This window comes from Myiozetetes cayanensis, unplaced genomic scaffold (genome assembly GCF_022539395.1).
Source record: "Myiozetetes cayanensis isolate MyiCay16 unplaced genomic scaffold, myiCay2020 scf21, whole genome shotgun sequence".
Taxonomy (NCBI): domain Eukaryota; kingdom Metazoa; phylum Chordata; class Aves; order Passeriformes; family Tyrannidae; genus Myiozetetes; species Myiozetetes cayanensis.
Window position 1 is genome coordinate 589,437 of NW_026087423.1, and position 141,515 is coordinate 730,951.

The 141,515-nt window shown below is 52.6% G+C and overlaps 1 protein-coding gene across 1 annotated transcript; it reads left to right on the top strand.

Annotated features, from left to right (window-relative positions):
- Positions 1-21,381: 21,381 nt before the first annotated feature.
- Positions 21,382-105,864, top strand: RTN4R (reticulon 4 receptor). Its single transcript, XM_050318286.1, has 2 exons — positions 21,382-21,577; positions 103,817-105,864. Exons 1-2 carry the CDS (start codon positions 21,556-21,558, stop codon positions 105,241-105,243), a joined length of 1,449 nt encoding a protein of 482 aa, XP_050174243.1. The 5' UTR covers positions 21,382-21,555; the 3' UTR covers positions 105,244-105,864.
- The last annotated feature ends 35,651 nt before the right edge of the window (positions 105,865-141,515 follow it).

Consider the following 141,515-nt stretch of genomic DNA (forward strand, 5'->3'; position numbering starts at 1 on the left):
ATTGACATGAGATCTTAACTAAGAAGGCTGGGGGGCTGCACCTCCAGTACTGTCCAGCTGGGGTTTCCTGAGTCCAAAATTAACTTGGGGAAAACAGAAAGTTCCAATGGAGGATGAGCTCAGTCAGAGAATCACAGAATCATTTAGGTAGGAAAAGACCTCTGGGATCATCCAGTCCAACCTTTCCCTGAGCAGCACCACCATGTTCACACCAAACTGTGTCAGGTGCCACATCCACACACTTTCTGAACACTTCCAGGGATGGGGACTCCAGCCCTGCCCTGGGCAGCTGTGCCAGTGCCTGAGCACCATTTCAGTGAAGACATTTCTCCCAATATCCAACCTGACCCTCCCCTGTGCAACTTGAGGCCGTTCCCTCTTCTCCTGTCCCTTGTTCCCTGAGAGGACAGACTGACACTCAGCTCACTACACCCTCCTGTCAGGGAGTTGCAGAGCCAGAAGGTCCCCCCTGAGCCTCCTTTTCTCCAGGCTGAGCCTCCCCAGCTCCCTCAGCCGCTCCTGCTGCTCCAGCCCCTTCCCAGCTCCGTTCCCTTCCCTGCACACGCTCCAGCCCCTCAGTGTCTCTCCTGTCTGAGGGGCCCAGAAGTGCCCCCAGGGCTGGAGGTGCCCCAGCAGTGGCAGCACAGGGAGGGCACTGCCCTGGGGCTGGGACACACCAGGGCTGGCCCAGCCCAGGATGACCATGGATGGTCAGAAGCCTCCAGTGTGTCACAGAACCGTGGAATCACTACAGCACAGAATGCTTTGGGTTGGAAGGGACCTCAAATCTCCTCCAGTCCCACCCCCTGCCATGGGCAGGGACACCTTCCACTACCCCTGGTTGGTCCAAGCCCTGTCCAGCCTGGCCTTGACGTTGGGTTTGTGGTGCCCAGTTCATTTTAAGAAGATTTTTCTTGGTGGTGGAATCTCTTCAGATCCCCGTGGAGGTCAATGAAACCCTATTGCTGTTACACATAGATGAGCCCTAAAATGCACCCACATGGCCACCCCAACCCCAGAAGATCAAACTCTAAAATACTTCCCGGCCTGCAGGACTGCTGAGGCTCTTTGCCAGGTGGGTTCATTAAACCTTCCAACCCAAGAACTCATCCTAAGTCATTGTCCAGCAAGGGCTGACTCCCCATCCATAATCCCACCCTCCACCACCTTCCTGCAACAGCCGGGCCACTCTCACCCCTTCTTCAAGTTCACTGAAACCCACCCCACTGTGACAGCTCACCCCAAACCTTAGTGCCCCCAGAGCTTCCCATCCTGCTCCCCCAGAGAGCTCAGATCCAATGTCTGTGATCAGTGCACTGCTGCCCTCCATCTGCTGACACCACACTCGTGTCCCCCATGGCTGTCCCTGAGTGCCCATGCTCAGTGATGTCCCAAACCACATCTGCTACATAATCTAACCTGTTCCTTCCTGAATTCCCTTCAAACTGCAGCCTGCTGAGCTGCCCTGGAGGGCACCTTCTCCCCACAGGCTGCTTTTTCATTTCTGAAAGAAGAAGCCCTCCCCACCCCACCAAGTTCCTTTTGGTCCCTCTGAGTAAGAGGAGCAGCCTCAGCTCACACCTGGCCCAAGGGGAAAGAAAGCTGGGAGGAGGAAATGAAATGTGATAAGAAACAGAAAGAAAAGGAGGAAATGAGGAAATAGAATTGTCAGCCCCAAAGCTGAAGTGGTGACAGCATGGAGGAGGAATAGGAAATAGGTGTTAAAAGGCGACAAAATCAAGAAGAAAGGTGAAAAGGGAACAAATCGATCTGTGAAATATTTACAAAAAGGATCAATTGACAATGATGAAAATTTAGAAAATAATACAAGAAAATAAGAAATGAAAATAATAAAACAGGAAGCAGTTCTTTGCAGTTGGCAGTACACTTTTTCTTCTCTGAAAATTGTTTTCTGCAGGCCAGGGTTTATCATTTCAAGCATGTTTATTCCTGCTTCTTGAATGGCTTCAGTGCTCAAAACTCGTATTTCCACAGCAAATAATGACAGCATCACAGGGATGGGATCCCCATCATCCTCCTTCTTCCCTTCCTGTGCTGGGGGAGGATAAGAGAGTAAAGTGGTGCATTAGGAGATATTTTTCTCTAATATATTTGGTGATGAGAACAACAGCAGGCTGGGGGGACCAGGGACAGCCCCCAGGGAATGGCTGGAGCTGTGTCAGGGCAGGCTCAGGTTGGATCTCAGCAAGGTTCTTCCCCCAGAGGGTGGTTGGCACTGAACAGGCTCCCCAGGGCAGTGGGCACAGCCCCAAGGCTGCCAGAGCTGCAGGAGGATTTGGATGATGCTCTGGGGCACAGGATGGGACTCTTGGGGCTGGGGCTGTGCAGGGCCAGGAGCTGGACTTTGATGATCCTTGTGGGTCCCTCCCAACTCAGCATATCCTGGGATTCTGGAATTCTGTGATATTCTGCAGAACACAGCACAGGCTGGTCCATCCTACCCGCTTCAAGGCTCTGATGGTAAACCCAGGGAGACTGGATCATCCTGCACAGCTACAGCTTGGGAGGAGACTGCAGTGGGAGCACAGCAAGGGACTGACAGCTGGAGAAAGGCCTGGATTTGCTGGATCTTGTGTGAGGGCCACAAAAACGGTGTGCCCTGTTGCCAGAGAATCCCCCTGTTCCCCCACCCCAGACCTGACCTGTCATTTGTTTCACTTTCAGAGAATCGTAGGATGTGCTGAGTTGGAAGGACCCAAAGATCTTGGTGTTTTTTTTCTGTCCTCTTTCCCTCCTCCTTCTCCTGCAACTGAGCCCTGCTGCCTTTATCAAGGCTAAAGCCACTTCCCAGTAGCCACAAATATTGGTGAATTTAACTCCAAGCTGTTTGAACTATTTGTAGGACTCATGTTGACTCTCCTGATGGCTGCAAGCAGGGCCCCTGTAACAGAAAAGGAGCACTGTCTGTACCACTCACCAGCTGGGGAACAGCTCCTGTGGGAGCCTGGGGAGGTCCTGAGTCCATCTGGGATGATTAGCCCAGACCATAAAAGCTTCCCATTTGAAGCCTGTCCTGGAAGCTGCTCAGCTTCCCCCTTGCCAGACAAGTGGTTGCTCCTTCTTACACCTCAGAAGTGCCCCAAGTGCAGGAGTTGGGAACTGGGCCTGTGTTTGTAAATTTGTTTCCATTAGTATTGGTTTAATTAGCTTGAAACACTAAGATTTGGGGGTTTTTTTCTGTCATTTTATGAATTTTCAAGGAACTTCCTAGTGGCATAGTCTGCTAACGCTCTCTCAGCTCCTGGGGTGATGGAATTGATGCCTCTCCCTGCACTGCACAGTGACTGCCCATTGCAGTCCCAGCTCCAACCGGTGCAAGGGAAAACCCTCCCAGTGCTTGCTGTCCCAGGCCTGGGCAGCTGGCAGAGGACTCAGTGCTGAGCAGGGCTATTCCAGAGGAGTCTGAGGGTCACCCAGGACAGCCCAGCAGAGCAGACCTCTCCCACAGCTCCTCATGCTGTGCCCCCATACCGGTGCCTCTGCTCCCAGCTGCTGCTGGACAGGCCCGTGCTGTCCACAAACAACCCTGGGGTAGCTCCAGCTCCCTGCAGCTCCCTGCTCCCAGCACCCAGCCAGTTGCCCAAAGGGGCTCAGGTGGAGGCAGCTCTTGCTCTCACTCGTTTGGGGCTCTGGCTTTGCCTCCTGCCAGCAGGACATTTGATGGTCAGGCCTTCAGGGGTTTAATCCTTGCTCTACAGACAAACCAAGAAGTCTGAGGAGAGAGGTGAGATGCAGGTGACATCCCTTGGCTCTGGAACTGCCCCAAACTGTTCCTGCTGTGTGCTCTGGGGGCTGCTGGGGGCTCTGAGTCACCTCACTTGGGTTGTTTATTCCCAGAGCCATCCTGATCCTGCCTTTTCTCCTGCTCAGGATGTCACAGCTGGTCAGACTGGTGGTACACAATGGATTGACAGAGCAGGGCTGGTGCCTGGCAAAGTGGGGAAGCTGAGCAGAGAAAAGCAGGATGCTTTCCCAGCTGGGAATCCGATCTCACAAGTTATCCCTGAGATACAGAATGGAACATCCAGACATCTGATCCACTGCTGGTGGAAAGAATAGCAGCAGCTCTTACTAGAATTGTAAGCAGCTCTTACTGCATCTATAGATGCAGATATAACAGAAGCCTTTGGTCAGTGGGGTGTGCAGTGACCCTTCCATGGCTGGGAACCGTGGGAATGGACAAACCTCTGGTGGGAGAAGGTTTGTGAGGCCCTGGCACAGAGAAGCTGTGGCTGCCCCACCCCCAAAAGTGTCCAAGGCCAGGTTGGACCAAGCTTGGAGCAAGCTGGGCTAGTGGAAGGTGTCCCTGTCCATGGCAGGGGATGGAACAAGATGAGCTTTAAGGGCTTTTCCAACCCAAACCATTCTGGGATTCTGTGATCCTATAAAGTTAAAAACCCTACACACCTGGAGAGCCCAGAGCAGTTTCTACCCTCCCTCCACTCCACTGGAGGGACCATGGGAACTGGTCTTCCATGGAAAGATGATCAGCTGTGGCAGATAAATTAATCCCTTAATCCCTTAAATGTCTCCAGGCTTTATCCCAAGATGGCATGTTGTAAATATGTGCCCTTTGGATCCTCACTGAGCTGCTCTTTGGCAGTGCCAGGGCTGATGCTGCAGTTGAGAAGCAGATGCCCAGTGTGACAATGGCCAGTTCCAGTGCCCCAAAGAGGGGGTGGCTGTGGCACCAAAATCTCTGAGCAGCCTGGGGCTGCACAGAGCCCTGTAACACACTTTGCTTCACTGCCTATGACATGTCACTGTGGTTGAGTGTAGAGAGTCACAGCTACAGATTAGATTAGGATTATTTGTAAAGGCTTTTTTTTTACATATGTTTTCCCTTGTGCTGGACAGCTGTGGGCAAAAGCCTCCCTAAATCTGCTAATCCTCTGCCCAGCTGTCTGTGCCCATGTCCTGCTCCTGGTAGGCAGTGGAGCCATGGCAGCCCTTCTTGCTGCTCAGAGCATCCTCTTCCTTCATTTCAGCTCCAAATGACACCAGCAGAGCCTCCTGCTGAGCCCTGCCATGCCCTCAGTGCACTCCCATGGGCTTGCACTCCACGTGTACCCCAGGTGTGTTGGGTCCTGGGGGAGTTGTGCAACCTGACTGAAAGCAATTCATAGAATCACAGAATGTTCCAAGGGACCCACCAGGATCATCCAGTCCAACCCCTGGCCCTGCACAGACACCCCAACAATCCCACTCTGTCCCTGAGAGCGTTGTCCAAACACTCCTGGAGCTCTGGCAGCCCTGGGGCTGTGCCCACTGCCCTCATCACCTTGACAGGAGTTATCCTGTGCTGGATTGCAGATGCTCACATTGAGTTGGATAAACTGTTGCCTCTTGCTTTGGTGACTGGCAGTCTCTTCATTTACGTTTGCCGTGATTTCCTAGCGATGCTTTATTAGTTCATAAACAGCTGTTTCAAATAAAAGATTTGCTGAATGCCTTGATTTGGACCAGAGAGCTGTTGGGTGGTGAGGGTGACTTATGTTCTGGTTTAAAATTCAGGTGAAAGAAGAGTGAATATGACACATGAGATGTCACTAAGACTGCTTTCCTAGAACCATAGAATAATTAAGGTTGGAAAAGGCCTCCAAGGTCATCAAGTCCAACCTTGGACTGAATCCCATCATGCCCAATAAACCACCTCCCCAAGTGCCACTTCTGCTCATTCTTTGAGCATTTCCAGGGGTGGTGACTCCACCACTGCCCCAGGTTTCCTTAGCCAAGTTCCCATACTCATTCCTCTCTCCAGAAGCAGCTGAGGACTCTCCAGGGGATCACAAGCTCTTGTTCAAACCAGCAGGTGACTTGGGTGATTCCTTGGCCAGCCGTGGTGATTCCTGAGCCTGGAGTCTCCCTTAGGAAGCACAGCCTTGCAGGAAAGGGGTTCTTTTGTCTCCAGGATTCTGAGAATGATCTGTCTGTGGGGATTGGAAGAGTAGTAAAGACATGGGGGACTGTGCCATGCCGGGAATGGGATGTGAGCCTTGGGGTGCCACCAGCTCCTGTGTCCTGCCCAGAGCCAGTTTTCCAGGTGGGATTTGGGCAGGCCAGTGCAGGGATGAGAAACTTGCAGCAATACACTCTCCCTGGCTCCCTTCTCCCAGCCTGCTTGTCCTCTGCGTGGGAAATGTCCATTAAATAGCTAAGAAGCCCTGTTGACTCTCTGCCCAAAACTTCAGTGAAAGAGGCTCCATCTTTCCACTGCACCATCTCTGATCCATCAATACAGTCTGGGCACTGGAGATCCCAGGTAAATGAAGCACTAATTATTAATTTAATAGTCAGAATAAAAGTCTTCCAGGTTGTAAAGAGAAAGGCCACTCCCCCTCAAAGGTGAATACAGCAGTAAGTGGAAAGATGGTTTGATAGAACTAATATATAATCAAAGAGTTGGCTGAAAAGACAAAAGGCACCTCTCAGTCTTTTCTGTGCTTTGGGTCCTCTCTGTGATTTCTTAGATCCAGCAGCTTCCTGTGGAAACAGAAATTTATTGCAAGGAGAACGTTGATATCAAAAGTTCAAGTGCTGTAGTCAAAATCTCTTCTTGGAAAGCCCATGCAAAAAAACCCCAACAAAAACAAACACATACACATGTAGAAATAAAGCTCAGAAATGCATCACTTGGAACCACAAAATTAAAGCTAAAAGCTGTGGTTGCTCTGCATCTTGATCAGGATGCCCTGGCTAAGATTTCCTTTTCCATTAGTGCATTATTTAGCAGCTAAAACGTAAACAGCTCACAGAGCCCAGAGGTGGTTACAGAGCTGTGCCTGCACCTGTAGAGCTCACTCCAGGCTAAATAGATCACCAAGAAATAGGGGCAGGACGTGGGCAGTGGGTAGAGAGGTTGAACATGTAAATGGGGTGAGAAGGGAGAGCCCAGACCCTCAAGGGTACTTTGGCTGTGGATCATCAATAGCGTGTCTGTCTGTCTGTCCTTCCTGAATCTGAAACTCCTCCCACAGAAGAATCAGAATCACAGAATCATGGAATATCCCGAGCTAGAAGGGACCCACAAGGATCATCCAGTCCAGATCCTGACCCTGCACAGACGCCCCAACAATCCCATCCTGTCCCTCAGAGCGTTGTCCAAACCCTCCTGCAGCTCTTGGGGCTGTGCCCACTGCCCTGGGGAGCCTGTTCAGTGCCAACCACCCTCTGGGGGAAGAACCTTTCCCTGAGATCCAACCTGAGCCTGCCCTGACACAGCTCCAGCCATTCCCTGGGTCCTGTCACTGGTCCCCACAGAACAGAGCTCAGTCCTGCCCCTCCTTCTCCCCAAGAAATTCCTCCTGCAGACACCTGAGCTCCTTCTCTCCAGGCTGCCCTTCCCCTGTGAGCTGAGATCTTCTGGAGAATGACCCCAGGACAAAGTGCCACCTGCCAAACAGGAACACAAACAACATGTCCTATCCACGCTCCCCTGGCAGCACCACAAACAGCCTCCAGCTCTCTCCATGACCCTGGAGGGGCTGTGCAGGAGCACTCGAGTCCCTGCACCTATTTTTGGGTGCCTTGCACCTTCCCAGCCAATCCCAGAATTTTGGTGCCACTGCAGTGTCTCAGTGTGCTGGTAAACTGAGTCACCAGTGACAAAACAAGTCTGCACACCAACTCTCCATGGAAGAGGTATCACTGGGCTCTGCACCCAGGCAGGTGAAAGGCTCCAGGAGTTCTTCCTGTGCCTATTTAACAGAGGCCCTGAAGCCCCTGTTCCCTGTGCTTTGGGCTCCAGGGCTACCTGGGCTCTCTCAGCACTGTCAGGCAACTGGAGCAGCCACGGCTGCATTGTGGGTATTGACATGCACCTGTATTCATAGCTCCATAAAGCTATTTTATGGTGATATAATGATCTTAAATATGGGATGTATTGGCAACAGAGAGTTAGCAATTCTAAGTGGTCTATCCTTAGTGAAATAAATGCCTTCCAGTCATCAATAGAGGAGCTCGATGGAGTCAAGTAAACAGCCTCTTTTCAATATTTCTCCCTGCTGCAGCTTCACAAGGTATCAATATATCTATTGGAGTCCTTTGTGAGTAAGACATAAATCTGGGCGTTTGTTTCCTGGGAACAAATACTTTATTATTAGCAAATTGTAAAGCAGGGTCTAAGCACTTTGCTAACAAGTGCATGATCTGCAATTCTAATGGCAGTTCATCTCCCATCTCACACAACACACACACACACACACACACACACACACGCCCCTCCAGTAAACACCTCCGTGGGAGTGATTAGCATCTCCTGATGACTGATAGCCAAGCTTTCTCCTCCCGCTCCTGCTGCCAGTTCAGCTGCTGAAAATAAGATCTGCAATTGCTCCAGGCCTGGCAGATGAGCAGGGAGAGCTGGGCAACGCTCTCCACACGGAATGGCAGCGGAGCATTTTGACATCTTGCCAGAATTCCTGAAAAAGGAAGGGGGAAAATCCATTTTCAGTGTTGTTTTTTTTTCAGCTTGTTGTTGTTGTCGTCAAAAGTGAATGGGGAGCTGTGTTTGTCAGGAGCCATGAGCCAGGTAGGTGGCTCCTCACCCACCTGGTGCAGAGAACGGGCTGGAGATGTTCTGGAGGTGCCTGCAGGGCTCCCCAAGTGCCTGGGTTATGAGAACCCACCTGCATTACCTGTAGTCTGGACATCCAGCACTGGGTGAGGCACTCAGGGCCATGGTCTAGTTCACAAGGTGGTGTTGGGTCAAAGGTTGGACCTGATGACCTCAGAGGTCTTTTCCAACGTAGCTGATTCTGTGACTGCCTGGGAACCCCCACTGGGTGACACTGGGGGGTACATGGGGGCCACCATGGGTTGCCAGCAGTTTTAGGAACTTCCCCCAGCCCCACTCCCTCTTCACTGGTGCTCTCAGCAATAAGCTCTGTCTCAATAGGGACCAACTGCAGGAGCAGGAAAACCTACCTGTTTCCTACCTCCCTGGAAAGTGGAAAAGGCCCAGGAGGCTGTCACAGGATCCTGACAGTGGATGTTGAGGGAAGTTCCCTCCCCATTTTCTATTTTCTAAGGCATCACCATCCTGTCTGGGGTCCAACCCAGCCGTGAGCTGGGCAGTGGCACATCAGATAATCCAAGGAATTTAAAGGGCTAAAAATGCTCTTGTGACCAGGAGTTGAAGGGCTGGTGGGACAATATTCAGCCTGACTCAAAAAGTCTTTCCTGTCCTCCTGGAGCTCATGTCCCCTCTCCAGTGACGTACAGGCTGCAGGGCTGTCATTCCAGGGATACTTCAGAAGTGTGGTTTGCAGAGCTCTGATATTCCCAGCAGCTCCCTGGGAGCACTGCAGAAAGGCACCAACCACCCACTCCCCCCAGAGAACTGCAAACACGGCCAGATATTTGCAAGCTACAGTCATAATGCTCTGAAACAGCTTTTCAAGTCAATTTTGGGAAACGCTATGAGTGAACTTCCTCAGTCTGAAAGTATTTTATGTATTTCAGAGCACTTTATCACACATACACAGGAAGGTGTCTTTCAGAGATGGCTTCAATGTTGCTTTAGTATGACACCAAATAGTCTGTGGGATTCACAGACCCTCTGGAGCCTGAAGATGACAGAAGTCCTGAGGTCTGTCTGTTGAGTGTCCTTCCACACTCAGCAGTGGTGCAAGAACTTCCCAGCCTGCAGTTTTCCAGGGCACACAACTGACAGCCCTTCTTCACAAGGCACCTCTTGGAGCAGATCAGAGATGTTTGCCGTGCAAATAGATGAGGAAGATGGAGGAGAGCTCACACGAAACCTTTTCCTGCTTCTTTGGGGGGAACTGAGATAGGGTGAGACAGGTGAGACAACCAACAGGACACACAGACCTGAGGGACCTGCTTATTGCACAGACCTGCCCTCCTCCAGTTTTAATGTGATTTATTGCACATGAGGAGCTGAAGCTGCATTGGATCCACCCTCATCCTGGCTCCTTCATGGGAGTAACTGCTGTCCCAGACTGCTTGTCCTTGGGGCTGCACTGGGGGGGAAAAATGGAAGTGCCAGATCAGGAAGAGGCAGAACGGGGAAAGGTGGGAGAGGCACTAAGGTGGGCACATAACCCAAAGGGGCCAGCTGGGCTCTGGCCTTTGGGAAATCCTGAGGAGGAGGAATCAGCAGTGAATGCTGCCCTGCTCCCAGGGCAGCAGCAGAGCTGCACCGCTGTCGTTCCCCATGTAGCCAGGCCAAGGGCTCATACAAGGTGCAGGGGTGGAGGTTGTCTCCCCACCACTCAGGGGAAGAGTTCCCTACTGTGCTGAAATGCTGAGGCTCTCCCAGAGCCCTCCCATCCCTCACTGCTCTCCTTGCCGTGCCAGTATCCATCTCCAGGGGTGGCCAGGGGCTGCCAGGGGCTCATCTCCACATTGCCCCTGTTCCTACACTGTTCCTGAGTGTCCTGCTCACCATCAGAGATGCAGCTCAGACAGGGACAGTCCCAGCACACCATGGAACGGGGAAGGTCCCTCCAGCCCTGCCCACCATCCCCCAGATGCCCAGGACAGCAGCACATTTTTAACACTGCAGCCCATCTGCTAGCAAGCCCAAAGCTGCAGTGGCTGGTTGGACATCTGGAGGAATTTCTTCATGCAAAGGGTGGTCAGGCATCAGAAGGGGCTGCCCAGGGAGGTTTGGAGTCCCCACCCCTGGAGGTGTCCAAGAAAGGCCTGGCTGTGGCACTCAGTGCTCTAGGCTGGGGCACAAGGTGGGGATGGGGCACAGGGAGGGCTTTTCCAACCTCAATGATCCTGTGATTCTGTCAATACAGCCGAGGTGGTAATTTCCAGCAGACTCTTGGCAAAGGCCCCAGCCCTCCAGGTATCTCTCATGGAGAAAAGAACCAAAATAGCAGTTCCTGCAGCATGGGAATGCTCAGGGCTGCCCTGCCCGGCACCTGCAGCCGTGTCAGCCTTGCGCTGGCTTTGCCTGATGTCCCCATCATCTCATGGCTCAACACGCACACACAGTCCATGCCAGCAGCCGGCAGCGCTGCCCTCGGAGGAGCAGAGGCGACCGGCGGAGCAGAGCGCGATGTGTCCCCGTCCCTGCCGCGCTCGGGCAGCTCCGATGCAGTTCCTGCCGTGGGCGCGCAGAGGGCGTTCGGCTCTGCCACCCGGCGAGCCCGCCCCGCTCGGAGCGGCTCTGCGGGGCCAGCGCTGGTGCATATTTGAAAATGTCAGGTTTTGATAGTGATCAGCCAGCGCTGGCTTGAGTGATTTCCCCCTGTTTCGTGCTCAGCTCTGCTTCACTTAGAACCCACTTCACCGCTGTCACCCAGCATCATCTTCTCCTGCTCTAAAATCCCCGTCTCTCTTAAAATCCCTAATAAGGGGACTGTGTTTTGTGCCTCTGTACCCTGCTTGGGGCAAGGGCAGTGATGCATCTCTCCTTTGTGCTGCTCACACCCGGTGCCTGCACTGCTGCTCCCCCTGGGGCAGCACGGTCGGCTCCCCCACACCCCGCCAGGCTCGGCTTTCCCTGCCAGCTCCCCCGAGGTCTGGCCTGCTGTTTCCTTGAAACTTGTCCTGTACTTTACTTTGAATGCAGCAGGGAGTCAGAATTACGCCCACTGTTCCCTTCTATTCTTGGCCCTCCGCTTCCCTCACCTCCCAACCAAAATCTGTTCGCCTTCTGAAAATGGCTTTTATTTTCTGACGGCGAGAAAGCCTCTCTCCCACGGGGGTTGTGGTGCTGTTGCTGTCACACCCCAGCACTGCACAGCCCGGGGCAGGGGCTGCCCCTTCCCCTCCCCAACCCCTCTCTCAAGCCACACTCAGGTGGCAAGTGGCTGTTCTGCCTGGTGGCAGCAGGTTCTGTGGCTCCTCCAAGCCCTGTTTGTTGCATTTGCCACTTGTTTTGTGCCAGCACTGCTAAATTTACTGGATTGTTGCTGGGAATTATTGGTGTGTCCGTATTTTTCTCTGTTAATTCCTGTGATTGCTGGGTGAGACAGAACACACTGTTTGTCCCCCTTCCAAACGTCTCTGTCGAATCAACACGAACAGATTATTCATCTGCTGCAGGAGGCTAATTGCAAACAGTCGTAAACCAGAGTATTATTTAGTTGCAAAGGCATGGACAGCACTGGCTCTGCGCCATATGGCACCGTGGCCCCAACACGGCCTGGCCTGGCCACCTGGGCACAGCCCTCGTGCCAGCACCCTCTGCTTGTTGAAGGGGTGCCATCTAATAGCACAGATTCCTCAGCGAGGCAGCAGCAGAACCCCATAATTCCCAGCCCAAGGAGCACGTGCAGTGCCAGAAAACCCTCAAACTCACACTAAGGCACATCTGTTACACCTGCACAGGATCCATAGAGCTTCTGAGCCTGCATCACGGGGTATGGTGAGGTGCTCTCCAGTGCTTTGAGGTCTGTGGAACAAAAATAAACCCAAACCAGCATCCTTGGGTTACCCATTTTACAATCCTTAGCCAAGGGGTGGCACAGACATCAGCACCCAGGAGTCAGGGCATGCAGGAACATTGTGAAGGCAACTGTGGAGACCCTCCAGCTGAGAAACATAGCAGGGTTTTGCTGGAGGTGAGGTTTGTGTGTCTCATTCTCCCAGAATCCTCCAGCATTCAGGGCTGGACCTCAGCTCTTGGGATGCACAGAGACATTAACCCTTGAGGAGCAGCCTGAGTGTCCCTGAGTGCCTTCAACTTAACCAGGACCTGGTCAGCACAGCCTCGAGGAGCCCTGATTCTGTAGGAGATGGGAACAAGGGCATTGGATTCACAATTCCCACTGCTGCTGCCAGGGCTCCAAATCATGCAGCTGTTTTTCAGAGAGCCAAATTTTCAATGGAAAGAGCTGATTTCCATGGGCCGCTGAGCCTTCCCACAGAGCTGCATTATGTTTTCCTCCAGCCTTCTGTCTTTTCCTGAAAACCACTTTCTTTAGGAAACTACGTGGGCACTGCATTTTTCCTGGGGACACACTATGCAAGAACAGGCTCTTAGTCATCACTTCAGCCTCTTCACTGAGCTGGGGAAGGAGGGATGAGCGAGTGGCCACCACATCAGTGGGGTTCAGGACGTGGCTATAACAGGAGGTTTTCCAGGCTCATACCACTGCCAAGGCCCCCAACTCCCTCCCACTGTACATGGCACTGTTTTTTGCCCACTCACTGCCATGACTTTGCCACTTCCCACTTCAGGAAAGTGAATCAGGTGCCCAAACATTCACCTGCCTTTTGTCAGCAGAGCAAAGCCATTCCCCTGACAGTAATATTTGTAAGGCCTTCGTTAAGAGCTGGTTGAACAGCCTTGCCAGCATTTTCTTTGGGTTATTTCTTAAAGCTGAAATACTTCTTGTAAAGCCTTGATAGTTCCAGCACACATCCCCCTGCAAATCCATTGTGGTCCAGAGCAGCAGTAATGCCACAGTAATTCTGTGCTTTGTGATTAGTGTCAGCTGGGCTGTAAGACCAGCAGCTCCAAAAGGCCAAACACTGGCATTTGTTGAGATCATGGTAGTTTGGGACAATAATTGCCAAACTGGATCAAAGACAAATCCACCAGATTTGAGCTCAGTGTTCGAGTATTACTGTACTCCCCTGAATACAGAGCAAGTTTCAGGACAGAAAAAAAAAGGTTTGAAAAAGGCCAGCTCACCACAGTTTCTCTCCAGGTGATGTCTGGGGTCACATTTAACCTCCTTGGAGTACGAGCAATACTTTGTTTCTCAAATCTTCTGCCCAGTTTGGCATGATCAGAGATGGAAAATTCTGCTCTAAACTTTGCACTTCCACATATTTACTCAGTGTCCTCCCCCGTTATGTTTTCAGGAAAACATGCACTGGAATTTCGTTTCCTTTTTTAACTCTAATAAAAGAAGACAATATTGCCTCACACCTCTCTGTGAGACACCTTAATGTGCTCCAGCCCATTCTGCTGCTTACCACGGTGAGGTGTGAAGACTTAAAAGTAAAGAGCCAGAGTGAGGCCTCTGGAGATCCAAGGGGCACCTACAGTCAAAGTGACAAAGCTGTTTAAACCTGCACTGTTCCAGTTGAAGATCCTGCCTGGAAGGAACCATGAGCAGCTCAAGCCACTTCAGAGGGAGCAATCCTCGCAGATAACTGAACAAATAATCACTGCCATAGCCCACCTCCAGCTCCATATGTTTCTCTTTTCCATGTACAGTTTTTCTGTTCTTTAGCCAGTTTCTCAAGCATCAAGGCCTGCCAAGTCCCAAGCTCATCCCAAAGTGTGCACAGGCATGGGACACCGAGTCTCTCCCAGCACTCAGACACAGCCTGCTCGTGGTCCCCATGCCAGGACAGTCTGCTGGGGGCACTGCTGTTTGTCAGGGCAGAGGTACCCCCAAGAAACCTCAGGCTACTCTGAGAGAACTCGTTCTTCTTAAGGGCCGATTCCTGGGCACAGTTCCTGGTGCATCAGCAGGTGGGCTCCAGCACCCAGCACATGTGCCCTTATTCAGGAATGCCAGACCATGGTGGGACCCACCTGTATGTCCCAGTGGTTTGATGCAGCTTGAAGTTATTATTTGCCTCCAGCCTGCCCTGCTCCCCTGTCCCTTAACTGTGTGCTCTCCTTCTCTCCCGTTCCCCATCCCATCTCTGTTTTGGTTCCTGCTCCAGGGTGGTTCCCTTTCCTGTATCTCTCTGATGATGGCAAAAGGACAGGGAACAGTCCAATTTTTGGCCTGGAACAGTCTTATCTTCCCTGTCTTTGGAGAACCCATGGAGCTGGTTCATGTTTGGTAGCAAATCCACATCATCTGGGAGGGATAAGCGCTGGCCAAGCATTGACAGGACACCCTTATCTGCCTCACCATCACTGTGCCTGTCCCAGCACAGCACTGGGAACAGTGCAGGAGCATCCCTGGAAATCTCTGCAGGCCCTGGAGGTTTTCAAGTTAAGACATGAGCTAGAAGAGTAATCTGAAATGAATAATTTATTTTGGTGAATTTTCCTTCCCTCTGTTTACAGATTGTCTGGGAGCAGATTGCAGCTTTCGCACCTCAATTCATTATTGGAAACTATTTGCAGATAGTTCCCGGTCTGCAACTCATTTGCTAACTCTGTTGGGAGCACTGCAGATCTGAAATCAGGGCTGTGTTCACTGGTCATGTGGTACTGCCACGCTCTCCTTCCTCCATGAAACGCCTGTGACATTCAGAACGGGGCTGTAAGGGCAGATGCTCCCAGTCACAAATCAGATGTTCCTTTCCTGCCAGTGCTCCCCAGTGGCCTTTCTATCCCTACATCTGCCCCTGCCAGGACATTCACCAGCATTAGGAAAGTGGGAGTCAACCCTAAAAACAAATGAGGAACTGGGCAAAGCAAACAAACACCAAAGCAAGTAGCAGAGGCCACGTCTCAGGAACTCAAGACCCGAGAACACTGTGCCTTTCTCCCCAAGGGCACAGAGTTGGGATGCAAAGCCTTTCTCAGCAGAGCCTAGAAGTACCCAGATCCACCATGGAGGAACCTCCTTGGAATCAAGAATCTGGACAAAAAATTGCTAAAGAAACCAGTTAAGGCTTTGTGTTTCTGCTTCTTCAAAGCCCGTTTATCATCTTTGGGCACTGCATCCAGCTTGGAGGTCTCCAGCACAGGGAGGACGTGGACCTGTTGGAGTGAGTCCAGAGGAGGCCACGGAGATGCTGCCAGGGCTGGAGCCCCTCTGCTCTGGAGCCAGGCTGGGACAGCTGGGGGGGTTCACCTGGAGAAGAGAAGGCTCCAGGGAGACCTGAGAGCCCCTTGCAGGGCCTAAAGGGGCTCCAGGAGAGCTGGAGAGGGACTGGGGACAAGGCATGGAGGGACAGGACACAGGGAATGGCTTCCCACTGCCAGAGGGCAGGGATAGATGAAATTCTGGGAAGGAATTCCTGGTTGTGAGGGTTGTGAGACCCTGGCCCAGGTTGCCCAGAGAAGCTGTGGCTGCCCCTGGATCCCTGGAAGTGTCCAAGGTAAGGTTGGAGGGGGCTTGGAGCAACCTGGACTAGTGGAAGGTGTCCCTGCCCATGGCAGGGGTGGAACTGGATGAACTTTAAGGCCCCTTCCAACCTAAACCAGCCTGTGATTCTGTGATCGTTCCCAGTTGTTCCCACTCAGGGCAGCTCCAAGCCATGTGCTTATCCAGGTAAGTCTCCCTAAGGCTTGAACCGAGCAGCCTCCTGCAAGTGGCTCCTGAATAAATCTGTGGCCCTTCCTGCACAGCCCTAGGATTCTCTAAAGGATTCTTGGTGCATCCCAATCTCAGCAGCACAGCCAGGACCAGGTGGGAACCTTTTACAGAGGGAATTGATGTGTCAGGCTGCAGCGAGGGCTGCGGTGATTTACAGGAACAGCTCGTCCAAGCTGCCTCTATCGCTCAGGCAAAGAGTCCTGAAATCCAAGTGAAATCACGAAGCAGGAGCCCTGAGCTCATAATTCACCTTCCCAGGAGAGAGAACATCCGTGGGGAATTGCTGGCTGAGCAGGGGGTGGCTGCACTGACAGAAGGGAAGCTTTTCTCCCCCTGCCTTGCCCCTCCAGGCTCTGCAAGGCTCTGGTGCAGTTTTTCACGGCACTAGGAGCCAAGCAACCCATGGACCAACACAGACATTCAGTGCCTCCTCCTGAACTAAGGAGATGTGGTAATGAACTGAGACAGCTGACGATGGAGCACAGGGCCTGCCATGGGGGGTGGGTGCTTCCAGCCAGGCAAAGCTCCCACCAGGGCCCAGGACTCAATCACATCTCTCTGTCATGCCATGTCTCACTGCAAAGGAGCCTAGGAGTGCCCAGCCATGCTGAAGTCTTCTGGTTCCTGGACTCTCCCTGTAGCCATCTGAGGTGTTCTGGTACCCAGGGCACATCCCACTGCAGGGAAGAAATCAGACCTGACACATAACCTGGGACTTACAATGTCCTGAGATGGAAGGGACCCGCAAGGATCATCCAGTCCAAGCCCTGGCCCTGCAAAGACACCCCAACAATCCCACCCTGTGCCTCAGAGGATCATCCAAACCCTCCTGCAGCTCTGGCAACCTTGGGGCTGTGCCCACTGCCCTGGGGAGCCTGTTCAGTGCCAACCACCCTCTGGGGGAAGAACCTTGCCCTGAGATCCAACCTGAGCCTGCCCTGACACAGCTTAATGTTGACTGCTAATATATATATATATATATACACATATAAAATATACATTCTATCTGTATATATTTGGTGTGCAGGAAGGATGATCCAATCTTGCATTCATGGGACTCAGGTCTCCTGGAGTTGTCACTCTGCCAGCACACAACTTCTCTGCCCACTGGTGTGCATCAGTTCCTGGAAATGGAGCAGTAACTATGCTGGGTGTCTGGATAAATCATGTCAGCACAGATCTCACTCCTGTGTCCAGACCTGGCCAAGAAGCTTTGCTGACGTAGATCCTCCTTGTGCCTCCCTGTCTGCCCAATCCGCAGGGTCTGGGCTTCAGCTGCTGGAAGTGTCCAGGGGAGAGCCAGGATCTCTGTGCCCTTCATACAGCCCAGTAGGTGGAAGGTATAACACATAAAGTGTGTCAGCAGTCCCCGTGCTGCTGGTGAGTCTGGGGAGCCCTTTCAGTTTCCTATTTGAGAGTGTGCCCCATGGTCTGCCCATGCCTGTCCTCAGGGCAGGCGAGCACTACCCTAAGACAAGATCCTCCTGGATCTCCTGAAGGATGACTGGTCCAGGGGTCCAGAGGGACCACTGTCTCATGGATAAGGCTATAGCCCCCCCACCCCGCTGACTGTCCCTGCTGCACTGTGCACCCTGTGCTCGTGTCTGCTCCTGTCTCCTGCAAGCACAGCCAGTTCCAGGCCTTCGGCAGAGGCACAACAGAGTCCCAGAAGGGTCTGGGTTGGATGGGACCTTAAAGATCATCTTGTTCCAGCCCCTCTTCCACTAGAGAGAACAAGTAAATGGGTCTCTTTATTTTTCTCTTTTGCTCCTCTAAGAGATGTTTTCAGATGCTCACAGCCACATCAGACACAGGACAGATGCTGCCATGAGGCTGTGGAGAAGAAAAGTAAAAACTCTTTGCCAGATCAGCACAAGCTACACTTATTTAATATTGGGATTCAACTCTATTACATTCTATTAAAAAAAAAAGGGGTGGGTGTGACCACAGCAAAGGGCAATGACGTCTCATTTTATGTGCCCTCTCTATTTCCCCACACCCTTCTCTTTTCCAGGTTCTCCTCAGTGTCCATAACCCAGGAATGTGCCCCAAACACGTCGGGGCCCCTCTTCTCACAAACCTGGGTTAAAGAGAGCAGGTGAAGGGCTGACACTCTGCAAACAACACTCACAACCCAGAGGAAGAGAATTGATCTAAGTGTGATTAAGCATTAGATAGAGATGAACATATAATTATCCAGTCAAAGCAAGGTGTCTCTTCATCTCAGGGAATGTTGGCTCCTTTCCAAGTGCAAAGGAGCTGCACAGAATTACTCACATTGTGACTGTGGGCACCCCAGCTCCCGCAGGACATCTCCTGCTTGGGAGACTCCTCCTTCACCCAGTTCTGGCTGGACAACACCTTGACACGTTGAGAAATGGGAAGCACAAGCGTTCAACATGAGGCACAGAGGGAGATCCAGTCTCCTGTACCTTGGGACATGAGCTTGGGAAGGGAGCTGGCCCGGGGACACCTGTCACACTGTGGAGCCCTGCTGAGCATGCCAAGGTCACAGCCACCACGTTCTCTCATGGTGACCTCTATGTAACAACTGTTGGGTCTCAAACCAGCCCAAAATGGTGCAGGAATCCGCAAGAAAAGTCAGTCCCAGCCCTTTACAGATGTGCTCTCTCCATTTCAAGATTAACCTTTCAGAAATGTCAGCCAAACAGCCACATGCAGCCTCCGCCTTCCTGGTAGAACCTGTAATTTTTGGCCTTGTGACTAGAGCTTCAGTTAACTCCTTCAGTGCTCCTGTTCACCTTCTTGCCCTCTCCCAGGAAATTCCAGCTCCAGGGTCCTTTTATCTGAAGTGATTTTGATGCTCTGCACGTAGGTGACTTCTCTCTCCTGATGCACCAGCTGGGATGGCGAAGTCAGAGGGCACTGCTGAAACAAGAGTGCTTGAAGGTGTGTTTAAAAGTAAGGAACAGCATATTCCTAACCTGTGGTAGCTGGACTGTCATGCTGAAATAGCAGGGTGGGTACGATCATCCGCCCTCCCAGAAGATGCCCATAACTCCACAACAAAGTGTGCTGCCAGCAGATTGCATTGGGAGCGTTCCTTGTCTCTTCCCAGACTGTGAAGGTGACCCTGCCCATGGCAGATGATCTTTAAGGTCCCTTCTAACCCAAAAGGACCAATCCTGTGATTCTGTGATTCTAAGCTTGGTACCTTTGGCCAGCTGAGACTGTTTCATAAACAAAGCCCACACTTGGTAAATCACCTCCTCAGATGCCCACTGACGTCTTTTTTTGGTTGCATTTCTTTTTTCCACAGATGCCTGTGAAGCACCCCACAGACCTCTGGGTGAGGTAAGACTGATTATTGTACTGGGACAAAATTTTCCTGGCTCACCTTGGAACGATGCCTACACAGAAAGTTATAAACTGAGTAGGCTTTGGAGAGATGTGGTTATGACACCAACCCTGAGTGCAAAGCTGCAGGAGATGGCCAATATTAGGGTGACATAAGTGAGGAGTGAATGTTCAATAACATTATATACCTGGGTGTACATAGGTAAGGATATATAGACAGTCTGTACACGGAATCATAGAATGATTCGGGTTTGGAAGGACCTCAGAGCTCATCTCATTCCATCCCCTGCCATGGCCAGGGACACCTTCCACTAGCCCAGGTTGCTCCAAGCCCTGTCCAACCTGGCCTCGCACACTTCCAGGGATGGGGCAGCCACAGCTTCTCTGGGCAACCTGTGCCAGGGCCTCACCACCCTCACAGGGAAGAATTTCTTCCCAGTATCCCATCTCTCCCTGCCCTTTGGCAGTGGGAAGCCATTCCCCCTTGTTGTGTCACTGTAGCTCCTGATGAAATTCCCTCCCTGACTTCCTTGTGGGCCCCTCTCTTACTCCAAGGTTGGTGTGAGGTCCCCACACAACCTTCTCATCTCCAGGCTGGAGCCCCAGCTCTCCCAGCCTGTCTCCATAGGGGAGGTGCTCCAGTCCTCTCATCAGCTGCATGGCCTCCTCCAGACTTGCTCCACCAGTTCCATGTCCTTCTTACCTTGGGGGCACCAGGACTGTTCCAAGTGGGGTTTCACATAATACAGATATATACACATACTATACACACGTCTGGTGGCAATTGAAGCCTCTGACTAGCAGGGATGGAGCCACCACCTCTCCATTGAAGATGTTCGGCTTTCTCTGCCACCATCCTTCCCCTCCTCCTTTCCCCACTGAGCAAATGAGTTCATTTAATAAAAATCCACGTTTCTGCTTCCCAGGACATCTGTCGATGGGAGCTGCCTGTGCAGTGAGCACTCAGGGAAGGCAACCGGGGCAGGTTGGGAGCTGGCTTCACCCTGCTCACCTATAGTGTGAGCCTCGTGCTCCTCGGGTAAACTGAGGTAAGCTCTGCCCTTCCTGCACATAGGAGAATGATCCCACGGGGACAGGGATGAGATGTGGCCAGAGGGCTCGGACAGAGGGCAGAGCTCTCTTTCGAACTGTACCCAAGGGCCTCTCTGCCATCCCTCCCCCGGGGCGGCAGCAGCTCCGCATCGGCAGCAGCAGAATGTGGTGAGGAAGAGGCAGCATCGCGGGTTCGGGTGTCTTTCGCCGCCTCCCCGGTGCGCAGATTCAGAGCAGGGGACAAACACCCGCCGAGGTCTCCGGTGCCTCCGGGAGGGGCTCCGAGCCGCGGACCCCGAGCCCAGGCGGTGCGGGCGCGGCTGCGGCGGGAGATGGGGACGGGGGAGTGGGCCCGGTGCCCGCCGCCGCCCGGGCGTCCCTCTCCGCCGCTTCCTTTAGGTGGCACCTCTCCTCCAGGAATGAGCCTCCCGGCCCCGCACAGCCCTGCCCGGGCCGCGGCCGCACCGCGGGGGCTCCGCCGCGGAGCCACCGCCGTCGGAGCGGCCCCTCCTCCCCCCCGCCAGCCCGTGCCCGGCTCCCCCGTCCTCCCGCTCACTCCTCCAGCCAGTAAATCCGATCTAGGCTGATTCCTCTCACGTCAAACCACATGATCCCATAAAACATTCATCGCCGCTCCATCCCCGCTCGCTCGCCGCTCGCTCCTGGGATACAGCGCAGCCGGCTCCGCTCCCCGCCGCGGGATCCGCCGCATCCCCGGCCCCGCGCGTGCGGCGGGCGGAGGGAGGAAGGACGGGCGGAGGGAGGAGGAGGCAGGCGGGCAGGCAGGGAGGGGGAGCCTCGCCTGGATGCTGACTCCAGCTCGGGGGCTGCTCATTCCCCCGATGAACGAGGGCGCCGGCACCGGGAGCGCCCCCCCCTCCCCGTGCGCCGCCGCTCCGCGCTCGGGCTGAAGTTTGGCACCGGGATCTGCCCCGCTTTCCCAAGGATTGTACCGCTACCGCTCCACTTTGCGCCTCCAGACGTGCCTTCCCCGACCCCTAAGATGAAGAGGGCGATAGCTGAAGGTAGGTGCGCCCCGTCCCCCCCCCCACCGCCGGCGCTCCCCGGGGCAGGGCGCGGCGGCCGCGGCCCCAACTTCGCCCCGCGCCGGGAACTTCCCTCGCTGCAACTTTTTGTTCTGTGGAGTCTCCGGGAGCGGCTGGTTCCACGCGGGGGAAGAGGGGCCGGGCCGGGCCGGGCGAGGCGGCGGGGAGGGCGCGGGGAGAGCGGGAGCACCTCGGCGGCGGGAGCGGAGGGAAGGGAGGCCGGGAGGCAGCGAGCACCGGACTGAGCCCCGGCACGGCTCGGCAGCGGGATGGAGCCAGAGCAGCGGGCTGAGCCCCCTCCGGCCCCCGCCCAGCCTCGGCTCGGCTCGGCTCCACTCGGCTTGGCCTTGGGATGACCGGGCGAAGTTGATGCCGCCGCGGGAAAAGCATCCCTCGCTCCCCAACCCGCATCCCGAGATCCCCAGCCCGCATCCCGCGGCCGAGGGGACAGGAACGGGCGGGAGCGGGGCTGGGGCAGCCCGGCTTTCCCCCGCTTCCAGCCTGGCCGCCGGGGAAGCACCGGCCCCGCTCCCCGAGCCCGTCCCGGGCCCGACCAGCCCCGGGTACCTCCGGCCGGGGAAGTTCGCGGAGGGTCCGGGCTGCCCGAGGACACAGCGGGTCCCGGGGTGCGGTGCGGGCTCCCCGCAGAGCCCTTTCCGCAGGGTGTCCCCGCTTCGGCTCAGCCCGGTGCCCATTAGCCAGGGGCTGGGAAGAGCTGGGGGTGCAGGGGTGTGACCCCTCTTTCTGCTCGCTCCTCCGGGGGAGAGGCACAGAGGATGCAGCTGGCACAGCTCGATCCTCTGACTGAAAAGAGTCCTTTTTCATCTGCTTTGACGATAATCTTTGCTTCCCGGTCCCGGTGTGCGGGCTGGGGCTGGGCTGGGGCTGGGGCTGGGCCTGAGCTGGGCTGGGGCTGGGGCTGGGCTGGGCTGGGCTGGGACCCTCGGAGCCCCCGGTACCGCCGTGCCTTGGCCATTTGCGGTGGCTCTGGGTGAGCCCCGAAATGCAGCCCCACATCGGAACACACGCTCTCCCGCTGCAGTTCGGAGCGCCTGGAGAAGCATGTGCCACCCAGGTGTGTTTGCTGGGAACACAGCCCACGGATTGCAGTTTTTAACTGGAGGGATCAGCCCATCGTGGGAGCGCCAGTGCTGCCCAGACTGCTGGGCAAGGGAGATTTGGGCATCCAGAGCCTCTTGCTGCACGGAGTGTCTTCCCGAGTGTGCTGTCTCCAGCTTGCTTCCCGTTCCCATCAGTGACACAAATATAACTCTTTTTTCTTTTCTATTTTGGAGGGCACTCTGGCTTGATTTATTGTGGTGATCAAAGGACACATCCAAGCTCTGATCCAAACAGCACACCACCTCCTTTAGAGATTTTGTGTCGGTTTTAAATCTGAAATGGCCATTTTATTCCTGTTTGGGGAACACCTTGGGAGCAGGTTCCGCTGCCAGCTTCTCCCAGGGGCCCTCAGGGGATCCCGGTGTTTCAGCCTCCATTTGCTGTGAGCCGGAGCCTGGGCAGGAGTCACCCATTGATTTGAAGCCGGCGGCTCTGGGCTGTGCTCAGACTGCTGGTGCCAGGCTGTGCTGGGGCTCTTTGTGTCCCGTGGTGCTCGTGGGGGGCTGTGGCCGTGCAGAGCAGCATCCAGGTGCTGGGTGTGGTACAGACACCCGGATCTCCCCTCCTCACCATCCCAGATCCTGGTGCAGCACAGCACTTCTCCACACAGTGACAATTCCCGGCTGCTACCAGCATAATGTGGAACAACACAGAGGATAATGAAATATAAAAACTGTGTTACAACAGCTTTATTTATAGAACAAGGCTTTGAGGGGTTTGAATTATTCCTTTTTTTTTTCCTGCGGTTTATGAATTGCTCCTGTGAGAGGCCGGGTAGCCTGGATTGCTGGCAGGTCTGACGGGAAAGTCCTTATGAACCTTGGGAGATTATGTTTAACTGAGTGACCATCCTACTGTATCTGGACTACATTTCCCACTGTGGGCTGCCAGGATGCTTCAAGTGCCTTGTAAGCCAGAAATAGCCACCAGGGGCAGTTGGACAGGCAGAGCTTTCCCTGTTCTCAGCACTTGCTGCCTTATTAACACAATTCATTTATACTGAAAAAAGGCTTTCCATGCTTATTCTTTTTTTTTTTTTTTTAACAAATGCAAAACCCTGTAATATGAGAACCTACATCAACGTAAGAGCCTACTTATCTACCCATGTGAGAGCACCTCGGTTTTTTTTTTCTTGACAGAAAACACCATTCATCGTATAATTTTATATTTCCTGTCTTTATAATCATCATTTTTTTATCAAAATGCATTTTCTGGGCTTGATTTACCCTTCCCCACCAGGTAGCACAGACCACAGACCTGTATTCTGTGGCACTATCAGAGACCATCGAAGGGTGTGTTTGGATCGGTTTTCTGAACAGGAATATCCTGAAAGAGAAATTTTAGGGAAAAGGGTGGAGGTGCCTGGGTGTTGTGTCGGTGCAGGTGTCGTTGTGTTCCTGTGGGTTGTGTGATGTTCTTCCCAGACAAAGCTGGTCCAGGGAGCAGTGAGAAAGCCCCAGGGTCTCTCCGTGCTGGGGGCTGTGGGCAGCACGTGCTGGTGCTGCTCCACCAGCACAGGGACCGTGTTCCACCCTGGCCTAACATGTCAGGGCCCTCATTAATTACCCTCATCCCATGCTCAGCTGCTCTGGGATTTGCTTGGGGAAAACCTCCTGGGAGCCTGCACTGTCCACAGGAGTGGTGGGAAGGAGCAGGAGGAGGAAGGGGACAGTTTGCTACACAACGAGTGTCCCTCTGCTTTCACATGCTTGGCTTGGAAAGAGCAGGCAGGGGAGCTGCTCCCTACACTCATCCTGGTGGCTCCCTGTGGAGCTGGAAGCTGGCAAGGGACATTAGTCCACAACTAATATCCCCACTGATTTCTTGATAACCCTGTGCCAGTCAGGGGCTACTGACACAGGCCCTGTGCTGTGTGATCTTCTGACACCCGTGATGACTTTGGCCATTAAACTTCCAAAGGAATAAGCAAAATCTGCAAAATCCAGCAGTACATATGGGAATTTTCCACCTTTTTCAGCTTAGAAGCAGCAAGGAGTGTGTGAGCTGGGGGCAGGGATGGGGGGGGATGCTCTGGAGGGTAGCTCTAAGGCACAGTAATGCTGCTGTGGGGAGTGGTACCTGCCCTGGAAAGGGCTCTGTCTTCCTTCCCTTCCCATCCTCCTGAACCTTGTGGGAGAGGGGGAAGGAGAGGGAAAATCAGTTGAGCCAGAGCCTCGACACAAAGCAGGACAAGGAAGATTGCAAAGAGCTGAGCTCTAATCTCTGCTCTGAGCCTGCACATGGCTGCTCTGCCTGTGGCTCAGGCAGCTCAGCCCTGCTGTGCTGCCGACTCCATCCCTGTGGAAAGGCTGGAGCTGCAGCCCCAGGATTCAGCCTGTGGAACAGGGGGGAGAAGAAAGGAGTCGGTCTAATTAGGTGTGTGTCCTCTTCCCCTTGGATTTGCAATGCTTTCTGCTGCTGTCACCTTCATTAAGACAAATCTCTGAGTGCCAAGCTCCTCTTTTGATGTTCCTGAAGAGGTTTTCTCTTTCTGCAGGAGGCATGGACACAGTGGAATAGGAGTATCCTGCACCACTGCACAGAGGTGTTGTAAAAGGGAACATCTCAGCACGGTGCCTGCAAGGTCTGGGGTTTGCACTGAAGCTTCTCCTGTCCATGTGGAAAGCTCTGTGCTGTGTCCTAGAGCCAGGAGGGGCTGTCTGGGATTTGTGAGTAACAGGGTTTCAGGGCTTCTCCATCACAGACACACAGAGGTGTGGGAGGGAGGAGTGAGGCTTATGATCTACAAAGCCCAGCCTCTCCTCCCCTTTCCTGCTGTGGTTGCAACTCCTGGAGGTTTCCAGATACTGAGGGAAAAGGGGACAATTGTACTGAAAAGTCTTAATCAGCTAAAAGAAGCAGAGGGTGGATCCTCCTGTGTTTGCGCAGAGATGCCGAAGCAATTCGTGCAGAGTTGGCTAAAATGTGCAAACTCACCTCAGCCTGCACGGGGCTCTCACTGGGGCTGTGGGGACACTCAGAAATGGCAGGTTTGGGTGGCTGATTACCCGTGGTGGTGGTGGTGCTGTTCAGCTGGGATGTGTAGTCTCAGAGCAGAGTGTCCAGGTGACACAGACACTGCCTGTGGTGTGTGCATGGCCAGGCCCTGCCTGGGAAAGGCAGGAACCTCTGCATGTGGTGTGGCATGGACTGTTCTAGGTTTACTTGGCTTTTGGAAAGCTCCCAGAAGTCAGGGCCTCTGGAGTCTGGTCTTGGCCCTGTTTCTGACCTCTCTGTATCCTTGACCAGGTCAATGAGCCTTTCTGTGATGCGGTTTCAGCTTTTCCAGCTCAAGCCCTCAGAGGCTGATGCTGAGTTATCTCCCCAGGGACCCAGAACATGCTTAAATTCAGCCCAGAGCTGAAACGTGGAGGTCTGTGCAATCTCTGATCACTTCTTCAGCAGTGACACAGTGTCAGGTGACAAGACTGACGATGTTCTCCTTTGGGCTGTTGCTGCACCAACAGCAGGTTTGTCTCTGTGGGCTGGCCTGCCTCCTTCCCAGCACTCACACTGGAGCTGATCAATAGCACCAACATATTTTACAGTATTTATTGCCCCTCTCAAGTCTCTGCTTCTGGAATCAGGGGATTAGACAAGTGCTTGAAGTTTTTTTGTATCTTTCCTGATTGCCAAGAAAAGCAGAAGCACTACAATAAGCACGTGCAGGACATCGAGGAAGTTGGAAGTAAGAAAACACTCCAGTGCTGTGATTTTTAGTTCAGTTTCTTGAGAACTCAGTAGTTTGAGGCATCACCCTCATCAGAATTTCAAGTAACTGATAGTCAGCAGTGTTGGGTCCTCTCTGCGTGGGTCAGGCAAGGCAGGGTTACAGAACATTTGCTTTCATAGAATGGTTTGGAGGTATCATCTGGATACACCTGAAGTGCCTCTGGAGAGTACATCTGCAGGGATCTAAGGGACCTCTTGCTCAAAGCAAAGCTAATTGCAGAACCAGTTCTGGTTGCTCATGGGCTTGTCCTGCCAAGGATGGAGACATCCCGTCCTCCTCCATCGCTCAGACTTCTTGGCCTGTCTGAATGGGTGCTCCAGCCCTGGGTCACCTGGCCTGGGTCAGCACCAGGAGAGCCCACGTCCCTTTGGGATGGTCAGGGCACCCCTGGTCTCTCACTGGCCATGGCAGTGGTGGGGCAACAGTGCTGGGTCCACCTTCGATGGGGGTAAATGAGAGCTCAGGAGCTGGTGTTGGGGGAGGTATCCAGGAGGACCTGAGGGTGGGGGTCACAGTCAGGGACCTTGGCAGGGACACTCAGGAAGGCAGCAGACACTTCCAGACATTTGTTTTGTGTTGGCTTTGCTGACTGCACTGGGGGATGAAGCCCCTGGACATATTTTCTCTGTACTGTTACACTTTCCCCAGCACAGTGTCCCACATCAATGGTAATTACAAGCAGAGTTTCCCTGGAGCTCTTTAGTCCTCAAATGCACCCTGTTCTGGCAGCCTGTCCTGACACTGTGCAGTGGCAGAGACCTCTCAGGACACACTTTAGCATGGCCAAATCCCACAGTCCTGGAGGTGCTGGTGGGAGGGGTCCAGAGCAGGGTTGTTGCACATCAGATCAGGTCTGCTGTGATTTTTCTATCCAAGCTTTGGAAACCTCCAATGATGGAGCCTCACTGGCCCTTCCCACTATTGCAGCTGATTAAAAAGCCTTTCATAATGTCTGAAAGGAACCTCCCAAGCTGCAGCTCTTGGCTGTGTCCCTTTGCTGTGTCTTGTGGAGGTGTGTTGGGCTCTGTCATCCTTACAACTGCCTTTGAGTAGCTGTAGGCAGTGATTAGATCACCCTCCACCTCCTCTTTGCCACACCTAACCATCCTAACTCCCTCTACCTTACCTTGGAGGACATATCAGGACACACATTGGGAAGGAATTGTTGGTTTTGAGGGTGGTGAGGCCCTGGCCCAGGTTGGCCAGAGAAGCTGTGGCTGCCCCTGGATCCCTGGAAGTGTCCAAGGACAGGTTAAATGGGGCTTGGACCAACCAGGGCTAGTGGAAGGTGTCCCTGCCCATGGCAGGGGGTGGGACTGGAGGAGGTTTGAGGTCCCTTCCAACCCAAAGCATTCTGTGCTGTAGTGATTCCACGGTTCTGTGACACACTGGAGGCTTCTGACCATCCATGGTCATCCTGGGCTGGGCCAGCCCTGGTGTGTCCCAGCCCCAGGGCAGTGCCCTCCCTGTGCTGCCACTGCTGGGGCACCTCCAGCCCTGGGGGCACTTCTGGGCCCCTCAGACAGGAGAGACACTGAGGGGCTGGAGCGTGTGCAGGGAAGGGAACGGAGCTGGGAAGGGGCTGGAGCAGCAGGAGCGGCTGAGGGAGCTTGGGGGGGCTCAGCCTGGAGAAAAGGAGGCTCAGGGGGGACCTTCTGGCTCTGCAACTCCCTGACAGGAGGGTGTAGTGAGCTGAGTGTCAGTCTGTCCTCTCAGGGAACAAGGGACAGGAGAAGAGGGAACGGCCTCAAGTTGCACAGGGGAGGGTCAGGTTGGATATTGGGAGAAATGTCTTCACTGAAATGGTGCTCAGGCACTGGCACAGCTGCCCAGGGCAGGGCTGGAGTCCCCATCCCTGGAAGTGTTCAGAAAGTGTGTGGATGTGGCACCTGACACAGTTTGGTGTGAACATGGTGGTGCTGCTCAGGGAAAGGTTGGACTGGATGATCCCAGAGGTCTTTTCCTACCTAAATGATTCTGTGATTCTCTGACTGAGCTCATCCTCCATTGGAACTTTCTGTTTTCCCCAAGTTAATTTTGGACTCAGGAAATCCCAGCTGGACAGTACTGGAGGTGCAGCCCCCCAGCCCTGAATGGAGATGGGCAGTGACTGTCCCACTCCACTGTCCACGCTCTCCTTGCACAGCCCGGGTTGGAGCTGCCACATTTAAGGGCAGCCCTTTGCTCAAGTTCACCTTGGTCCCACCACAGCTCCAAGGCCTTTCACACCAAACTGCTCACCCTTTGCAGGCTGGTTTGGATGCATGGGACTATTCTGCCCCAGGTGCAGAAGTTCCTGCACTTCTTGTACCATTAATAATAATATTACTTCTTCATACTGTTCCCCTTTCACTCCTTAAGAAAGCTCAGACATTTAGGTAAATGATACCAACCTGCACATGATTATTTTCCTTGTGGTACCCAAGTGTTGTTTAGCAGTGGGTCAGAAACCTTTGGAGAAGTCCAGGGTTCCACCCTGCACTTCTCTTCTCCAGATCACCTGCTGAATGGTTGCTCCCTGTGCTGCTGCCCAAGTTCCATCCAGACAGCCAAGGACAAGGTAGTGCTTGACATGAGCTCCCTTCTTCCTTCCCCCATCAGCATCCAGAGGGGATCAAAATCCTTTTGCCCAGTGATGCTTGTTTTGCTGTTCAGTTCTGGAGCTGACTCAGAAACACTTTTTTGTCCAGCATTTCTGTCCTTAATCCATGAGGGTCTGGAGAGTCTTTATTGTCAGTTGTGCTTTGATCCCCATCCACAGCCACAATTCCACATGGAGATGAAAACAGTCCAGAGAAAGCAAATGGAAATATAGCAGCAGACTGAGGTTCCTTGCCTGGATGGGAGTTTCCAGCCTGTCACAGCTTTGCTCCATCCTGTGGGAGCTGGACACATTCCCTCAGATGGCTTTGAGCCCTGGTGCCTTTTCAGCAGTTGTGCTTTCTTTCATCTCTCTGTGCTGCACCTTCCCTGGAAACAAAGGACTGTTTGCATTCAAATGTGATGCTTTCTCTTCTTCCCTGAGTGCACAGGATAATTACAGTGCCTTGCATGGACTTGTGCTAATTGATCAGTTATTAGTGATAATTATAATTTACATGATGATTTTGGAAGGGGCATTTCCACGGCAGAAATGATGTTCTGAGACAACAGTTTGGAATTGCTTGTGATGTGTCAGATCATCTCCTGTGAGCTGCTCACTGGGGAGATGGGTTAAATTTTATTTTTTTGTTAAAAACCAATCTTTTGCAAGAACCATCTGGTTGCTAAATTCTTCTCCTGAAGCTGTGCAGTTTGCTGGGAGTTCATTTGCGTCTTTAGCTACTAAAGAGGAAGTAAAAGTGACTGATTAGTCTAAGACTGGGACCATTCACATCAAAGTGACAGATTTTGTGAGCTGGATTTGGGAAAGTGTTTAAAACTGGTGCGTTTTCATTAAATTTTGAACACTGTGGGCAGAACTCTGCTCTGGGCACTCCAGCACAGCTCTGGGCTCTGCACCCTGTGTTGTTCTGTCAAAGTGAATTGTGTGCCTGGTAAAATTTGCATGTGCTTGTTTGATGACTTTAAATATTGATTTTAATTTTGCGTCTTTCTTAAGGCTGTGAGCGATGATGGAGCCATGGACAATAACCATGTGCATAACACAGCCACGTGCAGGGAGATGGGAACTCAGCCTGACTCTTAAGCAGAAGGGAGGAGGGAAAAGAAAGGAAAATACCTTTGGCAGCCCCAAATTCAGCTTTCCCTGCTTCCAGGCACCACGGGGGGCTTTGTCAGGGATGTGCCATCAGCTGCCGGGAAAATTGGGGTTTCAGAAGCCTTTTGTGAGTGCTGAGGTCAGGCTGTGAAGGCCCCACACCTTCCCCTGACCAGAAATTGGAAATTTGGAAATCCTAAGAGCAAATACTGAGTTTGTGAACACGGGGTTTGTCTCTGCAGAGAAAAATAGTCACCTGAAAGCCACTGGAACCCTTTGGACTCACACATGGACTTGCACTACAAGGGCCTGGAATGCCAGGACAAGGGGAATGGCTTTCGACTACCAGAGGGCAGGGATAGATGGGAGATTGGGAAGGAATTGTTGGTTTTGAGGGTGATGAGGCCCTGGCACAGGTTGGCCAGAGAAGCTGTGGCTGCCCCTGGATCCCTGGAAGTGTCCAAGGCCAGGTTGGACGGGGCTTGGAGCAAGCTGGGCTGGTGGAAGGTGTCCCTGCCCATGGCAAGGGGTAGGACTGGATGGGCTTTAAGGTTCATTCCAACCCAAACCATTGCATGATTCTGTGATTGCACATCCCTGTGGCATTGGCGTGTTTCAAGGGGCAGTGGGAGGTATGCTGGGAGCAAATCCCTGTCCCTGGGCACAGATTCCTTCCCAGGCACCCACCCCCAGCACAGACCTGGCCGTGATTAATGCTTTCCATACCTGTGCAAATATGGTTAGCATTGGCTTTACACTAGAGGGCTGTCTGTCCCTTTCCCTTCGGAGAACAGGCTGGAGTCCGTGTGCCAGGAATGTTCTTACTCACGGTATCCACAGGACTCGACAGCAGCCTGTCTGTGGGGTGGGTGATGCGATGCAGGCTGGGATTCACTGCTCAGCTCTCTGTGCTGCACAGGAACACCCTGGCCTGGGCTGAAGGGCCCTTTGGTGTGGTTTGTCTCAGGTGAAGTGGGGCCCCAGTGGTTATGTCACCAGGGACTGTCCCCTGCAAGGTCAGCAGCCATTCTGCAACAGGCAGCAGGTTTCCAACCAGCCGTGTCTTCCCTCCTCTTATTCCAGGTCACTTTTGCTGTCAGAGTTGGCGCTGCTCTGGCTGTCCAGGACTGTGGCATTTCCTGCACTTGAGAGAACCTGCAGCCCTGAACATCTGCACTTCCAGCTGTGGAGTGCACTTGGGCAGGAATTGCTTTGGAAGTGGCTCCTGGGGGTTGGAGGAGGGTCTTCAGCATCCCAGGGCTGAAAGAGATTATGTCAGCTTATGTCTGATGGGACGACTCCTCTGGCTCTCCTGCAACAACAGGGCTGGGACCTCCATGGGGACATTGGCCACCATGAAGGACAGTTGCTTTGGGTCCACTGGTATCACAGATTTCAGAGAATCAGAGAATATCCTGAGTGGTAAAGGACCCACAAGGATTATCCAGTCCAACTCCTGGTCCTGCACAGACACCCCAACAATCCCACCCTGTCCCTGAGAGTGTTGTCCAAACATTCCTGGAGCTCTGGCAGACTTAGGGCTGTGCCCACTGCCCTGGGGAGCCTGTTCAGTGCCAACCACCCTCTGGGGGAAGGACCTTATCCTTATATACAACCTAACCCTGCCCTGACACAACTTCATGCTGGTTTGGTTAATTGATTTGTTTAATTCTGTCCCCACTCATGTTCATCTAGACTGACTTTAACTGAGGTAAAGATGGAACTAGCTGAGGTCTACCTTTGCCTAAGAGACCTGGTTTGAATTCAGACAGTCCTTAAACCAGTGTGCCTGCCTGGAGAGATCCCACCCCAAACACAAGCCCCTCAATGAATTCCATAAGCATCGTGCCAGCTGCATTTGGGGCACTTTGTTTTCCACTCCCGGTGCCTGAGCAGCCAACCTTTGGCTCACTTTGGGCAAAAGTGGTGGTCATTGTGAGCAGCCAAGTCCCTTGAGTCTGGCTAACAAGGATCTGCTTCAGTGAGCAGGACTGTGGGAGGGGGGGATGCTGTGGGATGGCCAGCACGGAGTGGAGGGAGGCACTGGGAGGCACTGGGAGGCACTGGGCACACTCTGGGGCTGAGTTCAGCACACACTGAAGTGCAGATATTGCTTCTTTGTCACAAGTTGATTTATGAAGTCCAGGGACTTCTCTCCATCCCTCAGTTTGCAGCTAATGTGTCCTGAGGGAGGGGGGATTAATAATGATAATTACAGCAGCTCTTGGTGGCATTATCCATGTGCATAGGGATGGGTGGTGGGAGCTGCTCTTGCTCTCCATCCACCTCCAGCCATGGGCTGGGCCAGCAGCTGCTCCAGATGTGTGGCAGGACAGGGAGCAGCAGTGGGAGCAGGCTGAGATGTGCTGTCCCCTGAGCCGAGGGCAGTGATGTCCCCAGGCTGAGGGTGGAGAGGAGCCCATTTGCTGCAGCATTGCCTGGCTGTCCCTGGTCACCTCAGCAGAGCTGGGAGCTGCAGGCAGGAGGGCATGGCCTGACCCCTGATGACCCACAGCAGCCTTGACTTTTCCCTTTGGGACTGCTGCCCTGACTGAGAGCCCCTGCAGAATGTGCCCTGGGGTCTCTGTGGAGCACGTTAAGGTTGGCAGAGACCAGCAGCACAACCAGACTGGGATTCAGGTTGAGAGGGGAGCGTGCTGGTACTGCCATTCCCTGTGGAGTGGGGTGTTCCCTGCCCTTGTGCCAGCCAGGTTGAAGTGCAGGGCAGTTCAGGGGTCACAGAATCACAGAATGGTTTGGGTTGGAAGGGAGCTTTAAGCTCATCTCATTCCGTCCCCCCGCCATGGGCAGGGACACCTTCCACCAGCCCAGCTTGCTCCAAGCCCCGTCCAACCTGGCCTTGGACACTTGCAGGGATCCAGGGGCAGCCACAGCATCAGGAAGCCCTGGGAAGCTGCCTGGGCTGGGCTGTGTTGCTCCCCCCAGCTCTGCTCCTCTGTCCAGAACAGCAGCTGCTGAGTCCCTCACTTGGCTGCTTCCATTTCAACCCACAAAATGGATTTTAGGCCTTCTGGGCGAGACAGCAAAGGGATTCTGCCATCCCAGCCTGCCTGGGCATTCTGGTGTGGGGGGGTATCAGCTCTTGCAGGCCTTGATTTCTGACAGCATGTGGTGAAGTGAGATGAGACCTCAGCTAGGCTTGGAGCCAGAGCCTGGCTGAGGGGCTGTGCCTCAATCTTAAGCCTGGGAAAGGTGACATCTCTGGGTTTGATGTCACCCACAGCACTGATGGGTCATTTTTCCCAGTCATTTCAGCTGTTCTACCATGACACAGTTTTTTCTGCTGAGGCACTGGCCTTGCTCTGGGGGTCAGACAGTGTCTAGAGACGAGATAGTGGTTGTTTAAATATTTTCCCTAAGTCAGCCAGCGCTACTCCCGTGTTCCTGAGGCTGCAGCTCCGCTGTGTGCAGGCAGTGTGGTCCTGAGCCCTGGGGGAGGCTCTGTGTGGGGCTGGGGGTGCTGCTGCTGCCCCAGCGAAGTGCTGGCCCAGTGCTGTGTCCCCATGATGGTCCCATTCTCTCCCAGGCTGGAAGGAGCTCCCAGGGAGCAGCACAGCCAAAGAGAGACATTTATACGAGTGGCACGATAAATGAATTGGAGCTGCCTCCTGGGAGCCAGCCCAGAAGAGCCTTTACTTGGCCATGGCTTTTCAGTGGGAAATGCTTTTCTTTTGCTGTGTTTATTTTTGGCTTTCCTAGTATTTTGCTGGGCTTACAATTAATCCTGAGCTCCTGGGTGGCCAGCTGGGCTGTGGGGACAGTCTACCTCAAAGCAGTTTATTTGGTCATTTCCTGAGGACCTTGGATTTACTAGGAGCTTGGAAGAACTTAACCTGGGTACCCCTGAGCCATGCACACACACTGCTCTGGGTGCAGAGCCACCCGAGCTAGTGGAAGGTGTCCCTGCCCATGGCACAGGGTGGAACTGGATGATCATTAAGGTCCCTTCCAACCCAAACCGTTCTATGATTCTGAGATTCTAAGGGAAGAGGTACCTGTGGCTGCAGTGCACAGGGAAAGGGATTGGAGAAGCCACTTGGGCACTGTCTCATCAGACATCTGGGAATTTGCTCTCCCCTGGGAGAGGTGGCAGCTGGTCTGTTGCTGCTGGGAGATGGCGAGTGGGGAAGGGAACCAAATGTGTGTCACTGGTGCATGAGCTGGTGGCAGGTTTGCACAGTGTGTGTTGTGTGGGTGTCAGAGCTGGGCCTGCCTCTCACCCTGGGGCACCTGTCATGCTTTTACACAGGGAAATAGCCAGAGGACAAGGGGAATGGTTTTAAACTGAGAGAGGTCTAGATTAGATGCTCTAAAGAAGTTCCTTACTCAGCAGGTGGGGAGGCCCTGACAGGTTGGCCAGAGAAGCTGTGGCTGCCCCTGGATCCCTGGAAGTGTCCAAGGCTAGGTTGGACGGGGCTTGGAGCAACCTGGGCTGGTGGAAGGTGTCCCTGCCCATGGTAGGGAGTGGATGATATGAGTTTTTAGGTCCTTTCCAACCCAAACCAATGACTCTATGATTCCAATTTTATTGTCGTGAGAACCCTCCAGTGCAACCTGTGCCTGCTCCAGCCCTGCTCCCTGCATAGCTTTATGGGAAATGTCTTGGGGCTGAGCCCAAATGGATGGGCTGCAGGACTGGCAGGGCCCCAGAGGAGCTGTGCTGGGATCCCTGGGATCTGTGCCTTGGGTGTGGAGGGGGATCCTCTGACGAATTCCCTGCCTGCCTTTTGAGCTTGTTCTCTTGGGAAACACCCCATGGGCGCCAGCCAAGGCAGCTCTGTGTGCTGTGCACCCTCCTCATGCTGCAGTTGGGATGGGCCCCCTGGAAGTGTTCGAGCTCTGTTGGTTTTAGCTGGGTTTCTGAGGCTTTCTAACTTGCTTCTTCCTTCCTAAAATTGAGGCTTCACTGTGGCCCTTCACTGAGCACGACTCCCTGGCCATGCACGTTTGCTTCCTGCTCATAAAACCACCCCATAAAGGCCCAGTGGGGAAAAAATGATGCCAGGGCTCCCAAAGTGCTCCGTGTGATGGGTTTGTTCCACCCACCCAGTGCTGGTGGGAGGTGAGTGTGCAGGAGCTGAGGGATAGGCTGTGATGGCAGAGACTGGCTGTGAGCAGAGCAGGGGATCACCCAGAGAGGGGGTTAGGGTCAGCTCTGCTGGCATTTCAGGAGTGACACAGAGAGGCCACGGGCCAGCAGCTCCCACCCACGGCCCCTGTGTGTGACCATGCAAGGAGCCCCTCCTGAGAACCCCCACAGCACATTCTGTCCTCCTGCCTGCAGGGGAGGGTGACAGTCGGTGTGTCTGAGTCCCCCTGCCTGTCCCCACCCCCCCAGTGCAGACTGAATGTCCCTGAGGAGGAGATGAGGTGACCTGATGCCCTGTGGCACTGCAGGGAACACTCCAGTTGCTCTAGACCAGAGGGATGCAGCTGCTAAAAAACACTTGGGAGCCCTCCCTGCTGGCAGGGCTGGGGCAGAGCAGGCATTTACAGTGTTCTCTAAAACACAGAGACCCTGTGAAGTGAAGGAATGAGCCCGGCACTTGTCACTGGGAGAGATGGGAAGTGATAATGGGAGGCAGGGCTTTAATGGCACAGGAATCTCTCACTGTGATGGGAGCCAAAAGAACCCCACCGTGAGTGTCAGAATGGGCAGAGAGGGAAAGGAGATGAACAGGGTTTGCAAGTACATCCCAACAGGTCCTGTAAAAGAGCCTGGGCCCACCTTTGGCTCAGGCTGGTGTCAGGCTGCCAGAGCAGCTCTGTTACCCCCAGCTCCCCCTCTTCCTTCCCCAAACCCCTCCTGCTTGGGAAGGATGAGGTGAGGGGGACAATCAGCCATTCAGGCCAAGCACACACCCAAGTGCAGCCTCATGGGGCCCCTCCAGGCATTGCTGGACCATAAGCATGGCAGTGCCTGGGTGTGACACCAAGTGTGGGGCTGTGTGAGCAGAGGCCACATCCGTGCTTGGGCAAGCAGGACACGGTGGGAGCTGCACGAGAGGCTGCCCTGGCTTCTGTCATGGGACAGGGTGAAAATCACCGTGGGCTGAGTACACAGGTTGTGAAGAGGAGTGGGCTGCAGCTTGCTTGTCACCTAAGAGGGACAGGAAAATCAGAGACACACACCAAAAATAATGAAACAAGTGGCTGTGCTGAACACAGACTTAGGACAAGCTCTGCCAGGCATCTGGGCTGGCTTCCTCCTCCATGCAGGGCCAAAACTCAATACCCTCCACTGCTTGTGGTTTTCTCCCTCTCAGAACTGAAGGCTACTCTGGAGAATCACAGAATCATGGAAATATTAAGGCTGGAAAAGTTCTCCAAGACCATCAAGTCCAACCTTTGACCAATACCTCCATATCCACTAACCCATACTGGGAAGTGTCATGTGTACTCATATTTTAAACACTTCCAGGGATGGTGATTCCACCACTGCCCTGGGCAGCCTGTGCCAAGGCCTGACGACTCTTTCAGTGAATAAATTTTTCCTAATATCCAACCTGAACCTTCCTTGGTGCGACTTGAGGCCATTTCCCCTTCCCCAAGAAGGTTCACAGAGCCACCTGAAGAGGTTCCTCAGTGCAGGGTGTTGGTGCTCCCCGTGCAGCAGGTTGGCAGTAGTTCATCCTCAGTGCCTGCCTGGCCCTTTGGAGCAGCACCAGGGAATGTGCAAATTCAACCTTTGAATTTACTGTGCTGTTCTTTTCCTGGGAAACATCACTCGGGGCACCGAGCTGGGATGAGCTACCCTGGGAGCGGGGTGGGGGGTGAGCAGCAGGGGCATGGGCCCTGTTTCTGAGGGGCATCCAGCCAACCCCAGCATGGGGCTGGGGCCTCCAGGGAGCCTTTAGTGCTCTGGGAGTGCCAGGAGCCCACGTGCTCTGCCTGGGCTGTCAGCAGGAGCCACCTGAACCGAAGGGATGCGATGAGATGTGATGGGTGGAACGTGTTTGGGTGACTTGGGCTGGCTCCTGAGTGGAGGGGGAGGGTCATGTCCCCATGGCCGGTGCTGGGCAGGGCCTGTCAGCAGTGACACATGAGAGAGGCTTGTGGGAGCCAGTGCCCTGCCAAGAGGGCTCCTGTGCCTCCAGGGATGGGATTACTGGCAGGGCTGGATCCAGAGGAGGCTTCTGTGGCAGGAGGGAGCTCCCTGTTTGCTTGAACGTGGGGCAGGTGGAAAGCTGAGGGGAATCCCAGCTGTCAAAGCTGGCAGTGACTGATAGGACAGTCCTAGCTCAGACTAGAGACTAAGATGAAGGATTGTTTCCAGGCTGCCCCTGGGAGGTACCAATGGAACAAAAGAAAGATGTGATTACAGTGGGGCAGGAGTGAAAGTGCAAAGGAGATGAATTTCAGCTCAGGTGAATAACCAGGGACTGTATCAATGTCCCTGGAGGGCTTTGCCCTGGTTGCTGGACCATCCATAGCAAAGCCTTTCCTGCCATATCAGCTCTGTGGGTTTTATCAGCTCCTGCCGGGGTGGATTTGTCAATCTCTGCAGCATTTCCACCATGCTCAGAGAATAATTCTGGGATTCCATTAATGAGCACAAGAGCTGGGGGGGCTCAGCCTGGAGAAAAGGAGCCTCAGAGGGGACCTTCTCTCCCTGACAGGAGGGGGAAGCCGGGGGTGTTCAGGCTCTTCTCCCAGGGAACAAGGGACAAAGAAGGAGAGGGAACGGCCTCAAGTTGTATCAGGGGAGGTTCAGGTTGGATACTGGGGAAATTTTCCGCATAGAAAGGGTGGTCAGGCACTGGCACAGCTGCCCAAAGTGGTGGTGGAGTCCCCATCCCTGGAAGTGTTCAGAAAGTGTGTGGATGTGGCACCTGGGGACACGGGTTGGTGGTGAACATGGTGGTGCTGGGTTAAGGGTTAGACTCAATGATCTCCGAGGTTTTTTCCAACCTAAATAATTCTGTGATTCCCTGTGGGCTGTGCCAGATTCAGCTGTGGCTTTGGGGAGGCAGAACACACCTGGAGAGCCCTGAGAACAGTTCTGGTTGTGTGGCCCTGGAGCAGAGTGTTCCCTGCAGGTTTCTGCACAGTTATTACAGCTGCCAGTTCAGATCTGGCTTTGTGGGGGACAAAATGCTTCAGGGTCAGCAGGGCAGGAACTCTCACTGAACAAGCCGAGGTGTGCACTGGGCTCTCCTCCAGGCCCTCTGGGAGCAGCCAGCATGGGCAGCTCCAGGCTGTTAGACCCTGAAATACTGGAGCAAAGTGCAGCTGCCTCCACCAGCATCCCTAAAAATAGCAGGGCAGGATTTCCATGTGATGGGTTTCAATAGGAAAATGATTCCTTTCCCAGCTCCCAGAGGGGCTTTTTGGAAACAGTAGAGAGTAAATAAGGCTTTTGAAAGTGATGGCAAATACCTTGGAGGTGCCCTTCCAAGCAGCCTCCACTGTTGGAAATTACACTGCCATCTCCAGTGGCTCTGAGAAGAGGAGGATGGGGCCCTGGGGGTCTCTGGAACCTGTGTGTGCTCCTGTTTGCTTGGGTGCAAATTAGGGGAGTGTGAGAGCTCTGCTGTGTATTCTGCAAGTCTCTAAATTCAGATAAGAGCCATTACAAATCCATCACAAGGTATGCAAAACCCCCTTAATTAATAACCAGCACACCCAGTGGTCCCTGGCTGTGAGCACTGCAGAGGAGTGCAGGGCAGGGAGGGAAACCAAGCCATGGAGCAAAGAGAGGAGGTGGGGAGGGTGGCATCTCCAGTTCCAGTGAGCCAGGACTGTGCTGTGGCCTTGATGCCCTCGCAGCATCATCAAAGGGCTGGGGGGTCCAAGGGCCTTTGCTGACGAGACTTTCCCAGGTTACTGACCCGGTTAAAGCCCCAGCACAGAAGGTGGGTGATCCACACACACCCTCAGAGGTTGGCCCTGCCACCAGGGCCTCCTGCACAAGCTGGCATGGCTTCCTGGACATGCATCCATCCCTGCCCATGGCAGACAGGTTGGAATTAGAGGATGCTTAAGGTCCATTCTGGGATTCTCTGATCCAGCACCAGGAGCTGTGGGCTGCAGGGATGAAGGGGTGTCTGTGCCTGTTCCCGTGTTCCTTGTGCTGTATTGCTTGGCTCTGTGTGATATGTGATCTGTGGTCTGTGATATGTGTGTGAGGGCTGCAGGTCCCCTGCTGTCTGAGCAGAGAGGGGGCTGCTGAGATAAAGCCACAAACACTGGTTACTTACCCCTCTGGCCCTGCTGAGATCGTGTTCCTCGGCATTGCCGCAGGTCTCTCCTGCATCTCCAGGGACAGGGGACATCTGTGGTGGCAAAGCTACACATAAGACAGCCTCGAGTCCTGGGGGAGAGTGGGTGTGCAGCTGAGCAGATGGTGGCTGGAGCTGGGTTTGGACTGTGAGCCTGGGGGGTCCATGCCAGCACCCTGTCCCTGGGAGGGGAGCGGTGCTGTGCCCGCACTGCTGCTCATGGGCTGCTGGGGCCTGGCCAGCAGTGACTCATGGAATGGTTTGGGTGGGAAGGGACCTCAAAGCTCATCTCATCCCACCCCCTGCCATGGACAGGGACACTTTCCACTAGCCCAGGGTGCTCCAAGCCCTGCCCCACCAGGCCTTGGACACTGCCATGGATGGGGCAGCCACAGCTTCTCTGGGCAATCTGAGAGTCCATCATGGATGGATTAATTCTTCTGGCATTCACCTGAGGAAGAAGAAATGATGGGGGAGGAAACTCCTGGTTCAACCATGCAGAGGCAGTTTTGCAGGGAGCAGAGCATCCTACATGGCATCTTGTGGTGCAGGTATGGGCACATCTGTGATTGCCCTGCCACAGCCCCCTTGCCACAGCAGGACTGATGGGGCTCCTTTATCTGGTGACCTGCTGTGGTTGCACAAATCAAGAGCTGGAAGACACAGGAGGGAGACTTGGGAGAAGGGAATGTAGAGATAGGACAAGGGGCAATGGCTTCCCACTGCCAGAGGGCAGGGTTAGATGGGATATTGGGAAGAAATTCCTGGCTGTGAGGGTGGGCAGGCCCTGGCACAGGTTGCCCAGAGAAGCTGGGGCTGCCCCATCCCTGAAGTGTCCAGGGCCAGGTTGGACGGGGCTTGGAGCAACCTGGGCTAGTGGAAGGTGTCCCTGCCCATGGCAGGAGGGTGGAACTGGATGATCTTTAGGTTCCCTTCCCACCCAAACATTTCCATGGTTCCATGATTCTGGGGAGAGCTGCAATGACAGCAGAGCTGCCTCTGCTCTGGGGTGCAGGCATTTCTTCCCAAATTCCCTCAGGAGCAAATGGGAGCTGCTTGTGCTCATGTGGAACTGCATTTGTAAAGGGAAACAGCAGAGATTTCAAGTGGCACTGCCTGTTTCACCATTTCAAGAAGAAGTGTCTTATTGTAATTGCCTTGCTTATTTGGAAAAAATCCCCACTGTAGTTACTAGAAATTCAATATAGAAATTACTAGTTACTACCCTCTGTAGACTAATTTTGAGGGTAGAAGAAGAATGAGGAATTTAATGCACACTATAATGAATGTCAATCTTCTCTCTTAATGAATAGGAATCACAGTTTGCTGCACATTGTTGGGAAATGAAAAGCATCCAAAGTTCCATTCACTTTCTTCCTTTTTTCCTTTTTCTTTCTTTTTTTTTTTTTTTTTCCCCTCTTTGAGAGAGATAATACTGTGCACAGCAGATGGGTACATTCATTTGAGAACACTGAGGATTTTTATCTCTCACTGTACAAGTCAAGGTTTTCCTTCAGCTGAGCTTTGTAAAATTTCCTATACAAGCCAAACATAATGTTGCTACAGAGCTGGATCCTTCAGAGCAAAGTGGGTTGGGGTTTTTCCCTCCCTCCTGTAGCAAACCATCCCAAGAATTCAAAGCAGAGATGACCCAGCTTGTGCATGATAAATGTTTGCTATTCTCAGCCCTGGCTTTGCTCGCTGGATTGGCAGAGGAGTGTGTGTGTGAGGCTCTCGTACAATTAGGTCCCTTGAAGGGACACAAAGCCTCATCCTATTGCTGCACATGAAAGAGGTACCTCCACCAGCTTCCTGAGCTGCTTCTCCACAGCAGGGACCCCCCAGTGCGAGCCCAAGGGTGAGCTGGCAGCACGAGCTCTGAGTTTGAACAGGCTGATGTGGTTACCGTGGGGCAGCCTCACCCTGGCTGAGGGGTGTGCAGGAATTCCTGGTTTATAGCAGGGAGAGGGTGAACTCAGCACCACCCCGCTCCAGGGGCCTCAGGACCCGGATCTGAGAGAGGTTGTGTGATGCAGGATCTCTGGAGGAGCAGAGCATCTCGATTGCTCAAGGGGGAGGATGTCTGTGGAGCAGCAGAGCCTGTGCCAGGAGCCCTTCCCAGTCCTTGTCCCACTCGTGCTGCTCCGTGGCAGCTCCCTGTGGGAGAACCACCCTTGGTGTGCTTCCAGGACTGAGCTCCTGGCTGTGGTCTCAGTTCAGCCAGGCTGCACATCCTGCCCTTCTCTGTGTTCCTATCTGGGCTGGCTTGGAGACAGTTTTAGGGCACCTCACACAGCCCCTGTGACTGGAGGCAGCAGTGGGGTGCTGTGGCTGGTGGTAGAAGGCTTGGGGGTCCCTGCTCTGGGGTCCCCGCTCTGGGGTCCCCATCTGCTGGACTCAGGAGTGGGTGAAGGAGCCTTTGGATGTGGGGGCTGGGGGTACTGCTCAGGTACCAGCACCCAAAGCTCAGGGTTGAAGGGGGTGAGTGGGTGCAACAGGGGAAAGGGGAATTTTGAGGAGCAACGGGGGGACAGAGCTGAGAGTTTGGCCACTTCAACCTGGGAGAGAGTCCCAGGAAATATCCCTGGGAAGGGATGTGTCAGCAGAGCTTGGTTTGCCTCTCTGTGAGTCTGGGATCTGGATACAGAGCTCAGAGGAGGAGCAGGATGGCAGGAGCCCTGTGAGCCCTGTGGCCACTCTCTGGGAGGTGAGGAGGGAGGGCAGCTCTCCCCAGGCTGAGGAACTCTTTGATCCTGGGGACCTGGAGGGATGTTTCCATGTGCTCCCTCTCAGGTACTGATGGAGGCTCCAGCTGAGTGGGTGCCGGCCCTGTGCCAGAGGAGTTTAGAGTTCCATGGGTTTAAAATATTTATTAATGTGAAGATGTCATTAGCACTTAAGCTGAGGCAATACAGTCGAAGTCTTTTTGTTGGAATGGAAGTTAGTGATGCTGAAAAGCCATTAAGCTGTAAATATAAACTATATTAAGTGCACAGTAGCAACCTTAAATATCCCTTTGTTGGTTGCTCTGCCTTTGCCAGGCTGAGTGTCTGCTGAGGGGATTATTCACGGTGGGGGCTCCAAGGGCCAGCTCTGCCCAGGAGCTCTGACAGGGGCAGGAGTGGATTCACAGCTCAGGGCTGGCTGTGCAGGGCCTGATGATTCCACAGCCCATGGGATGCTGAGACTGAGAGCAGGGCACGAAGGCTGAGTGTTCAACCCCTGTCCAGCCCCAACAGGGACTGTGTCTGTAGGAGCACTGGACATGGTGGGACCTGACTGTCGTCTGGGATTCCATCTGCTTGTAAAATAACAGAATCCCAGAGTGGATTGGGTTGAGAGAGACACTAAAAATCATCTTGATCCACCTCCTGCCATGGGCAGGGACACCTTCCACTTGCCCAGGTTGCTCCAAACTCTGTCCATCCTGGTCCTGGACTGGGCCAGGGACCTGGACCTGGACCCCCCAGGGCTGGGGCAGCCACAGCTTCTCTGGGCAACCTGTGCCAGGGCCTCCCCACCCTCACAGGGAAGAGTTTCTTCCCAACCTCCCATCTATCCCTGCCCTCTGGCAGTGGGAAGCCATTCCCTGTGTCCTGTCCCTCCAGCCTGTGCCCAAAATCCAGCTGCTGGACAAGGTGTGTCTGGGCAGAAGGAAGGCTGTGGGGGAGATTCCTGGATGATTGTTATCCATGGACATGGCTCCCATCCTGATACCTTCAGCCCCTGCTGAGGAGCTCCTTCCCACCCAAATGGGCTCCTTGCCTAGTCCGGGATCAGCCCTGATCCTCCCGTGCTCATGGATCAGGCAGGAGAGGTGGGATTTTCTCAGAAAGGGCTGTCAGAGCTCAAAGTGATGTCACAACTGACACTGAGCCTGAGCCCTCTCCATCCTTCCCTGGAGCTGCTCATGGGGACAGGATGGGATGGTGCTGTCCCTGCTCTGAGCTCTGCTGGGCACGGCTGTGCCCCCTCAGGGGCTGCTCAGCCCTGGGCAACTTGAACCCTCCTGTCTGTGTCCTGCTCTGTGCCAGTCCAGCTCTGCTGCCCAGAATGCACCAAACCTTGGCATTTTGGGTCCAGGGGAGGCCATGGAGATGCTCCCAGGGCTGGAGCCTCTCTGCTCTGGAGCCAGGCTGGGACAGCTGGGGGGGTTCACCTGGAGAAGAGAAGGCTCCAGGGAGATCTGAGAGCCCCTTGCAGGGCCTAAAGGGGCTCCAGGAGAGCTGGAGAGGGACTGGGGACAAGGCATGGAGGGACAGGACACAGGGAATGGCTTCCCACTGCCAGAGGGCAGGGATAGATGGGATATGTGGGAAGGATTTGTTGACTGTGAAAGTGGGCAGGCCCTGGCCCAGGTTGCCCAGAGAAGCTGTGTCTGCCCCTGGATCCCTGGAAGTGTCCAAGGCCAGGTTGGAGGGGGCTTGGAGCAACCTGGGCTGGTGGAAGGTGTCCCTGCCCATGGCAGGGGGTGGGATGGGATGAACTTTAAGGTCCCTTCCCACCCAAAGCATTGTAAGGTTTTTTGATTCCATGATTTCTACCTGAGCAAGACTTCAGTGTTTCCTTGGGCCTGTGTGTCCCAATGTGCTGAATCCCAGTAGCTCATTTTGGATGGATTATCAGAACCAGAAGTGCTGCCTGGGCAGCCTGGCCATGCAGAACCTGCATCTGCTCTTTCGACATGTCCTTTTGTGCTCCAGCCTAACACTGGCATTAGATTTAGAAAACTCCCTGTGCCCAGGAGAGCTCATATTTCAATCTTTAAAACCAACCTGAATAAAGATTGAAAAAATAAGAAGACCCTGCTCTGGCTGCTGAGAGCATGAAGTGATATGGATTTTTTAGGCAAGTAAATTGCACATAATTGAGTAACTAGATTGTACAAATTTAAAGAGCACCTGGAATATGCAGGCATATTCTGAAATTTCTAATCTCATATTTCAGCTCTAGACCATTAATCTGTTTTATTTGAGGCCTTTATTTCTTTTCTATCCACACTTCTTGGAGCTGGGATATTGCTGGTAAATACAGCTCTTCCATGTTCAACTCAGTCTCCTGTTCTGTGCACCCTGAGCACCTTTTCCTCTGCACATCCTGTGCTCAGCATCACTTTTTTTCTGAGGAGAATGGAGCAGAGCTTGTCAGAACTGGGACAGCTGCTTGGGAATGGGAGCACCATCAGCAGAGGGAGCCCAGACCTCTGGCAGAGGGGGGGCAGCCTCATGATACCATCACCCCTGCAGGGGCTGTGCTGGGGGACATGGGCTGGGTGGGTCACTGTGGGCACGGCCCCAAGGCTGCCAGAGCTCGAGGAGTGTTTGGGCAATGCTCTCAGGGACAGGGTGGGATTGCTGGGATGTCTGTGCAGGGCCAGGAGTTGGACTTGGATGGTCCTTGTGGGTCCCTTCCAGCTCAGGATGTTCTGTGACTCTGACTGTAGAACCCACCTCACAGAAACCTCTGACAAAGCCCATTTGCTCAGTCCTGCCGTCTCCCTGCCCTGTGGCTGTGTCACTGCTGTCACCCTCCCACACCCTCTGAGCCCTCTGCATACCCTACTTCAGGATGCCAGAAGGAAGGTGATCCCTTCCCCTGGCTGGCCTGTGCTCCTGCCTGGCCCACATCCTACCCTTGGCACTGGCCCGGGGTGGCAGCTGCCCCCTGCCAGCAGCATCTGAGCTGGGATGGTGCTGGGGAGCCCCATCATCCCCAGCTCCTGCCTGGCCAGCCCAACCCTGACTTCTTTACTCTCCCCATTCCCAGCTGGCCCTTCCCTGCCAGCCCTGGCTGCTGGCTTGCTCCCAGGACAAGCTGGAGCATGTAATCCCCTTTCCTCTGGGCAGCTAATCCTGGTGTACTGGCCCCTTCCCTGCCACTCATCTCTGTGCTCACCCCTAAGCTGCTTTCCCAGGTCAGGTGGACAGCAGTGGGATCCCAGTGAGAGGGAGGATGTGCCCTGTGCCTGTGCTGACACCAGGAACCAGAACTGCTGCTTATTCTTGATGATTTAAAGTCTGAGATGCACCAGTGGGATCTGGGCCCTGAGCCTGGGGAGAACCACGGGGAACATCCTAGGTGCTCATAAGAGGAGATCAAGCCCTGGCACAGCTGCCCAGGGCAGGGGTGGAGTCCCCATCCTGGGGGGATTTAATAGCCCTGTGAATGTGGCACTTGGGGACATGGTCAGTGGTGGCCTCGGCAGTGCAGGGGGATGGTTGGATTCAGTGATCTCAGAGGGCTTTTCCAACCTCAGTGATTCTGTGATTCCATGTTTTCTGCCCTGCCCTGTGTGGCTGCAGTACCTGTGCCTGTCCCACCTTCATGGGGGCCCTTTCCTGCCCTGAGGTCCAAATTCCTTCCAGGGAGGTATAGTGAGCGTCCCAGCTGCGGGAGCCCCACTGGAGGCTCAGCAGGCTCCATGCCAGTGAGGAGGTGGCTCTGAGAGGCTGATGCCCCGTGCAGTTGTGCTTTTGTAGGTTTACCTTTTGGGCCTTGGACCTAACGGGAGGTTTTTCCCTTCACCCATCACAAGACCTTAGCTCTCCACATGGACCCTTCTGATCTCTCCTGGGGTTGCAGGTGCCCAGGCCTGTTGAAAGCAGCCGCTGGTGTTTTGTACACACTTGCACAAAATCCTGGACTCTCTGTCCAGCTTGTAGACTTTGTTCTAGCAAAGTGAAGGGCTGAAGTCATGGCTGTAACATTGAAGACTGTTCAGCAGTAAAACAAACATGAATTACAGCTCCTGTTTTTTCCTAAACCACATGCCTTGTTCCTCCTCTGCCTTTGAGAGCTGGATCAGTTGGCAATCCTACCCCTTTGCCACTGAGCTCCAGCAGCTGCCCTGGGAGGTGTTGCATCACAGAGACAGCTCCTGCCAACCATGGGGGCTGGCCCTGTACCCCTTTCCCTGCATTAATCCAGCTCTTTTCAATAGGGATTGTGTCTGTAGGAGCACGGGACATGATGGGACCTGACTGTGGTCTGAGATTCCATCTGCTTGTTAAATCATGGAATCACAGTCTGGTTTGAGTTGGGAGGGACCTCCAAGCTCATCCAGTGCCACCCCTGCCATGGGCAGGGACACCTTCCACAAGCCCCGTTCAGCCTGGCCTTGGACACTTCCAGGGATCCAGGGGCAGCCACAGCTTCTCTGGGCAACCTGGGCCAGGGCCGCACCACCCTCACAGGGAAGAGTTTCTTCCCAATCTCCCATCTCTCCCTGCCCTCTGGCAGTGGGAAGCCATTCCCTGTGTCCTGTCCCTCCATGCCTTGTCCCCAGTCCCTCTCCAGCTCTCCTGGAGCCCCTTTAGGCCCTGCAAGGGGCTCTCAGGTCTCCCTGGAGCCTTCTCTTCTCCAGGTGAACCCCCCCCAGCTGTCCCAGCCTGGCTCCAGAGCAGAGGGGCTCCAGCCCTGGCAGCATCTCCGTGGCCTCCTCTGGCCTCTCTCCAGCAGCTCCACGTGCTCCCTGTGCTGTTCCCCAGGGCTGGGGCAGCTCTGCAGGGGGGTCTCACCTGAGGGGGCAGAGGGGCAGAACCACCACCACCACCCCACACCCTGGGGATGTTGAAACCCTGCTCAGCTGCATCTAAACCAGGTTGCACTGATCCCATGATGTCCCTGCCAGGCACTCCTGGGAAAAGCCTTTTTGGGTATCTCTGAATTTAGGCATCTTCAAATTGCTTTGTCTCCTTTTTGCCTCCAAGCTGGGGAAGGAGGAAGGTGGCAGCTTGGAGTTTTGGTTGCATCCCTGTCCCCAAGGTGCTTCTGGTGGCTCTGGGGAAACAAGGACGGGGCAGATCCAGGGAGCCATGTCCCACACCCCACCCTCCACGGTGCACCCCTGTGAACTCAGGGGCTTTCAAACCCTCTCTGATGCAGCATCATTCACCTGCAACTGCATCAGCCCCTGGGAGCTCATCTGAAATGCAGCCAGAGGGAAAAAGGAGGAAAAAACTGCCCTGTTTTCATTTGCCTGTGTGCACAATCCAGGCTCCTTGGCTGTTTTAAGCTCCTGCCCTCGATTAGGAAAAGATAAATTATTTTCACATGGAATTGTTTGGGAATAAGTAGAGGTCTGGGGTGTTAATTTGCTCTTTGTTCTTGCTAAAGGAACTGAGGGGGGTTGGAGCCTGGTTGCACAGGTTTGTGTTGGCTTGTTTGCAAAACAAAGTTGGAGGGATAGACTTTGCAGAGCAAAATGAGCCAGAATGGAAGAAAAGATGTGAGTGCTCTCTCTGGAGAGCTTTAAAAGTCTGCACACCTCTGAGATGCTTTGGAAATTCAGAGCTGACCCAGCTCACTTTGTTAAAAAAAAATAAAATATAAATAAAATACTGCTGCACATACCCCCCCCCTCCCATCGTGGCTTTCTTTGTGAGGAACTTCTGACAGACTCTGAAATGCACTGGCTTCTGAATAAATTATAAACCCCGTCCTCGGGTACAGCACATGGTTCAGGCTGCACATCCAAGAGCAAATTAAATACTCTTCAGTGTAATGTCAAATGGAGCCGTTTGCTTCATTTTAAAGATTGTGTATTCCAAGTATTTATCTTTTCCTCAGGCTCCTCAGGAGGGGGAATCTCTGCCTGAGAGCCTGGCTGGGGAGAGGCCTGGGGGGAGATGTGGGTGATGCTCCAAGTGCTCCTGCCACGGGCTGCCCATGTCTGGGGAGGGCTCAGGAGCCTTTTCAAAGCAAGCAGAGCCCCGTGCTTGGGCCGTGGGAGGGCTCCCTTGTGCTCCCCTTGCACAGCAGGGGTGGGGTGCAGGGGTGCTGTTGGATCTCCCCAGAGCAGGGATTGGCTGTAGGGACCCAGCCCTGTCAAACAAACTCTGTGGCTGCTCTGCTTTGAGGGCAATGCATCAGCAAAGAACTGGGAAGGTCTTGCCAGAGTGCTCCTCAGGGAACCTCACTGGAGAGCATTTTGCTGCCCAGCCCTGTCTCGGTGACGGGAAGTCCTTGGGATGCAGCACTGAGAGATCCCTGTCCCTGTCCCTCTCCCTGCTCAGGGTTCCCAAATCCGTAAGGGGAGATGATGCTCCAGGTCTGTCAGTCTGCTGAGCACCAGAACCTCTGAGCTGCGTGTGAGCTCCTTCTGGGAGCCCAGGAGTATGAAAATCATGGAGAAAAGTGTGTCCAGAGCTGCTCTAACTGTTCTAATTCTCCACAGGTGACAGGAGAGGCAATGGCTGAACGTTTATACATTAGTTATGTAAGGATGTAACAACCCTTTATGCTGCAGAGCAATCCCATCTGCACTTCATCCCCCCTTCTGCTGCCTCCTGCCTCCTGTCTGCTCACTGGACATGTGATGAGCCAGTTCCAGCTGTGCCTGTCCCCAGCCTGAGTTATCAGCCTGATGTCAGAAAAGGCTTTAAGTTTATTTGGAACATAAGAGGAACAGAATCCCCCTGTATCTTCTCCATGAGCAGAGTCCAGGCAGAAATATTACAGATTGATCAGTATTTTATCTGGGAAGGAGGATGGCTCTTTAACATCATTAAGTGGTGACCTTTAAAACTCATATTCTCCTGCCAGCCCAGTCGGGCACTGAATGGAGCAGAGACAGATGATGGTGGTGGGGAATAAAATAAATTGTTTGCTGAGATCAGTTCCTGTGTGTTTTCAGTGGTGTGGAGGTCCCTGGGCCACTGTTCACTGTCTCTTTCTTTTTTACAGCAGAATAAATTCTGTTTGGTGCCCAGGATGAATTTTCAGAGTCATATGTCATGTTTTACAAGGGGCTGACAGCTCAAATTGGGTCAGAATAATGGTGCCCAGCCCTAACTCACCTCAATGACTTTATTAGATTCCTCATCCAGAAGCAGATGAGCAGGCTGGGTTCTGGGAGGGTTTCTTTGGAAAGCTGATCTATTTAGTTCCATCTTTAAATCTGGGTGTGTGGTAATGCTGTGCCCAGCTGAGGCTGTGGGACAGAGACAAGCTGGGTGGCAGCAGCAGAGCCAGGAGTGAGGCTGGGACATGCAGTGGCTTCACACCAGGATGCTCCAGGTCTAGACCCGGGTTCTGTCGCCTTCAGCCCTGGTAGCTTGGGAATGTGAAGGTGTCAATCCCACACGGATCTGGGCAGCCCCCTGAGCTTTGGGCAGCCCCTGGCAGTGTGGTGATGGGGATGTGCTCCATCAGGCCCTGCATGTCTCCTGTGTTTGAGGCTCATGCAGGTGCTGGTGCCGTGAAAACAAGACCCCTCAGGGCAGAAGGCTGCATCATGGCTCTCAAGTGCTGCCCCATGGCAATGTCATCCTGCTCCTGGCTGTCACCTTCCAACTCCTGCAGCCTGGGCTAGTGCAAGGTGTCCCTACCATGGGCAGAGTGGTGGAACTGGTTGAGCTTTAGTGTCCCTTCCAGCCTAAACCATTCCATGATTCTCTAATTGCCTGGTGCAGGAGCAATGCCCCAGGAGAAGCAAGAGCAAAGTGGGAAGGAAGCAGGTGAAAGTCAAAGGGCTGTAAGTCTGTGAGGGGTTTTGGCTGTCTCAGGGCAGTGGGGGACTGGTGGATCCTGTTCCCGTGGGGCTATGGTCAGGGTTCTTACTCCTGCCATCAGCCTGAAGCTGGATCCAGGATGGTAAATCCCAGTTTGGTCTCTGTTTCCATTTCTGTTGCCTTCAAGCCTGGGGCTCCCAGCACAGCCTGGAGCATCCATGCAGGCAGCAGGGATCCTGGAGGGCAGGGTGAGCTCAGGCAGCCTTGGAATGGATCCTGAGCATGGACATGAGGCCACAGTGACCTGGAGGGGAAGGAGGAGAAGGAGGAGGAGGAGAAAGTGCCAGAGGAGGAGAAATAGGAGGAAGAGGAGGAGGAGGAGTGGGAGGAGAGGCTCTGAGCTGGCCCAGTGCTGTGTCTGCTCCTGCCAAGACACAGTGCAGAGTCCCTCCAGGGAAGTGCTTTCAGAGATGAGCAGGGAATTGCTGCATCTTTTTTATGGCCCCTCTTCCTTGACCGCTGGGCCCATTCCCAGGCACTGGGTGCACAGGCCCTTTGTCCCTGCTCCAAACCAGGGGCACAGGGACAGTGCCAGAGAGGAGCTGCATCACAAAAAGGGGTGACAGGCCCAGGGGACACCAGGAATAGCACAGACACCAGCTTTGGTCCCCTCTGAGGACAGAAATTGGGGGTTTCCTCAAGCCCTGAGCAAACACAGCTGTTGGCACAACTCTGAACTTCTGAGCTGGAATGCTTGCCCCTTGTTCCAGGGCCATGTTCCCAAGGGAAGCAAGGACAGAGTATCTCTGTCTTCAGCAAGGATCTGCCTGACTTTGGGATGTCTTTGCAGAGCTCAGACAGCCCTTAAAGCAGAAGGTTACCCTAATTTATAGTCCCTGGATTTATGGGAGGGATATATCAAGGCAGAGTGTAATAGCTTTCCTGTGGCCCATCAGCCAATGGGGGACCATCCTGGAGTCTCTGGGAGCAGGGACAGCTGCAGAATCCTTCCCTGGTGCAGCTGCTTTAACTCCTTCAGTTCAGGAGCAGAGAAGAGACAGTCCTGCCACTCCCTCACAGTGCCTTCAGGTGCTGAACCTGTGCTGGGGGAAGCTGCAGGTGGTATCCTAAGCCCCTTGGCTTCTGGCAGTGATGGGAAATTGAAGACGTGGAGATTTCCCAAAGCTCAACCAACACAGCACGTGGGGCCAGAGGGTCCCTGTCCTGCCTGCAGGACCTGCCTGCAGGTGCCCTGTCCTGCCTGTCCCTCCCTGCACCCATACCCAGAGCTGGTACTGCTATTTCTGGGCTCTCTCTGCCCCTTGGCCCAGCCCTGGGGACCTGCCCTAAGGTGTCTCTTTGGCCATGTCCATCTCTTGGTGCTCCTACCTCCACCCAGAGTGATGCCCCAGGTGAGGCCCTGGCTGGGGAGGTGCCCAGGCAGGACAGAGCTGAGCTGGGGTGCCTGGGATCACTGGGGCTCTGTTTGCTTTTCCCAGGGCAGCACAGGGTCCTGGGGGCATCCAGCACGCAGAGAGATGGAGAGCTGGAAGTTCCTCTGGGAGCTGGGATCCAAGCAGCTGCTCCCTGCAAGCAGTAGTATCCCAGCTGGACTGGAGATGTTGATCCCAGCAGCTGCTCCCTGCAGCAGCAGCATCCCAGTGGGAGCTGCTGGGAGAGCCTGGAGCAGCACAGGGCTCAGGAAGATTCCACTGGTGCTGGTGCCTGGCAGTGCTGGGGCTGGAGAGCTGTGTGGAGTGAGCTGGGCTGGATTCCCTGCAGGATAACTCCGTTTCTGACTCATTCCTGAGACTGCAGGCAGGGCCTGGTGGGTGCTGAGGCACTGGAAGGAGCGGGGAGAGGGGGGTGTGAGCAGGTCCCAGGCACTGGGTGCTGCATCTTCCCCCACCAGCTCCCTGCAGGGTAGAGCATGAGCCTTCCTCACACATCCCAAAAAGCATAAATGGCTGGAGCATCTCAGTTCCCTGCTCTCAGCCTTTGCTCTCACTGAAATACTGAAAATCCTGAAATCAGCAGGAATCACTTGGACTTCACAGACCAAGCAGAGCAGGCTGAGCCCTTTGCCACGCAGCTGCCCCCACCAGCTGGAGCTTCACTTTTAGAGCTGCTTTGCTGTGAGTGTAGGAGGACCATGGTTGCAAAACTATTCCTGGGGCCCAGGCTCTCAAGCCCTTCCTCCTCCTCCTCCTCCTCCTCTGCAGAACCTGTGTGGAAATGCCTGTGCCCACTCGAGAAGCTGGCATTGCTGCTTGAAGATGTTCTGCTTCTTTAGCAAAGCTTCAGCAGTTACAAAAACTGCTCTTTAAAAATTCATGCTGTTCTGTATCATGTTAAATATTTATTCTTAAGGAACAATGCGTTCCTCCCTCCCCCACTCTGCTATGATACCTATTTTGCATATGAGCTGATTAATTATTAAGCATCTACATTTTATTTTGACTAACAGAAGATGTGCTCTAGTCAGTTGGATGCCTGTTGTGTTCTGCTGAGCTGTGAATTCACCTTCTCTCTCCAAACAGAGAGATCCTCTCTGGTTGTGTCTTGGAGCTCTCCCACGCTGGGAATCTGAGCTGGCCATGGCCAGTCCTGAACCCCCCTCAAATCCATAGTGCTCACCCAGCCATGGAGGATTCCCTCTTTCCTATACACCCAGCAAGAAATCGGGATGGATTCTTCAGCCCCAGCTGGGTTTTCTCCCTGCCTGGTCACTTTGGTGTCTGCAGGTGTCTCTTTTCCTGGTGGAGGTGTTTCCCCAAGGCTGGGGCAGGATAAAGGTCTGACTGGGCAACCAGATGGCCCAGGGCAGCAGTGAGTGCCTGGGTGCCAACTTTCACCCTGGTAAAACAGGAGATGGGAGCAGAACTCGGCTGTCCTGGGCCAAAGGCAGCCATGTCCCAGCTGGTTCCCAGCACTGAAGGGCTCTGTGACAAACATCGGTGGTGCCACCAGGTCTCAGAGGACAGTTTTGAGCTCCTCTGGGGAAACCACTTCTGAAACTGAGACCCAAACTCTCTAAAGGGTCCCTTGGGGCAGAGGGGAGACCTGTGTCCTTGAAGCAAGGACCTGGCCTGGTGATACAAAGAGGACTCTTGGCCCTGCTGGACACTCCCTCCTTTGGAAGTGGTTGGTAGGTCCAGCTCTGGAAGTGGAGCCTCTGTCCACAGGAGTTTTGTGGAAGAGGGAATCTGCAACTTAATGGGACTTCGTGGGGCCACCACAGCCTTTCTGGGCAACTTGTGCCAGGACCTCACCACCCTCACAGGGAAGAATTTCTTCCCAGTATCCCATCTGACCCTTTCTTTGGCAGTGGGAAGCCATTCCCCCCTGTCCTGTCACTCCAGAGGGTGCCTGCAGCTTAGTGATACTGGGCACGAAGCCACTGGACCTCAGCACACCTGTGCAGGTGCTGGGTGTGCCCCTTCCCTGTGCACCAGCTCAGGTGGACAAGGGATAACTGGAGAAAAGAGCTCTTGGCATCCTGGGGCCCAGTCCTGCTGCAGGGACACCTCATGGCAATGCTGCTCAGGCACTGCTGAACTCAGGAACAGGGACTGAGGAAAGAGCTGATCCATGGTAAACTCTAGGATTATCAGGAATTAGTCCTGCTAAGAAAGCTGGATTACTATTCAGGGGAGATACTGAAAACCCAGCATTTGTATTCTGGGGGAAATTCCAGTGTTAGTCCCTCTTCTCCCCACCCCAGATTTCCCGAAGAAGAAGAAGAAGAACAAAAATAACTTAAGTTTTCCCATGGAAATATAATCCCAGCTGCTTTGCAAACACAGGAGCTTCTTGCTTTCTGTACTTCCCAGGCAGAGTAACCGACAGTCTTTGCACCAATAAAATGCAGCTCTGGGATCCATTTTGGAACTGACGTTCGGGAGACAAGGAAAATGAAGCACATGGTGTTGAGGTGTTTGGTTGGGGAGCTCTGTCAAAACAGAAGTGATCCCTCCCTCAGTGCATCCCCTCCAGGGCTGCAGCTTCCAAATGCCCCGTGACAAGCAGCTCTACCCTTGAGACAGGAGCCACAAAATGAGGAGACTCTGCAAGGCGGAGATTTCCGAGCGGGTTTGGTGCAGACACAGAGATCTTTGTCTCAGGCCGGGTTTAACAGCCCGGTTTGTGAGCGCTGGCACAAAACTGAGCTTGCCGGGGGGGAACTGTGCCTGGGGCTGAGGGTGAGTGGGGGCAGAGGGGCACGGGGGTTGCGGGGGGCGATCTCACTCCTCATTAACAGCTTCATTAGCGCTCTGGAGGCAGCCCGGCGGTGACAGGCACAGATGGTGCGAAACCGGGAGGTGTTGGAAACAACAGCGCAGCGTGTGATGGGAGCCCTGGGAGAGGCTGGAAAATCCAGCACAGTGGGATAATGCTCAGCTCTCCAGCAAATGGCCCGGGGCAAAGCTGGCGATGAAACCCTCTCCTCACTGCCAGGCATGCTCAGGGGCTGGGGGACAACATTCCCTTGCCAGGTGGGACATGTGCTGCAAACCCTCCTTCCCTCCCCATCCAGGGGACACGCTGGGCAGTGGGGGCACTGTCTCTTCAGGATTTTCCAGCAAAATCCTGAAAACCTGTGACTGGGGAGGGCAGAAAGTGAGAGCAGGGCCTGGGGAGAATCACAGAACCATGGAATGGTTTGGGTTGGAAGGAACCTGAAGAGTCATCCAATTATAGCCCCTGCCGTGGGCAGGGACACCTTCCACTAGCCCAGGGTGCTCCAAGCCCAGTCCAACCTGGCCTGGAACACTTCCACAGATCCAGGGGCAGCCACAGCTTCTCTGGGCAACTGGTGCCAGGGCCTCCCCACCCTCACAGGGAACAACTTCTCCCCAGTATCCCATCCAGCCCTGCCCTCTGGCAGTGGGAAGCCATTCCCCCTTGTCCTGTCCCTCCAGAGCAGCTGTGTGCTGTTGGCAGTGCTGGGTTTCTACCTGCCCCTGTGTGAGCACACATGTCATCATCTGCTTTCAGGAGCAGAAGGGACCATGAATGTTGAAGTCCCACCTTGAAAGGGCCAGTTTTGGTGGTGTCGGGCACTGGCTCTGATACAAACAGGGCTGTAGCATCATCTTGAGGACCCAGAGCAGGGACCTCCAGTGACAAAACTGCACGTGTTAAGCACACTCTGGGCCTGCAGGACCTGGGTGCCACCTCCCTCACCTCAGTCCTGTGGGGCTTTGTTGAAAGAGAGACGGTGCATTGGCCCCAGATGTGGAGTGCCAGGACAAGGGGGAATGGCTTCCCACTGCCAGAGGGCAGGGATAGAGGGAAGACTGGGAAGGAATCCTTCCCTGGGAGGGTGGGAAGGCCCTGGCAGAGGTTGCCCAAAGAAGCTGTGGCTGCCCCTGGATCCTTGGAAGTGTCCAAGGCCAGGTTGGACAGGGCTTGGAGCAACTTGGGTTAGTGGAAGGTGCTCCTGCCCATGGCAGGGGTGGATGATATGGGCTGTAAGGTCCCTTCCTGCCCAAAACATCCTATGCCATGGGAGAATGGGAGATACTTGCAAAGGCAGGTCCAGAGTCTTCCCTGCCTCTGTGCCAAGGCTGTGCATCAGCAAATGCTCTCTAAGAGGGCAAGATCTCCTGTTTCCCATTGGAAAGGCTCAGGAGCAGAGACATGAATGAGGCAGTGCAAGCAGGTTCAGCTACACCTCCAGGACTGGGTGCAGGAATGCAGGTTGTATTTTGGACAAGTCAGGCTTTGAAGGCACCAGTTGATGGAGCAGCTGCTGTTTCCCTGCACCCTTTGCGGCTGTGGTTAATCACTGTGACTCATTCTGAATTGAATTCTCTGGCTGTAAGCTTAAGCCACTGGATCTTGCTTTGCCATCCTCTGCTGGATTAAAGAGCCTTTGAGCGTCCAGTAGTTTCCTCCCCTGAAAGTACTTAAATGCTGTTATCAGGTCACCTCTTAGCTTCTCTTTAGAGGAGAGGCAGATCATTTGTCTTCAGCCTCAGTCTGGCTGTTGACATCCTTTTAGACTCATCTTTACAGCTGGTCTCACTCTTCAAGCTTGGGCCTTTCTCTTGGGATAGTTTTGCACTGGAGCAATCCTATGATCCTGCCTTCCTTTTGTTGCAGGATGGGCCAACTCCCTCCTGGCCTTGCAGAAGGCCACCCATGTGTGATCACACGTATGGCTCAGGAGTGATGAGTTTTGGTGTCCAGTCTCAGCACTGTGACTTGAACTATGACACTGACTGGAAGCTGCAGTTTTGAAGGACATGTCCTGTCAGACTCCTGGATGTGTGGAGCAGGAAGAGTTGGAACTGATGTGTTTGGACGTGGACAATGAAGTTTTGTTTTACTTGATTCCCCTCTGTGTGAAGCTGGCTGGCCTCGTGTCCTCTCCTCTCCTCAGACAGCTACAGGGAGATGGTTAAAACTGTCAAAACAGAGGGGAACTGTCTTTCCTCCTGCCAGCCCTCTCCTTTCCAGCTGTTGCACAGCTGCCCCAAGTCCACAGCAATGCTCAGTCTTGGCTCAAGGACATCTAATGCAAGGTAGCAGTGGCTGAAGTCCCATCCCAGTTCCCGGCACCCAGGACTGACTCTCAACCCCGTGAGACCCAAAGGCCATGAACTTGCTGTGTCTCCCACAGACAAGCTGGATCCTGGCCTGGAAGGAGCAGCATCCTGAGGCTTTCTAGGCAGAGGGAGGGAAATGTCATTCTCCTGGAGAAGTCAGAAATCCAGGCTCAGCCAGAGAGAAGACATTCCAGGGCCTAAGCTCACCCAAGACAGCTGGAGACCAAACCAGGAATCTACTTGGACAGCCCAAGCTGCTGGGATGGTGACCCTCCCTGCTGGCACTGTGTATCCCTGAGGTCACAGAATCACAGAATCAGCTGGGTTGGAAAAGCCCTCTGAGATCATCCAGTCCAATCCTTGATCCAACCCTGCCGTGATTCCCAGCCCATGGCACTGATACCACATCCAGTCTGTCCTTAAACACCTCCAGGGATGGAGAATCCACCCCCTCCCTGGGCAGCCCATTCCAATGGCTGAGCACTCTCTCTGTAAAGAATTTCTCCCTGATATCCAACCTAAACCTCCCCTGGCACAGCTTAGATTGAGCTCTCCTGTCCTACTGCTGGTTTCTGGGAGAAGAGACCAACCCCACCTGGCTCCCCCCTCCTGTCAGGGAGTTGCAGAGTGCTGAGGTCTCCCCTGAGCCTCCTCCTCTCCAGGCTGAGCCCCCCCAGCTCCCTCAGCCTCTCCTCATGGGAATTGTGCTCCAGTCCCTTCCCCAGCCTCCTTGTTCTTCTCTGCAGCTGCTCCAGCCCCTCCATGTCCTTCCTGAGCTGAGGGGCCCAGAACTGGACACAGCACTCCAGGGGTGGCCTCCCCAGCACTGAGTGCAGGCCAAGAATCACTGCCCTGCTCTGCTGCCACACTCTTCCTGAGCCAGGCCAGGATCCATTGGCCCTCTTGGCCCCCTGGGCACACTCTGTCACTCCACACTCCCAGGTCCCTTTCTGCCAGGTCCTGCTGGCATGTGTCTGCTCCCAGGATCCCAGAATCCCAGCTCATTTCTCCTGCTGGCAGAGCACAGATAGGCCAGGAGAGCAAGGACAGTGCACTGATGGCAAGGGAAAGCAGCACCAAGACTTGGACCAGAATTGACCTGGGACCTGCCTCCAGATGGACATCCCTGCTCAGAGCTCTCAGAGTCCTCTTCTCTGCCATGTGGATTTCAGCCAGGCTTGGATCAGTGCCTCATCAGGTCCCCTTTTTTGTTCCAGTGGTAGGTCCATGAGAAATTCCCAGGAACCTGCTGGACATGGTTGTCCTGGGACGTGGAGCTAAAACCATCAGAGTCCTTCAGCAGACCTGGCCCTGAGGGCAGTGACAGTTTTCATTGCCAGTTTGAAATTCGAGGGGAAAATAGATGGTGCCTGGATTGCAGGGGTGTGGTGGGAGCTGCTGGAGTGTGTGTGCACAGCAGGAACATGTGAGGTGGAACGAAGTAGGGGGGAAACATGCATGGAGTTGCTCCTGGTTCTTTTCCTGCCTTGCAGATCCCTCTAGTGGAAATCCCTCTGGTTCTTGAGCTCCCTGAGTTTTGTAGAAATACTCCCTTTCTCTGAAAAAACACATTCCCTATTCCTGGAAGTGTTCAAGGATGGACAGGGCTTGGAGCACCCTGGTCTAGTGGAAGGTATCCCTGCCCATGGTAGGGGTGGAAGGAGATGAGCTTTAGTGTCCCTTCCAACCTTCCATCCTGTGATTCTATGATTCTGTGACAGTGAAAACCCAGTATTTACACAGCACTTGGAGCAGGGGATGAACATTTCAGAAGGGCTGGGACTTGCTAACAGAGGTCAGCCCCTTCTTTGGCCCAGGACTCTTTCTTGAGGTTGCAGCAAGCACTGCCCAGGGCAGACTTCAGACACTGGAGGGCTTTCCTTTGGGCTTCCAGGACAGCCAGGACCCTTGAGAACCCTGGATCTCAGGATCCCTCACCTGCCTCTTCCTCTGCTGCCACCATCCTGGCTGGCCCCTCTCCAGGCTGGGCTGGGGTTCCCTGTCTGCAGAGCTCAAGCAGAGGCATGAAGGCACAGAGGTGATGGCTTGGCAGGTGTCTGAATGGAGACAAACCCCTGGTAGTTGGGCATAATAATTTAAATCCCACAAAACCTCCATCCCAGGAGGGACAGCACCCATTGACCCATGGCCCACCCAGAGGAGCTGGTTCTGCTGTCCTGTGCCACGTCTTTTCTCCTTCCAAAGGGATATGGTGACTGAGCTTCACTTGCCCTGTTGTCTCTTTCCCAAATGGATGACCTATCCCCATCAGCAAGAACTTCCCTCAGCTGGAGGGAGCTCAAATCCACATGTCCCTTAACCAGGGGCTTGTTCCTCTTCATCTGACAGACAGGGGCTACACTTGGGTCTGCACAAACCTCCAAGCAGGCACTGCTTGTTCTCCTTTTCCGTGCTTGGTCATGTTTTCTGCAGGAATCCCCTCCTCCACAGCTTCTGCAATACCCATTTCAGGTATTTCCATGGGTTTCAGGTTTTTCTCTGGGTTTCAGGGGAAGCCAGGCCAGCAAAGCTCTCCTGGACAGTGTATAGGAAGGTTGATAACTCCTTCCTCCCCTATTCTCTGCTTGTCTCCTGGGAAAGCCCCCTCTTTAAATAACAGGCTGAGTGTTTTTAGGTTCCAGAGTGGTTTTGCAAAGAAGTGCATCAAGGACTCTTAATGCTCGACCTTTCCCATCTCACTGTGATTCCGGAGTGTGAGGCTCAGGCTGGGAAGTGCCTGGAAACACTCCCGGCTCCCCATAGCCTGTTCTTGGCAGAGTCCAGAGCTGCAGCTGTATTCTGAGGGACACGCTCTGGCCTCCCCCACTGCTGCTTGGGATGGCATTCAGGGACACCCAGGTCCCCCTTTGCATGGATGGTGTGGGTGAAAAGCGCTATCCGAGCTCCACAGGCGGTCCTGCTGCCTGAGCTGGGCTGTGCTGCTGCTTTGGGTCTCTGTGTTCCCCTGGCTGGAATCAGGTGAGCCCAGTGGCCCCAGAGATGTGGGCAGTGTGAGCTGGAGGTACCCTGGGTCTGTGCAAGAGCAGACCTGAGGAACTCCACAACTCCCTGACAGCAAGGTGGGGGTCTGCTCCCAGGGAACAAGCAACAGACTGAGAGCAAATGGTCTCAAGCTGCACCAGGGGAGGGTCAGGCTGTACATCAGGAGGAATTTCTTCATGCAAAGGGTGGTCAGGCATTGGAAGGGGCTGCCCAGGGAGGTGTTGGAGACCCCACCCCTGGAGATGTCCAAGGAAGGCCTGGCCGTGGCTGTCAGTGCTCTGGGATGGGGGACACGGTGGGCATCAGGCACATGGGGGATTCCATGGGCTGGGAGGGCTTTCCCAGCTGAAATGATTCCATTATTCTATGGTTCTGTGACATCAAACTGCAGGAGCAGGTCCCATCAGCACCAGGCAGGAGGGTGGTCTCTGTGGGGCAGGATTTCTTCCCAGGAGGTGAGATGGGTTATCTGCCTGCAGAAGGTCTTGTAGAGAGCTGGAGGTCCCATGTCCAGCATGGCCACACCAACCCCAGCTCAGATCCCATCCATGACTCTTGGAGGAGGTCACAGCACTGACACCTGAGTGGACAGAGCTCTTCAGATGGGTGGGACAAGGTGAGATCAGGGTTGGTGTCAGGAGCTGCAGCTCAAATCTGTGTTGTCTGAGGCACAGGAGCTGGCTGCTGTGCCCAGGGGGTGGCAGCTCTGGTGTCACCAGCAGGTTCAGCCACCAGATTTTGCATTTCCCTCTTGATCAGCTGTGAGCTTGAGACAGAACTAAATCCACGTGGCCTTGTTGGGTCTGTGTTTCAGGAGTCAGAGAACTCAGCTGCGTCCTAGGGCTGCCCAGCCTGTGGCTGTGGCCCAGCAGGGATGATGCCTGAGGGACAGGATTGTTGTCTCCTGCAGGACCAGCCCCACCTCCTCACCCATGGCCCACACTGGGGGTCAGGGGCGTCTCTGGGGTCCATCCCCTGCCCTGCAGGAGGGCTCTGGGGACATGGTTAGTGCAGTGCTGGGGGGTGTTGGGCTCCATGGTGTTAGAAGGCTTTTCCAACCTGAATGATTCAATGATTTCATGCTCAGAGGAGCAAGATCCTCCATGAAGGCACATACATTACCTTGGACACTGCTCCTGACCCTGCTGGAGGATCTGGTGGTTCAAACAACCACAGTCCTGCTTCAAATGCAGCTTTGCAGAGAAGTGCCCATGTGCGTGAGGGGCAGTGGCTGAGCTGGGTCCCGAGGCTGGGATGTGCAGAGAAACCAGGGTAAGCACAAAGCAACTGGGGAAAAAAAAAAAGTTTAAAAAATTTAAATTAGTTTTATTTCTTTTCATGTTGTGGGGCTGCATTTTCTTTTCCTTATTTTCCCTTCCTCTTTGAGCTTGTACTGCTGAAGTGGTTGTTTTGCGCTTGTTTCTTTAATTAGTTTCTTAGCAGTTTCCCAGCTTTCCTATAGAGACTTGTTCTTCTTCTGAAGTTTATTTCTTAAGGTTGGGACTGAAATGTTCACCCACACTGAAAAGCAGTGCTGAAGTGAAAGGAAAAGCTGTAGGAGTGATGCAGAGTCATTTGCTGAGCCACAGAGTCCACCTGCTGATCCCCTTGGGTCAACCACAGAAATCCAAGGGGCTTTGACTGGACCTTGTAGGACACAGGGCCTCAGAGATGCTTCCAGGGCTGGAACACTACTCCTGTGGGGAAAGGCTGAGACACTTGGGATTGTTCAGATGGAGAAGGCTCCAGGGAGACCTGAGAGCCCCATGCAGGGCCTAAAGGGACTCCAGGCGAGCTGGAGACAAGGGACGTCACTTGGGACAAGGGATAGAGGGACAGGACACAGGGAATGGCTTCCCACTGCCAGAGGGCAGGGATAGATGGGAGATTGGGAAGAAACTCTTCCCTGTGAGGGTGCTGAGGCCCTGGCCCAGGTTGCCCAGAGAAGCTGTGGCTGCCCCTCGATCCCAAGGCCAGGTTGGATGGGGCTTGGAGCAACCTGGGCTAGTGGAAGGTGTCCCTGCCCATGGCAGGGGGTGGAACGGAATGATCTTTAAGGTCCCTCCCAAACCAAAGCATTCCATGATTCCATTGTTCCATATCCCATCATCAGAGTTTGCAGGTTGAATTTAGTGGGACTTTGGCTCCTCAAGCAGTTAAATGCTTCAGCAAACCTTCCTTGTTCCCTCTGGCTGGAGCACAAGGCTAATTTTATCCTCCTTCCTCTGGAAATGTCAGCTTGTGTGTACAAGAATTTTACAGCAACTTTGTGCCTTGAAAACTGAGATCACTTTTTAATGCTAACAAGGAATCAATTTGTTTTGAATGTGCAAAGATTTTATGCCACCGAGAGAGAAGGTTTCTTAATATGGATATAATAAGCCTGTGGTATGTCCATGTTTGGAATAATCCATGGATTTCTTATGGCCCTGCCTCAGAAAAGATGCTGGAGTAAAGGAAAAGCTTGTGAGGAAGGCAGCCAGGGTGATCAGAGGTACACGAGAGGTCTTGGATGGGGGAGGACCCGTGGAGAGGTTTTACACTGTTGGAGACCTTTGAGCAGGTCTCAGAGCAGAGCCTGGGGCAGGGCAGGGCAGCACAGGGTAATTAGTCACTATTTTTAACCCTGGTGGCACTCAGTGAAATGCTGAGGCTGAAGCCTCATTGCGCATCAGTTCTGGAGATCTTGCCCCAGGATGCTGTGGGAGACAAAGGACAGAGGGAGTTTAAAGAGAGGAAAGGAGAAATGGCTTTCTGGGACCCGTTGTGGCCATGAAGCAGCTGGTCCATGTGCAGTCCCAGTTTTGGAAGCCGCCAAACTGCTGCATCTTCCTGTGCCAGTGCCAGGGACTCCCACATTCCTGCCCTGTTTCACCTGCTCATACCCCTGTGGGGGCAGCTGCTCTGTCAGAGGTGGGATGAAAGTCCCATGATCTTTGGGCTGGTTCAATATGCCAGTCCTTGTACAAAAAAAAGCATTTTAGAAAGGGTTCACAGGAGCCTTTAAGGCCCAGATTCAGAGCTGCTTAGGTGTTGCAGAAACAGGGGTTGAACTTTTTAGAAGCTTAAGATTTCTTTCTCTCTCTCATCTGTCTTTTTTGTACTAATGGTTTGTAAAATTACAGTAAAGAATCCCACAGATGGCATTTTTCTGATTGGTTTATTGTGTGTGTGTGATCCGTAGTACCTTGGTGTCACTGGTCTCCAAAGACAGACCCACCATGCAGCTGTTTGGTAGAATCCTGGAGTGGTTTGGGTTGGAAGGGACCTTAAAGATCATCCAGTTCCATCCCCTGCCATGGGCAGGGACACCTTCCACCAGCCCAGGTTGCTCCAAGCCCTGTCCAACCTGGCCTTGGACACTTCCAGGGATCCAGGGGCAGCCACAGCTTCTCTGGGCAACCTGTGCCAGTCATATAAATCACTTGACAAACATAAGAGTCGTAAATCCTTGCAGATGTTCTGAAACAGTGGGAATTATTTTGAAATGAAAGCTACCAAATAATACTTGTGTTCCTTTTCCTCCTTCCCTGTGCTCTGGTCTGTCTGATGGAGGCTTTGCCTCTCTGAGGCAGGGCCTGGTGGCATCTCCCAGGGATGTTTCTCTGTGTTCAGGACATCTGATGTTCCCAGTCCACAACTGCAGGATGGTGACAAGTGGCTGTCCCAGCTCTCCATCCCCTCACTGGGTGTGCCGGGATTGGGGTCGCTCTGGCTGGACCACCTGGCATCTTTACCAAGATGCTGTCCTGGTTTTGGCTGAGATAGAGTTATTTCTTTCTAGGAGCTGCTCCAGGGCTGTGTTTGGGGTTTAGTGTGAGGATAATGTTGATAACACACTGATGTGTTGGGGCCAAGCTGTGCCTCCTCTAAATCCAGGATTTCTCAGTGTCCCAGGCTCTGCCAGCGAGGAGCTGCACAAGGAGCTGGGAGGAACCATGGCCAGGAGATCTGTCCTGAACTGGGCATAGGACATTCTACACCAGAGAATGTCCTGCTCAGTGTATAAACTGGGGGGGAGTGGAGAGATCACCATCCCTGCATGTGTTCAATGTGTAGATGTGGTGTTCACTGGTGGCCTCAGCAATTTTAGGTTAATTAGGTTAATGGTTGGACTAAATGATCTCGGAGGACTTTTTCAACCCTAATGATTCTTTGATTCTATGTGTTGTGCATCACTTCTTTTTCTTTGTTTGGGGTTTTTTGCATTTTATTTTATTTTTTTCTTTCCTGATTCTCCTTCCCATCCAACTGGTGGGTCAGGGACGTGCTTAGTTGCTGGTTGGGGTTGAACCACGACATCTATGTGGACATCTTGGCCTGGAGATCACACCAAGCTCTGGATGTGGTTAAAGGGATAAAAGTAAGTTTAGCTGGTTGACCAAAGTCAAAGGGATCCTCCTCCTGACACCCTTCATGCACCTGCTGCCAGAATTGGACAGACTGGAACACACTGGGAAAGCCAACCAGCCAGCCCAGCCCCACTGCCAGCAATGTCTGGATGGCTCCCCCTGGCCTCATCCACCATCACTACCCCTCCCACTCCATCCTAAACAACATGAGTGTGGAGACACCAGGTGCCTCTTTGGTCTGGTGGACCCTTCTCTAAGGACAGCCTGGGAGAGCTGGGGGGGTTCACCTGGAGGAGAGGAGGTTCCAGGGAGACCTGAGACCCCCTTCCAGGGCCTACAGGGGCTCCAGGAGAGCAGGAGAGGGACTGGGGACAAGAGATGGAGGGACAGTACACAGGGAATGGCTTCCCACTGCCAGAGGGCAGGGATAGATGGGATATTGGGAAAGAATCCTTCCCTGTGAGAGTGGGCAGGCCCTGGCCCAGGTTGCCCAGAGAAGCTGTGGCTGCCCCTGGATCCCTGGAAGTGCCCAAGGCCAGGTTGGACGGGACTTGAAGCAACCTGGGCTGGTGGAAGGTGTCCCTGCCCATGGCAGGGGCAGAGCTGGATGGTTTTTAAGGTCCCTTCCAACTATTCTATTGTTCTATGACATCTCTTACATGCCCTTGGCAGGGGAAACCACAGGGCTCATGTGCAGGATCCAATTATGTCCTGGCACTCTGCAGTCATATCCATCCACCTCACAGCCATCTCAAGGATCTTCTTATTCTCCTGCAGTTGGCCCTTCCTTACACCAGTATCTTGCTGCCTTTGAGCATCTGTGGGCCTGTGAACAAAATGCTCTTTTGTCGATTTGAGAGGAAATATCTTTGATAAAAATATGGGACCCCCAAGTGCTGATTTTCTGCCTGTTTACCCTTTCTTCCAAGAAGTAGTGGAACTGCAGTTGTGAGAACATGTTGTAGCAGTTTGCAGATCACACACTACAGGAGGTTCTCGGTCCCTGCACCATTTAAGCTCAGTTTTTCTTCTCCTTGCCTTCCTTGCAACAGGAACCTTTTCACTCCTTCATAAAGAACTTGTAATAAGAGCATTTCAGAAATCATTGTTTATTCAATATTTATGACAGCCTTGGAATGCAAATCAGGTTGCAACAATCCAGCACACAGGTGGTTACTTTGTTATTACACAATTTCTAAATTACCTTCCTGGAACTCTTGTCATGGTTTCCTTGCAAAGCTGTGATGTTGCCTCAGCGCTCTGTGCTTCACCACTCTCTGTGAATTTGCTTCCATCCCTTTCCTTAGTCCCTCCAGCAGGAATGGCAGTTATCCCCCTGACCTGATTTGCCACAGTTTGAGCTGGAAGTCATAGAATCATGGAATGCTTTGGGTTGGAAGGGACCTTAAGGATCATCCAAATCCAACTCCCTGCCCTGGGCAGGGACTCCTTCCACCAGCCCAGGTTGCTCCAAGCCCAGTCCAACCTGGCCTTGGACACTTCCAGGGATCCAGGGGCAGCCACAGCTTCTCTGGGCAACCTGGGCCAGGGCCTCCCCACCCTCACAGGGAGGAATTCCTTCCCAATATCCCATCTAACCATATTTGGCCCACAGATGCATTGTTATGGGATGCATGAGCAACTGGCTCACGGGTGGGGCACAGAGGGTGACAGTGACTGGGGTGACGTCAGACTGTGCCCTGTCACTGCTGGGGTTCCACAGGGCTCCATTTTAGGCCCTTCAGCATCTCCATCAGTGACTTGGACGCAGCACTGGAAGGGACACTGAGCAGGTTTGCAGATGACACAGAACTGGGAGGAGCTGTTGAGTCCCTGGAAGGCAGGGAGGGCCTGCAGAGAGACCTGGACAGGTCCGAGGGCTGGGAATCACCAACCATGGGAAGCTCAACAAGGGGAAGGGCCGGATCCTGCCCCTGGGATGGGGCAACCCTGGATGGATGGACAGATGGGAATGAGAGGCTGGAGAGCAGAGCAGGGAAAGGGCCCTGGGGGTGCTGGTGGGTGCCAATTGTCCCTGAGTCAGCAGTGCCCTGGCAGCCAGGAGGGACATCCCTGTCCTGGGGACATCAGGGAGGGGATTGTCCCGCTCTGCTCTGCCCTGGGGCGGCCTCACCTCAATATTGGGGTAGTTTGGGGGGACACAATGGAAGGGAGAGATTGAGCCATTGGAGAGTGTCCAAAGGAGGGACCCAGAGATGGGAAAGGGCCTGGATTTGGAGCCGTGGGAGGACACTGAGGGCACTTGGTGTGTTCAGCTGGAGAGGAGGAGACTGAGGGGAGCCCTCAGTGCAGTTCCAGCTGCCTGGGCAGGGGCAGAGGAGGGGCAGGACTGAGCTCTGCTCTGGGGGCACCAGGGACAGCCCCCAGGGAATGGCTGGAGCTGTGTCAGGGCAGGCTCAGGTTGGATCTCAGGGCAAGGTTCTTCCCCCAGAGGGTGGTTGGCACTGAACAGGCTCCCCAGGGCAGTGGGCACAGCCCCAAGGCTGCCAGAGCTGCAGGAGGGTTTGGATGATCCTCTGGGGCACAGGGTGGGACTCTTGGGGATGGGCCAGGGGTTAGACTGGATGATCCTCTTGGGTCCCTCCCAACTCAGGAGATTCTATGATTCTATTCTACGATTCTAACCCTGCCCTCTGGCAGTGGGAAGCCATTTCCTGTGTCCTGTCCTTCCATCCCTTGTCCCCAGTCCCTCTCCAGCTCTTCTGGAGCCCTTTGGGCCCTGGAAGGGGCTCTCAGGTCTTCCTGGAGCCTTCTCCTCTCCAGGTGAACCCCCCCAGCTGTCCCAGCCTGGCTCCAGAGCAGAGGGGCTCCAGCACTCAGACTACCAAGATATCCTGCTGATCTCTCTGGGGTTTCTGACTTAACATCTCCAACACCTTGGAGTTCCCCTGGCTGAGGTAACTCATCTACCACAGCCAGTGAAATCTGTAATTTGGATGCAAAGTGTCATTAGTATATCTGTGTAAGTAATCTCAGTGATTTCTTAGTCCAGATATTGCCTCCTTAACCCCAGGCCCAGCAAAGCCCATTGTGTGTGCTGTGCCTTCCTTTCACCTCCCAGGTGTCAGCACAAACACTTCCTTCTGGGCTTCCCAAGGGATCCCTTACCAGTGGAGGTGACATCCTCTGGTGCCAGTGTTTGCATTCCCCCAAGCAGCTCTTCCATCCTGGTGTTGATGACTCACCCTGGGGTGACAGGCACGTTAAGAGCTGCTCTTCTGCTCCATCCCTGCAGAGACCTGCATGTGCCAGCGCTTGCAGAGGTCCAACCTGTCATTCTCCACAGCAAAGAGTCAAACAGCAGCTGCTCTGTTTAGCATAAAAATAAAGCAAGAGAAAACTGTGTTTGTAGCACCAAAACTTTGCTGCCTTCTGGGTTTCTCTTCTCTGGCAGCTGGAGCACAAACCAGATCATCAAGATTTAATTCAGCCCGTGGCTTGAGCATCATCTCTGTAGCTTGTCCTGCAGCCCTTTCCCTTCTCCACAAGCCATCTACCACCCCTGCATCTCAGCGTGGATCCCCTCCAGCTAGCTGGATGTGGTGGAGTTCTTCTCCAGGCAGGAGCCACATCTTGCTGTCTTTTATTGCTTGAACATGAATTTGTTGCATCAGGTGTTGTGGAGAAGGAGCAGATGTGATGGCCCCTGTGTGCCCTGCTGTCCCTGGGCAGAGCCAGCTCTGCTGTGGGCGGTAGGTGCACATCTCCTGGGTTTGCAGTGTGGGTGGTGTCCTGAACAGGAGCTCTGAACACCTCCCTGTGGCCTTGCCCGAGCTGGGATAACATTTTTTCACTCCCCCGTGCTTGCAGTGAACTCATTTCCAGCTGGTTCCTGACACTCTGGGACGTGCTGTGTCACCTCCCAAGCACTCCCTGTTCCTGCAGCACAGGAGCCTTACAGAGCACCCTGGGCTGCTCTGGGGTCTCTGTGGTGTACAGGTTTATCCCTTCCCCTTCCCCTTGAGCAAAATCCTTCCAGGGTGCCTGAAGCCTCACCTGCCAAGTAGAATCATAGAATAATGGAATATCCCAAGCTGGGAGTGACCCACGAGGATCATTGGGTCCAACTCCTGGCCCCACACAGGACACCCCAACAATCCCACCACATCCTTTCATGTCCCACCTTGCAGTCCCTCCCTTGCAGTCTTAGCACTGGGTGTGCAAGGAAGTGGCCCCTTCCAGTGCCAGAAGGGGCTCCAGGAGAGCTGGAGAGGGACTTGGGACAAGAGATGGAGGGACAGGACACAGGGAATGGCTTCCCACTGCCAGAGGGCAGGGAGAGAGGGGAGATTGAGAAGGAATTGTTCCATGTGAGGGTGGTGAGACATTGGCCCAGGTTGCCCAGAGAAGCTGTGGCTGCCCCATCCCTGGAAGTGTCCAAGGCCAGGTTGGACAGGGCTTGGAGCAACCTGGGCTGGTGGAAGGTGTCCCTGCCCATGGCAGGGGGTGGCACTGGATGATATTCAAGATATTCCACCCAAACCCATGCGTGACTCTCTGATAATTCCATGGTGTGGACCCTGTGGATGGTGGGGCAGCCCTGGCAGCAGGAAAAAGAGCTTCCTGGAAAAGTGCAGAAGCCAAGGGGAAGCATTCCCCTCTCTGCTGGTGGATCTCAGTGGAGAAGGCCCTGTGTTCACACCACAAAATCCATCCTGCTGGCACTGCCCCGTGTCCTTGGACACGCCTGGCCCAGCACCCCCAGGGCTGAGCTGGCACAGGCTCCCGGGAGAGCGGCATCAATACCAGGTGAATATTAATCCTAGCAGGGGGAGGTAGAACCATTGTTTACCCTGCTTTTGTTAATCAGTTTGTTTCCCTTCGTGATCCCAAAATGAAATTAAAAGGCTCTGTGTACATTGCTGAATTATCATCTGCTCCAGCAGGTAAAGCACTTTGGCAGAGAATTAATGGGGCCGTGGACAGATTTGTGTCAAAAATATGTGCATATTTTCCCACCGAAGGATTTGTTTGAACTGAGCTGGAATCTCATGCCTTTGTGTTTAAATAAAACATCATCCACTAACCACCCACACAAGCTGTGGGGATGCTGTGGCCCTGAAACAAGTTCACCTTTAAAACAGCTGAGCTGAAGGCTTTTCCCTCGCTCGATTCAAAGGTGATTTTCCAAGACCAAAGGTACCCTCGGAGCGTAGCTTAAGGATTCCGAGTCTTCTTGAAGGAAACATCCCATCCTGATGCCAGAGCAAGACATGAGGGTGTGCACAGGGACTGGGCTTGTCCTCAGGATCTTGTGCTAAATTGTGCTGGGGGGAGGGTGGGTATTTCTGTCACAGCAGCAAGAGCCAAATTATCTTCTCTGGTGCCACAACCCAGCACAGAATGGGGCCCTTGCACCTGCCTCAGAGGGCTGAAAAAAATCCAATTCTGATCATTTTTGCTCCAGCAGCACTAAATTTATAACCCAGCACAAGGAAGACAAGATCTAAAAACCAATTTAGCAAAAAATAGCCTTTGCAACTAAAAATTAATGCTTCGAAAGGCCTAAATGAAGCTTGAAAATAGCTTTTTTTTCTTCTCCAGCCGATGATTCACGTGCCTATTTGCAAACAATTCAAATGCAGTAAATTGAGAGGAAATATAAATCAAGTTCCTAAGTGAAGCTGCATAAATCCAATAAATGATTGATGAGAGAATCCTCTTTTAAGATGCTGTTGTCTGTCTCCAGTGCTGAGGCAGAAAATAATGGGCCCTTGGCCTCTAGGCCGTGCAGAACAGAGCAAGTTGCACCGACTTCTGATCCCCACTCAAGGTCAGATGCAGCTTTCTCTCTCCACCTGGCCAGGCTGCCCAAAAGAGAACTGAACAGCACAATAAAGCTGGCCTCACCCAGGGACTTGGCACAGATCCTGATGGTCTCTCCTGGGGAGGAGGAGGAGGGAACACACTCACCACCTGTGCTGCACAAGAGCTTCCAGTGCAGCCCTGCAAAGGGCTCAGTGGTCCCCAAGATGATCATGTTGGTCATCAAGTTTGGACAAAGGTATGGAGTGACAGGACAAGGGGGAATGGCTTCAAACTGGGAGAGAGTAGTTTTGGATTAGATGTTAGAAACCTCCCCCTGTGAGGATGGAGAGCCCTGGCCCAGGTTGCCCAGAGAAGCTGTGGCTGCCTCTGGATCCCTGGGAATGTCCAAGGCCTTGGATGGGGCTTGCAGCAACCTGGTCTAGTGGAAGATGTCCCTGCCCATGGCAGGGAGTGGAACCAGATGGGTTTTAAGGTCCCTTCCCACCCAAACAATTCCATGATTCCATGGTTCTATGATCCCAATGCAGTGACTCAGGAGCCTCTATCTGGTACCAGGGCAAAGGAGCAGATCTGTTTGGCCAGTGCTAGCTCTGCAGTAGGACCATGGTATGTTCCTCCACTCTTGTAGCAGGTCTGGGGCTGGACAAGCCCCGGGAAGAAGCTCGTAGCCCCTTTGTACTCTCTCTGTACACAGGGGAGAGTGTCCTGCTGGCACAGGGGAGCTCCAAGCCCTCCTCTGACAACTGTGGCATATGAAGGGCAGTGCAGAGACCTGTACCCAAACCTTTGCTTGGAGGTGCAGTGTATAACCAACATATGGTTCTCATGGCATAGATGGAGGTGCAGTGGGTAACCAGTTCATGGGAGCTGATACCAGGAAGGCTGCAGAGAGTGAGAAGGTCCCCCCTGAGCCTCCTTTTCTCCAGGCTGAGCCCCCCCAGCTCCCTCAGCCGCTCCTGCTGCTCCAGCCCCTTCCCAGCTCCATTCCCTTCCCTGCACACACTCCAGCCCCTCAGTGTCTCTCCTGTCTGAGGGGCCCAGAACTGGACACAGGACTTGAAATGCCTCAGCAGTGCTTGAAAGTCATCATTCCTTGTTCTCCATGTGACCAGCAGCTCCAGTGACCACGCTTGGAGTGCTGGGAGCTGTGCACTCCCCCCTGGCTCTGTCCCTGCCATGGAGGTGCCTGTGCAAGGGGCAGGGCAGACCCTGCACCTCCAAAATATTGGCCTTGACGTGGCAGTGGATGTGAGCACCAGCCTGCAGGGAGTGGTGAGCCTTTAGCACACCAGCAGCTGATGGCAAACCCCTGAGGAAAGAGTGTCTGAGAAATGGAAATCTGGGTTCCCTGTCCAGCACTGCCTTGCCTCCAGCACAGAGCTGGTGCCAGAATATCCCCAGTGCTCTGAAGGGCTAGTTGCTCGTCCTGCTTCGATTGAACATCTCTGCAGGCACTGGCAGGGTGAGATGTGTCACATGCTGCTGCTGCTGCTGCTGCTGCCCTGGGGCCCTGAGATTTTTCCATCCAGTGATGGAAAGGGACAGATATTGGACACATCAGGAAAGGGACAATACTCAGATAAGGTGCTGTGCACTGTGTGGAGCTCAATAATTTGGGGGGGGGGTCACATTTCCCATCCCTCATGGAGCCCCCAGGAGAACAGTGGGGAAGTCCTGGAGACCATGTGGTGCAGGGCTGTGCCCCACTAATCCTGCTGTGAGCTGTGTCAGCTGGAGTTGGAGCAGAGCAGATCACCCCTGAATAGACCTTGCATTTCAGTGCCCTGATCCTGCCCCACCATCAGGCTCCCAGAAATGTGAGGGGAGGGGATGGTTTGCTTAGGGAGGCATCAGTGTGGCCAGAACGTAATGCCACGGGGTGGAAAGAACCTGAGCAAAATCCAGGCCCTAGTTGTTCCCTGCTTTGCCCTGGGATTGGGAGCTTCAATCACTTTTTTCTGCATCTGCCAGGTCAAGGCAGCTGCCACCAGCTCCTGCTTCCAGGCAGACTGGCATAAATCAGCATCAGAGGAACCAGGTGACTTGTCTCCACTCCAGGTCGTCCCTGTTTGAATTTGGCTCTGACACAGTTTTCATGAAAAATTTATTTTGTGAGAAAATGGATTTTCAATCAAACCAGGCATTTTTGCATGAAATATTGTTTGCATTGACATTTTCCCATTTTTTTTTCAATGATACAGTTCCCTTCCTTCCTTCTCCCACCATCTTCCAAAGAGACAAGCACAAAAATAATTCAGAAGTAGTGTTAATTTTTCAGTGAAAGTGTCTGGCTTTGGGTAACACAGGACTGCATATTTTTAGAGAAAACCAAATATTTTTCCTCAAAACTGTGGAAAAGTCAGTTTTCAGAAATGAAACCATCACTGTTAATGGAGTGGGGGTATTAGAACCATCTGGTGGAGAGTTTACAGAGAGGAATTGGGGTCTGTAAGCAGCCAGCCCAGGAGGGGGATGCTGTGTCCCCTTGGCCCCACAGCCCTGCCCATGCAGAGCCACAGGGGGAAAAGGGACAGCAGGGACAGAGCCCTGGGGTGGCTCCTCTTCCTCATGACCCAAACCCCAAGGTGTCCTTCTGCTGACAGGGTTCCCTGTGCCCATCCTCCTGCTCTCAGCCAGCTCTGCCCAGCCCTTGGTTCCATCCTAATGAGGCTGGATCAGACACCTCATTAATCTGCTCTGGTGACAAACGGCCTGTTGGGCAGAGGAAGGAGGAGGCAGCTCTGGGCTCTCAAGGGACTTCTGCTCTGTCACGGAGCTGATTTCCTAATGCCCCACGAAGGTGCTGTGCTGGGGACACTGCCAGCCCCTGAGCCTTTATTCCACCTCCTTCTGCCTTATTTCTGCCATTGACAGGCCAAGGGAGGCTCAGCTTTCCAAAGGTCCGAGTGACAAAGTTTCCTCCACAGGCAAAGGCTTTGGGGAACTGACCCTGGATCTGCCCAGGCAAAGTGAGCATCCAACTGCAGGTCCTCCCTCCTTCGGGTGTTTGCCTCTGCTCATACAGGAGCAGCGTGGGGCAGCCCAAGTTTATTCACCTGCAGAAGAGGAGACTGAGGGCAGAGTTCATTGGGGGCTGCAGCTCCTCCTGAGGGGCAGCTCCAGTCTCTGCTCCCTGTGAGCAGGGACAGCCCCCAGGGAATGGCTGGAGCTGTGTCAGGGCAGGCTCAGGTTGGATCTCAGGGCAAGGTTCTTCCCCCAGAGGGTGGTTGGCACTGAACAGGCTCCCCAGGGCAGTGGGCACAGCCCCAAGGCTGCCAGAGCTGCAGGAGGGTTTGGACAACGCTCTGAGGGACAGGGTGGGATTGTTGGGGTGTCTGTGCAGGGCCAGGGGTTGGACTGGATGATCCTTGTTGATCCCTTCCAAGTCAGGAGATTCTATGATTCCATGATTCTATGATCTCATAACCTATGATCCCACAACAGCCCCAAGCTGGATATTCTCTCCCCCTCCCTGAGCTGTGTTGGTGTGAGAGAGGGGCTGAGGCCATGGCTGTGCAGAGCAGGAGAAGCTGTCAAGGCACTGCAGCTGCCTCCAGCACGGGGATGCTGCCGACTGTCCTTCCAAGGAGCAGAGTGAGTTCCAGAGGGGCCTGGGTGAGGTTCACCCTGCCAGCTGTGGCTGGCAGCTGGCTGGGCACACGGCCTTGGGAAATTCTTGCTGTTTTCCAGCTCTTGCTCTTTTGCAGGACTAGCAGAATTTCTCAGTGTGGAGACATTTGTCAATTTGCATAATTAAAACACTGCAAACTCATCCAGATTCACAGATCCCTGCGCTGGCTCCCTGGAGACTCACCACTTCTCTCCCATGAATTATTTATTGGCAGTGCTGTTTCTAACAGGCCCCTTTGTCTGCAGTGTTTGCTCCAGATTTCAGCTCTCTGAGGTGGAGATGATGCTGGTCCTCTGAGGCAGAGCTGGGGAGAGGAACAACTCCTTTTCCCACAGCCCTTCCTGTTTCACTCACCCCATCAGAGGAGAATAAGGGAAATTCCCTGAAACTGTGGGGCTGCTGGAGAGGGAGCTGAAGATGTTCAGCCCAAGGTTGAACTCGATGGTTTTGGAGGTCTTTTCCAATCTTAATGGCTCTGTGATTCTCTAAACAACTGTGGCAGCAGCAGAGGTTCCTGTGGAGGTGTCTGTAGCAGGGCAGCCACAGGGCTGTGGTCCCCACTCTGCTTCATGCCTTGGATGCATCATCAGCAGGGGCTCAGGGGGCCTGGCATCTCTGCCCTGGGTGCTTCCCAGCATATCCCTGCATGGCACCTGAGGGCTGTGCACTGGACAAGTGGGAATGCCTCTCCATCCCTGTGCTGTGAACATCCCCCCTGTGATGGGAGCTGCTGCTGCCCCACCTCGAATCCTGGGCTCAGTTTTGGGCCCCTCAGACAGGAGAGACTCTGAGGGGCTGGAGCGTGTGCAGGGAAGGGAATGGAGCTGGGAAGGGGCTGGAGCAGCAGGAGCGGCTGAGGGAGCTGGGGGGGCTCAGCCTGGAGAAAAGGAGGCTCAGGGGGGACCTTCTGGCTCTGCAATCCCTGACAGGAGGGGGGAGCCGGGGTGGGTCGGGCTCTGCTCCCAGGGAACAAGGGATGGGATGAGAGGACACAGCCTCAGGTTGTGTCAGGGCAGGTTTAAGTTAGATATTAGGGAAAATTGATCCATGGAAAATGTGGTCAGGCATCGGCACAGACACAGGCATCGACACTACCCCACCAGTCCAGGATAGTGGTGGGGTCACCAGCCATGGAGGGATTTAACAGCCCTGTGGATCTGGGCAACATGGGCTAGTGGTGACCTTGGCAGTGCTGGGTTGACAGTTGGACTCCATGGCCTTAGAGGGCTTTTCCAACCTGATTGATTCTGTGATTCCATGATTCTGTGAGGCAGAGGAACAGCCTGAGTGGTTACACTGCAGCCAGGCACCCCAAGCTCTCCTGTGTGCTCCCTTCCCACGAGCCGCTCTGCCTCTGGTGAGAGCAGCCACTGATTAGTTCTCCTGCCAGAAACCACACTTCCCTGGTTCAGGTACAGAAAAAAACAATAGATAACATGAGAGAGAAAGCCAGAGAGAGGGAAGAAGGCAGGAGCAAGTGGTGAGTACATAGAAACCTTGCTGCTGTTTGCAGGCTCTCCCTGCTGGAGTCGAGTGTGTGCTTGTAAATCCCACAGCAGAGGAATACAAATATTTGTGCTGCAGAAACACTTCCAATGAAGTCCTGGAGCTCTCCTTCTCAATTCCTTTTAGCCTTCCAGAGGCCTCTTTGCTACTTGGTCTGTGGGAGATGGCAGAGATGCAGCTGCTTTTACTGGAGGAGATAGTGACAGGACAAAGGGGGGATTTAAATTACATGTAAGGAAGAAACTCTTCCCTGTGAGGGTGGGGAGGCCCTGGCACAGGTTGCCCAGAGAAGCTGTGGCTGCCCCTGGATCCCTGGAAGTGTCCAAGGCCAGGTTGGACGGGGCTTGGAGCAACCTGGGCTAGTGGGAGGTGTCGCTGCCCATGGCAGGAGGTGCAGTGAGACCAGAGCAGCACTTTCCAGTCTCGTAGCCCAGACTGATGTGTCACCCTGGACCTGGAGCTGGATCTGACGAGGGGAGTTTGCAGCTGCAAATTCAGCCCTAAAAAGTTGTGATCTGCCCAAATTACAGATGCCTGTGCAGTTCTCATCCCCTCCCCTCCCATGAATATGGATGTACAGCAGCGGGGATTTTAATAACATAAGCACTTGCTATTCGATACCCTGGAGCTGTGCCAGCCCCGGCTCTGCAACAGCAGGGAATGCCCCAAAAATGAGATGAGCTGTAAGATCCCTTCCCACCCAAAGCACTCTGTGATTCTCTGGCTGAACTGGGAGCACTGGGAGCACTGAGGGGGAAATCCACGGTGCTTTGCTGTCCCAGGCCCTTTTGCCCAGGACAGGGGGACTGGGGGTGTCCTGGCAGTGCTGGTGGTGCTTTCAGTCGATGAACAGCTCCAGGCTGAGTCCTGCAGGGCTGGAGGGTTTCTTTTGGCAGGCCCAGCTCTGGCTGTGTTCATCAGAAGGTGTGATCACGCCTGCAGAGCCGAGGCCTGCAAGTCTAATTTTCAGCTCCCGTCCCCTTAGTTAAATCAGACGAGGCGAGAAATGGTACAATGCAGTTGGGGGCTATTGTGAAAAACCTCTGCAAAAGGATTTTTTCACAGTGTGATGGAAGCTGGAATATTCATCTGGGCTTCTTAGTTTTTGTTTTAATTTATTTATTTATTTTTTCCCAGGGACTGCTGTTGCTGATGTATTATTTATATAGCAGGAAATTAGACTCTGAGGACTCAAGTATTCTTCAAATAAGCTTCCTAATTCTGTCAATTAAGAATGCACAGGCTGCTGGGGCTCTAGCTTGGGATGAGCCGCAGAGGAGTGAAAGCTGCCCCTGGTCATTGCTCTGATGTGCTGCTACAGATATTTTCAGCTGGAGGAAAAATATCTTAGTCCCAAAATCAAACGTGTGAGATGCTAGGAGGGTTATATAGAGCAGCTCTGGCTGATTCCAGTGGGACAAATAACTTCCCTGTGCTCTGACAGGGGAATACCGAAATGCTGAATGTGTGGCTGCTTGTTCTTCTGTTCTGTAGTGAAACCTGGTGCTTTTCCTCGCTGTAACAAACGGCTGCCAGGGCTAGGAGCCCACTGTTGAGGGGAGTTTGGGGTCATTTACTCCCTAATTAATGCAGTAATTCTTCATGTGCTCCCGAGGTAGCTCTGGAGCAAATGGGCTGATGTGTAATTAATGTAGAAAAGAGCATCTCCCCTCTTTATTACCCTTTCTTAACCAGCAGGAATTTGGAAGTCTGTTTGGAATTCTCCTCCTGCACCAGGGCACTGGGGCCCGTTCCCAGTCCAGGGAGCAGGATTAGGCACAGGGCTGCGGCACAGGCTGTTCCCACCTCCCAGGGGAAAAGGAATGCCATGGGGCAGAGCAGGGGAGGGACCAGAGTGTCTCCAAAAATGCAGCCGGGCACGGCGCCGGCACCACACCGGGGAAAGTGTCCCCTTCTACCTGCAAAACGCTCAGCCCCGATCTGTGCCCGAGCATTTCAGAGCCAGGGAAAAGCCCGGGGGGGGAGCTGGGGCTGGGGCTTTGGTGCCTTTCTGCGTGGGGATGTCAGTGCAGGGAGAGCTCAGGGCTTGTGCCCCCCTTGGTGCTGCTGAGGGAAAGGTTGGGATCTCTCAGAGGATGCCCCTTGGTCCCCTCCTGCCCCTCCTGGCCTGGCACAAGTGTCCTTCCCCCACCCTGCAGGCACTTCAGCTCTCTGCCTGAGGGAGGAGGTTTATGGTTGCAGCACAGTTTTTCTTTTTTATCATTGCTACGAATTTAATGTCCACTGCAAATGCAGATCTCTCCATCTGGAGGAGGGATAAATGCCTGTGCTGCCTGCTCTGCACAGGAGCTGGTTCTGGAGGACACAGCCACTCCCTGTGCAGCAGGGACAGGGCTGGATGGATTCCTCTGTGTCCCTGGGGCTGTGGGACTGCCCCTGTGCAGGCAAAGATGTCACCACCACCCTCCAGCTCTTGTAGGGGACATCACAGTGACTGACTTGCACAAGGCCTGTGTTAACCGAGCTGGGGATCCCCAGTCACAGAGCAGGAGAGAAATAATTTTTCCTTGCTTCCTGTAACCCTTTCTGGCCTTGGCAGCATCTCTTTGTCACTCTCCTTTGTCAGCTAAACAAGTTTTCCCTCCCAGCTTGTGTAGCACCATCCTTTGTGGAAAAGCTGCTGGGAGCATGGGTTTAATTTTTAAAGTGGTTTGTAGATGGAAAAAGATGAAATAACTCATCTATTTGGATTCACACAGCAGAACCACAAATCAACAGCTCCACAACACTGATCAGCTGTGGGAAATGCCACGTGCTGGTTTAGTGCTTGGATTTGTGCACGGGGAGAGGGACGTGGGAAGTGCCCCCTCCACCATTTCCCAAATCATGGGCATGTCCCTTTGCATGGGAAGCAGAGCTGCTGGGAAGTGACTGGCACCTGTGATGTTTTCAGGGTTGCTGGAAGGTGAGTGTGGCCCCTCATTGTTGCTGGGGGGTGGTGGAACATCCACAGCCCAGTCTCAGTTTCCCTGGGAGCACCATGCAGGATCAGCAGGGGCAGAGCAGAGCTGAGAACAGCTCCCAAGACAAGAGTGTCCCACCCTGCTTGATCCACAGGCTCTCATTTTTTTGGCCCCAGCTCCTCCCTGTGTGCTTTCCAGAATCTGGCTCCTAATCCCACGTGTCTGGACCTTGCTTTCACTTCTCCTGCCTCACACAGGATGTGGCTCTCTTGGCCATCTCCATCTCGTGTCCACAGGCTGCCCCTCTACCCATCCTCCTACACCTGGTTCTGGCACCTTCCCTCAGTTTTGCCCTGGTGCTGTTTCTCTCTCTGCTGTTCTCTCCCTGCAGTGCCCCTGAGTCAAGGGCAGCACATTCTCCCTCTATGTGACCACCACTGACCCTCAGATATGGCTTGAGACCAAAAACTGACAAACTGGGAGCAAAACTCAGCTCTGAATCTCTCAGGCTCCAACCCATGTGTTGAGTTAGAAAAGCTGCCAGCAGGCAGCTCACAGGCTGTTTCTACTTTGAAGAAGCTGTGAAATCTAAATCACACGTGGCATTAGGGTTCTCCATGTCCTTCATGCCTGGGGTGGGGGGGAATAAATGCTTTTCTTTTCAGCTCTGGTGAATGCAGGGCTGAGCCTCTCCATCTGAAAACGCTGGGTTTGCTATGGAAACCAGGCCCTGTTGTGACAGCTCTCCAGTCCTCATCCAGGGAGGAATCAGAGACAAGGCTCCTGGGTGGGGAACAATGAACAGGAGACAGACACTGATTCTTTTCTGCACCTCGCTGGGGCACGTGTGGAGCAGCTCCTTGCTTGGCGGGCCTTGCTCTCGATTTGGGAGGGCAGTGATGGAAAGGGGGACTGGACAAGGGAGGGAAAACACAGCAGAAATCTCCCCATTCTGCTCATTGTTAAACTGATCCTTTTTTCCTTGTTATTCCTCTTCTCAGTCTTCTTTTTTAGTCCTGCCAAATAGGAATGTACAGAAATATCAGCCACAGTGCTTTAAAGAGGCAGCACACTTACAAAACTAGGGTATCTGTCATTAAAAGTTTGGATTATTCCTGGTTTTCTACTGGTTGTCAGGAGACAGAGCTTTGCAGGGACCTGCCAGTCCACTCCTGGGCATGTCTCTGCTCCACATGGGCTGTGGGTGAGAAGGAAGAGCTGCTCAGTCCTGGGGGGCACTTGCCTGTCATTCTCAGCCATCTCAGTCATGGGTGTGGTGCTCAGCAGAAACATCTTGCAATGGTCAGGAACAGAGGAACCCATCAGGGCTTTGCCCACCCACGTTCCTGCGCCCCTGCCTTTGCTGCCAAGGCCCTCCACAGTGGAGTAGGTGCCTGCAGAGCCAGGAGGCAACAGCAGGAGGGTTTGGAAAGCAGCAAGGCTTCTAGAGGGGCAAAACCTACTGCCCTCGGGGTCCACACAAGTTCTCCCTGGGGGCCCTTGCAGGGGTGTCACTTCAAAGACAAGCCCAGTGTGGGCCCAAGCTGATCTCACTGTCCAGTGACATTTATCTGACCAAGCTGGAAGCCACCTCTACACTGTACAGTCAGTGGAGTCCTGAGTTTCTTTCTCCCAGTTTCATTCTCAACACCTGCAGTTTCTCAGCTGAGCGGTCCCAGGGCTTGCAGCCCAGAGTCAGGGAACGCCCTCCTCGAACTACAGCATGAAACGCAACTGCAAACACCATCTAACTCTGGGGTCTGTGGTACACATCAAATCCACGCTTGCATCCCTTAAAGAGAGGAAAAAAATTATCATGATCATGGATCATCACCAGGACCCTTCCTGGGGGGTCCTTGGCCCTCCTTTTCCCCACTGGAACCCTCCAGCCAGGCCCCTCTCCAAGCAGGAGGGCCTGTGCTGCTTCTGCTGCTGACACTGGTCTGTAAATCACCTCCCCCTCCTGCCTGCCCTCCCCAGCAGTGCTTAAATCAACTCTAAATGAGCTCTTTTAAGAAAATGTAGGCAATCAGTGGTGAGTTATTGCAAGGCACAAGGGCTTTCTTAAAAGCGACCAGCACTTATTGGTCATTTGGACTCCAGAAGGCACAACCCTTTAAATCAGAGCCCACAGGTGGAGCTGAAGCAGAGCTTCTGCCACTGCCTGGAGAAGGTCTGTGCTGGAGGGGTCACAGAATCACAGAACATGCTGAGCTGGGAGGGACCCACAAGGATCATCCAGTCCAACCTCTGGCCCTGCACAGCCCCATCCCCAAGAGTCACACCCTGTACCCCAGAGCATCATCCAAACCCTCCTGCAGCTCTGGCAGCCTTGGGGCTGTGCCCACTGCCCTGGGGAGCCTGTTCAGTGCCAACCACCCTCTGGGGGAAGAACCTTTTGCTGAGATCCAACCTGAGCCTGCCCTGACACAGCTCCAGCCATTCCCTGGGGGCTGTCCCTGGTGCCCCCAGAGCAGAGCTCAGTCCTGCCCCTCCTCTGCCCCTGCCCAGGCAGTTGGAACTGCACTGAGGTCTCCCCTCAGCCTCCTCTTCTCCAGCTGAACACACCAAGTGCCCTCAGTGTCCTCCCACGGCTCCAAATCCAGGCCCTTCCCCATCTCTGGGTCCCTCCTTTGGACACTCTCCAATGGCTCAATCTCTCCCTTCCATTGTGTCCCCCCAAACTGCCCCAATATTGAGGTGGGGCCGCCCCAGGGCAGAGCAGAGCAGGACAATCCCCTCCTTGGCCTGGGGTTTCAGCATCTCCCTCCCTCCCCACTGTCCTTCCAAACCATCCTCTTCAGTACTGTGTGAATTCAGGCTTTGTCTGGTTTTGAGCTCTTCTCCAGCTCTTTCCACACTATCCTGCTTGGAGACCAGATGGAATTAGAAGATCATGGAATGTGGTGCCCTGCTGCTGAGGAAAGGGGTGTCAGTCCCTTCAGGGGTGATGTGATTTGTGAGCCTGTCATTGAGCCTTTCCTCATGCACCGTGTTTGCAAACAGCAGCTACAAACCTCAGCTGTGAGGAGGGAAGGAAATTCTCAGAGAACACAGTTTGGGACATTTCATTCACCTCCTTCTTTCTGAGGTTTAGAGAGATAGATGAGTTAATGTTTTCGTCTTCTTTGCCAGAAAAAAAAATAGCATTAGAATGAAAGTCGTGACGAGCTCCTGAGTCCAGACGGTGGGACTTCAAAAATGTGCTAAATATCATAAGATCAGTGACAAACCCTTAAAGTTGGCGAGAACTGCAGTGTGTGAGTGCCCACACATCTCCCTGCCTTTGACAGCAGGGCTGAGGCTCGGGTGGGGCTCTGCCCCCTCCCCCCCACCCCGCCTTCCCTAAGCTGTACCAGGGAGGGGGGCAATGGGATCAGAGCAGCCTGTGTTCAATGCGAAGACAAGACATTCATCATCAGCCTGATCTGGTAATTTCTGTGCTGTGTGGTGGCAGTGAGTGACAGCTCTATAATCTCACTCGGGGGAGTCATCGTGGGGGTCACACTCTGTCAAGGAAACCACAGGTAATGTTTGGAGCTCCTTCTCTGAGTTCTGGTTTCAAAGCATTGCAGAGATTCCCTCTTGTTGTCTGTAATGTCGAGGGAGTTGCAAGGAAATGTCATCCTTCCCCCAAAATATTCTGCCTGCAGATGAGAGCTGTGTTGGTTTCTGACTGAGGTGGGGCATTTTTGGGTACAGAAAAGAGGAGCAGGGGTTGAACACAGGCCAGAGGCTCAGCAGCAGTGGCAGATGTTTGGCAAATGGTGTCAGGATGGCAAACCCTCGATGACCTCCCTCCCTCTGGGGCCTCTCATGCAGGTTGTTCCTCTCCCATGCACCTCAGATTGGAAGTGAAGCCATGAAAGAGCTTCATCAGCTCTGTCAATCCCACTGGCAATTTCCTGCAGCTGTGGGGCTGGGATACCCCTGAAAATCACAGAATAATGCAATGGGTTGGGTTGGAGGAGACCTTTAAGCTCATGTCATTCCATCCCCTGCCATGGGCAGGGACACCTTCCACCAGCCCAGGTTGCTTCAAGCCCCCTCCAACCTGGCCTTGGACACTTCCAGGGATCCAGGGGCAGCCACAGCTTCTCTGGGCAACCTGGGCCAGGGCCTCCCCACCCTCACAGCCAACAATTCCTTCCCAATATCCCATCTATCCCTGCCCTCTGGCAGTGGGAAGCCATTCCCTGTGTCCTGTCCCTCCATCCCTTGTCCTCAGTCCCTCTCCAGCTCTCCTGGAGCCCCTTTAGGCCCTGCAGGGGCTCTCAGGTCTCCCTGGAGCCTTCTCTTCTCCAGGTGAACCCCCCAGCTGTCCCAGCCTGGCTCCAGAGCAGAGGGGCTCCAGCCCTGGCAGCATCTCCGTGGCCTCCTCTGGACTCTCTCCAGCAGCTCCACGTGCTCCCTGTGCTGTTCCCCAGGGCTGGAGGCAGCTCTGCAGATGGAACTGCAGGTCAGCAAATAATTCCTAATAGCCTGAGGCTGATGCCTGTCTGTGCTTCTGCTACCAGGGGTGAAAGAGAGATTTAGGCACTGAGGATAAGTCAGAAAGCCCATGGTCCTTCCTGTCTGGCTTCCTTCTTTCAGCGTGGTGATGTCCTGTTGTTGGGGGTACAGGGCATGGGAGGGCTCTGCAGCTCCTCCTGCTCCGAGGTGCATCCAGCAGTGCAGGATCCTGAGGGATTAAGCAGAGGACAGTGTGAGCACACAGGAGGGGAGGGAGCCCTTTTTCCTCATCCTTTCTCAACAGAGCATTCCTGGGTTTTAATTCCCAGAGGTGCCGTGTCAAATACAAGAGCAGAGCTCTGGGCAGGGACTCAAACAGACCTTCTCCCTTCTGTTCTCTGTCCTGGCCTTGGGTTCATCTCCTGCCTCATTTCTTGCAAGCTCTTATTGTATTTGTCAAGGCAGGCCCGTTTCATTTGTCAGTCCTTCCTGCTCAAGTTCCTGATCCAGCCCTTCAGTGTCTCATCAGTGTCTCTTGAATCCCCTTGGATGTGGTTATGATCTGGAGAGTTCCATGCCTGAGATGCTGCCCAGGGGTGCACAGGCACAGCTTTAAGCTTGGGAATATGCCAGGGAGGTGCAGGTGGACAATTCAAGTTTCACAGTCTGGGAAGGAGCCTCTCCTTGTGCTGTGATGCTCCTACATCAACATCACCCTTATGAATCAATGCTGTTGGTGTCCTTTGCAAGAACCTGATGATTTTTAACCTGCACGTGGGATCTGACAGCTCTGCTCCTGGCCCCACATACCGGCCCAGAGAGAAGGGGCCACCAGTTTGCTGTGGGAGCTCACCAGTTGTCAGGGCCTGACCAGTCTGACCAGTCTGTGTGCAAAGCTTCATGTTGTAATAAGATCTTAAACGGATTGTCCTAAGAGGTTCTTGGTTGTTAAATGATCACAATTTATACACATGGGCTTTGTTTCCACCCTTCTAAACAGCCTTTCCATTTCCCAAGGATTTCTCCTGTGCCATGCCCACGGACTCACTGTTGTTTAAGATGTCTAAAATGTATAGTGCTCTTCCTATGCAAGAATATCTCAATTTACATCCTCATTTTTGCTTAGCTGCGTAGCCCATCAACATCTGTTTGGCTTGTAATGTGTTGTGTTTGGCCAACCCCCCCAGCTCAGCTCTTCCTGAATCCAGACTGACACACCAGTGCTGGGAATGTGACTGGGATGCCACTGGACCTGGTTGTTTCCAGTCAGCCTGGGTGTCTGGAGCTGATGTAAACTCTTCCAGTAGCCTCACGCTGTTTTCTCTCCCTAATGTCAGAGTCAGCACAGAGGCCACGTTCTGAAATGTCACACAGTTGTACTTTCTGTGGGGGATAATGGGTCAGTGATTTCAGCTGAAGTTCAGCTCAGACCATTTCTCTTAAGGGTTGGTGCTTCATGCAAATGTTGTTAATGGTCTCAGACAGAGCTGGAACACCTCTCCTCCCCTCTGCACGTTATTTCAGCCACTCCACAGAGACAGGGATTGACTGATGGGGAACTGCCCCTGAGGTCCAGCTGACCTATTCCACCACAGGTGAGCAAAGCAAAGGCAGAGCAGCCAGAGGTGATGCTGTGCCCTTTTAGCTGATACCTCCCTGGTGTGGGATCCTCTGCTCCATCAAAGCCCATTTCATCATCATCATCATCATGGCTAGGCTTCGCGAACGAAGATTTGAAAGGGCTCTACCCACGCTTGCTACAAGCGCGCTGATGGCTAAAAAGGCCAATGCGAGATAGACAAGTCCGGTTGCAGAAGGCACAGCAGAAAGACTCCCCAGGTGATACAGACAAGACGCGATTCTTTCTGCGTTGTCTTTTCTCCTCGAGAGTGATCCTGCGTGTGTTCTCAAAAGCAGCAGCAGCGTTAAAGATGGTGTGTCTCCAGGCCTCCCGATTGGAGGCCAGGGTAGACCAATGGTGATGATCAATATGGCCAAGGATGAGGGATTGTTTCAGGCAGTCCTTGAACCTCCTCTTCGGGGCTCCTCTCTTGCGGCAGCCAGTGGCAAGTTCCCCATAGAGCACAATCTTAGGGAGGCGGTAGTCCTGCATCCTGGAGACGTGCCCTGCCCAGCGCAGCTGTGTTCTCAGGTGTGTTCGCAGGTGTGGGATCCTCTGCTCCATCAAAGCCCATTTAATATGTTATTTAAAGTACCAGATATCCTCAGTGTCTTGCATATCACAGAATCCCAGGATGGCTCAGGCTGGAAGGCCCCACAGGGGCTCATCTGCTCCCACCTCCCTGCCCAGCAGGGCCAGCCCAGAGCACATGGCACAGGATTGTGTCCAGAGGGCTCTGGAATATCCCCAGGGAGGAGACTCCACCCCCTCCCTGGGCAGCCTGTTCAGAGCTGGGTCACTGCCCAGCCAAGAAGTTCTTCCTCCTGTGCAGGTGGAGCTTCCTGGGCATCAGTTCCTGCCCGTGGCTCTGGGGCCATTGCTGGGCCCCCCCGAGCAGAGCCTGGGCCATCCTCTGCCCCCTCCCTGCAGCCCCTGACACACCCTGGGGAGGGCCCCTCTCAGGGTGTGCTCTGGAGGCTGAACAGCCCCAGCTCCCTCAGCCTTTGCTGCTCCCAGAGATGCTCCAGCCCTTGGGCATCTCCGCAGCCAGCGCTGGAGCCGCTCCAGGAGCTCCACACCAACCCAGAACTCAGCTGAAGCCTTTTAGTCTATCCCTCTTATCCTGAGGGTTTCTTCTCTTGGATTTGGTTGTTTATAATGAGCTCGTAAGTTAAAAATGCTTATTTCACACCTTTTGTGTTTAATTTCTCTCTTGTGCTGGATTGCTCATGCCTGGTGAGATCTGATCCCTGGCTGCACAATGTGTATTCAAATGAGTGATTGGTAGCTGACAACCACTTCTTTATATATAGGTTTAGTTTTTTAATCAGTGCTCAATTTCTGCAAGGCCTTGCATGTCTCAGATGCACCAAGGCTTACAAGCATCTCAACAGAAACCTTTTGTGTCCCTGACTGCAGGTGCTTTTCACTTCTCTCTTTCTCATTTAGATTTTCTTCTCAGTCTCCTGGAAATGCCTGCCAGCCACGGGCTTCACTCCTATTGTGATTATCAGGAATGGCTGAATTCCCCCCACCAGGCATGAGGGACCCCATCCTTCTTGAGGTTATGGGTCTGATCCTCCTGACATGCAGGAATTATTTGGGCTGTTTTGGAGAAATTACTTTGATTTTGTGCATTAATGCTGCTCTCGAGCCATAAGTTTTTTTTCCAGATCTTGCCTTGCTGCCTTGTCTCTGTCCTCAGTAGCTGTTTTAAGTAGTCAGACTTCTGCATTTGCCTCTTTTTGGAAGTTCCTGCCTTTGGAAATGGGTTTAAGTACATTTAGTCTTTCATTGCAGTGACTTCAGAGACCACTTGTACTGCAGCTGGTTTAACTTGGGAGATTGCAGTGAAGTTCAGTCTATAGAGCAGAGCTTGGGACAGACACACATAGCTTTGAAAGGTTACATTTTACTATCCCTTCTCCTCCAAACATTTTCTCTTGAAATATTTCTTTCTGTGGAGAAATATTCCCTTCCCTTCCCTTCCCTTCCCTTCCCTTCCCTTCCCTTCCCTTCCCTTCCCTTCCCTTCCCTTCCCTTCCTTCCTTCCCTTCCCTTCCCTTCCCTTCCTTCCCTTCCCTTCCCTTCCCTTCCTTCCCTTCCCTTCCCTTCCCTTCCCTTCCCTTCCCTTCCCTTCCTTCCTTCCCTTCCCTTCCCTTCCTTCCTTCCCTTCCCTTCCCTCCCTCCCCTCCTCCTCTCCTCCCCTCCCCTCCCTCCTCCTCCTTCCCCTCCCCTCCCTCCTTCCCCTCTCCATCCCATGACAAAAAGGAGATCACACCCCTGAGTGTGGTGCTGTGCTGGTCTGAGGGATGGTTTTACAGCCAGATCATGGAATCTCAGAATGGTTTGGGTGGGAAGGGCCCTTGGAGTTCACCCAGTGCCAACCCCTGCCATGGGCAGGGACACCTCCCACTAGCCCAGGCTGCTCCAAGCCCCATCCAACCTGGCCTTGGACACTTCCATGTGCTCTTTTCCCAGTGTAATGCAGAAATTAGGCTGGGACTCTTTTGTTCAAAATTTCCTGATTTTTTAGTTTTTCCAGCTCTGGGCTGACCTGGTGTGCCTTTGGTTCACTGGCTCTGCAGCTCTGTGTCCATGTGGGTACCCTGGCACTGCACAGCTCATTTCTGAGGTTCACATTTGAACTAGAGAGAACAGACAACCTGTTTTCCCCTTCAGTGTTTCCACATCTCCTTGTTGATAAGCCCTGTGATAGTTCCTGGTAGGGCAGCTGCTCCTCTTTCAGCTCAGTTCATTTACTTTGTGTCACTGCTTCCTCCTGTATTTTTCCAGGATTCTAAACCTCTTTGGACACACAATTAAGACATTTCAGCCTGTGCACAGAGCTGCTCCTCCAAGTTCACCTGTGGATAAAGCTCTTTCTTTAACCATTTCCATAAGTTTCTTGGTGTTTTGGTTAAGCAAGAACATCAGCCCCTCAGAGCTGTTGTAACAGCAATCAATAATAACAATTGTATTTCTTCTGATTGTCTCCAGGAGCCCCAGGCAAGAACTAACATTTGGCAATACAAGCACAGAGTGAAAATTCACTCCCAAGTAACCCACCTTCCCTTCTCTCATTATCAGCCATCATCTCACAGCTCACTGGCAGCTCCTCAGATATGGCTCTTTTTTCTCTAGTCTTTCCCCTTCACATGATGAGGTGGAAGGATGATCATTTTCCCCAGAAGTAGCATTTTTCTGGCCTGTAACAATCTGCCATTTTTTGCCACAACCCTCCCTGTCATTTATGTGTCCCCACTGATGCAGAAACCTTCTCCAGCTCAGTGGGGGCAAATTTAATTAACCTGCTATTTAATCCCATTCTCTTCTAGATCATTAGTGAGAGTTCTAATGAGTCTGGGTCTGGCAGTGGTCCCCATGGCCTGTCTCAGCACAAGCTCTCCCCTCCATATATCAGCCAGTTAACACTGAGCCTCAGTTGGGATCTTTCAGCCAGAAGGACTCATTCCTCCACTCCAGCACAAACTGTCCCATGTCAGGGAGGTGCTGGTTGATGCTCTGCTGTGAGTGGCCCTGCCTTGCCCAACCCACTGGGGATGAAGGTGCAGATCTCTGCCTCCAGTCAGGCAGTGGGGGGATACAACAAACAGATCTCTCACCACGCTGTGCTTACGGGTGACATCAGAATGGTCACACACCAATGGACACCCCTGCAAACCTCCCCACGCTCAGCTGGCCCAGCAAACCCCTCCATGCTGAGGTCCATTAACACCTGGAGCTCGGAATGGGCACCTTCCCACTGGCAGGTGGTAAGAAAATTTGTGTGCCATAAAAGGCACCAAAATGTCTTCTAAATGTCACACCTCAGCTCTGCAGGCAGCTGGGATGAGTTTGGGAGCTGTAGTTTAGGTGCTGGCAGCTCCTGGGGACATTTGCCAGTGCAGGAGCTTCCCTTGCCCCAGTGACTGGTCACCGTTGCTGCTTCATTTGTAGAATCATAAAATAGTTTGGACTGGAATGAACCTTTTAAAGGTCATCCAGTCCCACCTCCTGCCATGGGCAGGGACACCTTCCACTAGCCCTGTTTGCTCCAAGCCCCCTCCAACCTGGCCTTGGACACTTCCAGGGATCCAGGGGCAGCCACAGCTTCTCTGGGCAACCTGGGCCTGGGCCTCATCACCCTCACAGCCAGGAATTTCTTCCTTATAACTAAACTAAATCAAACCCCATCCAGTTTTAAACCATTTTCCCCTGTCCTTTTTAACCCTGCTAAAAAGTCTGTCCCCACAGCAGAGTCCCCTCCCTGCTCTCTGAGCAGCTGGAGCGAAGAGGACAATGCAGGGGCTGGCCCAAGGAAGATGAACAGGACACTGAACATGTTTGATTTCAGCTCAGGCAGCGATTTTGAACAAACCCCCACTCCCTACCCCGTCACAGGAAACCCCAGAGGGACCTTCCAAATCCAGGATTAGCTGATTCCTTGATAAATAGCCTCTGGGCACCACAAGGAACACAGGCCATGCGTCACCTGCAGCGGGATGTAACCAGGGAAGAGGAGGGGAAGAAGAAATAGCTGCTGGATTTTAATGTTAGCAAATGTCAAATGGTACATTTGGGAATGGAAAGCACTTAAGGTGACCTCTAGACTGCTGGGAAACGTGCTGGAGTAGTTTGGTAATAAAGGGGATTGAGGGACTCAGGAAGTGATACCTTAAGGATGAGGGAACACATGGTAGCTTCAGCAAAGGGTGCTGTCAGCTGGGAGGACTAAAGATCCAAAAGGAATGTCATCAGTTCAAGATCTGTGTGAAGCCACCAGGTGAAGCCAGCAGTGCACATGGTGGAGACACAGTGTGGGTGGCCCCAGGACAGCACAGAGACCTCCCCACTGACCGGACTCTGCAGAAGTAGAATCGTAGAATGAGTTGGAAGGGAACTTAAAGCTCCTCCAGTCCCACCCGCTGCCCTGGGCAGGGACACCTTCCACCAGCCCAGGTTGCTCCAAGCCCCATCCACCCTGGCCTTGGACACTTCCAGGGATCCAGGGGCAGCCACAGCTTCTCTGGGAACCTGTACCAGGGTCTCAACACCCTCACAGGGAACAGTTTCTTCCAATATCCCATCTAACCCTGCTCTCTGTCAGTTTGAAGCCATTCCTCCTTGTCCTGTCTCTCCAGGCCCTTGTAAATAGTCTCTCACCATTTTTCTTGTCAAATGAAAAATGGCACTTGCAAGGCCACAGTTTGGTCACCCTGGAGCCTTCTCAACTCCAGGCTGAACACTTCCAGCTCTCCCAGCCTTTCCTCCCAGCAGAGCTGCTCCATCCGATCATCTTGGTGCCTCCTCTGGACTCTCTCCAGCAGCTCCACGTCCTCCCTGTGCTGTTCCCCAGGGCTGGAGGCAGCTCTGCAGGGGGGTCTCACCTGAGGGGGCAGAGGGGCAGAGTCACCTCCCTTGGCTGCTTTCTGATGCAGCCCAGGACACCACAAAACAGTGTAGAATTTGTCCATGGTCCCCTTTGTTGTCATCCTGGTTTGCTCTGGCTGCTTCCTTCCTCAGAGCTTGGGGTGTCGGGGCTGCTGCTGCTGCTGCTGCTGCTGCTGCTGCACCCTGAGGGTTTGACTCAGCTGGGCAAGGGGGGAAAATGGTTTGGGCTCTTTCCTCAGAAGAAGGTGTGTGTGAAAGGGATGTCACCCCACATCACATGTCAGAAGGAAAATAGGAAGGGAGAGGCCAAGGGTGGTGAAGCAGATCTGGCAGCATCATAATCCATGAAATAGATTTTCATGAGGGCTTAAGTAGTAAAGTAGGAACCTTTTGGATTCTAATCAAGGTGAGATTGGCTGAGTTTGCTCAGTGCTACACCTCTGAATAAATTCTTAAGGAAGGGAAGGCAGAGACAGAGACACAGAAGAAAAGGACGGTTCAGAATTCCTGGTTTCACTCCAAAGTATTCTTGGTTTTCCCATGAGAGCTCCTGGGCCTGATGCCTGGGGCTGGAGGGGGTTTGCTGGGCTGAGAGGGTTTGCTGGGCAGTTTGGGGGGAGTTTGGGATTTGAGAGGTGAGAATACTGAAGAGGTTTGTAAGCCAAGGCTGACACAAAGCACTTCTGCGAAGTTGGAGTCTGGACAGTGCCCTCTGGAACCAGCAAGGTTTATGTTCCTTGTCCTTGCTCCTGTCAGAAGTTGCTCAAGGTATTTCCCTAGGGAAAGGAGAGTTTACTTTTACTTTGCCAGGGAAAAGAGCAGGGGAACATCAGGAAACCTTTTTTTCTATCTTCAAATCCACAAGATTTACTTCTTGATTTGCATCATGTGAGAAATCCCAAAGAAATAACAGTGAATATGCTGGGATGAGCTTTTTCCAGGCTAGAAGAGGTGAGATATTTTGTTTGTAAATGAATGTATTTCCTATCGGGGCCATTCGGGTGCCTGATGTTGCTTCTGCAGGACTGAGCTTCCCAGTTGCATTTTTGTGATTCGGATGTAATTTCTATTCATAATTTGAGCATTTTTTTTTCCTATTTTTCACTCCAGTTAATTCCTTTGATAAGATGATTCATATTTCCCCAAAATCAGCACTTGTTCCTCGGTCTCCCTTCCGTGCTGAAGGAGGTGAATTTAACAAAGATGGCAAATGAAATGGAAAAAAAGTTCACTTAGCACCATGAAATATTGATAGGCACTTAGAGGGGAAGTGAGTCCTGCTGCTCTGGGAGTGCTCTGTGTGGAGGGAGGGACCTGCAGGGTGTGAAGTCGGTGTCCCCTGGAGATCTGCAAGCCCTGCCTATTGGATGGAGATTGCCTTCAATGAGCCTCGTGGTTTGGCTCTTTGAATTAAATAATGTGCTTCAATCGGGGGCTGAACATCCCTTTCTGGGCCAAGGCCAGGAGTGGGGCAGTGCCTGCCTTACCCGGGCTGGAGGAGTCAGGAAAGGTTACTGGGGTGGGGAAGTAATGAAAGGGGACCCTGCAGCAGGTGGAGTGACAGGGACACCCAGTCCTGGAGGAAAACAAGTCTGTGCCAAGGGAATCTCTGCTTTTCTCTGAAATGATCCTAAATGCTTACGCCTGTGGAGGCTGTGAAGGAGCATCATATCAGAGGGATGCCCAGGTGAGATAAGGCACCATCCACTGGGAGTGGTTTATGCAGAGGGACAGGGATCCAGCCATGAATGGATGCACAAACCTCTTTCTAAGGAGTTTGCATGGGAGCACTGCCAAAATTAAGTCCTGGCTCTAATTCCTTATAAAAATCTGAAAAGCAGGGGAGTCCCAGAGGCAGGGAAGGCCAGTGTCCACCACTGGCTGGAAGCAGCAAGTGGGAAAGCCCAGGAGCTGAGGAGAGGTTGGGCAGTTCGGTCTCTGTGCTGCCAGAGAGAGAAGGGAAATGTTAACAAAGCTAAAGATCAAAGGTATAGAAATGCAGAGAAAAATACATAGAAAAGCACTGGCCTAGGCTGCCCAGGGCAGCGGTGGAGTCAGCACCCCTGCAAGTGCATGTGGCACTTGGGGGCATGGTGTGGTGGTGAACACAGTACTGGGTTGACACTTGGACTTGGAGATCTTAGGGGTTTTTCCCAACCTTATTGATTTTATGATTCCATGAAATACCATTAATTTCCACTGGTATTCCTAAGCCCAGTCGACTTCTTGGTTTCTTCTGATAGCAGATATTGCTGTTGCTATTATTTATTAACCATGTTGCCTCAATGCCAACAAGCCCCAGGCATGGACTAATGTCCTGGTGCATTAGATGGGGACGAAAAAAACCAGTTCCTGCTCATGTATCTGGATTATCATAATAAATTTAGATTTATGTCAGGCACTTGATTTACGTGGTGGAGAATATACTCTCTATTGAATCAATGGACAGTTATTAAATGGATTAAGAAACAGGCAGCTTAAAGCTCTCAAAATGCGATTGTTGTTAGAGGATCAGTGCCTAACAAGCTGCTTGCATGGTGGCTTTGCAGGATTCAGCTTCCACCCCGCTGTATTTCACCATTTTCATGAATGATCTGGAAAATATGGATAAATTAGTTGCCCGTAAAGTTTGCAGCTGACTCAAATTTCACCTTGATAAATAATGATGAAGGCAAGTCTGTAATGCAGAGCAATTGCAATGGCCTGGTACCAGCAACAGAGAAACAACATGAATTTTAATAGAGCCCAGAGCTCGGTCATCCATCTCAGAGAGCAGAGTCTGAGCCTCTCGTCAGGCTGGGACCTGCTGCTCCAGGGCAGGCTCCAAAATTGATTTAAGGGCCATGTTGAATAACAGGTGATTATGAACATTTAATGCCCTGTAGTGGGGAAATGGATGAGCACAGTCCCTGGATGAAGAGGGGAGGCTGAAGCCTGAGCAGGGAGTTTTTATCCACCTTGATTAGGAAGCAGGAAGGTGCCGTCATCTCTCTTGCTCTCATGAGACCTTCAGGCTTGGAGTTGAATCAAGGGGTTTCATCATGGAAATCGGAGGCAAATTCCTGGTGGAATACTGTGAGATCTCTGACCTCAGGATGGGTGAGGGCAGCTCAGCCAGGCACCAGGGGCTCCAGCCCTGCTTGGCTGCAGGTCGAGATCCTTTCCCTGTTGCTCATTTTCCGATTTCCAGGAAAACAGGAAGTTGTATCATTAGCAACCTATTGTATTCTTGGCTTCCCAGAGCTGCACATCTCAGAGAAGTGCATTGTTGCAGTTGTGGGTGTGCTGTTCCTCACCCGGACAGAGATGGGGCAGGGAGGGGTGGCCAGAGCTGGGACTGCGCTGGGAGAAACAACACCCGGGAAAGGCGGTGGGGTCTGGATTTGCACATGGATTAAAAACCTGGCCCAGCTTCTATCTGGGGATGAAAGAATGAGCCACGTGAGCACAGCAGGGGATGGATAGGTGCCAGGGAGCTGGGAGGGATGCCAAGGGAGCTGGGGGAAAGGAGGGAGAGGGGGAGCATGGCTGGCCTGGGCTGCTCTCCCACTGTGTGGGTGGAGGGGCTTGGTGTCCCCAGGGAGTGATGAGACATGTCCTGAGCTCACTGAAAGCAACATCTGAGGGGAGACCTCAGTGCAGTTCCAACTGCCTGGGCAGGGGCAGAGGAGGGGCAGGACTGAGCTCTGCTCTGGGGGCACCAGGGACAGCCCCCAGGGAATGGCTGGAGCTGTGTCAGGGCAGGCTCAGGTTGGATCTCAGGGCAAGGTTCTTCCCCCAGAGGGTGGTTGGCACTGAACAGGCTCCCCAGGGCAGTGGGCACAGCCCCAAGGCTGCCAGAGCTGCAGGGGGTTTGGATGATCCTCTGGGGCACAGGGGGTGACTCCTGGGATGGGGCCTGTGCAGGGCCAGGGGTTGGACTGGATGATCCTTGTGGATCCCTCCCTTTCTGCATATCCTGTGATCCTGTGATTCTGTGATCTTTGCAGACACCTCACACGTCCTTGCCCAGCTCTCCTCCTCCACTGCTCGAGGTGACAAGTCCCGGGGTGGGGTGGAGAGCTCTGGTCATCCAGGCTCAGCAAGGAGAGCAACAAGCTGTGAGCAGGGTAGAGAAATGTTATCCTCAGTCACCCGTGTCTGCTCTCTCATGTTTTCATTTCGTTGCAAACGCAGTTGTGTCTAAAGTCGAAGTTAAAATGTTCTCCCTGTCCTACTTGTGCTGCCTGAGGCTGTAGCTCCCAAGCTGTTTCTGCAGTCTGCATCCTTGCAGACAACCAAACTCAGGTCATGGGGAATTTTTGGAATAACTTTTCCTTCCACGTTCTTTCCTAAACTTCACCCCTCCACTCCACATTGTGCAGATGCTGGGTCTGTAGGCAAAAACTGAGATAAATGTCATTTTAGAGGAAAACAGAGAGAAATGCTGCCTCGCGCAGGGGGCTCTTCCAGTGCTGAAGCTGTGGGGGTGGGATTTGCAGCTGGCAGGTGGGGTGCAGTCCCAGATGGCTGGGGGAGAGCAGGTGGAAATGCCATCTGGAGCTTTACCTCTCCTTTCTCTGAGTCACTCACACACCAATGCCAGGTTTGGAGCTGCAGGAAACTCTGCTTCTCAGTAATAATGTTTTGAAGCTTTCCTGAGATACTTTAGGGTCCACAGGAGATCTAAATCACCCCCGGAACTTGACTTTACTTTCCTTGGATACCTGTCTGCCCCTGATTTTTCACAAATATGGCACAGATAATAGTGACTTCTGGAGGAGCTGCTTGTGATATACAGTGCATATTTTCTCACTTCATTCTTCACAGCATGGGGATGGAATGGTGGCAGTACCACAGATGATCCTGTTCATGCAATGTGCTGGTTGCATCCCATCTGGATAAGATGGAAGTGAGGATTGTGACCACTTGTGATGCCATGGGAATTGGGCACAGCTTCTTTTGGTCTCTTTCTTAGGCAACCTGGGATCTGCTCGGATTTCCTGAGCTGGGTTTGGAATTCAGCCGCAATAACTCTTGGGAAAGGCAGTGTGGCAGGGAAAAAATCCTCCCCTGTGAGGGTGGTAAGGCCCTGGCACAGGTTGCCCAGAGAAGCTGTGGCTGCCCCTGGATCCCTGGAAGTGTCCATGGCCAGGCTGGATAGACAGCTGGGATAACACCGTGGCCATTTGTGGCCGTGACATGAAGAAAACACAGATGTGACATTTCATATAATCCCAGAATGGTTTGGGTTGGAAGACACCTTAAAGGTCACCTCATTCCAATCCCCCTGTCAGGTTCTCCCAGTCCATGAGGATGGAACCCTTTTGCCCCTTGGCTCACTGTGCTCGGTGTGGCCAAGCCCAGCTTGGCAGCAGGCGCCCATTGCAGCTCTGGGAAGTGGATTGGGATCACAGCAGTTACTCAGAGGTGCTGTCCATGATGGATTCATGAGAAGTGGATTTGGAGAGTTCAGCATGTAACTGCCAAGGTGTCAAACTCACCTGCAAATCCAGTGTTCTCCACTGAGTGCACAGGCTGATGCTGAGATGCCCAGGGGAAGCTGTGGAACAGGGACCTTTGAGGTGTCACACTGGTGCAGGGGACACCAGAGAGGGCCAGGACAATGCCATCACGTCTTTGGGAGAGCTGAACATCCATGGTTATTCCAGTGCTAAGCAACCACAAATGCTCACATCCTGAAGGGGTACATGCTTCTGCAGCTTCTCTGAGGAAGAAAAGGGGAATATTGGGAGAGTTGGGATGACTCAGCAGCATCTGAGACCTGCACTATCTGCACAGGAAGGACTAGGATTGAATGGTATCAGGCTGAGACTGAATGGTATAACGCACATAGAAGGCTTTTTTTTTACAGGAATTCTCCATGTTTTACTTCAAGCTCATACTCTTCTCTTTTCAAAGGTCAGAAGCTGTTCCCTTCCAGATGTTCCATAGGTAGCTGGAAACAGGACAGGTGAAAACCACAAAGATTTATCATATATTACATGAGAACAGCTGAAAATTCTGCTTCTGCTGATTGAACTGGCAGAGACAGTCCTACCAGGTGAGGGGGCAGAGCTCAGTGCTGGCAACAGCACTCACTGAGGCATAGCCTCATAGGGTATCCATAGGATTTTCCTGTGCCTATCCACAGGAAACTGTGGTAACAAGGCCAGCTTTTTAATGCCTAAGAGGAGAATCTTATCTCAAAGCAGTGAGCAAAGCTGATTTCTCTTTTCAGGAAAACCATTTTAAGGAGCGTCTTTAAATTGTGTTGACAGGTAGGGATGGCCAAGTGCTTATTTATTCCTCTCTGCTAGGGTGGGCAGGCCCTGGCACAGGTTGCCCAGAGAAGCTGTGGCTGCCCCATCCCTGGAAGTGTCCAAGGCCAGGTTGGACAGGGCTTGCAGCAATCTGGGCTAGTGGAAGGTGTCCCTGCCCATGGCAGGGGGTGAATGAGATGATCCCTTCCAGCCCAGAGCAGTCTGGGATTCTGTGACTGTATGACTGTTTCTATGAACTTCTGCAGCTTGGCTGAAGGATCAGAGAGACGTCACTGCTTACAACCAGCTTACATTTTAAGGTTTGGGCACAACAGTGAGCTGTGATAATATTTCTTCTTGAAGGGAAGTGGATATTTGGGCACATGATTTGTTGCAGCAAAGGGTTTCACGGTAAAATTCATAACCACAGACGAGATGGCAGATGCAATTCAGCATTTATAAACACAAAGTAATGTACACTGGCAACCAGCCCGGAGCCTTACCTAAACAAACACCGTGATGGGCTCCAAATGAGCTGCTGCCACTCAGCACAGGGATCTCAGGGACTTTGTGGAGGGCTCTCTGCAAAGCTCAGCTTGATGGCTGCGGTGGCAGGAGGAGTGCAGCAACTCTGAGGGACAGAGCAGGATATCTAAACCTCTAAGTTCACCTAAACCTCTGAAAAGTCCACCTGAGCCTCTATAATTGTCCATCTGAACCACTGCAGAAGCCCAGGCTGCAGCTACATCCCAAGGATCGTCCTCCCACCCCTACAGCCAAGAGGAGAAGTTGCAGAGAGGTACAGCAAAAATGTCTGGAGCAGCATTCCTAGTGACCTAGGGTTTGGAAAAACCCTGAGAGAGGGGAAAGAAGGTTCCCTGGTCTGTTAAGGACACAGGGCAGTTGTGCCTCAGGCTGGCCCCGGGCCCCTCTTTGCCCAGGCCTTGGAGAGGATGCCAAGGCGATGGTCCCACATTTAGTGCTGCTCTCCCACCCGTGGCTGCTGTGTCAGAGCAGCCCAAATGTCCCTCCTCTGGCCCTGTGCAGCTCTTCTTACCTTCTTCTACTGGAATTAGGGCTGTTCTTATTTCCTGGCCTCCCAGGGCATTACTGGGCTGTAAGAATTGATATAAGGTTATTGTTAAACAGGGACCCAATGACTTCTCTATTTAAATCCCTTGATATTTTCCTCTCTCAAGGTTTCTGGTGACCTTTTCTTCGAGAGGCTTTCATACTTCCATGGCTTGCAGCAAGCCTTAGAAATTCAGCAGGAGGAAAACCCTCTGGCTAGAGAAGAGACTTTTAATTTTTTGCTCCTCATCAAACTCTCATTTAAATGGGCTGAAATACAAACTGTTAAGTAGCACCTTTTCCTTTCTCCCCCTGCTGTTGCTGAGGGAGATGCTGGCAAACCACCAAAAGCATAACCCTGCCCAAATGTTCTCGGGTTAAACCCACCCTGCTGGCAAAATGCTGGGAGTGCTGGAGAGCCCCTGGCAGGGATGGGGAGCCTCGTGAACTGGGAGCTGCGTTGGCACATCCCAGGAAAGGATGGAGCTGCCCCAGAGAAGGTTTGTGCTGCTCTCAGCTCCCATAATGAGTTGTGTAGCTCAGCCCTAAGCGATGCTGAAGAATCAGCAGTCAAACTCCCCATGGAGATTTGTGAGGATGGATTCGAAGAATTGCACATGATATAACTCGCTTTTACCTTCTTCCCTTAAAAATATCCCTGCAATATTAAGTCCAAAAATCACATTAAGGGAATATGATTTAGGTGGGAAAGATGAACACCTAGAAGTTAGGAAATGGCACGTCTCTTGTCTCCCTCCCCTGCCTGGATGCATTACGGAAATGACCTTTCATTTCTGACCACAGATGATATTTTTTCTGCTGAAATTGTGTCTTGTTCAGGGGAGAGGCTGTGCTGCCAAAGGCAGTGAAGAGCAGCACAGTCCCAAAGGTTAATGGATCTGAATGCAGTCTCAAAGGATGTGGGATCAGAGGCTGTACCTGTACAAGTCAGGGGTGGGGTTCATTGCTGCCTGCTGCCCTTTACACCCCACCCAGATGCAGCTGCTGGCAGAGCACAGGTCTCATGGAGGAACTTGCCAAACCTGCCAGTTCTCCTGCTGGGATTCATCACCAGCACAAGGCGTTTTGGTGTGAGCTGGGACTTGGAGCTCCAGCCCATGGACATGGAGCTGAGCTGGTCAGTGGAACCTGGGGAGCAACCCAGTACCCAGGGGCAGCCAGTGACCCCATGGACTGTTTGGCCTGAGGGGGTGTCTGACACCCCAACACCCCATGGAGATGCGGATGTGCCACAGGACCTGCTCCAGCCCCAGGATCTCCTGCTGCAGCTGCCCGAGGATGCTCAGCAGTGGGAGCTGCGTGCTGGGACCCGCTCTGTTCGCACCCGCTGTGGGTCCTCAGTGCCCCGGAGCTGTAACACTGGTGGCTTCCCCCAGGTGTTTGTGTGGTGGCAGAGCATCACTCCTGTCCTCCCCTTCCCACGCTAAAGCCACTCCAGCTGCACCATCACGATCCGTCCTTGCTCTCCGCAGCGGAGGGAGGAAGGGAGGCAGCAGAAGGGAGGGAAACTCCAGCATGAGACTGGTCCGAGCCGATTCTCCTTCATTCACCTCCCAATTCACCTTCGCCTTGAAATGCATAGAAGTGCTGCCCTCTACCCTCTGGCACAGACACAGTGACAGCACAGCCCCACCTCTGGCCATAGGACAAAGCGGGAGCTGCTTTGCGGAGCCTCTTCCCGAGCCACGTGCGGAATTTCAAACAATGCCATCTCCGAGCAGGGAATTGAGCAGCGATAGTGTGTCCCTACCATAAACAAAGGCAAAATGCTGTGTGCATCAGCAAAAGGCTTTGTGTTGTAAAGTACTCCCTTTATGTCCAAGCAGGAGAGAATTCAAATGATTATTGACCCTCCACTGCAGAAAAGCCACATTATAATATCTGCAAATCAATAGAGACAAGTGCAGAGCAGCAGAGAAAGGCCACGGCTCTGCAAACTGCAAAAAATTGCGTTTTGCTTTGGCCTCTTCAAAAAGTTTGCAAAGCATCTGTTCGAGGCCCCCGGAGCCTTTTCTTTCTAATTGCCACGTTTGACAATGTGGTGGCACAGGGGACTGGTGGGAAGACAGATAATGGACCCACTTTAATTGCTTCCCAGTTCCATGACTCATAACTCTTCTGAGATGGCAAAGGGGAAGTGCAGCAGTTTGACTGAAGGAGGTTTCTGGCTTTTAAGAAAGCTCTGGAGGAACAAATGCTAAACTCAAAGCCAAAGTCTTGGAGGGACTGAAGGTTCCAGGTACTGGATTTACTTTCATGTTTTGCTTTTGACAGGAACTATTGCGTTAAGTTTTAATCATGCTCTGAAAGATGGAGGAATGATTTCTGGACTAAGAGATGAGGGGATGGATATCGTGCCAAGAGCTTTTTTCTCACAGATGTTTCTGAGATGGTGGAGGGTCCAGTGTCAGACAGGGGTGGTGGGAGCACACTGAGCATACAGAGCTCCAGGTGGATTAATCTGGAAGGTTCAGGGAGGATGCTCCCACTGGGAGCAGAGCTTAGCATGTACTTCTGGGAATGGGCTCCTGACCTCCCTCCTCCCTGTGACACCAGGGAACCACAGAATCACAGATTGGCTTGGGTTGGAAGGGACCTTAAAGCCCATTTTGTTCCACCCTCTGCCCTGCCATGGGCAGGGACACCTTCCACTAGACCAGGTGGTTCCAAGTCCTGTCCAACCTGGCCTTGAATATCTCCTGTATTTCTGGCCTAAGGGCAGAGCGTGTTTTTCCAGAAGGAAGGAGCCCCTGTCCTCCCCTTCCCACGCTAAAGCCACTCCAGCTGCACCATCTCGATCCATCACGGGCAGAGCTGAGCCCAGTGCTCCAGGAACACAAACACTGGTGTTTGCTGCCTGTGCCAGCCAGGCTATGCAGCGGATGGGCTCTTTCTGCCCAGGGCCTCTGGATTCTTTTCCCTCAACCAGGGCTTCGACCTTTCTGCTGAGGGCAGCCCCCACTGGGACCCCTCAGCACCATGGCTACTCAGTGCCTCCTGAAAGGAGCAGAAGCCCAGAGCACTCACACTGTTCCTGCCACGTTTAAGCTGTGTCTGTGTGATCCCTGCCTGGCCACACTCTGAAGGTCTTCATCCTTCCCCTCTGCTTTCTGCCAAGAGCAAGAAGCTGCAGTGTGGTGTACAGGGCTGTGGGAACTGCCAGGATATGTCCCAGTCTCTCTGGGGATGGACTGGTTTGCCTGGGTGCTGCTTTCACCTCACGTGGACAAGCCCTGGGACATGGTGGTTGTGAAGGAGGGGAGGAGGATGGAAAGGAGGAAGTCAGGAAAACACAGGAGGAATGAGGGAGGTGGAGATGTCAACAAAAATCAGGAATAAAACTCCCCAAGGCTGTAATTTCAGTATTAGGAAGCAGCATTTCTTTATTCTGGCCAGGCTTTGTAGTGAATCATTCCAGCTCCACACGCTGCCTGTCATGATTTTTCACTTATTTATACACTTTTAGCAAATAAAGAAAATAATGTTCATTGGTTCTAAGTTTCCTAATTCTCTTCATTAATTAGTATTCTATCCTCTATTGGTTATTGATTTCTTGCTCCTTGTACTAATTTGGTCCACATTCTCTAGTCCTCTTATCATCCTTTTCTCAGACAGGGAGTCTCCTCTGTATCTTCTGGTTACTCCAACAAGCCCATGAATAAATTTAATAAATTTAATAAATTAATTTAATAAATTTAATTAATTTAATAAATTTAATAAATTTAAGATCCCAAATGTCCAATCTTCAACTCCCTCATGCTTTGTTTATTGAAACTTTTCAGGGCTAGTTTAACAAACTTTTGGTGATTTAATGATCAAAGTAACAATAAGAATCTGGGGGAAAAAAGGAACCTAAGGAGCTAAACCAACTAATTAAAAATTATTTAGGAAATAGAAAATATGGGTTCCAGACAGGAGCAAGCTCTGCTGGGCTTCAAACCATCTTAAAACTGGTTTAAGGTGGCCTGGTGCCAGGTCTCAGCAAACTTCCTGTCCGTGCTCATCCCTGTCCTGAAGTGGTCACTTGGCACCTGGTCAGGAACAGCAAGGTGGGTTGCCTGGAATTGCATGGATCAAAATATCCTGGTGCAAGGTCTGGATGGCTCCTGGCACTTAGTGGCCACAGTGGCCTGGGACACACTGACACAAGGCACAGGTGCTGGTTGGACACCAGGGCTGGAGAAGGCCCTTGGAGGAGCTGGGAAAAGCCATGGCATGGTCCCTCCAGTCTCTGCCACGGCACCCCCTGGTCTGGCTGGGGAGGAAAGGGTCCCGTGGCTGACATTCCCATGGCTGTCATCCCCTCCTGCACCTCCTCCTGGCCCTGCCTGCCCGGGGACCCTGCGACAAGTGCTGAGCTTTGCCATGGGTCAGTCAGGACACGGATGAGCTGCACGGCAGGAAACTCACTGGGAAAAGGCTTTGGGGGATGACTGACAGGAACTATGATGGAAGGAGTTAATTCAGGAAGCTCATGAGCACCAGGCCCCTAATTAATGCACACAGGTTGGTCCTGCCTGTAATTAATGTCCCTGTGCTGCTCCACTGGTCCCAGCAGTGCCACTGCATCACCGCAGCCCCCGGGAAAGCCAAGGTTCAGAGCAGAGCAGGATGTGCCCCCTCCCTTCTGCCCCTCTGTGCTGGGCAGATGCCCAGTGTGTGTCCAGCTCTGTGCACACCCAGGAACTAAACCAGGGCCTCATTGCCCAGCCCTGGCAGCTCTGTCCACAGGGAAGGGCTGGTGCTGTGGGCTCAGGGCACAGGTGGTGCAGAGGGTGCTGCCAGGGTGGGGTGGCACAGGTTAGGGTGCTGGTCCCATGCATGGCTCGTTCTCTCCCTGTTCTCTCCTTCTGCCCCCGTGTATCCGTGTATTTATTATGCACTTGCCTCCCCTGGCTGAAGCTGCAATGGGAGTGTTGACATATTCCTCTTGCATAGGAATACGTGTTTGCATTCCCAGCCCTGGGTCACATATTCCTAAGGCGTGTGGGATCATCCAGGCTGGCTGGATTTCCCCAGGTGGGCTGCGGGCCCTGGCAGGGGGAGCAGCAGTGGTGTCCCAGTCTGAGCGCTGCTGTCCTGGAGTGGGTGGCGTTGCTTAGTGAGGTGAATCCCACTGCTCTGGTGTCACCCCAGACCCCACCATCTGAAACATGGAACTGCAGAAGGAGGCTCCAGAAAGTCCTCTTTCTCTGCCTACGGGTTTTCATTATCAGCTGGAGAGAAAGTGTGCTGGCCAGAGTTGTTTTAATTTCCCAGGAGGCTCCTCTTGGTGTGACATGTCTCCAGGAGGGAATTTCAGTTGTCTTGTGTTCCTTTGCTTCATACAATGGGACGTGACATGTCAAAACATGACAAACCAGCCAGAATGTGTCATAATACTGCACTCAACACTCTGCCTTCCAGGGTTGCTCAGCAGCTAATAATATCAGCCTCAAATTATCTCTGCATGCTGAGCTGTTCTTTTTCTCCCATGTGGACTGTGAGATATAGGAGCCTGCTGCCTATATTGGACTGTTGGATCACAACAGATTTATCAGCCACACACAGTGAATCATTTTGACTGGACTGAAACCCAAATCTGGGATCCTGTTATTGCACAAAAGCAACTTTCCCTCCTTGGCTTCTCCGATTGTTGTTGCCTCAATAAACAGTTTGGTGAGATTTCCGTGTGGATTATTCCCTTCTCGTTGGTGTTTGGAGGTGCTGTTGCTGCAGAGACGGTGTGATTTCAGTAGCCACACGATTGCCATGCAGGTCGGAGGGAGGGGAGCCCCGCAGGAGCCGGCAGGGCTGGATGTGACTGTGCTCCCTCCGGTGTCCCCACCTTATCCCGCTCGGCATCCCTGTGCTTTCCTGCCCGGCTTTTTGAACTCTGCTGTTTTACTTTATGCTGTAATGAGGCATCAACAATATTTTCAGTCTTTCAAGGAAGGAAAACCCCTCCCACGACAGGGAAGAGGCAAAGCCGCTGTTGCCCGCGGGCTGGAGATCCCCAGGGATGGGGAGGAATGAGTCTTCTTGCCAGAGGTGCCGAGAGGAGCTGGGAAGGAGACACACGTGTCCCTCTCACACGTGATATTTCCCAAATGGAGCCTCCTGCTGCCCTGGGTGCTGCCCATTGGTTTTAGCTCCGGATTGTAGTTTTGGAGGAAGGGCTAATTACTTGCTGCTAATTGCTGGTAAAGCACTGCTGAAACTGCCTCCCTACCCCACCGCAGGTACAAACAGCAGATCTCTCTCCAGGTTTCTCAGCTGCAGGTTCCCACTGACTCTCCCTCCCAGGTCCCTTTGCAGAAGATGATGCTCTGCCCATCCCTTCCCTTCCTCCAGGCTCTTTCCCATCATCCCAGCTGGGGCTCAGGAATTTGGTGAACCAAAATGCTCCCTTGTGATTCCAGAGCAGCCCAGCTCCTGGGGAGCAGGTGTGGCATCATTATGGAAAGATGTTCCTCTCAGGGGCTTTTCAGCCCTGGTGGGCTGCCTGCGTGCCTGGGACACATAGAATCTACTCTTGCCTTGCAAGCTTTGTGGAATCCCTGAATCCTTTGTGGAATCTCGGAATCAAGCCTTGCACGTGATTTCCTCCTACAACAGCATCACCCTCTGTGGAAAAACATGCTGTCTCCTCCTCTTCCTTGGTGGCTGCACAGATTCAAAGGGAAAAAAAAAAAAAGAGGGGGAGAGAGAAAGGGGAGCAAGAACATGTGGCTTAAAGTTTTGACTAAGGGAAGGAAAGGATGCTCTTGGCTCTGAGACATCTGCAGGCAGGTCTGACCTGAAAGTTATTCTGGGAATCTCTCACAGTTATTTCTTCCAGGAAGACCAGATCAGTCCAAAATTATCTGGGCAAAGTCGCAATTAGGTTTTGAGAGCAATGAGGGGACACCTGCCTGTTTCACAGAGTGGTTCAGTGATCCTGAAAAGCAAGGAGCTGGTGGCACTGCTGGGATGGGACTCAGAGCTGCCTGGGACATCCTGTGGGTGCAGGTGAACTGGTCTAAGTGTGCCCATGGCAGAGAGCAATGGCCCCAGCAGGCAGTGCCTTTGCTCACAGGTAAGATCTGTGGAATGGGGCTTGTGCTGGATGCACATCCACTGCCCAAATCCATGGTGATGATGATGATCCTTCCCTTTCACCATGGCCGTCAGAGGCCTCCCGAGTGTGCAAGGCCGAGGAGGTGCTCACACTTCATCTCTACAAGTGTATATTGATTTAAGATATTGAGTTGAGTGGTGGAATATTTGTAATTGTGCACTTTAATTGCTGGCTCCCCTGGCATATGTTGTTTGTGGTTGGTGGTGACACACTCACACGGGTGATTTCAGGCTCCTTGATTATCTGCAGACAGAAGCTCTCCCATGACCCTGCCTAATTTACATACTATGTGTTTTTTTCAATCCTTCAGGAAGCAAACTGCTGATTTTGGTGCTTTGCTTGAACATCCAGTCAGAAGTGGAGTCTTGCCCCGGGGCCTGCGTATGCTACAGTGAACCCAAGATTACAATAAGTTGTCAGCAGCAGGGACTGACAGCGATCCCCACGGAGATCCCCATCCAGAGCCAGCGCATCTTCTTGCACAACAACAGGATAACCCTTGTGAGGTCCACCAGCTTCACCTCCTGCCGCAACATGACCATTCTTTGGATCCACTCCAACAACATCAGCCTCATTGAGCCTGGAGCCTTCTACGGGCTCAACAAACTGGAGGAGCTGGATCTCAGTGACAACACGAACCTGAAATCTATCAACCCCGTCACCTTCCGGGGTCTTGTTCACCTCCACACCTTACATCTGGATCGCTGTGGGCTCCTGGAGCTATCCACAGGGCTTTTTCGGGGGTTGTTCTCCTTGCAATATCTCTACCTTCAGGATAATAATCTTCAGACCCTGCTGGACGACACCTTCATAGATCTGGCAAACCTCACCTACCTGTTTTTGCATGGGAATAAAATCAAGAGCTTGTCGGAGAACGTCTTTCGCGGGCTTATCAACCTCGACCGGCTGCTCCTGCACCAGAACAGGGTCAGCCTGGTCCACCGGCGGGCTTTCCACGACCTGGGCAAGGTGATGACCTTGTACCTGTTCAACAACAACCTGACGGTGCTCACGGGGGACACCATGGCCCCCCTGGCGTCCCTGCAGTACCTGCGCCTCAACGGCAACCAGTGGATCTGCGACTGCCAGGCCCGCTCCCTCTGGAATTGGTTTAAACAGTTTAAAGGATCCTCCTCGGAGCTGGAGTGCCACCTCCCCCCTCGCCTGGCAGGGAGAGACCTCAAAAGGCTGCAGAGCTCCGACCTGGAAGGGTGTGTTGACTCCTTCAACCAGATACGAACAAGTGTCTTTAGCACTAAAACCAGATCGGGGAAACTCCCGACTGGGATCCCCCCTCTCGGTTCCCACGATGGCTCCTCCAAGTGCTGCCAGCCAGAAACGGATAAGTCTTTTATTTACGAAGCAAAAGGCAAGGCAGGGCCTTCTTCTCACAGCAGCCGCTCGTCCAACAACCACCTCAAGGAAAAGGAGAACATGTCCAAACCCAAGTACGTTGAGACAGACCCTTCCAAAAATGGCAGCAACAAGCAGATAAATGATTCCCCCTTTGGGACTTTCCCCAGCATTGTAGACCCTCCTTTGACCAAGTTGAGGCCAGAGTTTCTAGAGCCTATTGAACCTTCCACAGTCCCAACCAAAAAGAGGCAGGGCTGCTCTAAAAAGAACAGATCAAAGGCCCAGTGCCGCCTCACCCAGCAAGGAAACAGCTCCACGTTACAGCTCAGCCTAAGCCTTTTGATCCCCCCCTTGGTGTGGAGCTTACTGTTATTCTGCTAAAATTAACTCTTTTCCTGGGTTGATGACACTTTAATACTAGACTTTTGCTGACCTCCATAAATGTTGCAAACAAAAGCAAAACTACCATCCACCCTGAGAAAGCTTTGTTACACAAAAGTTAACTGGATGCCTTTATTAAAAACAAACAAACAAACAAAAAAACCCCACAAAACAAAAAAGACAAACACCGAGATGTACATAATTTATTTGTCCTGAAACCTGTGAATTATACCTTTGGTCTTCGGAACTGCACTTGCCCACAAAGCAGCTTTTGCTACAGCAGATGGTAAAGAAATATGGTTTATTTACAGGAAAAAAAAAAAGTGTAAGAAATGCTCTGAAAAGAATGTCTAAAATCTGTTTGTAACTCGCCATCACACTGAACAATGTTGCAGGTTCCCATTTGCAGAGGTAATGAATTTGATGCTGTTTTAATCCTATGTTTATGAATATTGCAGTTTTTCCGTACTCATTCCATCACACCATGTTTACGGGCAGGATTTGTTAAAGAATGCTGCCTTTTCCTTCACAAGATTGCAGTATATATAGATATGCATTTTATTTTACTTGTGTACAAGTATACAAAAAAAAAATATAAAATAAAGATTTCTTTTTCCTAAACGGTTGTTCATCTGCAAGGGGTGAAGGAGGCTAAGCTGAAAAATTCAAAGATGAGGAGTAATCCATGATCTGAAGGCAGGTTGAGCATTTAACATGGCAGTAATAAATGAGACATACTGGGCATGGTTATGCAACCTTCAACTGGTGCCACCAAAGGGGTTTGCTGTGTGAAACCCACCCTGGTAATGCTCCTGTTTCCCTCTGAACTATCCCAGGCCTGACCTCGTTTGTATTTCAGGATGTTCAGGATAGCAGGAATTATTGCCCAGCCCCTGGGGTTTGGGGACTGCTCGTTGCAGGTGGAGCAACGTTAGAAACAATCCCAAGAGGTCAGGTAGGGCCACTTTTCTTCTGATCTGCACAGATGAGGAGGCTCAGCTCTGCTGTAGGTCCAGAGTGGAGCACCCTCAGGTTTGGATTTCTGGAATAGGGTGTCTGTCCCCACAAACACAGCTCCTGGGCTGGTAGCTCAGGCTGTGCTGGAGAGCTGGGGTCCATTCCTGGCTGCACCACCTGCTCCAGGGGGTCACTGTGCAAGGGGCTTCATCTTCAGTGTGACCCTGAGATGCTCAGAAAGTAAACACTGATGTCCACCACGAGGTGGATGTCACCACATGACCCAGGGGGCCATAAAGCACCTGCCTGGACCTGGCTGTGCAGTGCTGGTGCTGCAGCCCCCACCCCCAACCCCGTGTGCCAGGTTAGGGCAGGGTGTGCAGGGGGTTTGCCAGGAGGTTGCTTTTCCTTATCAAACTGTGGATTTTCTCCTGTGCCCCTCTCTTCAGGAGGACTGTTGGGGTTTTCAGGTCTGTGCATGCAAGACTGGTCGTCACACACAGGTGACGTGACTGGGGCAGAGGAGAGCAAGTACAGTGTCCCAGGGTCCTGGGAACATGCACTAGAGGGTTATGTGGGGAAGTCAGGCTAAGGGTCTCCAGGCTGCACCATTCCCAGCACTGGCACTGGTGCTCAGCTCCCCAGAGCAATCCCAGGAGGAGAGGGGGGAAGGTCAGCCAGGAGTGAAGGGCGTTAGCGGGGCCATGGCTTGGTGCTCAGCATTGTTCTGGGCTTGATGGTTCAGTGGCCATGGGAAGAAGAAGGAGGATGCTTGAATGGCTGATGTGCCAGGGACTGTGGTGCTGCAGGCTGGGCACCACCTGGAACAGCTCATGGGGGGTTGCTGGATGCTTCCTACCTGGGCCAAAGCCAGTTCCCACCTGTGTGAATGACAGGGAGGACAATGCCCCAGGTGTTGCATTTGTGAGCTGTCTCCTCCAAATCCATCACTGGGGCTGCCAAAAAGCTGTGCCACAGACCTGTAGTGGTGGGCAGCTCCCCCTTGGCACTGAGATGGGCACAGGGATGTCCCAGCTGTGTCACAGGGCAGAATGCTGGCATCCCAGCAGGTCTAACTGCTTCCACCCCAGCCCCATGAGCAGTCTCTGCAGAGGAGCCAGGGATGTTTCAATGCAAACACATTGTCCTGGCCAAAGGATGAAGTGAGAAATCAGAGCCCTGTGCTGGGGTTCTTAGTGCTGTGGTGAGCTAGACAGCCTTGGCAGCCCTGCTGCCTGCCCAGTTTGTGTGTGTATTATCCACACACACAGGTGAGAGATTGGCACGTTTCCAGCTGCTTTCTGCCATACTTGTTTGGATTTGTCCCATCATGCCACTGCTGAAGGATTTTCTGAGGTCCTGCATGCCCAAAGTGTGCCCTGTCCCCTCCCACTCATCCAAAAGCACCATTCAGACTCTTGAGGGATTCAAACCCACAGTTACACCTGAGGCACAGCAGCTGAGAGTCATGGGGTCAGCACTGCTCCAAAGCCCATAAAAAAACCAGGAGATTTGCTGGATGCTGTGACACACCCCTGTGGATCCTCCTGTTTCAGTCATGGTCTCAGGACACACCATGTGTGTCCCTTGTATAGTACTCACTGAGTTTTGTGGTCCAAATACCTGGACTAGTGCCCACAACTCCATGGGCAGGAGCAAACCAGACAAGGTGGCAAAAAGCAGGATGAACCTGAAAAAAAAAAAAAAAAAAAAAAAGGAGAAAAAAGAGAACAGCTTCCCATTGTGGCATTTCCCCCAGCAGCTGAACAGGCCCTGAGCAGAGCTGAGCTCTGGACCTGCCCAGGCCCAATCCCAGGCAGTTTGGCTCTGATGCTCCCTTTGGGTAACACAAAGCAGATGAGCAATTACTGTCACTTATCCTGAATGGACCAGGAGTCACATTCTGCCAACCCAGTGACACTCTTCCTGCTTTCTAGAGCTTGACTCTGCTGTGCTTTCAGTGGCTCCTAGGACTATATATTGGCCACAAGCCCAGAAGAGTCCCTTGTGCTAATTTCCTAGATTTCCTGCTGTCCAGATGCCAATTCCTGTGTTTACAGGCACTAGAAGGCCATTTGAATGACAAATATTGAAGAAGACAAGGCAGTAGGCAGCAGGAACTCCCACAGGAGCATGGGAGAGGCAGAGGGGCAGCTCTGGTATTGGTGAGGGTTGGGAGGGACTTCAGATGAAGGGAGTTCCTTTTCTGCTTTGCATCTTGCTGGGGTAAGCACAACTCTTCCAGATATTCCGAGACACATTTTACACTCAGATGTCACTGAGTTAAGTGGGATTTACCCAGCAGGGCTCAGGACCTTGTTGACTGTTCCCCATCTCATGATCCTTTTTCTTGGTGCCTTTCTCACTGTGCAAGTCACAGTCAATTTTCTGCTCATGTCTTTGAAGCCGGCACAGGAGCCAGAGTGGATGAGAGGTCAGCAGGCCAGGGTTCCCTGGAAGAATGGGCTCCCCACCAGAGCGCACAGGGCTGCACAACTCAGCCCCTGCTGCCCCCTTTGCACTGTCACCAGGCAGACCCTGGGTAGTGCAGTGGGCACCGCCGAAGATGCTGTAAAACCACAGACCTTTGAGTGGTGGGAAGACATCGTGTTCATGCTTAACTCTCAGTAAATTGTCTCCATGGTAGTTCCACACTTGTCCTTGCAACAAGCAGGAACAGAACCAACAGAGAAACACTCTTCCCAGGTTTCCAGGTCCCCGTGTAGGGACAACCAATCTCCAAGCTGGCCAAGGAGATGATTATGCCCCTTCTTGTCATGGTAGTATGAGACGTGTATTTATCCTCTGCCCCCTCCCTGCATCTTCCCATCCTCCTGCAGAGGAGACAGGACTGTACCTCTGCCTATGGTTGGGAAGTGGATCCCAAAAGTCTGTGCAGGTGGTGATTTGTCCCATCCTAAATGGGGTCCCTGACACGGGCAGGGTGAGCCTCACTCCAGAGGCCCCCACCTTGCAAAATCTGATGTGGACACATTTGATGGAAAAGTGATTTCATCAAACTGGTTTTAAAAGCATGTCCCCCCCTTTGTTAATGGATAACTGTGATTCACCAAGATCAAAACTCTCTATTATAGGGATGCTGTGCCTTTGACACCATTTCCATCAGCAAGACTTGGGAGGAAAAGAGGGGGTGATGCAGTGCGAGAGAAACCCCAGTAATGACCCGGTTCCTAAGATGTCTTGGACACTGATTGGAAAGGACTGAGATGCTCTGACACATGGAGCTCAAGCAGTTCAAGTTGTGATCTCCTGAGGACTCCTCATTTCCCTGTCCAGAGCCCGTCCAAGGCTTCAGAAGGTGAACATTCCAAGTCCAGGCATTGGAAGTGCCCCCCAGGGCAGCAGAGGACCAGGAGAGTCCAGGAGCAGGACAGGAGCGGTCAAAGTGACCATGGGCAGGCACTGGCCCTTGGTAGCTTTGTTCCCTGCCCACAGCAGCCTGAGTTACCAGGAGTGCCCCAGGAACAGGCGTTTTGCTGCATGCAGGGCACTGAGGACAAGTCTCTCCTGGAGGGAGACAAGCTCAGGCAGTGCTGGAATCTTAGAATCATAGTCATGGAATACCCTGAGCTGGAAGGGACCCACAAGGATCATCAAGTCCAACTCCTGGTCCTGCACAGGCCCATCCCCAGGAGTCACACTCTGTGGATCAAGAGTCACCCCCAGAGGATCATCCAAACCCTCCTGCAGCTCTGGCAGCCTTGGGGCTGTGCCCACTGCCCTGGGGAGCCTGTTCAGTGCCAACCACCCTCTGGGGGAAGAACCTTGCCCTGAGATCCAACCTGAGCCTGCCCTGACACAGCTCCAGCCATTCCCTGGGGGCTGTCCCTGGTCCCCCAGAGCAGAGCTCAGGGCTGCCCTTGTGGTCTCTCTTGGCTTCGGACTTTAGAAATCTGTAGTTGCCTCAAATATGTTTGTGGCCTCTGCTTTCCTCCCCTCTTTTTCCCTGGGTGTGAGAGGATTGGCAAGCTGCCTCTGCCTCTCCTGCCCCTCCCCTGAGACAGGGCACTCCCATTTCCAAACTGTTCCTCCAGACAGCACCACTGAGAACTCTCCAGCTGCTAAAACCACTGCTCAGCTCCCCGAACTGAAACCACCCTCTTAATGAAGCTCCTCTGAGTTCTGCTTCCTTGGTTTGGAGATCACATTTCCAGGCTTTCCTCATCGGTGGCTGGAGTCTCCCCACTCCTCCTCTGAGCTGGGGAACCAACAGGGAACCAAATCTCAGGTGGCTGAGGACAAAGTTCTGTGTCAGGGAGTGGAACCTTCTTGTGCAGTTACCTGTCTGTGAGGACACCTGGGCTGCAGGGAGATGGCATCTCTGCAACATTCTTCCCCCAGAGATCACGGGAAAATGCCCAGCTGGCTGTGACTCCCCAGGGCTGAGATCTCTGCTGCTAAACTGTCTCTCCTAAACCTTGTGAGCGAGTGGTGTTTCCACGTCTCTGCTCTGACATGGAGAATATTATCCGAGCTGCTGAGTTATGCTCCAAACAAACATGATGCATAGAAATAATAAAGGCTGGAAGGTTTTTTAATTCGACACTGTGTCTCTGGATTAGTTCCCCATCATTAGGCAGTCAGAGAGTAGAGTTACTGCTGCTCTGCCTCCTTCTCAAAATCAGAAAAGGATAAAAAACCCCCAGAGTTGTTGAGAGCTGGGGATGGGCAGGAGAGCAGAGAGCAGGCAAGAAAGACATTAGTTTTTTAGGGATGATACTGGTCCATGGAGCATGATTGCTCGTGGGAAGCTCTGGAGACAGCAGGAGCTCTGAGTTCAGCCATGGTGAGGGCAAGGAATCTGTGAAAACCTTCCCTGTAAATCCAAGGCCAAACATTTGAGTCTGACTCGGGACAGAAACCCTAATTAAAGACCCCTTGATTTGTGCCATAACTAGGGCACTGCAGGGGGAACTGCTGAGGCAGGTGAGGCATCCCAGGGTATCTATAAATAGGGATAATGGAGCCTTGGCAAAAAGAGGCACAGTGAACATACCGGTGTACTCTACCCGCTCCCTGAACGGGGAGGCACTTCAGATCTCCGAGTGACCCACCTTCAGCACCGTGTGAGAGACTTGTTCTAGGTCAGCAGGTACCAAAAAGGCCCAGCTGTCACCAAGCATAAAAACAGTAACGTTTTTGGGGATGAAATCATAGCTTTTGATATCCTGCAGCACTGCACATGGCACAGCACAGGCGCCGATGAGTCACGGGCTGGGCTCCTTCGCAGCCATTTGGGGGTGGGTGGTTCCATCTGCAGGGCTTTGCTGGTCTTGTGGTTCATCTGCAGGGCTTTGCTGGTGTCAGGGCCCATCTGCAGGGCTTTACTGATCTCTGGATCCATCTGGAGGGCTATACTGGTGTCAGGGTTTTTTTTGTGTCAGGATCCCCCTGCAGTGCTTTGTTTGTGAGTTGGCTCTGTTGTTTTGCTGATGGTTCAGCTCCTTTCTGGTGGTGTAGTTGGGGCTGGGTCCTACTTGTTCTATGGCTGGTTTGGAGTGTTATCACTTGACTTTAAACTAGAAAGGGAACAACTGCAAGATGAGGTGTGAGGAGGGAGTGCTGGACTTTTCCATGTGAGTGGGTAGCTAACATTTTTAAACACCCTCTTGGGTGGTTGTGTTTGGTGGAGTTTAAACTGGCACTCCTGCAACTCCCTGCTGATCTGTGAGATCCAGCTCTGCTTTCTGCACAAGCTTCTCTGTTTGGTGCAGGTTGACCCAGCAGCTCTGGAGAAGGATCAGGAGCTCGGTGGCACGTTCAGCTGACCAGGCCCAGGAGCACAGCAGGGTCTCTCCAGGTCTGCTGTGGGATCCCTCCCATCACCCTGACAGCCAGGGATCCTCCCAGCTGCCCGTGAGCAGGAGGGTGTGCTGAGGGTGTGCTGAGCATGAGTGTGTCCATGTCTGGCCCAACACCTTTCTTTTTCAACACCCACCAAGTCAGTCTCCAAACCCATATGGAGCTGCCCCTCCAGACCCTCACTCATCAGCCTGAGCTGATTTGCCCCTGAGCCTGGGGGCAAAGCAGCAGAGATGCTGCAACCTCCAACCCACATTGAGACCTTGGGGGAGTCACTTCACCCCTGTCCCAGGGCTCGTCTGGGGGTGGTGGGATTGCTGGTGGGAGCTGTGCTGGATCTTCTCACACATCCAAAGCTGCTCCCTCCACAGGGGAGGGGCAGGATGCTCGACTGCTGTTTTCACTGGAGCCAGGCCCTGGAGTGGGCTGCCTGAGGACTCTTATTTAGCTGCACGCTGCTAAATAAAAGGGCAGAGCTGCTCTTTTCTCCCTGGTATTTCCATTCAAACCACAACAACAGCGGCAGCAGGAGCAGCCGCTCCCATGGAATATTTATAAGCTGTTTGCAGAAATGTCAAGAAGAGCCAGTGGTTGTATTAACACGCTCTCAGAGCAGCAGGCTGGGAAAGTTATCCTGTGTGATTCTTAGTCAAAGTGCTTTATGTAACAGTCACAAGCTTACAAATCCCTGTGACGTTTCCTTGTTCCTTGACAAACAGTCGCTTGGTGTCCTGACACGGAGACAGCAATCAATCACTGGTGCTCGTTCATTAGCGTCCCCCTCCTCCCTCCCAAATTAACACCGGCTTACCTGGAGGCTCCGGTCCCTCTCTGCATGACAATGAGAGCTGAGCCCCAGGAGATGCAGCAGGGCTGGGCTGCAGGACGTTCCTTGTTCCTCACCCGTGTCAGGAGCTCACAGGATTTCAAACTGACTCCGGGACTAAATGTTCCCATTTGCTTTGGGCAGTCCAAGTTGGAATTCTAACGAGGTTTCCAAGTAAGACTATTAAATTCTCTATTTTGCTACCCTTGCTGCCAGACTGACCTTGCCGGGACTGTGGGGATGAGGCTGGTGGGGATGAAGGGAAAGCCACTTGAATCCTATTAAACAAGGAGGTCTGGGAATGCATCCATACACACACACTTCATTTCTGTGAATTAGGAGCGGGAGTGGGAAGTACACTGGGATGTTTAACTTTGCTCTGTACATTTGGAGGTCGTGTGTCACTTTTAGCAGTTTCTCAGCAATGGCAGCTCACCAGAGGGTTCAATACCAAGGACCTCCCAGCTCCATGTGGGTGAGGCATTGTTGGTTTGGTTGGACCTGAGAGGTGCTTTGGACTTGGACCACATTGTTCTTGGACAGCTTCTGTTACCTGGAGAGGTCAGGAATATTTCAGTGAAGTCAAAGGAGGGTTCAATTTCCGATTTGTTGCCCCCTTTGGAACACACTATTTATTTCCACCAGAGTTATGATCTTTAAAGAACCTAAGAAATTATTTCCAGCCACTGGGAGAAACAGAAGCCATCCCAGAAGGAATGGATGTTTCACAGAATCACAGAATATCCTGACTTGGAAGGGGCCCACAAGGATCGAGTCCAGCTCCTGGCCCTGCACAGGACACTCCTGAGAATGCCACCCTGTGCCAAGGTTTGGGGGGGAGAAGTCAGTTTTCTCCTGCCAGATAGTTCTGGGAAGGAGAAAACTGACACACAGACATTGTCCTGTGTTTCTGTATCACTGGTTCAGTTCACACCCCAACAGGGCCTTGGGTTAACTGTGGTCCTGCCCAGCTTTGTTTGGGGTCTCCACACAAACTGTGGGTCTGGGAGCTCCACTTATGTTCATCCTGGTGCCACTCTGGAGTAGTGCTGGTCTACAGCTCAGGCACAGCCACGTCCCTGCCTGGCTGTGGAGCTCTGCTGCTCTGTGAACTGATTTCATGGCTTGTCCTTGGACGTGCCACCTCACTGTGGACCTGCTTGGTGATCACTGGACCTGTGGATTGAGTTCCTGGCTTCACCTTGGACCTGCCCCATGGCTGTGGTGTTACCCTGGGATGTGGACTCTGGGCTGGACCCGGCTACCATGTCTTGGTCTCACTTCCTCACTCAGATCCTGTGGTTGGTGGGGCTGCTTCCAGTGGTGGGATCCTAATCAGCCCTTGCCTTGCCTTCCCTGAGGGATCAGCCCTGCTCTTGCTGCTCCCTGACACGTCTCATGAGATCATGGACCCTCCAGACTCCAGCTGTAAGGTCAGAAGGGAGCAGCAGAACAAAAGGCCCCCCAGGTGGCCCGAAGCCTTTCTCAGGTATGGCCCAGCCTTCTCCAGAGTTGCTAAATTTTGCTACTTGCAAACCCTCTGATGGTGCTGGAACAATGCCTAGATGTGCAAGGGGTCCAGTCAAGATTTCCACTTTCCAGGCTATTTTTGGTTTGCTTGGAAAAAAGTGAGGAGGAGAGTGGGCTCCAAACCGTGTTCCAAAGGCTGGAAGGGAAGCATCTGGTGTGCCCAGGGGTTGTCATAGTGAAGATGAGTGACACATAATAATGATGAATCCAGAAAGTTTCACCTTGATTTCCCTGCCTGTGTGAGCTTTGAAGTGAGCCTCTAATATTATGTTAGCAGTTTATTGTGTGTGCTTCATTAAAAATACATCACAGGCTTTTTGGAGCTGGAAGGGACGCAAATTAGGTCATCTAGTGCAGCCTCCTGCTGCTCTGCCAGGGCTCTGATCCTGCTAATGACTCCAGCCCAACCCTGGCAGGGGCTCTCTGGCTGCCAATTGAAGCTCAGGGCTGACAGGGGCAAACAGGCTCCACTGAGACCATTTCACTTTATCAAACTTTCAACCTTCCCGTTAAGTGGGGTTTTATTTCAGGTTCCCACAGACCTGCTCAGCCAGTGTTGGAGTTGCAAGGGCAGCAGGGGCTGCTCTGATGTGCTGCAGATCCCCTGGGCACAATCAGCCTGTGGATCCAGCCCTGGAGCGTGGCAGGTGTAGGCAGGTGTGGCCCAGGAGCTGATCACTGGTGGGCTGTCTTCTCCAGGGCTGGAGGCTCTTCTCCAGGACCTGCCTGCAGTGGTGTTTCCCCACGGCTCTTCCCCAGCCCCTTTCCAGCTTTGCTTTCTCCCTTGCCTGTGCCCTTGGCCACCCCTTTGGGATGGTGGGGCAGGTAAAGGTGTCCATCAACAGTGCTAAGGGAAAACAAATCCCTCTGTCTTGAGTTCTGCGATGTCAGAAATGCCAGGTTTGCCTCAAACTCTCGGCCAGCCTGGGCTGGAGCACATGGGGGGCTGAGAAACACCAGAACAGACCTAAATGGACACACCTGCACACTGCCATCCCACTGTTCTTCTGGGCTGAATGTGCAGAGGTGAAGTGGGACCTCAGCACCACCCAGCTGGCTTCCAGATTGGGTGAGTGGGTGCTGTGATTGAGTCCCTTCAGCCTCGTGTCCTCCTGCCAAGGAACTACAAACAGAGCTGAGCCAAAAGCTCACCAGTGCTGGCTGGTGGATGGACAACCAAGGGGGTGCCCCCCCTGTAAGCCCAGGAATGAACAGTGTGTGCTCATTCATGGAAGGGCAAGGAGATCCAGCCTGGGTAGAGAAAGGACTGAGAGCAGCTCTGGGAGAAGGACTTTGGGGTGCTGGTGGGAGAGAGGCTGGACCTGCCCCAGCACCCCAAACCCCCTGTGCTGGGCTGACCCCACAGTGTGGGCAGCAGAGGAAGGAAGACCCCCCTGCAGAGCTGCCCCAGCCCAGGGGAACAGCACAGGGAGAACGTGGAGCTTCTGGAGAGAGTCCTGAGGAGGCCACGGAGATGCTGCCAGGGCTGGAGCCCCTCTGCTCTGGAGCCAGGCTGGGACAGCTGGGGGGGTTCACCTGGAGGAGAGAAGGCTCCAGGGAGACCTGAGAGCCCCTTGCAGGGCCTAAAGGGGCTCCAGGAGAGCTGGAGAGGGACTGGGGACAAGGCATGGAGGGACAGGACACAGGGAATGGCTTCCCACTGCCAGAGGGTAGGGATAGATGGGATATTGGGAAGGAATTGTTGGCTGTGAGGGTGGGTAGGCCCTGGCCCAGGTTGCCCAGAGAAGCTGTGGCTGCTCCTGGATCCCTGGAAGTGTCCAAGGTCAGGTTGGACAGGGCTTGGAGCAACCTGGGCTAGTGGAAGGTGTCCCTGCCCATGGCAGGGGTGAACGAGATGAGCTTTAATGTTCCTTTCAACTCAACCCATTCCTTGATTCTATGATTTGGTGATCCATCGACTCCATCACCTCTCCCATGGGCTCTGTGCACCGAGCACTGCACCTCTGGGACCTGTGGGTGCTCCCTGATGTGGGTCTGCCCTGGCCGTGAACAACCTGGGAGATACATCTGTGATGTGAGAACAGTCTGAGCCAGCACTTGCTGCTCCTGAATCCGTGGTTTGCCCAGGGTCAGGGTGGTGCTCTGAGGGAGAAACAGCAACAAAAACGCAGGGGAAGGACCAGTGGGGTTTGCCCTGAAGGTCTGAAACCTCCTGTGGGGAAAGCAGAGCTCATGCCCCCCCTGAGAGCTTGGGGACCCCTCACTCACTCCCTGCCCAGCAGGACCTGGAAAGTCCCAGCACCTTGAGGTGGCTTTCCCTGGACTTGGAGCCAGGAGAGACTTATTCCAGCTTGAAGATACTCCTGTTTTTCACTCAGGCTCTGAGCCTCCCCCGGGGGCAGGAGAGCACAGCCCTTCATTAGCTGTAATGACTGTCTGCCTTGGGTCAGGGCCACGGGCCCTGGGCTGGGCCCTGTTTTGGCAGAGCTGTGCTGAGCACTTGGGCTTGACCTAGAAAAACCTCTTAATGTGTTGTTCATTTTGCAAGGGGCAATGGTCTGATCTAATCACAAACCACATCCTTCAGCAGCAGAGCCACTGCAGCCCAGTTAACTCAATTAGGAAATCACCACGCCGAGCTATTTAGAGCCAGGTTTTAATGGCTGTAGCAACAGGAGGATAATAATATAGAAACAAAGTGCCCTAATATGCCGTGATGGGATAACTGGCATCCCTCTGCACCCCTGCAGGGCCTGGGCAAGGCAGTGCTGGTAGATGGGGCTCTCTGCTCTCCACCAGCCCCCTCCCCAGCCCCATGCCCTGGGGCTCCTCTGTCCTCTCGGCAGCCTCAGAGTAACTCACACATTTCCAAAGCACGGGAGTTTGAGAGGGGGTGTGGTGGGTTTTTTTGGCTTCTTTTTTTTTTTTTTCCCCCAACAATCTTATTTTAAGTCTGTCCTCCCCCTCTTCCCTGCTCCAGGGCTGGTTTGCCTTGTGTTAACCCACTTGAGATGTGGGTACCTGCTGTTCCCTGTTTTGGGGGAAGATGAACCCCCAGGTGCTGTGCTGGACTTGGGAGGTTCACCACGGAATGGGGACAGTCCCTGGAAGGGTGTTTGGTGTTTGCACCCTGAAACCCAGGACCATGGCAATCCTGGGACCTTTTCCACTCCCCTGCAACAGCAACACGTGGCCAAAGCAAAGAGGTTGGCAGAGTCACCAGAGCCCTGTGTGACAGGAGCCAGGAGAAAGGCAGAGCTCCTGCTGCTCTTCAGTCTCTCTAGGAAGGGCTCAGCCCTACACTGTCATTACTCACAGGAGAAATGAAGGCTCTGAGTGGGTAAAATGAGTGGGTAAAATGCCTCAGGTGGCCCTAGAGGGTGACAGCAGAAGTGGAATTTGGGCACAAACTGCTGCATTTTCATCCAGGGCTCATCAAATAATATTCAGAGAATTTAAAACCTGAACTGAGCGACAATTGGTGTCTTCCCAAAATACACCTACATAAAAACACGTATATTCACTTATATATTTCACAGAATATTCTCAGTTGGAAGGGACCACATGGATCATGGAGTCCAACTCTCAGTGACTGGCCCATAAAGGGACTGAACCCACACCTTGGTGTTACTGGCACTGTGCTCTAACCCTCTGAACTAAGCTCAAATTTGTTATGGTTCTTCTTTGCATGTAGTCTCATCTTTCACTAACAGTGGAATAAATCAGGTCTGAGTCAATTTTGGAGACAATTCCCCCTCCAGTGACAGCTGTAGTTGGAAAGCCTGGTTTGAGGAGTGGCCCTGCTGTCAGATGGTGCTCAGTGAAATGCTGTGGAAGGAGGAATCCCAGGGCTGCCCCCGCCATGTGGTCATGCTGCAGACTCCTTGCAGACATGCCCTGAGATGAGGAACTAAATGATCTCATCATTTTCCCACGTGGCCTCACCTCACTCAACCTCCAGAGCCCTTTGGGTGGATCCACAGCTCTGTTCTGCTTTGCCCAGGCACCTTTTAAAGTGTGGCCTCTCACCCAGCCCTGCTCTGAACACAGCACTATAAACGGCCTGGTGCTTATTACTGTGGCATCTGAGGGCTTCCCAGCCAGCCTGGGATGTTTTTAAGACCACTGTAAAATAGGAAAATTATTTTAACAGCGTTGTAGACTGTGTTTTCCAGGTGCTTGGAGAGCAGGATTTGGTGTTGCTGCCCTCTCACCTGTTCAAAAATGCACATGGATTTGGCTTGTCAGAGCAGCAAACTGCCAGGAAGTCGCTCCCCAAACAAAATATCTGTGATTTGGCTGCTCTGAGGATGCCACACAAGTTTGAAAAAAACCCCAAACAAACAAAAACCAAAACAAACAAACAAACAAAACCACCACCAAAACCTGCAAGAATAACAAAAAACCCAAAGTTTGTGATATTTCTAGTCTTTTCCAAACAATTCAGCATTTATAAAATCGTGGGATGGTTGGGTTGGAAGGGACCTTAAAGCCCATTCAGTGCCACCCCCTGCCATGGACAGGGACACCTTCCACTAGCCCAGGTTGCTCCAACCTGGCCTGGGACACTCCCAGGCTGGGGCAGTCCCAGCTGGGCACCCTCCTCAGCTACATCAGAAACAGTGGTGTGTTTTATCTCTGGGATGTGGGGTCCCACATCCTTCCCCTGCACTTGGACCCCTCAAGGCCACCTTCAGCATTTCCATGGTCATCACTCCTGGTGCAGCTTTGTCAGCACTTTTTGTGCCCAGTATCACTTCCAGAGGCAGTTTGGGAAGTTCATCCATCCAGCTCCCTCCATCTCAGCAGGGAGCTGGCTCAACCAACATGCAAATAATCCTTGAGGCATAAAGTGGCCAAAAGAGTTGGACCCAATAAAAATAGCAGTGTTTTTCCATATTATTCTTTTTTTTCTTTACCTCAGGAGGACTGAAAAGACAAAAACTGTGTGTTCAACAGAAAAAAATATCCCTTAAATTGTTTCTATTTCAGGTTTGACAGTGGAAGCAAAGCTCAGAAATAGCATCCTCCACTTAGGTGCCAGTCCCTGTGAGAGGCAGTGAAGGCCATCTCCTCTCCACCCAGCCCAGCCCTGGGGGCTCTGCAATGATGAGGAACACAGGTCTGGTCCCTTCTCTGCTTCTGTCCCTCAGGAGAGTGATCTCAGCAGTGGCCAGCCAGGGGAGGGAGATGCTGGAAGTGAAGGAAGGTTCCAGGACATCCCCCCTGCTCCTTCTTGTGGTGCACCCTGGGCTTGTCGTGAAATCCCTCCTGAGTGGAGTCACTGTCCCTGAGGAACAGCAGCAGGCCAGGTTTTCCCCATGGCAAACACTGCTTTGCTGCAGAGGGTGATCTCTGTGAACCAGGACGAAGCAATCCCACCTGTCCTTGGGGGTCTGCAGCACCTTGGCCTAACCTTGCCTTTGGACAGAGCCAAGTGGCCTTGGCTTAGCCACATGGTGGAAAAATGGGTCTGGTTGGTGACTGAATGTCCCAGTGGTGCCACATCTGGGGTGCAAATTCATTGCCCTGCCCTTGGACCCCACACCTCCACCTTGAGCACTTCCATGGCCACTGGCTCGTGGTGCATGTAAGAGTCATAGAGCAGAATCATGGAATCAGTTTAAGTTGGAAAAGACCTCCAAGATCATCAAGTCCAGCCTCTGAGTGAATCCCACCACACCCATTAAACCACATCACAAAGTGCCACTTCTACTCATGTTTTGACCCCCCCAGGGATGGCGACTCCACCTCTGCCCTGGGCATCCTGAGCCAAGGCCTGAACACTCTGTCAGTGAGGGAATTTTCCCTGAACCTCCCCTGAAAGCCTGAAGCTTTACAAGCATTTTTGTGCCCACTGTCACTTCCCAGGGAAGGCTGGAAGGCTCTCAGTGCTCCTGCATCGATCTCAGGAGACTGAGTGACAAAGACTAAAAAGTCTCCAAAACATCGCAATTACTTTTATCAGCTTCTCTTTTTCAGCTTCAGGAAATGTTTTTGCATGTTGAAAACAGCCTGGGTGGCTCATGCCTGAGATCAAGGGGCTTTTGGTCAAGAAGGAACCGAGTGAAATAATCCCCCACCAAAAACAGGCTTATGCCCAAAATGCCTGAATAATCTTGGAATCTGATAAAGTCTGGATCTTTTTTCCTCACATTCTTGCTGAAAACATCGAAACAGGAACATGCTGAGGGACTTCTCACAGGAGCATGGAGTCATAGGACAAGGGGCAATGGCTTCAAGATGAAGGAGAGGAGATTTAAATTGGGTATTAGGAGGAAATTGTTCCCTGTGAGGGTGGGGAGGCCCTGGCCCAGGTTGCCCAGAGAAGCTGTGGCTGCCCCTGGATCCCTGGAAGTGTCCAAGGCCAGGTTGGATGGGGCTTGGAGCAACCTGGGCTGGTGGAAGGTGTCCCTGCCTATGGCAGGGGGGGGGATGAGATGGCCTTTAAGGTCCCTTCCCACCCAAACCATTCCATGATTCCATGTTCATAGCACTGCACCTTTCACTGATAAAGAGCAACAAAAACAACCACCAAACAACAATAAAAAAACACAAACAAAAAGCCAAAACACCAAACAAACAACAAAAAACAAACAAAACCAAACAAAAAACCCCAAACAAAAAAACCACACAAAAAACACATACATAAAAAAACCAAAACAAAAATCAAAACAAAAACGAACAAACAAACAAACAAACAAAAAACCAAAACAAACAAAAAAGACAAAAGCTCTCGAAACACGAAAATTTGAGTGGAAAACCAAAACTCCTGGGTGATTTCCTTCTCCAATGCTAAGGGGAAATGTTGAAAAAAGCCAAATTTTCCTGCAGAGAAGTGGGAGCTGTGCTGTTCTCCAAGCAGCTGGAGCATGAGCTCATAGAGGCAAAATAGAAGTGCAGCCTGTGCTCTGGGGGCGAAGGCGTGTGGGGAACAGGAGCAGATTGTTGCACCAGGGAAAGGCATTAAGATTCAACAAGTGAAAACTGACAATCACGAGAAAGGAGCACGGAGGGAGAGGATCAGGTTAATGAGCCTCCCAGAGGGATTGGAGGCCACGAGCTCAGCAGAACTTTGCGGGGGAATTAATTAAAGGTTTGTTTGTAGCTGAGCTTGATGATAAAAAGCCAAAAAAAAAAAAAAAACAAAAAAACAAAACCAACCACGAAGCCCAACAAAAATAAAGCTCCCTCTTGCATCCTGACGCACCGAGCTCGTCCTGGAGCGCTGCCAAGCACTCCCAGCGCTGTGTTTACACCTCGGAAGAGGCAGTGGACAGCAGGGAGAATTAATTGCGGCCGGGCTGTCAGAGGGAGCCCATCGGAGCAGCTCCATCGCGGCCCCGGCGCGGGCAGGAGGGGGGAGCGGAGCTGCTCGCAGGGCTGGGGATGCAGGGACGTGCCGGGCAGCGCTTGGGGATGCAGCGCTGGCGGGGGCAGAGCCGGCATCACTCTGGGGGCAGGACGTGCCGAGCACGGCGCCTGCAGAGCTCTTTTCCCCTCTCCCTATGGACAATCCCTTCCTTCCCCATGCCAAGAGCCCACCGGGGAGGGCTGGAAAAAGCAGCAGGGGCAGGTCAGAACCTTGCAGAAAGGGTGTGCTGCTGCTGGGGGACCATGAGAATTCCTTCAGGAGGAGCGCTGGGAATACAGATCCGATCCAGCAGAGCCAGTCCTCAGGGCAGAGTGAATTCCTGTTTGGACTCAGGTTCATAGAGCCATAAAATCCCAGAATGGTTGGAAGGGTTGGAGGGTTAGGAGGGCCTTTAAAGCTCAACTCATTCCACCCTCTCTGCCATGGGCAGGGACACTTCCCCTGTGGGTCCCTTCCAACTCTGCATATCCTGTGCTTCCACCAGCCCACGCTGCTCCAAGCCCTGTCCAGCCCGGTCTTGGACACTTCCAGGACACTGAGGACTGATTTTTGCTTCTGTGCTGTTGAGAGGTTCAAGGATCTGTGTGTGTGGAGCGAATAAAGCAGGACACACTGACACAATAGTTGGGCTCCATGGCACTGAAGTCCCTCTCAGCTTGGGGCTGACAGATATAACCCATAAAAGGCTTTTGCAAGGGATCTGACATCACATTCTGTTTTTAAACATTAGTATTGGGCATTACCTAATCCATGTTAAATGGGTTGGGAAGTGACAACAGACTACAGAACACTAGTAATCAACACAAAACTGTCACTGAATGGGGACATTTCTGTCGGGATCTCAAGGAAACAGTGAAGTCTTTGTACTTTTCAACTCTTCTATCAATTATCTAAAAATAAGTCTGAAATTTGCAGATAACATCAAGACTGGCAGAATGGCATCTCCAGATAAAAGCAGGCAAGCTTTACAGCCTGAGCTGAATTCCTGGGCTGCTCAATTAAAATGTGTTTTCTCACCAGCAGATGAGTGTTTGGAGCAGGGCAGCTCAGGCTGCTGAAGGCTCCAGCTCCGACAGGGATCTGTGGAAGGTGAGCCTGCTGCCTGTCATTGCCAGGCCAGCAAATTGGGGTAGGATTTCAGAGGATTGAGGGCAGGGGAGAGAAGGTAATTTTAACTTTTATGTAAGGTGCTGATGTGAGTAGCAGAAAGATGCTTTTCCTTTGATACTCCCTGCTTAGTGTGTTCCAAGGAATGTTGGTGCTGTGGGAGTATTGGCATGTCCCTGAGCATCGTAACTGGTGTTACTGGTGGGCAAGTGGCCAAGCTGGGGCACTGCAGCCCCACTGCCACCCCTGCTTTGGCCACTCCGTGCTCCCCGTGCTGTTTGGGTGATGCAGCTCCCCTTGGGTGGGAATCACAGGGTGACTTCCATTCCAAATTGTGGCCAGATGGCCGTGGAGAGGGTGTTTGGGGATGGGCTGTGTGGCAGGGAATGCTCTGGGAGCAGGGCACCCCACAGACGTGCCTTGTGTTGGATCACTGAGGGTGTTTCCATCAGCCTTGGATGCACCAGGACACTCCCCCAGGCACCACACAGGCAGTGGTCCCAGCTCTGGTTTGACACACAGGCCCCAGATCTGCTGTGCCAGGACCTCATGGGGCAGAAGAGATGAAAGTCAAATGTACCCAACCTTTTCAGCTCCACTTTTCCTCCCAAGGGAGTTTGTGTCAGGGTAGGACCTGAGGGGATATCAGGGGTCTGTGAGGACAAGCAGGAGCTGGGAATGCTCCAGAGGGATGGTGTAGCTGCAGGTCACTCCAGAAATGTCCCTCAGTGCGTCATAGAATCATAAAGTGGTTTGGGTTCAGAGGGACCTGCAAGAGGCTTTTGGAGGCTCTGTTTTGTCTCAGCTCTCTGGCATTTCAGTCATTTCAGTTCTACATCTGAGTAAGAACATCCCTGTGCACCAGGGCACCGGCTCCCTTGCACTTCTGCAGGTGTGTTTTAAACTGTTCCTGCTCTGTGGTAGGTTATAAATGTTTTGTGAGGGAGCTTATGTGACATCAGACACAACTTGTTCAGCTTTGAGGACAGAGCTGGACCATCCCTCTGCCTCATCAGCACGTGGATGGAAAGGAGCTGCCCTGTAAATGGATGCAGGTCTTCAGCACAGGCAGGGGCCAGGTGATTGCCTGGAAAAGAAATAATGGATATGCCTATAAAAGAGAATTTTTAGTAGAAATATCAAGCTCTACAGGAATTATCCATGGAGCCTTAAAGGCAACGTGAGCCCCCTCATATACAGAGGGGCAGGAGGAGCAGGGTCTGGCTGCAGCCACTGCCTGTGCTTAATAAAACTGGTCTGTGAGTCCTTTTGCAGGCTGTTGAGATGAATAAAGGGAGCTGGGGCCAGAAGAAAGGCAGATGGGAATGCTCTGGGGTGCTGGGCTGCCTGCAGAGGCAAAGCTCTGCAAGAAGGCTTTTCTCAGTCATCTGTGCAGAACTAATGATACAGCTAAAGAGGGAGTGAAATGTTAAAGGAGTCCTGAGATCAGAAGGAAGATAAGCAGATGTAAACATCTCAAATTCCTACGATAGGGGGGTTCTTTTTCTGGAAGTGCTGAAGAGAAAAGAGGAACGTTCCCAGCAGCCCCGGAGCTGATTGGGGGTGAGACAGCAGCCCCAAGCCTCTTGAGAGAGGGGGATTTATTTAGAAGACAACCACAGGCAAATATGGTCTTTTTTTTTTCTTCCCTTGCTTTTTGATGAGGAATATTGCTGGAATCAGCTCAGGGGAGGGTGCTTTGATCCTGATTTCGTAGAGCAAAAAAAGCTGCTTTGAATTCTGCCGCAAACCAAAGCCCAGGAGGGGCTGGGCTGTGAGGCTCCCTCTGGGGAGAGGCCCCTGTGCAGGGGGTGGGACTGTCCTGAGACAGTGACTGTCCCCTCCTCACACCCTGCCCTTCTAACACACGAGTGGGGAGGGGACACTGAAATCTCAAATACCTGGATGGGTTGGGTTGGGAGGTACCTTAAAGCCCATCCAGTGCCAGCCCCGGCCATGGGCAGGGACACCTTCCACCAGCCCAGGTTGCTCCAAGCCCTGTCCAACCTGGCCTTGGACACTCCCAGGGATCCAGGGGCAGCCACAGCTTCTCTGGGAAACCTGGGCCAGGGCCTGCCCACCCTCACAGCCAGGAATTCCTTCCCAATATCCCATCTATCCCTGCCTTCAGTTAGTGGGAAGCCATTCCCCTCATCCTGTCCCCCCAGGTCCTTGTCCCCAGTCCCTCTCCAGCTCTCCTGGAGCCCATTTAGGCCCTGCAAGGAGCTCTCAGGTCTCCCTGGAGCCTTCTCTTCTCCAGGTGAACCCCCCCCCCAGCTCTCCCAGGCTGTCATGTCCTCAAAGTGCTGCTGCTGAACTGAGAAATTAAAAGGAACCCCCCAAATCTGAGCTGCCCCTTGCAGAGGAACCCAGAGCACCAGGGACTTTCAGAAGACAACCCACACAAACCATCTTAGTAGCTATTTAAAGATAAAACCATCCAGATGCCAAAGTTGGTGTGGAGGAACCTGAAGTGCCAATACCATGGGGTGCTGGAAGGACAGAGGCTTCCTCCAGCTGTGCCTGTGGGTTTTGGGAAGAAACAGCGCTGAGGTGGGTCATGAACACACTTCAGCAGGAAAATGCCACTGGGATTTTAAACAGTGCCATTAGATCTGCTGGAAGACAGAGAGGATCCATATCCAGTGCTATAGGAAAGTCAAAATCCCAGTATGTGTGGATTTACCTGGTTTGTCCTACACTGAGAAACAAAGTGTTTGTCCAGATGCTGCTAATTGGAGTAGCAGGAAAAAAATTCCCAAAATAAGTATCTTTTTTTTTTTTTTTTAGTTCAAGAAACTGTTTCTCTGAAGGAAATTGCTTTGAGGGAGTGACACTAATTTTCAATTACTTTCTTCATTCTCTGCTTCTATTTTTAAGCAAAATGTTTGAGGAACGCAACTTTACAAGACTTTGAAAGTGTGTTTTGTTGAGTATGGAGATTTTTCTTCTCTTTGGCCACTGAAAATGGAGAAGGAGAATGGAGAAAACCCAACTTTCCCCATGTGGATATTGGCTTCCCACTGATAAGATCTACTTTTTTCCAAGGGTAGCTTTTTCTATTAAATCAGGAATATTTAAAACAAAACTTCACCTTTTAAAAATGAGAAGGTCCCCTCTGCTTGCCCATGTTTTTGAACTGGACAAAGTTCAAATGAGAGGGAAAATCACAGACTCCACGTGGGAAAATGAAATCTTCGTATGAAAGCAATTGCAGAGAGATTTCTTTCTGAAAATACTGGTTTTGAAGAAAAAAAAAAAACAACAAAACACCAAAAAAAAACCCCAAACAATCAGAGATCACCTTTGTTTGCTTTGTGTTATTGTTTCTCTGAGCTATTTTGAAAGATTTTTCTCAGGCTGGTGATGGAGACAAACCAAGTCAAACTTATTCCCAACACCTCCAGGACGTGGCAAAGAGCTGCAGGTTCCTGAGAGTCTTCCAAGGTAATTGCTATGGAATTCTTTCTGCTCAATAAAGCCTGTCCTGGTACCTCATCATCTCTGTGGCCTCTGCTGGACCCACTCCAGGAGCTCCCTGTCCCTGCTGTGCTGAGGAGCCAGAGCTGAGCCCAGCCCTGCAGATGTGCCTGCCCAGGGCTGAGCAGAGGGGCAGGATCCCCTCCATGACCTGCTGCACCTCAGGATCCCATTGTCCCTCCTGGTCAACTTGGCACCCACCAGGACCCCCCAGAAACGAGCAGAGGTGGCACTTGGGGATGTGCTTTAGTGGGCCTGGGAGTGTTGGTCAAAGGTTGGATTTGATGAACTTGGAGGCCTTTTCCAACCCTAATAATTCCACAGTTCTGTGGTTCCCTGTGTGCCCCACACCGTTCTCCCAGGGCAGTGGGCACAGCCCCACAGCTGCCAGAGCTCCAAGAGGGTTTGGACAGTGCTCTCATGGTGTGACTCTGGAGAATAGGCCTGTCCAGGGCAAGCAGTTGGACTTTATGATCTTTGTGGGTCCCTTCCAACTCACCATATTCTTGGATTCTGGGGTTCCTTGTGCTGTTGGAACCAGCTGGGCTGGATCATCATCTCCTTCCTCACCGCCCCACCACACCCTTCAGTGCCGCTGATCTCAGACTTCTCTTGCTGCTCGGAGGTGTGAGAGGAGAAACCAGGACACACCAGGGAGTCCAGGAATTGCAGCCCCAGCTGATTCCACCCTCTGTCTCCAAACTCGGCTCTTCCAGAGAAACCTCCTGCCTTTCCAAGTTCTCCTGGGAGTGGCCATGGTGCCCAGGCTCTGCTGTGTCCCCGGGGCTCTGCCCCCACAGAGCACACAGACTTTGCACTTGGCTGCTGCCTTTGTTCTCTTTTCATCTCGCCTTTATCATCTCCAGCCAGGCAGCACTTCCAGCCCGGCAATTAACAGTGGCAATTAAGAGTTGCAGAGGTAGGTGTTTCCCCTCCGAAGGGACCTGATGTTTTCCATGCTGAGCATGAGAGAGATTCCCACCGAGGGAGCTAATTTGTGCTGATTAGTAACTGCAGCTGAATATTGTCCTTGTTCTAAGCTGGTGAGATAAGTCTAAAAAGTTGCAAAGTATTAAATCAGGCTTTTTTTTACCTACTGACAATTCCAAATTCCTGTTGAAAAATTGAAACTACATAAATTTTAGGGGGTCGGTGCACAGCATGTGCTTTTCAGAGCTGCTAAGCAGTTCAGCACATCAGATAAACAATGAGAAAAAACAGTAGCTACCCAGTAAAGGACTCTTTTCCCTCGTGCATTTGAAGGAAACGGTTGTTTTGTGAAAGGCAGGATATTAGGGTTGTCCAGAGAATACAGCCACTGCTGAGTAAATGGTGCATCAAAATGTTTCTGCGGAGCCTCTCAAACCCTTTAGTGAATGATAAAATGGGAAAAGCTGGGAAATAATGGGGAAACATAATCTGGACCCAAATGGAAAAACATATCTGCAAAAATCTAATCAAACCACCGGTGACACGGAGCGATTTCACTCACTTTTAGCTCCTGAATTCAAACATGCTTCTGGTGTCCAATAATGACGTTTTAAGTCTTGTGCAGTGAGTGCCAGTATGAAATTAAGAGTGAAAATATGTATTTTTCCAAATAAGGCTATTTCTTGGTACCTGCAGAGTAAAATATGTTCAGGTCTCACCCTGCTTGTGGCCCAAAGTGATCTAATGTTGTGAGCGAAACAAGAAAAGCCTCCAACACTGACTGGCTGGTGATGAGAAATGATCAATCCAATACCTGCTGGAACAGCATCCGAGGCATCCCCAGGACAGCTGGATGGATTGAACCCTCCACAGAGATGGAGCCCATGCAAATAAAACAATGAGGAAATAAGGAAGTGTTATTGATGGAGATTATTTCTCCCCTTACTTGATCATAACAGTTTTATGTTGGCATAAAAATGAATTCTGGTTGGTAATGTGGTCTCTGGGAGTTGTATTTATTCTGTTTATTGGTATCAGGAACTTATTACTTTGCATAAATTATTCATGGGAATTAGACATGCTCATGATGCTCACGTTATTTGTGTCGGGAGGGTTGGGGAGCAGAAAGGCATCAGAAAACTTCATTTTGGGCTCCTTCGAGAAAGAGCCCTTGGAAATCATGGGATATTGGAAAACCTCAGGGTGAATGCATCGCTCTGCACACCCTGCTCACTCCCAAATACTGCTGGCCAAGTAAGCCATGGGAAATTGGGGTGTCCTTACCACATGGCGTAGAACACTGGTGGAGCTCGGGGGGGCACAGAGAAGGCCCTCAAAGCAGCCAAAGGGAGTGGAGGAGAAGCTTCCCCCTTAGGAAGGCACAGCTTCATCCCACAGCCTTTAAGGGTGGAGGATTCTGTGCACACAGAGCATTTAGGGGAAGACTGCACATCTTGCTGGAGCATGCTCTCCTTTAGCCATAAAAAAGGGTCTGGGTGGTGATTGCTCAGGGATCAGCAGGAGATGGGAAAAGATCAGCATAACTGTCCTCCTGGTTAAGAATTTGTATCAGGGAGTACAACCACTTCATTCACAGAATCCCAGAATCCTCTTGGTTGGAAACCCCTCCCAGCCCATGGAGTCCACCCTGTGCCCCATCCCCACCTTGTCCCCCACCCAGAGCAATGAGTGTCACAGCCAGGCCTTCCTCGGGCACCTCCAGGGATGGGGACTCCAAATCTCCTTGGGCAGCTCCCTCTAGTGCCTGACCACCCTTTCTAGGAAAAAATTCTTCTTTATGTCCAATCTGCCCCTCCCCTGGCACAGCTGGAGGCCGTTCCCCCTCCTCCTGTCCCTTGTCCCCTGGGAGCAGAGCCCGACCTCCCCGCCTCCCCCCTCCTGTCAGGGAGTTGCAGAGCCAGAAGGTCCCCCCTGAGCCTCCTTTTCTCCAAGTCTTTGGTGGATTGGTGCAGAAGGTAATTCTGCACAGGCTCCAGTCCCTGGCATGTGTGTGAGGAGCATCAGCTTCCCAGGAACATCTGCAGATGTTGGCATCAACACAGAGCAAGTACATTTTGTAGGCAGTGAGATTCAGTGTAGGATTTTCACTGGTCTCCACTGGCAGATGCTGGGCAGGAGGAGCCCATGAGATAAGAGATAAACCACTGGGATTGTGCCCACAGCTGTTCTTGGACCCAGGGCACGTGTTTGGGTCTGGGCCTTGGCCAGGGGGGTTCTGACAAACCAATTACCTTCTGATTCCTTCTGCAGTCAGTGTGTCTGAAAAGTCTAGTTCTTCCCTAATGTGGTTGAGCTATGATTAAAATATTATTCAGGTGTGGTTCTGGTCTCCAGAGGTGAATTTGGAGGGGTGGTACTGGGATAAGCCCCTGCAGCTGGAAGGGCTGAGGCTGCTGCACCTCTTACCTGGCTGTTCTCACTCCCCCAGGGCTGTTTCTGCAAAACCCTTCCCACAAGCAGCTGCTGTTTTGTTGCCTTTTTGCAAGTGGTGATTCAAGAGGCCTGGCTGACTTGCAGTTTTTTTGAGAGTTCTTGGAACTGTTGGGGTGGTTTTGTGTGCACCTGAGCCACGTGTTGTCCCAGCCCAGCTGGACCTTCATTAACCAAACCCCAGTGGTGATGCTCTCAGCAAGCTGCAAGGTGGGTTTGCTGCACAGCCTGTCTTGTTATCCCATTTGGAGCAAAGCTGGGAATTCCTCTGAAGCATCTTGGTGATATATTTTTTGTACTGAGTTCAAATCTCACACCTGCACAGGGTGGGGCTGCCCACAACAGCCCTGTCCACCTGTGCTGGGTGAAGAACAGAGCCCATACAGAGGCTCTGGTGGCTTTATTAGAGGAAAGGAGCAGCTCTCTGAGAGCACCACAGGCACCTGATTGCAGCACCAGGGGCTGGGCGTCTATTTTTACCTGTCAGGTGGCTCAGTTCTCCTCCAGAAGCCTGGGAAGCAGGGAGCAAACTGGCCAGGTGCTCTGTGACTTGCCCTTCTCCACTGACAGGGGAAGAATGGAGGATCCTGGCAAAAGCCACACTTCAGTGATGATGGAAAATGGCAGGGGAGGAAAAACCTGCAGCTTCTTTCTTCAAGCACACAGGAATCACTAAAAATTTCCCTCTCATCTGGATGAGGGGGATGGTAAGGGGTCCCTTTCTTTCCCATCGAGTGGTGCCATCTGACACAGGAGATCCTCTGTAGCAAACCACGACCAGGAGCACAGCCCCCACAGTGACCCTCCCACCATCCCCTCCTCCAGATGCTCAGGGCCTGTTCTCAGACCAAACCATTCAACTTCTTCACAGCTGAGCTGGAGGGACCTACAGGAGTCTTAAAACACTGGAGAGATGGCAGGTCAGTGGGAAATGGTCAACCTGAGGAGGGCTGAGGGCTCTTGGTCTGCTCAGATGGAGAAGAGGAGACTGAGGGCAGAGCTCATCGGGGTCTGCAGCTCTCCTGAGAGGCAGCTCCAATCCCTGCTCTGTGTGAGCAGGGACAGCCCCCAGGGAATGGCTGGAGCTGTGTCAGGGCAGGCTCAGGTTGGATCTCAGGGCAAGGTTCTTCCCCCAGAGGGTGGTTGGCACTGAACAGGCTCCCCAGGGCAGTGGGCACAGCCCCAAGGCTGCCAGAGCTGCAGGAGGGTTTGGACAGCACTCTGAGGGACAGGGTGGGATTGTTGGGGTGTCTGAGCAGGACCTGGAGTTGACCTGAATGCTCCTGGTGGGTCCCTCTAAACTCGGGGTATTCTGTGGTTCTGTGATTCTATGAACAATAAACATCTGAACCCACCAGATGAGACTCATGATACGAGAAATGGTAAAGCCCTGACCCCACAAATGACTTGGAGATGAATAGAAATAACCTAACGGGAGCTCACTCCGAGATAAGGAAACTGGGATGGTGAATGGGAGCCAAAAATGTATTCATAGGGAAATGGCAGCAGGATAGGAAGAGGTGGTGTGATTTCTGCACACAACAATGGGCAGAGCAAGATAAACTGCTGCCTCTAGAGCTGATACCCACATTGTTAAAACATGTTGTCAAGCTGGAAAAGGGAGACAAAGACTCGCAAAGATGAGTCAAGGTTTGGAAAACCTGCCCAAGTGTGGCAAACAGAAGGAACTCCGTCTTTCAGTTTATTAAAGTGAAGTTTCTGAATAATACTCACTGTATAAAAATCCACCCAGAGGGTGCAGATTCCTGATAGCAAAACAATGTCTAATTTTGCAGATAAGGACAGATCAAGATCCAGTGGTAGGAAATTGCCGGCATGGAAGGCTGAGCCTGGGAATGACGCACAGACTCAGTTCCTGATAACATGAACTGCTGAGAAAGGCCCGGGTGTTTTGCTGGAACCTCTAAAAATTAGACACACTGAAACTGTGCACTGTGGGATCCAGCTTGGAAGGGCTGGATCTTGCATAGAAATCCAGAGTCTGAGGTTACACAAAGTTCAAGGCAGCAGGTTTTTTAGCCAGCAGCCTGAGATGGACTGAAATTTAGGAAGTGTGTTCCTAAATTACACCCAGAGGGAGGCCCACCACCCACGTTTTCCTGGGTGTTGCCTTGATGGACCCTAATCCTTCAGTTTGCTCAGAGAAGGAGGGAATGCTGAGCCATAAGTTCACATTTCAGGCAGAAATAGCAAGGTCAAGCTGTGTGGGATGCCAAGCTGGCCCAGGATCTGCTTCCCTGACTCTGAATTCCAATATTCCCTGCTCACCGGGTGCATCCTGCTGTCAGCACTTCACACACCATGAGGAATTAGCTCCTGATCACAGAAAATTCAAGGGCACACAGAGATCAAGATGTTGGTGTCAGTCCATCCTTCCAAGGTGTGTTTTGGTTCCACAGATTGTCCCTTTCCATGGAGACGGAAATGATACTAAAAACCCCAGGGGACATAGTGGAAACCACTGGAAATCAATCCAAGAATGAGCAGTGAACAAGAAAACACACTTTCCACCCATCCTGCCTGGCATCTACACCCCCATCATCACTGTGAGCTGACAGGTGGCTTGAACAGACACAGGGCATCCCCTGTGCTCTCTGCAGTTGTGAGTCCACTCTCACTGGAGGAGGATGTGGGGTTTGCTGGAGGGAAGGAGATGTGAACCTGCAGCTACAAACCTTGGAAAATGTTTTCCTTTAGAATTCACCCTGTACTTGCTTCCTGTTTTCTGAATCTCTCTGATTTATGTGCTCTGGTTGGCTAAAAGAAATGGCAGCTGTCCTCCAGTGCGTACACGGAAAAAAAATCACCAGGATGTCTCTAAGAAACTGCAAATATTTAATTATCAACAGCTCTGGGCCAGAACCCGTCATTATTAGATCACCTCTGTAATAAGTCTAATTGGAACAGCCTTAATAGAGGTGCAGGGCTGTCACTGAGCTCCCTCCTGCTCAGAGGGTGACACTCACTTTCCTAGAAACATCAGTGGCTGTGACGTGGGGCTCTGCCTGCATCTCATTTCTCTTCCAAAAGCCGCTTTTCCATGAATCTCCAAACCACATTCATTCTCTGAATCACAGCCCCATCCCTCCCTCACCGCTCCAGGGAAAGGAGCTCAAAAAACAATTAACTTTCCTGCTTCCTGTGAAATCAGTTGTTTCCCTGGGCTGGGAGGCAGGAGCTGGCAGCACTGTGTGTGTCAGCGACAGCTCAGATCTTTCACCTCCTTCTGCTGGTTCTGCAAATGGAGGGCAAGGCTGCCCTGTCTGATTGTCACGAGCAGGGGTATGCAAGTGATTGTGTTCTCCATTTGGCCAGCGATCCAGAAGAGAATAACTCTGTGAGGCTGACCCAAAACTACAACTTGACAGAGATTTTGGTGCAGCGAAACTGCTCCTCTTGGGTTACAATGCCAAATGAAACACTTTCTCTGATAAGAAGTGGATTGTTTTATCTTGGGAGAGCTGTTTTTAATATGATTTACTCTGTAGCTGCTCACCTGGCTTGTCTTGGAGCTGGCATGGGAACCCAGCACTGCTGTGACTGAGAGGCTGGATGGACACAACCCACACTGGGCTGTGGGGCAAGAGTCACAGAATCATGGAATGGTTTGGGTTTGAAGGGACCTTAAAGGCCATCCAGTTTCTCCTGCTACCATGGGAGGTAGAATAAAAAGATCCTTGAGATGGTGTCTATGAGGTGGATGGGTATGACTCCAGAGTGCCCAGGACATCACTGGATCCTGCACGTGAGCTCTGTGGTTGCCCCTGCCAAGGGCATGTAGGAGATGTCATAGAGCCGTGGAATGGTTGGAAGGGACCTTAAAGCCCATCTCATCCCACCCCCTGCCATGGGCAGGGACACCTTCCACTAGCCCAGGTTGTTCCAAGCCCTGTCCAACCTGGCCTTGGACACTTCCAGGGCTGGGGAGTGAGGGAGTCAGAGGGACAGGACAGGACCATCCTGAACTCACCCGATGTGCTGAGCCATCGACACCGTGAGTGCTCCCTCCTGACGTGTCGGAGTGATGGGAGCCTGGCAGGATCCATCTGCACAAACACTGCTGCAGAGTGGAGATGTCTCCACCTGAGTTATCATCTGGAGTCCCATTGTGGTCAGCAGTGAGAAATCACCTGTGCCAGGCAGCCATCAGTCCTGCCCTCAGGGACACCTCTGAGGAGGCCACGGCAGTGCCTCGCATGCTGAAAGTGGGATGTTTTTTCCCTCTGGGATGCACGTGCCTGGGCTGCCAAAGGAGAAATTTGGGCTGGCAGATTTCTCCTTCTCTTACTCCTCCCCCGGTTGCCAGCATGCTCCTGAAGCAGCGGGTGCAGGACTGAAGAGCAATGGTGAATCCCTGCTCCTGATGAGGTTCACCCACACTCATCCCTGGGAGCTGCACTGAGCTCCTCTAGCAGCTTCAGTGCCCATGTTCACCTGCACCTCCAGCACCCTCTCAGCCGCAGATTTTCTCTCAGCCACTGCAGTTCACGAGTTTCAGTCATGCTTTATGATGCCCTGAGACATGACCATCGTGGTCAGCCCCAGTGCTGGGGTTGTGTCCTCACCCAGTGCTCAGGTTTTTTGGGAAATGCTGTGCTGAGTTTGGAAAAAGAGAGAAGAAAGAAGTGAGCAGGGCTAGAGGTAACAAGAGAGGGAGACATCCTTAGGAAGGCCAGTGCCTGTAGTGCCAATCCATGCAGATCCCAAATTCCCCTTCCCACAGGCTGGGTTTGGTCTCTGCAGAGTGAAGCTGAAGCCAGAGGAGGAGCACAAAGCACAGGCACTGAACAGCTCTAGTCCCAAAACACATCCCACTTGTAGCCATGGTTTGGAAGCTCTTTGTCTTCCTCTACCACTGAATCCCAGCCATGACTACTGAGTTTCCTGCCTGGAAGCCCTGTTTTGTCAGGAGGACTGGGAGCTAGAAAGAGAAATATTTTAGCCTATTTCCACAACAAAGGTAGGATAAACTCCAGAAGCTCTGCTCAGCCAATCAGGCAGCACACTCTTCCTTCTTTCTTTTTTAATTAGTGTTTTCTTTTTCATTATTACATGCCCAGGAAATGGAAACACTCTTCTGCCTTCCTGTGTGATGGAAATCTTATAAGAAGAACCAGAGTATCCTAGAATCCCAGAACATGCTGAGTTGGAAGGGACCCACAAGGATCATCCAGTCCAACCCCTGGCCCTGCACAGCCCCATGCCCAAGAGTCCCACCCTGTGCCCCAGAGGATCATTCAAACCCTCCTGCAGCTCTGGCAGCCTTGGGGCTGTGCCCACTGCCCTGGGGAGCCTGTTCAGTGCCAACCACCCTCTGGGGGAAGAACCTTGCCCTGAGATCCAACCTGAGCCTGCCCTGACACAGCTCCAGCCATTCCCTGGGGGCTGTCCCTGCTCACAGAGATGGGATTTGTATTGTACTGTGAAGGCACCTGCCTGGGGACTGTCTCCCACATTCTGGATCTCTCCTTGCTATCTGTGAGAGAGAAGTGAGGGGTGCAGGGAGCGGTGCCTGGGGATGGTGCCCTTTGGCTTCTCCCATGGCCTGCTTGCAGTGGTTCCCTCACAGCAAAGTGCTTCTGTTCATTTTTGGCTCACAGGGTTTCCACCCCCTTGGCCTCATCCTCAAAGCCCTTTGATTTCTTCCATTTTTCCCTTGGTTTGAGCCCAGGGCTCTCAGAAGGGCTCCATCGAGGACATCCCAGAGGAGCCCTGGTCCATCCCCACCCCCCAAGCACAGGGAGATGGGGAGGATGTTTGGGGAGGGAGGACAACAACCCGTGAAGAAATCACTGACACGCTGGGGACTCACTGAGAGCCCTGGGAAGGTCCAACCCACACGAGGCCCATCAGGAGCAAATGACAAAATACTAAACATGACAATTTTCCAGAGGGGCAAAGGCTTTTAACAGGAATAGGTATCTGAGAATGAGGAATGTCCCTTCCTCTGCCCTTCAGTTCCCAGCACTGAATGAAGATTTCATCTGGATTTTGCACTTGAAAGGAAGAAGAAAGGAAGTAGAAGAGATTCTGATGAATTTGCTGACTAAGAATGTATTAAAATAGACTGTATCAATTAAAGACAAAAGCTCCCCAAAGTGAGGATGCAAAAAAAGATAGAAAGCACAAAAGGAGAGGTTCTGGTGACAACTTTGACTCTAACAGAGCTCATGGATAAACCGAGATTTCTTCACAGTATGAAAGAGTTGAATTCCAAGCTAAAGCCAAACTGAAACTGAAATTTTTGGAAAACCAAGAACTCAGAGAAGAATTTCTTTTGGTTAAAGTGAAAATTAGTTTGACAACCCAAAAACATTTCAATTTAAAATTGGGACATCTTTTTTTTTTTTTCTCTCTCTTTAATTAACCTCAAACTCTCAAAAGCACAATGATTGGAAACCAAAGAATGTGACATTGCCCAAGTGTATCTAATAAATGCACAAGCTGCAAAACAAATATGGATTTGCAAAACATTTTGTTGTTAACACATTTACATTTTCACTGACTAGAAGTATTCCTACAAAATTTCAGCCAATTCCCTCTCTAATATTCTGCCTCCTTAATGCAATCATTTAATACTGATTTAAAGTCTGTGAAATGAAGGATGAAGAGCTGATATTTCTCAGTAACCTTTTGAATTTCTATATTCTGACTTCGGTCCATTTGATCCGTAACATCCAGATTGCGGGAGCATAAGGGATTTTTTACATTTATTTTCATAATTTAATGTTTGTTTTAGAAAAAGGAGGGAGGAAAAGCTGCCAGGGCTTAATCATGCAGCAATCTTGAATCTTACCACGACTGGGGGAGGAGAGGAAGGTTTGGCATCTTTGCTGCAGTGCTAATTTGCATTGAGGAGGATCTTTACCCTTCGCAGCTAAAAAAGATGAAGTGCTAAAGTTCCAAAGTGACATTTTGGAATTTGTGTGGAGGTTCTCATGCTGCTGGGGCTGCATTTAACGCTCTCACTGTTGCTTTTATTAAGGTAGGGATGGCAGATTTGTCCAGAGGAATCAGTGGGGGAAGGTGGTGCTGGTGGGGGATAACTCAAGAAAGGCAGTTTAACCCCACGGAGGAATTGCTGTGGTGGGAGAAGCCTTGACTGTGGCCATGCAGGAGGTGGAAGGCACTGATCACCAGGGCATGAGTTCCTCAGCAAAGCTCCCCTTGTCCCCCACCCAAGGGCCCTTCTCACCTTCCTGGGCCAAAATCAAGAAAGAGAAAAGGCTGCATTTGCCCACAGGGGGGCAACTGCTCTGTGTCTGCAGCTGAGGCTGTTTCAGAGCTCAGTCTCCACTGTTGGGGCATTTTGCTCCTGTTCTGTTACAGGGCAAGGTCGTGCCCCTGGTCCGGGGCAATCCCAGGAATAAACACAGGCTGAGCAGGGAATGGCTGGAGAGCAGCCCTGGGGAGAAGGATTTTGGGGTGCTGGTGGGAGAGAGGCTGGACCTGCCCCAGCACCCTAAACCCCCTGTGCTGTGCTGACCCCACAGTGTGGGCAGCAGGTAGGGGGGAATCTGCCCCTCTGCCCCCTCAGGTGAGACCCCCCTGCAGAGCTGCCCCAGCCCTGGGGAACAGCACAGGGAGCACGTGGAGCTGCTGGAGAGAGGCCAGAGGAGGCCACGGAGATGCTGCCAGGGCTGGAGCCCCTCTGCTCTGGAGCCAGGCTGGGACAGCTGGGGGGGTTCACCTGGAGAAGAGAAGGCTCCAGGGAGACCTGAGAGCCCCTTGCAGGGCCTAAAGGGGCTCCAGGAGAGCTGGAGAGGGACTGGGGACAAGGACTTGGGGGGACAGGATGAGGGGAATGGATTCCCACTAACTGAAGGCAGGGATAGATGGGAGATTGGGAAGTAATTGTTGGCTGTGAGGGTGGGGAGGCCCTGGCACAGGTTGCCCAGAGAAGCTGTGGCTGCCTCTGGATCCCTGGAAGTGTCCAAGGCCAGGTTGGACGGGGCTTGGAGCAACCTGGGCTGGTGGAAGGTGTCCCTGCCCTTGACAGGGGATGGGAACTGGATGAGTTTTAAGGTCCCTCCCAACCCAAACCATTCCACAGTTCTGTGATTTGTGACCTCTGTGGACACTTGTGCTGTTTCCCAAAGGATCACTCGGTAGCCATTCCAAGTGGCCACTGCAAAACGCCCTTGTTTTGCAGCTCTGCCTGGGAAAGGCTTAGACAGCTCTTGTGCTGGACCTTGCACTGTTTCCACTGACACCCTGGTCCGTGCACAGCACTCCAATCCTGGGTGCAGTGTTGGGCACCTTCGTGCCACAGGGGCTGCCGGGAGCTCTGGCTTTGCTGGAAGTGTATCCATAAGGGATGTGTGTGAGTGGGTGGGACTGTGGATCTGTGTGTGTGTTCACAAGGTGAGGAGATTCTCCCCTTGTCTTCTGCTGCTGCAACCCCTCACCCTGGCAGTGTCCTTGGAAAAGGAGCATCTGAAGGCTCAGGATGGTGTCTTCAGTAATCCAGGTGGTTTCTTTCCAGTTGCAATTCAGAAAGCATTTCTCTTAATTAAACATTAATGAGGAGCCTGGGTAATGGCTGTCCATGTGGTGCCAGAGTGGAGCAGCTCTTGCAGCTCATGCCAGTCAAACCCTTTATCCCAGGAGTTTGTGCTCAGCACTGGGGCAAAGGGATCACATGGAACAGAGCACGAAATCGTGGCACTGAGCGCTGCTCACTTCTCCTCACTGCTCAAAAACAGTTGCAGAAAGCTCTTCTAAGAATATTTATTGGTGGGTTGTGGATTTTTGGTGCACTGAAAAGACTTCTCCTGGGAAGAACAGGAGCTCAGACTTGTGTTTAAAGTGCAGTCTGGCAGCGGGGAAAGGTTTCCCAGCCTTTCAAGGGCTTGGCCATTTTTATGATAGTGTGATAGAGAGGAGGCCAAGCCTAGGGAGGCATCATGGATTTGGAGTTGCATATATAGTACTTAAAAGCTGTACTTCCCCCCTTTCCCTCCCCTCCTCAGTGTCCCTCTGCCAAGCTGGCTCTGGATGAGACAAACATGCTCTGAGCAACCTGGTCTAGTGGAAGGTGTCCCTGCCACAGCAGGGGCTTGGAATGGGATGGTCTTTTAGGTCCCTTCCAGCCCAAACTACTTGATGACTCTACGATTCCATTTTGAGGCTGGGGGAATATCTGGTTTGGATTTTTAGTAACTCCAGGCTCTGCTGGAAGGGGCTGGCCACAGGAGGGATGTCGAGGGGAGCAGGGAGCATAGGGGAAGAATTCCATTTTACCCCCAAAGACTCTTCTTGAATTCATGGGGGGGAAATATCAAAACTAAAAGAGAACTACACAGGACTCCTCAAACCCTTTACAAAGCTCCTGTCTGCCATATGCTTCATTTCCAAGCCTGGTCACCAGAGACCAGTAGGAGATGCAGGCAGATGATTCAGGTGCTGCTTTCATGCCTGGCTGGTTGGGGCTGTCCCAGCTGGATGCAGGGGCCAGATGAAGGGACTGATTTATGGCTCCTCCCTGGGACATCTCATCACTTGCCTGGGCATTTGGGCTCGTGGAAAAGAAACAGAAAAAGGCAAAGTCTTGTCTAATCCTCCATTCTGCTCAGTCCCTCAGCAGCAAATAGTCCTGGGGAGGAGAGGCCACCAGGAAACCTGGAGGTGCCAACAGGTGACTGAAGTGTGAAGTGTTTGTTAAGGTAAAATGACAGCAGAAAATCCTGAGTGCTTGGCCCTGGAATATGGAGACAGTCCTTGGCCAGGGTGGTGGGAGAGACAAATCAGAGGAAGAACCTCAGACTGAAGAGTCAGTAAAGAGGGTTTTAGATTGAATCAATACAGTGAATAATGACAAATTGCCAGGCCCAGCTGGCATTCACACAGGCACTGTAAGGAGCCCAGAGATACAATTGCTGGTAACCCATTCCTTAAATTGGCCTCAATGCCAAAGGAATAGGAGGTATGCCAATGCTTAAAACAAGCTCCCAGGGAAGCTGGGGAAGCCCAGAACTCTGGGAAAACTGGGAAAACTGCTCTGGGAAAACTGGAGAAACCTGGAGTGCAGAATAAGTGAGTAGTCATGGATGTAGAGAGGGAAAAAATGCTTCAGACATTCAGCTGAGCCCTTCAGAGAACTGACAAGCAGGTAAAGGGTGATCCAGGTTCATACACCACACCTGGATTTCCCAAATGCATCCTGCATGCTCCTCATTGGGAGCTCCTCGAGAACTGGCTGCCTTGGCATCAGCGGGAACATATCAGAGGTTAAAGAAAGGGAATAAAGAGCAGGAATAAATGAAACTGGTTGCCAGTAGTGTTCCCCAAAGGTCTATGCTGAGATTTGGGCTGTATTATATCCCTAAACCACCTGAAAAGGGAGCAAATTGAAAGGAGATGGTGTTTGCATATGATGTGTATTCCAGAGAGCAGCCAAACCTGAGGCTGCCTGGGAGGGAAAGGAGCAGCACTCAACAATATCCATGGGCTGAGGGTTGTAAGGAACATGCCAGTGTTGGCAAAGGCAGAAGAAAGAACAGGGGGAAATAATAATCAAACATTTCCCTGTGAGTACAGGGGTGAGCTCTAAACTACTTCTTGCTGGGCAAGGAGAGGAGCTTGACGGAGCTCTGGAGGCTTTAGTGGGGTCTGCTCAGGAGGAAGCAAAGGGCACCTGTGGAGAGTGAGGAATAGGGACCAGAGCAGCAGGAAGGGATTTGCACCCTGCAGGCCATGTGCCTTCCTGGTGATCTCATTTTTAGAGGACTGTAGTGGAATTAAAAAATATATTAACTGGCAAAGGGCGGTGAGAGTGAACAGAGATCCAGATCCACTCTCAGAGGGGCAGAGGGCACTGCAGCTTCCCAAGGAAGGGACTTCTTGTCATGTGGAGACCAGGGATGGAGCTGGATGGGGAATATTCATTGGCACCAGGGGTTCCTGGGGCAGGGTTAGTCCAAACAGCCATTGGAAATATCAAAGTGGCTTTTTGTTTGTTTCAGTTTTTTTCATGGAATTACAGAATCAGGGAATGGTTTGGGTTGGAAGGGATCTCAAAGCTCATCTAGTCCCTCCCCCTGCAGGACACCTTCCACCAGCCCAGGTTGCTCCAGGCCCCGTCCAACCTGGCCTTGGACACTTCCAGGGATCCAGGGGCAGCAACAGCTTCTCTGGGCAACCTGTGCCAGGGCCTCCCCACCCTCACAGGGAACAATTTCTCCCCAATATCCCGATATCTAAGCCGCCCTCTCTCCACTCAAAGCCATTTTTACTTGGATTTGCTTTTGCTCTGTTTTAGGAAAGGTGCTGGGAGTTCTTATGCTTGAAAGTGTGGCAAATCCAAACTTCCATGGAGACACAAGCACTGAAGATAGGATTCAACTCACTACCTGGAGTTGGTTCCAGTAAAGTTTCCTCTATCTGTCACCCAGGTCATCCAGGACCACCCTTCAAAGCCAAGGGAAAAACTTAGGCTTGAGTCATGAATCACCAGTTCTTCTGCCAAGCAGGATCAGCTGATTAGGAAACAGCCCCGTGGCAGCCCTGGAGCCCAGGGAGCCTGGGAGGACCATTCCTGCCCATGGTGCTTGAAGGCAAAACAAATCAATCCCAATTTTTTCTGGTTCTAGGCATGTTCGTGCTTTGGCTCCACCCCCTCCCCCCTTTCCCCCAGGTCTTAGAGGTGTATCCAGTGCATCAGGTGGGAGATGATGGCCACAAGGAAGGGACAGTTTTCAAAAGGCCATTTCCAATCCCTCAGCTCAGAAGAGCAACTTTCCAAATACAGGGGACATCCTTCTCTCCAGGCCCCACGGCAGCTGTGGCAGCCAGAACGAGCAAAGCCAGAGG

Bases quoted from the DNA above. Each gene is read 5' to 3' on its own strand.
- RTN4R (XM_050318286.1), top strand. From the start codon at position 21,556: ATGAAGAGGGCGATAGCTGAAG. The intron at 21,578-103,816 runs GTAGGTGCGCCC...TCAATCCTTCAG, and splicing joins GAAGAGGGCGATAGCTGAAG to GAAGCAAACTGCTGATTTTG.